Source organism: Coenobita brevimanus, chromosome 53, assembly GCF_032717465.1.
Source record: "Coenobita brevimanus isolate Jiangsu-jjx chromosome 53, ASM3271746v2, whole genome shotgun sequence".
Taxonomy (NCBI): Eukaryota; Metazoa; Arthropoda; class Malacostraca; order Decapoda; family Coenobitidae; genus Coenobita; species Coenobita brevimanus.
Genome location: NC_137006.1, coordinates 44386323 through 44530501, shown reverse-complemented (window position 1 = coordinate 44530501; position 144179 = coordinate 44386323). Strand labels below are relative to the sequence as shown.

Below are 144179 nucleotides of genomic sequence, written 5' to 3'. Positions count from 1 at the left end.
GGGGTTTAAGGATATTAATGAGCCTTATTTTAAACTTTATTTTAATTTACCACCTTTTTTCATGTAGCTCAGTGGTAGAATAACACAATACTGCAGGTCTACATCCTCTCCATTGCACCTCTTCATGACTAGCACTGTTCTGTGTGCTAAACTATTGCTGAGATGGTAATGTTAGGCCAGGTTAGAGTAACAAGAGTATAGTAACCAAATTCCCCAGGTATACCAGTTGTTGTTAAAGTTCTACAACCATTCCATTGCACTTTTCTTGAATAGCGTCAGTCTGCTAGCTAAATACCGTAGTTACAATTCAGCATTAAGTTAATAGACAGATAGGTAGACATGCACACAGATTATTAGATGGAGAAACATTACATAGACTTATATATAGATAGATTGCTAGATAAAGTGGAAAAGATAGATATATTGCTAGAATTTTGAGATGGACAGAATGGTTCCTCAGGTTATATTTTACGCCTTTGACTGCTAGTTCAGTATTTCTCTCAGTTGAACAAAGTCTGGTGTTAGTTCATTGAAAGTGGATTGTCTTCTTTGTGGCAGTGGTGGTTTCTTAGCAGCATTTCTAAGCAAGCCTCCTATGCCACCAAAAAGACAACCCAGTGAATTATGCATGTCATTATTGTGTGATGATGATGATTATTATTATTATTTATCTGTGTCTGTATATGTATTGTATATATCTATGTATGTATATATTTTTCGATGTACAGTGGACAGTTATTTTATAGCCTGTGGTTTGCCTAATATTTTTATTTCAAGTATTTCAGATTAGTTTTTTTAATTTAGAATACTGACCAGTATATATAACAAGCTCCCAAATTATCGTTGCCTTTATCTGGCTGTCGCAAACCGGATGCTGCACACTATGTTCGCATCTGTGAGATGCTGGACAACACATTCACAGACACCCATTCATTAACCAGTTTTTTGTTTCCCCTTTTGCAAAGAGGACTGGGTGGGACTGAGTTTCTCACTGATGTATAGGAGCCACATCCAGTTGAAACGCCTTAAGTCATTACACCACCATGTGTCTGTCAGATTGTGTGTTACCACCCTGTGTAGTAGATTATATCGCAGGTAGAAAAAGCCACTTGGCCTGTCACCTGGAGTAGAGTAACAAGATGTCCACATTGCATGAAATTCATTGAGCCATAGTTTTGAAAGTAGGAATGAATCTCCTTGGTTCAAAACATTAAAAGAGACAGCTGGTCAGGCATACGCAGCTGCAGGCTATGAAATACGTATCAAGACTCCTGTCCTGAGTGTGAGCAAAAGTATGTAGACACTTCTCTGCCAGTTGTAGCAGTGGAAGGTGTTATGTGAAATATTTTGTGATATGCACTGCAGACCAAAGTTACCATTCATTCATAGTCCACCATCCTCCCTTATGAGTATGAGAAGGAATGTTACAGTCATTTGGGGAAGAATGATCAGTGCAGAATACAGTGTAGTGCTGGCGGAGTATTGTTAGCAAACTTTTGCACATGCCTGTACATCACAAACAGATGCAGTAAGTCCTGGTTATATGCCACAGATACTCAAAAATACAGGGTGGTCCATATTTAACACTTCAGATTTTCATGTGTTGTTGCTTTCTGGTTCATATATACCTTACCCCATCTTGAAGTGTGGAGAAGAAGTTAGGATGATGATGTTTGCAATGATGAGTATAAGAATAATGATTGATGACTGTTATAATGATTGTGATGATGATAATGCTTATAGATGATAGTTGATGTAGTGAATGGCTCAGTCAGCATGTTATGTCTTCCCTGCATCATTTTCTACTTTCCATTACCTTGTCTTCCTTAATAGTGATTGCGTGTTTGCATCCATTGATTGCATTTTTTGTTTACAAAGTACCGTAATCAAAATCTCCTTACTTTTGCTTGTAGTAATTGCATAAAGTTACTTCATTTTAAAGTAAGCAGAGATATTTGTCATTGTCTGTCTTTATCTACCTGTTGCTTGCCAGATGCCTCTTTCTTATAATGAGTGATCACAAGCAATTTGCCTCCATGCTACTCTGTCCCCTGCAAATCCTCTGTCATTTAACTGCCCTCCCTCCAACTCACACCTGCTACCCTCGTATCTCTCCACTCCATCCTTCCATCTCTTCCTTGATGTCCACCTCCTCCTCTTCCCTTCTGTCTTTCACATACACTTTTCTAAACAGTCGCTCATTCTCCATTCTCTTTACACAGCCAGACTATCTCAGAGCATAAATACTTTCACTCACATCCACATCAACACCACAATGCTTATTTATTTCCTCGTTTGTCTGTCTCTCACTGCATGTAACTTCACATGCTTCTGTCCCGTAACTAATTTCCACTGCTCTCACTCTTGACTTGTGTCCTTCCAGCTAGATCCAAGCTTCACTTTAATATGTTACGGCAGGTATCACAGTACTTCCATACTCCTTTCTCTGTTTCCTATCGTTGCTTTCAGTTAACCAGCAACCTTTCTTCCCTGCTCTTCCCTTTCAAGCATTTGATCCTTTAAGCTTCCATCCTTACTCATCACACTACTTTACATAAATACTTAAATGTACTCACATACTCCATTTTCTCACTATCCAGCCTCACTGCATGCTGTGACTCCATGCTCTCCTACCACAACTTCACTTTTAGATTCCATTTCCAAAATATTCTTCCAGACTCATTCACCAAGCCTTGCAGTTCATATTCATCCTTCCGTAACAACACAGAGTCACCAGCAAACAACAGCACAGAAAGTTTCCACACCCTACCCTCATTAGACACTCCAACACCCACTCCCCTACCTAATTATCTTTTATTTTCCCAGTCATATACAGATTGGGCAGCCACAGAGACATGAGGTTTATGTCCTTAGGCACATTTATTTCCCATACCTCACTGGCAGAATAAGATAACACTGACAACATCATTTCCATAGAACTTTTCTTGGCTAGCTCCATATTTTAATCCCCTGCTACAACTCAGCATTCAAAGTAAAGATAATGTATGCCAAGTTAATGTAAACAGAGCATAGTTAAATACAGTAGCCATATCTGAAAGTTGTCAAAATACCTGCATACCCCACCCCAGCAGACTGGGCCGTTCCCACAACACGAGGTGCCTATGGGCCGCCCTGTATTATGGTTCTGTAAATTGTGGGTTGCTGTTACTGTGGTCCTGGATTCATTTGTATTAGTGCTGTAACCAAACAACTTCTCTTAACTGATACATCGTCAGCGTCAGCATTTCTGCCAATATAGTATTTGCCTCCTTCCTAAGCAAAACAGTGTTGGTTGTCCTGTAGCCTAATCTCTGTGTGCTGATCATTAATATTAGTAATGAGTAGCCTTTTGAATGAGGTGTTGCTAAATGAGCTGAGAAATTTTTTTTAAGGCTATATATACATGTAATATTGCAAAGTAGACTGCTGGTATGGTCACACATGTATGAACCACATAATATTTGAAGCTCATACTGCCTCCCTTCTTTCATTACATTCCAGTGTTTAGTTTCCATACCATTTACTGTGATTCTTGGGAGTAAAGATGAACATTGGACCACAGCAACAGGAATTATCAGCCCAGAAGGTCATAAATAACTGTGGCTTATAAAAGGACCTGCAAAAGTCATAGTGCTTCTTCAGCTGACAATAAATAAAGGTGTTTTACATTATTCAGTCATGTCTGAAGGGTTGATATTGGTGTTTGTTACATTTTTGTGCCTGTTTTCTTGTAATGCTGTGTTATTTTTGCATTTTCATTATTGCCATGTCATAGTTAGATACTGTACAGCCTGCCACAGGAAGGTGCAGACCAATAGTTTTTAATATCAGGCTTTTTTGTATTTCCCCCTGCCTATAACCTCCAGTCCTTTAAATGCAATGGGTGTAGGAATCTTAGAATTTTCAGGTCTTGAATTTAGCACTCTTGTTTATGATTTTTCTTGGAGGGAACAGCACGGCAGTCTTCCAGTCTTACGTTTCTCTGCAATGGGAGAAAAGAAAATACTGCTTAGAATAGCGCCAAGAAAGGAAAGAATAATGAGCATCCATAATTAGTCCCTTCATTTATGTCAAAGATTAATGAGTATCTTGAGTTGATTGCCTTCATTAATGTCAAAGAATAACAATCATTCCGAGTTGATTCCCACCATTTATGTGAAAGGCTAACAGACTTCCTGAGTTTTTCACTTATAGGTCAAAAAATGGATGAGCATCTTGAAATGTTTCCCTTCATTTATAAAGACATTTGACGTTAATATGGTTCACACTTTATTTATTTATTTATTTTCCTGTGGCTGACTGTATGTTTGTTTATATAGCAATATGGGTAGATTACATTCATATTCCTGTTGAATTGTAATATGCGCAGGAAACTCCCGATTATCTGACGCTGCAGCATTCACCAACAAGTGTCATTATCCAGCAAGAAAAAAATCTGGCTGAATTAAAGCAATATCTGTTTTTATTGGCATTAACTGACCATGCTAGTAACCACACAGGCATAATCAGCAAAATCTTTCACAGCACTACAGTATGTTCAGTATAGAGTAGCTGTATATTTTGCTATTAAATACTTTACTGTTTATGGTGAACACTATATGGGGTTATTTTCTTTGTGCTGAAATTGTTATACAGTACAAAATAATGTTTATAGTTATGTTCACTTGTAGAGGGGGGACTTTGGCTGAAGTACGGACTGATAATCGGTGGATTTCTGTACAGTGTTCCTGTTGAATTGTAATATTATATGTGCTTTATTTTTACATATCTGTTCTATTGATTTGTAATGTTGGAAAATGTGCCTGTTTCATATCTCCAGCTGTGATATTTTAATAGCTTTTTGGAAAGATCTTGAGGTGGCCCATTTGACCGAAATGTTTACTTTGTGAGTTTCAAATCTCATGTTTTAGATTTCCTGTTTCAAGTTTAAAATTATACATTTTTTTAAGCTTGTAAAAAAAATTAAGTTGCCCAGTCCCTGATATCTGCTGATTCATGGTAGCTCAGAAGCCTGCGTCAATATGTTAAACAGATTTTGTGTAGGAAGCAGTACTATAATTATGTTAGGCTGAAAATGCTGTGTAAAACTAAGCTTTCTAACGTCACAGCAAATAGTTTATACAGTTTGAGTTAGTAGTATGCCCGTGAGGTGGTGAGAATTCTGCAAGGCGTTCGTTGCGAATGCTTTTGATATATCTTCAGGGTTTATGCTCTTGTGTTGCTTATGAATCTTTTTAATTAATGTTGCTGGTGATTATTATGGCTCGAGATGGTCTAGTTCTGAGGGCTAACTGCATATGCTGTTGATGGTTCTCCAGCTTTGATGCCTCTATTTTGTTGATGAGTCCAGTGATGGTGGTGATTATGCCTCAAGACAGTTAGGATTCCAAGGACTGTTCACTGTGTATGTTGTTGCTACTTCTCCCTTTTTGATGCTTTTGTTAATGGGTCTTTGTCGCTATTTATAAATGGTATTGCTGTTTGTCAGGTTAGATTTTCGTGGTTTGGATTCCGAGGGCTGTTCACTGTGTATGTTGTTGCTACTTCTCCCTTTTATATGCTTTTGTTAATGGGTCTTTGTCGCTATTTATAAATGGTATTGCTGTTTGTCAGGTTAGATTTTAGTGGTTTGGATTCCAAGGGCTGTTCACTGTGTATGCTGTTGCTACTTCTCCCTTTTTGATGCATTCGTTTATGGGTCTTTGTCGCTATTTATAAATGGTATTGCTGTTTGTCAGGTTAGATTTTAGTGGTTTGTGATTGAATGTAAAGATTTGCAAGAAGAATGAGCTGAAAGTGGAGGAGCCGAGAAACAAAACAGCAGCAGTTGAATACCAGTTAGGGGTACTGGGGGAGTTAGAGGCAGTGAATTTGGCTGTTTGGTTCATATTTTTTCTTGGAACAATCGTGCGTGCTTCCTGCCTTTGGTTCCTTCTTCTTTGCTTAAAAACATGACTCGGGAAAATTAGTAGAGTACAGATACAGAATGTTTGGTTAGGATTGCAACAGCTGTGTGTGTTGTGTGGTGTTGCGTGGTAAGGAGTAAGAAAGGCATATCATTATGGGATTCATAGATTGAAAGAGCATTCGAGGAAAAGGGAAAGAAGTGACTGGATGCAAGGAATTGGGTTCAGCTGAAAGAAAGGTGGAATTTATGACGTTGAAAAGCAGAGGAAGAGACATCATCATCCAATCCTATGTTGCCCCATGAGGAGCATAGGAGCCCGGGGCTAGGTAAGTTGGTCCTGACATTTAAGATGAGAGTGACCAGCCTCACTCATCCCTCAGTGGCATTACAGGAGCAGTATACCCCAACCACCCCGTGGACATACACCTACACAGGCTCAATCCGATTGGAGCACCGTTATTATCCACTAAACCACCAGGTGTCAAAATTTGGTTATATGGTTACCACCCAGTGTAGTAAATGGTTTCCTGATATACAGGAAACCATTCGGCTAGTCAGTGTAGAGTCACCCATGATGAGACTAAAATAGGAAAAAAAGATTCAGGTTGATGATCATGGAAGAAAATAAATGTAAGCGTCACTGGATATGTAAAACCTGGAGGGGCTGCAAAAATTAAATGGGTTGAAGGGAATGTGTGTGTGAAAACTATGTAGATTCTTGGGCTTGATTGGTGGGTGAATTAGTGTCTGAACTATTTTTGGGCTAACAGTTAGGCTATTGTGTTTTTGTGCGTGTTTTCCAGACCCAGTTGCACCTCATCCTTGGATTAAAAAAATAAAAATAAATAGTTGAAGTGATGATGATGATAGTTAGTCCACTTTACTGGGCATGATGCTGATAGTTCTCCCACTTATTATTATTATTATTATTATTTTTATAGCTCAAGTGGTTGTGACAGGAATAACAGTTGAGCTTATGGTATGTCATATGGATAGAATCAGTGCCTGGGAGAGAGGCCCTGGTGCTGTAATCCTAAAACTCAGTTAAGGCCTCTGACCCTCCCATCACTTGTACTGACAACCCCCCCCCCCCCCTTGCCCTTGGAGCAAAACAGTAATTCTTAGTCATTCCTTGTGTGAGAATAGAAGTTAAACCAAGTAGATCAAGATTATGCAGTTTGAAGAATATTTACTACATATTAATAAATACTGGGTTGGTTTATGGGCTCAGGCTGTGGTGTTTTGGTACTATTAACATCCCCCTCTACCAGACCCTGGATAAAATTGATGGACTGACTGCAGAAATCCTGGCAGCAGCCCCAATGGTAGATGTTGAAGGATTGTCAGTGTTGTGATTGATTGGTACATGTGGTGAGTGTTGTGGTGTGGGAGGATTTATTAGCGTGGGCTGAGTGGATTGTTCATTTTGTGTTGGCACTATTAGAGAGAAAGGTGGTGGCTGTTTTGCAGTCTGGTTATACTGATTGTACTCTGATTTATCCCAGCTATGTTTTTGCAGGTCAGTGACAGAAACGCCTAATATTACGGACCTACATATTTTGCATACCATTTCTTCACAACAAGCATCACATTTTAGTGCCAGCGTACTGTGTTCTTACAATTTAGCATTCATGAGAGAGTGAAAGGAATTTTTAGACTGTTATACTAAAAAACTAAAAGCATAGGTGTAGTCATGTGTCTCTGGGGAAGATAGTTGGATAATAGGATTTATGAGTGGCTACAGTGGCCATGTGGTTTGGTAGTGACTATGTACAGTTTGATATATATATAAAAGTATGGAGGTCTTTGGGGCGGGGGAGAACATATCTAAGTGAAGTTTAGTGTTGGGGGAAGGATGAAAACATGTTTTTGAAGCAGGGTGCTGTGTAGGTATTGAATGGTTGTAGTTGCTGAGCTTTGACTGTACACATGTGCAGTTGTTGAGTGAGAGGTCAAGTACTCCTCTTATAACAGTACCACTTATGTGGCTTGAATGCCTACAGCACACTATTAAGCTGTGGTACTGAAAGTGAGGCTAAGGGAGTAGGCAGCCTCATGAGTCTGTGTGGTCTTGTTGGGGTGTGGTGATGGTTAGGCTATATGCTTGTTTTTCTTGATTAGTCCCTTGGTTGTCCTTGGTGTGTGTGTTTAGCCAAGAAGGATCTTTTGCATTGGGAACACCAGCTGTTTTTGCTTTGATGTTGATCTGGAATGGGAGAAGTCATGGAGTATATAATTACAAAGTAGAGAAAAGTATGTGCAGATAATTAGAGCTGTAAGGTAGGGTTAGGATTCCAGGAACTTAAATGGTCAGTGAGTGAGCATATGGCCCATTTCACTAGACATCACCTGATTATATCAGTGCCAGTACTTGAAGGTCTCTCTCCAGAACCACATTTTTTTAACAGTTGGGTGTGGCAGGTGCCAAGTGTGAACATCGTGGGTAGGGTTGTAAGAGGCGGACTGAAGAAAATATGGGTTCTGGTCGTAGTGTGACCTCTGATAAGGGACCGAATAGAGAGGCTGCCACAGACTGAGGAGCGTGGAGAGCTACCATTAGGTGACCAGAGCTTTTGCATGCACGTTATGGTCTTTCAAACGCTACGATACAATTTAGGAAAATACCAAACCTCTCTTACAGGCTCATCATTATTATGCATAGGATTGAAATATATTTAAACACATTCATATGAGATGTGAAGGCACATTTTCCACAGTATTGCAAACAAAACTTTTAAAAATGGTGAGTTTCGTTTGTATATAATGCCAGCAAAAGGTTATTCCTCATTTAATAATTTATATATATTCCTGTAAATTGCTGAAAGGTAAACATTGCTTGAAGTTAGGGTTAGATCCCAGCAAGAAGGACTCTTTCTCAAGTATTTAAGAATCATATTCAAGACAGCAACTATCAAAATGTGTTAATGCTACTTAGTTTAGTAATATCTTTAAGTGAATTAATCTTGATCTTTCACAGCACATTTTTTTTTTATATTAAAGTAGTATATAATGCAAAGACTGTCTTTTGACTGACAGACTAACAGAGAAACTTAACTTGTGAAAGTATCGTAAATGAGGAATTACTGATTTCACAGTTATTATTTTATCTTACAAGCAGTTCCTGGAGGTGAAGCTTAATGACACCTCTTGTTGGCAGTATAGTACAAATGAAAGATTTGAGTGTTATTCTCTGTGATTTAGTGTTTCACATATTTTTGGTTATGGTTATGTATTGTGGTAGGTTCCCTCCCTCCCTCCATCCACTCCCTCTTTTATTCTTTCTTCCTCCTCCTTCACACCTTACCACTCATCTAAGCTCCCTACCACCACCGCTGCTTTCTTGTCTTGCATGTTTCCCTTCCCTGGCTTGCCCTCTGCCCTACACTGCCTTCTTTATTTCCCTGTACTCTGCACTGTCCTGATCTGACCACTCTTGCCTTGCCTTGCATCTAAGCTTTGCCCAGCCATGTCCTCCCAGTCCTGTTGTGTCCTACCGTCAGTGTCCTGTCAGCAATGTCTTCTCCTCCCTGTCCTACTCTCTTGGCTTTGACCAGCCCTGCACCACTGCTGTAATATTCTTGTCCTCCATCCCTGCAATACTTGCATCTGTCATCCTTCTGTCTTGCCCTGCTTTCTCCTTGCCTTGCCCCACATGTAGTTGGCTTAGTTGCATTTTGTCATTGTATAAAGTTGACATCAATCGGCATCTCTCTATATATGTATAGTACAAAGTGATCAGTCCTTCATACTGTGTGTACAAAATGTGGGCTTAGAAAAAATATCAGAGACTAATACCAAGACATGTATGAATAGTACGAAGTACTGTCCTTCGTACTATTCATACACGTCTTGGTATTATTCTTTGATATTTTTTCTAAGTGCACATTTTAATATATAAGTGTAAAATATTTATGTACCAAAAAGGTATATAGTAAAGATATTGTAATAAGACATCGGCTTTATTTCCACAGAGTTATACACGAGTGGAGAAGTAAGAAAAAAAACCAATCTCGATAAATGGGCCAGAGAAATAAGGACTGGTAACCCAAGCTGTGAGGGTTGCCAGTCCGTATTTTCGTGGCCCATTTATCGAGATAGGTTCAGCGCCCTACCCCAAGATGCTTCCAAGAGCGTGCCCTGCTCATCACTTGTTATATGCCATGTCTTGTATTGCTCTGCCCAGCTAAAGCTGAGCAGAGCTATACAAGTCAACATGGCAATCAACAATGGATGAGAAGGGCTTTGTTAACATGCACTGTTAAACACCCTGTGCAACCATGCAATGTGTGTTTGCATTAATGCATGTTAAAGATCAATACAAAATATTCGTACACATCCTAATCTTCTAACACGCCACTGTTTCACTATCCCATGACAAAAAAAAATAAGCAATGCAATATTTGCCAAAATGGCTATATATATATATATATAGACGAAGTAGGGCCAATTAACCCCTTCAGCACAGGAGTTTTATTCCTGCTGAAGCCACACGATTTTATTCAGCTTAAGGGGGGATCATAGTAGATGGGTAGGGCATGGCTCAGTATAGCAAGGGTGCAGGGCAGGGATGGTAGGAGAAATCCTAAGCTGAATAAAATCATCTGGGACACAGCAAAAATAGATGACATTACAGTACTGAAAGGGGGTTAAAAGATACTACCATGCACTGGTTGTGATGCATGTTAATCCCTAAAAAAAGACGGGCATCGGAATGTTTTAAAGTATGCTCAGCACGGACATAATTGGCAGGTGCGATATTGTGGGGTGGTGCAGGGAGGGTGGCAGTGGAGGTTTGGCGATGGGGAAGGTAGGGGGGCATGGGTTTGGTGGTTGGGATGGTGGAAGGGCGGAGGTTAGGAGTGGTAGGAGGCAGTGGGGGGGTCAGGTTGGTAGAGGGGTGGGGTGGGAGGACGTGACAACATATGTGGACACCTGTCTTTTTTACCCTAGTACCCTCGGACAGCACATGCAGACACCCGTCTTTTAGGGGTTAAATATCCAACAAAAATCTTAGATCAATTTTTCAATCTTTTCCAGCTGTTTCACAATTCCAGGTATAGCAAGGCAATGCTACGGTTCAATAATCCTTTTAAAAAATGTTGGTCACTAGCATTATATTTAATAAAATCGTAATTCAGGCTGGAAATATTAAAAATTTTGGCCATGTAAAGTTTATAGTGTAACCTCAGCAAACAAATATATATAACTTATGGCTATATTACTATAACAATGCACAGCTGTGGACAAGCTATCTCTAGCCAGATGCCTTATTCCCATAAGGGGTGGCCACAAATAAATCACCTCCATGTTGCCCTATCCCCTGCCATTTCACTTCCCTCCCCCCCCCCCTACTTACATTCCCCTCCTCTACTCCATCCCTACACCTCACTTACAGGGTCATTCATTCCCCCCCACCCCATAGACCTCTATACTCCATCCCTCCATCACATCCTCGATCTCCCCCTGCTTATTCTCCCACCTCCACATCACTCACATGCACTCCTAGTTAGTCTACTCTCCATCCCCTCCCCCCAACTGCCACCATCCTCCCTCGTATAACTCTCTACTCCATCCCTCCATCTCATCCTCCCTTTCCACCTCACTCATACACTCGCCTAGTTAATTCTCTTACTCTCCACTCTATCCATCTCATCCTTGGTCTCCCAATTCTAATTTCTGGAGCAAAGTGCAAAAGAACAACCTATCATTTCTGACTGGACTTACGTGGCATGCTGGCATAAGATATCTTACATTAACAGCATCCCATAAAAAAAAAAAAAAAAAGGGCCACAAGTTATATATTTAACAAGTAACATTTCTTGCCTTTAAGACTTCCTTCCCTTAAAAAAACCTTGGAAAACAGCTTATGCTTTTAAGTACAGCCTCTTAGTTTACATCTCTTGCTAATTCCTTGTTTACATAATAAACCGAGATGGGTGGATATTTAAATTATCACTCATGATCTGGTGCAAGTAGGCAACTAGTAATCTTCAAATATAAGTAAAATCAGTATCCTGTACCCCGCCTACCTGGCCATTTCATACCCATGCAACTGGTCTTCGATGAAGTCCAACATGGTAAACACTACAGTAGCAAATTTTATGGCACTCTTGTTCCCAGAAAGATTTAAATACTTTTTTTTTTTTTTTTATGTTACAAAGATGGAACCAAATGCCAGAAACCCTCATAGATTGTTCCCTGCAACAAAAACTCAAGATCCGTTCTTTTCAACATGCATGGACACTGCGTTTCAAAGACTGGAGTGTCATAGGCAGGAGGAAATTAAGGGGAAGGTAGTTGAGTTGACCAGTTGCATACATGAAAGACTGGGAGTAACAGTTAAACTCTTGCATAAGAGAGCTGGACAGAAAAGGAACGAGTTTGCTGCTAGACGGGTGCTATGCACCCGCTAGAGTGGTGGATGGATGCAAAATTTTCAGAGATGCAGTGACCAATGATATATAGAAATATAATGATGCAATAGTTGTAGTCAGGGGGAATAAATAACTGGCACACGGCATTACAGTGTGCCACTAAACAAAATGTTAAGAAGTTTCAAATAATTTTTTGTCTGCACTGGAAGCATGGATTTTTCTTAAGTTCCCACTCTCGAATTACATGTTTTGTATTTTGATTAACATTCACAAAAATACTTCACCCATCAAAAACAACTGACTTAAGATTGAAAATAAGGAAGATTAACTACCGGTACTTCCAAAATATCGTAAATTCTAAGACTGTCTTGTCAACATCAAGCTGTTTTTCCTATCACAGAAATCTTAAAGGATAAATACAGTGTACTCCACTAGATAAATTATTTAAACATTTATATAAAACAATAAATTATTTGAACATTTATATAAAACAATCATTTATTGGAATAAAGAAAATACGGTCAGCACATGAATAAAGTAATGGATGTGGGATAATGCAAGACTATTAAAATCTACACAAGTGAAGAACTGCTGAAACATCAAAGGGCCTGACTCACTGACTAGCTGAGATATGCTCCCACATCCATAAATACATAATGTACACAGTGCATATACAGATGTCCTCATTCCAAATCACAGGTATGGCCATAATTTATAAAGTATTACTTCCATACAAATGGTAATGACAATTTTATACCCTGCTTAACAAGTTACAGCCTCTGACAGAACTGGAAGGAAAAAATATGCTTGCAATTCAATGTTTTATGATCCATGTATCCTTATATAATATGGCTGACAAAGCACTGAATATATAATTTTGTGCCATCAATAACATGTATATCCATATTAAACTGAAAACTGTGTGTTAATTTTAGCTTTTAGTATACCGTCACTGTGTGTGTGTGTGTGTGTGTGTGTGTGTGTGTGTGTGTGTGGGTGATCCAACATCCAGTAGGACGTGGGGCTTGTAGGAGGAACGGCTGAGTGACGTCAGTGCATCCTCCCTATACTACTTTTACCAGCTTACACAGCACGTTTTCATTACTAGCACAAACGAGGACTTTCTGTATATACAACTATAGTTCTTACCCCTTAACTTGGCCAAAATTTAGCCTTTAGCAGCTTCCTTCAATTAACAAAAAACAGCACCTGTCGTCAACCAGCATCACTAATTTTAATCTACAGTACAGTCACAGCTTAACACTAAATTCTAAGACGGCAGTTCTAGGCCAAGTTAAGGCAGAAAGAGATCACTTTAAACACATTACCAATCTTCTTGGAATGTAAGGCATTTTCTTCAACACAGCTGTCTAAATACAATCTTCAACCAGTCAACTCACCTCCTGCAAATACAGAAAAAACATTTAACTGGTTTATTTTCATCTGACTAAAGTGAATTACATCATCAGACACCCAACCCCACTGGACCACCTCCACAATACACAGCAGCTAAAACAAACAAACCTAAACTTAAAAACCCATTGGGGTTCCTTTTCCTATGAACAGTCAGATGCCTTAGTCCTTGATATGATATCCACAACCTGCTTTCCTATCATATGCCCCACCATTACGCTGCACTTTCTCCAACTTAAAGCACCCTCTCATTTCTCTCCATTCCACCTCACTCTGCTAGTCAATTTCATTTTCCATTCTTACTCACTCATTGGGTAAATAAATGGAGGAGGATAAAGGGATGAGGCCATATAGGGACCTCAGATGTGGGGCTGAATAGGAAGGCTGCCAGAGATCGAGCAGCATTGAGTCACAGCAAGGTGACGAAAGCCAATGCAAGAATGCTGAAGCCTTTATGCAAGATAAACAATAAACCACATGACCAAGCAATTATGGAACTTTCCAGCACAAGCACAAATTTCCACAACTATTTTTTACTAGTAGAAACTGTCATTCCAACTTGGTGTGGGAATTGATGATGATGATGATGATGATGGCCACATTACAGGGGAGTCATTTATATATTAGGTTTGTCAAAACATCTATAAAGAATTTTTTGAATGGAAGGCAAGAAAAGCAAACATTCCTCATACACCTAATGATAATCCATAACACTTCCTTGTGGGTCTATACAAACTTTAAAATCAAGAAACAATCCTAGACAGTACTTTTATAAGTTGAGAATACATGGCAGGGAATCCAAACATAACTGAAAGAGTCAAGATCCAATCACTGAAAGATACCTGGACACTGCATTTAACCCCTCACTGGCCCTTAAGTAAGACATTTGCATGCACCTCAGGCCAGCCGCGGGAACATTGTTTTCAAAATTCGAAAACAAATTTCTTTTTCCTTACATATTTGGAGAATTGTCTGGTGCATCTAGCAGTTTTTTTTTTTCCCCTAAACCCATCCCGTGATGTAAGAATTAAATTACTGCATTTGTGCCATAACATGTAATCATATGAGCAAAACATCAGAGACAAACTGACCACCTGAGTGCTTGGGATGGTAGTTAATCTGACCACCTCAGTGCCTGGGATGGTAATGTAGGGTCATGTAAACATACCAGTGACCTTCGTTCCCTTCCCATAATTGTTCGCAGTTTATGGATCGCATTAATTCAACATCACCAGCACTGGCACTGGATGGTGTCACTTGACACTGGTGGCCACTGAAGGGCTAAATGATTGTCACAGGCAGAAGGAATCTTATTTACAGCCCTTGGTATAAGGAAACAGTTATATACAGCCACTGGTAAAAGGCAAGTCACATGCAGAAGGATTATTATTATTATTCTAAACCAACTATCAGGACGAGACGAAGAGACAATGTTGTACGCCTGATATGACTGCTTAACTGCCTGATTATAGAAACATCCCTTAGCTACTTCCCCATGCCCTGAATGAAGGATGATGATCCTCAATCCATCTGGTTCAAATTTCTGGTGGGCTTATGGTTAACTTCAAATTCAGGTAAACAGCCGTGTTGCAACTCATGCAAGGGTTTGGTTTCCAAGACCTAAATCCAAAAATCACACACAGTCTTAACACCCCTCTTCAGGCTCCTTAAATAGTTCCTTTAAAAAGTACTTGATTCATTTAGTTGTTTTTCAATAAACGAGTTGAAGTTCGTTTGGCATTTCTTTACAAGTCTATTAACCAGAGTAATCCAACCTTCCATCAATTTTGTACAGTACTGTATAACATTGCTTCTCATCAATATATTACAAATAACATTAATCAGTATAATTTTATAAAATGCTGGGTCATGACTTTTACCCTCATGCAGTTCTTGGCTGCACAGGTGGCAACTTGACAGCCACACGAAAGATAAAGGACTGAGCGTAGTCGTGTGCAAGAATGACAAATTCCAATAGGTCCAGTGTAACAATGCACTCCATTTTCCTTACACATACCTCACCCAGCCCAGATTTTACTCTAAGTTTCTATGGTTACCTTAAATGAAGGGCAATATTTTCCAAAAAATTAAAATCAGAATACATGTTGCTTGTTATCAAAACTAGTAGAAAATGACCTTATCTTGCAGGTTTCGGCTATGTTTATTGGCAATCAGCTAGATGCATTACTTTCTGGCTAGATGTTGAAAATATTGGCTAAACCTAGCCAAAAAAAAATGACTAATCTGAGAACACTGACAGTGCACATGCTTGGTCTTGCACCCGCCAAGCTCCGCACCACACCACTCCATCCCTGTACATACACCAGTCATCACACGCTGTCAAAACAGTTATACAAGAAGTTCCATTAATTTACAGGTGTAGTAATTTAATGAATCAAATATTTCATTGTGACAGGAGCAAGTTGCTGTCAAGCAGGACAACCAAGACGTCGCCAGGACAGAGCCGTAAAGACAGAAAGAGAGAGGTGCATAAGGCGGCTGGTGCACTGAAGCTGGTAAGCAAGCCTAGAAATGGTGCAGTATTTTTTTTTTTTTTACCTGCCAGCACTTTGAAATTAAATATTAAAATATTTAATATTGTTTAGGCATTTTAAATCGCGCAGAGTCAAATTTGCATAAGTTATGACACGACTGTACTAATTCCTTATTTGATGAGACGTGGTTTTTATCTTGCTACCACCAGGCTATTTTACAACTTAGAGGAAGGACCACCAACTGTAAGAAGCTTAATGAAGGCTATATCTTCCAGTTCAAAAGATGTAATGAGCATCGTCTGAAAACAGCGACAAAATCTAAATCTGAGTACAGATGCTAGAGGTACCAATGCAACTCAGGAATCACACAATCACTTAAAAGTCAAGGCTTTAAAACTATGACAACACTGCCGTCCCTTTCAAGTGCAGGGAGCTCCAGCTGACTTTGGTTTCACCCCTAGCATCCTGTCACGTTTTAATTCATTCCTGCCAACACCAGTGGCTTTATCCAGCTTAAAGGAGGCTTTCTGTAGTGAAGGGGTAAACAGACTATATATTACTTCTACAGCTCCAAAACTAACAGCTGTTTACAACATGAAGTAAAGTGTTATGGGACGAAAATTAAGGTTGGCTTTATAACTACACACCAACTAAAGGTATTTATTTAGCAACCGCGTTTTTCACAAATTTCAACAATTCCCTTGCAGCTTTAGCTTCCCATGCTATTTAAATATAGGGTTTAATGCATTCTGACTTTCCAACACTTCTGAGAAATTCTCAAGCTGCTAGTAACATGGCAGGATTGAACGGAAATCTTTCAAGTTGATTATTGTACACTCCACTAGCAGCATCATTGGCTATATAACAGACTGGCATCAAAATGATTCATGTTTTTAGGGTACTCACCATTTTAGTATCCAGCTGAGCTTGCTCCCCCCACATATAGGCTGGTAGTGGTAACGGATGTTTACCACCAGACACTATCCCAGCAAGGGTGGCCTCCTCTGCTATCAAGCTGCCCCTCCCCTCCAACTGTCCTGAAGTATAAGTATGCTTTAAACCTCATTAACCCTTTGACTAGAACTCCAGTGCTACCTCAACACTAGTTAAACCTTATACTAACAACAGAACCGAAGGCTACATTTAACCCTAACCCAGTCAGCTTTATGAATTAAAATTCTTGCAATACAGGTACAGTATGTACCTATCCTCCTTAATGAAATGCAGAAGGGTTATTTCAGCATGCAATCCACATGTTCACGTTTAGATGAGCAAGGGACGGGCGAATTCAGGGCTCAAGGGCATACCTAGAAGTTTTCCTTACTGAATAATATGCATGCCCCTATGTACGGTAACCAATGCATCTATTCCTATACAGTATAATGCTACTTCCCTATTCAAGCTGGACTAATGTAAACACTAAGTGAACTATTCTAGTGACAAACTAATTTTCTATTATCTCAACCTCTTTCCAATAACTGACGGGGCATGGCAGTGACCAGAAAATAAGAATAGGGAAAGCACAAGAGGGAGTATTTATAAGTAGAGCATCTCATCCCCTACCCACCTAAGAATGGGATAAGGCAGGGTTCAGGAAGAGGGGGAGAACTAACCAATATTTCCTTCATATGTTCATTTATAAAGACCCCAACATGCTTGCTTACATCAGCCTAAGTCACCTAGCTCTCCATGCTGCTTGATTTCTTGCACCGTCTCTATTCAGGCCCTTATCCCTGAGGTCACACTATGAGCTATGGCCTCCGCCCCTCCCTTTACAACTCTACCTTCAACAATCACACCTCTCACCCTCCACATTCAGTTATCCTCCACCTTCTCCATACGCCCAGTGAAATGGAACACATTAAAGTTCAATACCAATCTCTAAGTTCTTGAATAGTCTACAGCATGATCTGTTAACTTGCTCTAACGTCCACACCTAAATGAAGTCCAAGATTAACACTCATGCTTCTCAAATATATACCGTTATAGCTCCATCTCCTTAAATTTTTTTACCTAAAGAATTATATATTTTACTAGAATATTCTTACTGCTTAGCTATACTGGAGGTTTCACATTCCAGTATTGTTTGATACAGCTTAGTATTCATGATGGGGTTGTCACCTTTAGACCAAACAGAAATGAAAGGTGTATAGCTTTATACTCTACTATTTATCCTTAAAATTCCATATTCAAAACTAACAGGGTATTTTGGCCTATACTGTTTTTTTTTACTGAGGCGAAGATGCACTTGATAGGTTGGTGACGATTGGCTGAATGAAATATATCTGAATAACATTTACTAACTCAAATTTCCCCCTCAGATATATGTTGTCAAATAATACTAAAGAGATTATGAAGTAACGTTGCATTCAGCCAATCATCAGCAATCTGTCAAGTGCATCTTCGCCTCGATACAAAAAATTGAGTATAGTTATGGAAAGTATGATAATGATCTCTGCTTGGTTTGAAACATAGGCATATTAAAACCAAGTTCTTTAACCTTAAATTTGTCCCTTTGCAGCTTCTTTTGCATAGATCAATGGCAAAAATATAATACTGCAATTCCACATCCTTTCCACAGCACTTCATGACCAGCATCATATTCTACTGTTAATTCCGTTTCAACTAGGCAATAAAGATGGAGAGCATTTTTTGACCAAGTAAGAGTATTAAGGAATGATGCCATCTAGATATGCTCTAATGTGGTCAATGGTTCAGCAAAAACCATCCCCCCCTGACCCCAGCATTGCATGACCTACATATTCTTGCTACTACACTTTTCCGACAAACTCATCATTCCCACAACTCAAATACAAAGCTATGGTTGTATGAAGAGCTTTAGTTAAGTGTTCGGGAAGAATCCTTGGTTACTAGTCAAAATTACTATCCTAATCTGACTATGCTTGCCCATCAACTAATGGAAAAACGGCTAGGGATCTCTCTGAAACTGCTGCATGAACTCTGATCAGCTTCGTATGCGGTGGGAATGAGTCTTTGGTTACAAGTCAGAATTCCCCTCCCAATGTAACTAGGCTTGGCCATCAACTAATTGAAAAGGGGTTTGAGATTACTGGCAGATGAGAATAACGCTACACCATATTATTGTCAGTTTAGCTATAAAAATTAATATACTTAATCTCTCTAGAATACCCTCTAATATACACAAAGACATCTGAAAAAATAAATAATAGACAAAAGGTTTTGGCATACTCACCAAATTACTATCCAGTTAAATGTCCCATCCAGCAACAGTACAGGCATGCACTAGTGATGGCTGTTGTGCTAGTAAGGGCAGTGGTACTTCTGACAGCAGTAATTGCCCTCAACAGCAGAACGGCTTCATTCCAAAAAGGCGTCCCCAAATACTCATTCTTGTTCTTTGCCATCACGCTGTCCCTTCTTGCAACTGACACCCCTGAAACAGAAAATTCCCATGTCACTAAAAACAAAAAAATAAAATAAAAATAACCATAACAAATTCCATACACATACTTATAACTAAAGCTTGTCACCCAAAACCTGAGCTTTAAATTGACACCAAAACACGACTCCCCCCCCCCAGACCCCTGCACTTCCCACACCTACGAGCCAATCTCCAAACACGGCTCTGTTATCTTTCTATTTTCAGTTACTACAATTCCAATCATCCGAGAAAGTTTTAAAAATACTCAGGAGTGTTAACAATACAAACTAAAATCATCAATAATATTATAAAAGCAATTAGATGGAGGAAAGCGGAAAAACAGCTTACCATTAGTGTAGCCATCCTTCACTCAACCACAGCTCAAGCCAGACTAACCAAAGCCGGAAAGTTCCACCCCCCCCACAGTTCCCTCCCCCCTCCCTGCTAGTTCCCTCCCTCCACTAACAAGCCTGTTTCCACCGCTCTTTCCTTTCCTCCATTCCTTTCTTCCTCTTTCCTTTTTTGTCCATTCACCTATCTTTCCTCCTTCCCTCCACCTCTTAGAAACCCAATTCCTTCACCCCTTCACCCTCCATCACCTCCTCTTCCTCTTAGAAACCCATTTCCTTCACCCCTTCTCCCTCCACCACCTCCTCTTCCTCTTAGAAACCCAATTCCTTCACCCCTTCTACCTCCCTCCCCTCCTTCCTTACCCCTCCTCCTCGTTCCCCCATTTTCTCTCTGGCTTTCTAGAACACTCCAAATTTTAGCCCCCTCCCCTCACCACCACCACCACCACACAATGTTTATGTATAGCAACTACCATAAATTTGAATGTAAGCTGACCCACTGTATCAAACTATCTACCTACCTACGCTGCTTCCCCCAGATATGCACCAGTGTGATGCTTGAGTGGTACCAGCAGACAGGAACCCAGGGATGGTGGCTGTTGTATTCTAATAATAATAATAATAATAAGGAATACTACTTGAAAAGGACAATGTCAGCCTGCAGTCCACCGGGTTCATGTATAGTTAAACAATGAGTCACAATAACTCTTTCGCGTCAGTCATTCTTAATTAAGTCAAGGTAATCTCGTAGTATCAAGAACTGTATCGGTGAGGTTTGGTTAGGAGGGTTAGGAGCTGTTAAAATTAGGGCAAGGAAAGGTTTTGTATCGGCTAGGTTACAAAGTCTGAACCTCTTTTGATTAGGGCAAGGAATGGTTAAAAATTGTTAGAAAAATTGGCTAGGAGTCTCTGGGTGCAAGAATTTCACCCGTTTCATTCTACAATGCACTGTTTCCGAGATACTGGATGTTCAGTTAGGTTACCAGCAGTTGGGATTAGAGTTAGGAGAGGTTAGGATTAGCTTAAGATTGTACAAGGGACCAGGGTATGGTGGGATACAGAGAATAAATTTCATCTGTTTTGCTCTACCATGTGCCATTTCTGAGTTACTGACCGCTGAAAGTTTTGTCATTTTAAGATGGCAATTGGTAAAAAGTAGGATTAGGGTTAGGAAAGGTCATTTTGTAAGACCTCATCCCCAGGCCTTATTAGGTCTAGGTTTTGGCACTCCAACCTCCACATTCACTATCTTTTCACCTTCCATTTTTCAAATATCCAACCCAACTCAATGTTTTCAATTCCCTGCCCATTTCTCTGATGCACATTTGGAATTCTACCCTATCCTTATGCACAGAATAAAGAACAAATGCTTGCAAGTTTACTAAAAAGCTATTAGCCAATTTCAAGATTTGTCAATTCTGACATACCTGGACACACTGCCCTTTAAAAGACTTTAGGTCAAAACAACGTTCAATATCGCAATTTCAGAGCTGACTTGTCATATACATTAAGAACTGAGAATATTCACTCAGTCATTCATGGATGCACTACACATCCATCTGTATTCTGTTCCCTTTAGCCAGGTGTAACTAATCATCTCACCCATCTTTACAACTGACATTTAGCAAGACATTAACACTAGAGTATGCCATTACTCATGAACAAATGCTATGGAAAGTAGGTAGCTAGTCATAATATTGTCTTATTCTACAAATGATCTACAGAAAATAAGCTACAAAAGGACAAAAAAATCTCATCCAAGACAAGGTAAATGAAAGTCATCCTCATTTCTGCCTGCTCAAACCTACACACACATCCTCTCAATCAAAACTACAAAACATTACACTTCTCGTAAATGCAATATACAATTTCCCCTTAGTATAAAAGGAAATACCCTCAAACACTGGCAGAGATAACAATTCCCAGAACTTTCTCCATTCACTCCTAACAATAGCAATGGAGTTCATTTCCCCTCAGTATAAAGCACAACACAGTAGGCCCATTAAGCAATCACCACACAAACATTACCAAACCCTCTTCAATAACAATCCACCTCCAAGCATTCCATCACTACCAATGAAAAAATATTTACATACTAATTCCATGCACAGCATAATACACCACTTTGATCAAAACACTATTTTACAATCCCCCATTACCAATATCCACCCATCAGAGGTATTCCTGAAAAGAACTTAATTGAATTCACTCAGCTTAGCTCAGAGGAGGACAGTACCCAGTCCTCCTCAGTAAACCAGCACACATTCAGGTTGGGTGACATCACAGATTAGATGTACCCAGCTTGTAGAACAGGCCCACACAGTATGACCCATGTTATGGAGCACCACACAACACACCAAACTAAGATGCAGACATACCAGTAACATAACCAGTGCGGGGAACCAATGGGACGAGCTCAACGGTGCAGCTACTTGCCTGCAGTTGGCAGGTCTGTTCAGCCAGACAGACTGTGTCATGCACAACGTTTGTGCACACTCGCAGTGCATGCATATTTTCAGCATATGGGAACTGTATGCATAAAACTTCTCTAATGCAGGAAGTACCTGTCATACACGAACCTTTACCATGCATCACCCAGTGCATATGGCCTTCACAACCATAAATTCGGAGCATGCCAGCAGTACATGTGTACTCTCTGCATGACTACTTTATGCAAGTTTTCGTTTTCATTTATAGAGGCTCCAACATGCTTGTATGCATCAGCCCTGGTCACCTAATGGCAGCTCTCCACGCTGCTCGGTCTCTGGCTGCCTCCCTTTTCAGTCCCTTATCACTGAAGTCACACTCTATGACCTCGTCCCAGGTCATTTTCGGTTTGCCTCTCGTGACCTTATCCCCGACATTCACATTTCTCACTTTCCACACCCAAGTCATCCTCCATCCTGTATACATGCCCAAACCATCTCAATCTACCCCTCCTCATCAGATAAGGATAGTTTGTGCAGAACGTGCTGAAAGTAACCTACTCATCAAACCTAAGTTGTCACATTATTACCATTAAAGGAAAGTGAATGATGTAAACAGAAATACTGAATATAGACAAAAGCACAGAACCTATGGAATTTATCACGTGGTACCGGGCATCCCACTTGTACACCCAAATGTTCCCTTTTACAACAATTCATACCCACTACGTACACATATACTGTTATGGTAGAGTACCGGTACCAGAAACATGCACAGACATGGTTAGATTAACTGAAAATGATGAAAAAGGCACAATAAGGAAGAACACGTACCAGACAGACCTAAAATGGGCTTGAAGAAAGGGATTCTAAGGCTAGGAGGTGGAAAAACAGTTGTGTCCACCACCTGGCATTTATGCCTTGAGTAGGGCCTCATCTCTGTATCCCTTAAAGCCATAAAACACCACAGATACTGCACCACCATTCAGCAGAAACCAGCTCAGGCGCACAGTAGTGATGGATTTTAGGACAAAAAATCCACAATAATGGCATGAGAGCAGATTTTCTTCTTGCAGTGATAACAAAAACTGCTATAGCCATGTTCAGTAACAAAGGGATCACTGAAACCAACTCACACTGCAGATTATGCTCTAAGAGATGAAATCAGAGCCTCAACACTTAAATCATGGGACATATAAATACAAGTTCCTTTAGCTTTGTATTAAAAAAAAAAAAAAGCATAGGAGAGGAGAGCAATGATCGGTTGAAAACAGTTATGGAACAGCAGATAGAAAGATATGAAATGAAGCGGGCAAAACAAATTAAAGAATATATGACAGAATTGGGAATTACGAGACTACATATGTTGACAAAAAAAAAGTAGAAAAATGGGATAAAATCTTATGGATAAAAGATGGAAAGTATGTTAACACTAAAAATAGAGCACACAAACATGGATCACTGAAAATCGGATAGACAACAGCATCATCAAAATGGCTGGTTCCGTTTTACGAGCATCTGCCATACAAGAAACCAATGCTACGAGAATGGGCAATTTAGACCCAAATTCAGTGATGTGAGCAAGATCAGTTAACCTAACTGTATTTTCCCCTTAAGATATGTACAGTACTCCATTGTACATGTCTTTGCTATCCTATTTTTCACTTCATTATATGAGTTCCCACTATCCAAGAAGTCCTCCATTAACATATCCCACTCGTACAACGGGACCCGCTTATATACAGTAACGTTAAGGCAAAAACTAATACATCAGAGCTACACTGGAGAAACAAAAAAAGAGCAAGAAAAATGTCCTATCTGTGATGATTGGGGGTGGGGGGTAGAATCTTACAGCACAAAGGATATGATGTGATGAAATAAGAAACATACTACAGTACTGTATTATAAAAACAACTAAATATGGTGAAAAGGAAACAGATGAACATCTACTTCTCTTAAAATTGAGGAAGCATGGAAATATATATATTTCCATGCTCTCTCAAAATTATTTTTTCCCCTGATTTTATTTATGCCTCTACCTACATGGGTGGGCACGTGGAACAATACACCAACACGCAGCACGCACATTGGTGCATCCAGGAATAGATGCAAAAAAAAATCAAGAGGTGATTTTGTTCGACGCTACTTGTGTCGTCCAGCAACAAGCTGGTGAGATTAGGTTTGACGCAGCCTTCATCATCCAGCAACGAGCGGGTGACCTTTGCACCACTACCCTCAGTATCGAAAGGGTTAAGTTACACTTGTCAGGTTAGGTTTCATTAGGTTGTTTGGTAAATTAGTTTAGGTTAGGTTGTCACTGGATTCAATAATCGTCAAATAAGAGCTGGTATCTCCCCCCCCCCTCCTTACTTCCTTTACAGGTACACAAAAATGCATCTGCGATGAATGTTTATACTCTAGAAGAAAGATTACTAACCATTACTTATGTAATAAACATTAAAATCAGTCTGTTGGCTGGAATTCCGAACATTTACCTAGCTTTCTTCTGGATAGCAATTGATGAAAAATTTTACTGTACACCATATTGTTTATTTTTTTATCTCATGCAGACACTGGAGTCTGGAGAAGGCTCACCACTGAACGAAAAATTGAGACAAAACAATGCCCAAACTTACATGTTTGTTGCTATACATAGCTTCAGTTTTGTACTATGCTTAAGACCAGTATAACATCTGACCATCTTTCTGACATAAATACGATGTATAATAGTGTCCGGTTATGTTGTAACGGCTGCAAGTGAAAAACAACAGGCATCTGTGGAACTGAAAACACCACTTACAACGAGACATGTTTACCCATTTCCACTTACCTAATTCGACTTTGTGATCTCCCAATGGACGACAAGGCCTCCAACTATCTCTCTGTCACATGTACACGAATTAAAACTGTGATCAATGGGACGATTCTGAAGATTAAAAATGGCTGCCTCTACCCCAAACTCCGGAGCGCCCACCATCGGCTAGGTTGCTCCAGCGCATGCGCACCGGAGTTAACACAAACGCAGCGCATTGCGACCTGAAGGGGAAGGCGAATCTCCAGCATATCACTCCGTGCATACGACACCGAGAAATAAAGAAAATAAACATATCACCTACAATACAAAAATTCTCAACACTCCAAATATGTATTTGCCAAGTCTGTCCCGATGTGAAGCCATCTTTCCTTGTTCAGTCTAAAAGACAGCATTAAAGAACTTTAAATAGACACATGAAAGACTATACAAATGGGTACTTGAAACCCTGCTAAGGTGAAGAGTATATGGGTGCCAGATGTGTGAATCAGGCCGGGTATGTGTTCAGGTGTGCTAAGATGTGTAAGACGAGAAGCGTGACAGGTGGGCACAGCTAAAATATGTATCTCATTGGCGTCCTTGGCACGCCTCCCTCCTTCTCTCTCTCTCTCAGGTACTGAACTACTCATCCATATATCCCTTAATTTACATACATCAGCACAAAAACTATACGACATTCAACAGTTGTCATAAATACCTTCCATAACCCTTCCCTATCCACCTATCATTCATTCACTTACTCCAAATCCACATATATGCCATAAGTACAGCTTGACGTCCTCAATTAATAGTCTACTTTCTCCATTCAGTTTTCCTGTAGCTTTGATCCTCACATCCCCACGCCACTCTGGAAACCGCCTGGTCGTCATTCACCAGATATTATAATCTTTCTTGTTGCTATTCCTTCTTTAACTCCTTAAATTAGAGGATGCACTTTCGATTGCATCTTCGCCAACTTCTGCTTAAGTTTTTTTTTTTTTTTCTATGTAGGTGATTAAGGAAGACAAATATCTACACATTCTCTATGGAAGGATGTCCAACTCCTTCAGTTGTTGTTGTTGTTTTTTTAAGAATATCATCTGACTGAAGAAATTAACACACATGCAGGTAATACAAGAGTGGTCCTTCATCGTCACAATATTCCTATAAAAGATCAATGGACATGAGGAAACCCACAGAAGCTATACAGTAAACTGATTTATTTAACATTATCAGTACTTTCCTTGGGCATACTGTATTAGTTAAACTCAATTGCAATGATCTATATGTTTATTTTTTTATTTATTTATTTTTTTTTTTTTCAGATGGCACAACCTGAACCAAACAGGCACTAACCCCAGGATCTCTCAGTACTTTCCTGGTATCACTGTTTGCAACATTCAATAAACCTTTACCCATGCTTGCCACAAAGTCTGGTAACACTTTCGTTGTGTTGTATGGTCTTCCACTACAAGTCAACTTATACCATGAGCAAAAAATGGCCAACAACCCTCTGCTAGCACTATCCTGCCTTTCATATTTATGAAAACTGAGTGGTTTCACATTAATCCCTTCAGTATGAGTGCTTTTCCATTATGTTTGTGGGATTCCCAGATTATTTTATTCAGCTCAGGAGAGAAGTTTCAAATTGGAGGAATTCAATATAGCCTCCATTAACCCATTTACACCTGAAGGTCAATCTTAATCAATAAAAATGTCTATCGGTTTCTTAAATAATATGAAAAGCACATCTGATGAGTAAAGTTGCTAAAGATGTAATTCTTATTTTCACTAAAAGTTGGTATAAAGCTAGTGAGCCAACAGTTAATGCTTTTTAAGCTCATATGCCTCAAACATGAGTCAGAGACAGAAGCATCACATTTAAGATACAGTATATTACTTGAACCAGAATTTTCACTATAAGCATCCTAAACATTAAGTGGGAAGTGTCTGTTATTCTATTATCAACTTCCAGACTCCTCCTCTGCTATGCGTTATCTTACAGCCTGAGTGAATTCAACATTTAAAGCTATTACTGTAATCCAGATTGCTATGTAAAAAGATGCAATGGTAAATTACACAAGCTGTTTTTTCAGAGTCACACTATTCCGTACAACTATAATCATTATCATCATAATCTTTACCTTTCTTCCCATCTACGGATGTTTCCATTTTTCATCAATTTAGCAGCCCATTTGAGGAGAAAATAAGGGAGTTTTACCAGCTCCACAGCCAAGCCTACAAACTTAACACAACTCCATGACAGCACTGCAGCAGCAAGACAAAAGGCGGAGATATTTTAAAGGGTCCAGGAAGGTCCCCAGCATGAGTCCCTTACCAATTTGTTTCTGCATATGATTATTAATATTCTCTTGGGTAATATTTAAGCAAATTATGTCTATTACAAAGGATAAAAATAATACACAAGAGAATATTAACCCCTTTTATTTGAGACTATCTTTTGCTGACTACTTCCTTGCATCTTTACCCAGCCTGGATATGACTCTTCTGGCTGAATTACAATCTTCACCACCACCTTCACTAAGGGGAATCTTGCCAGAGCTGAATAATATAGTCTATGGCTGACAAGAAAAAAGAAAAATGGTGGTGGTATGTCAACACTGGCAATGTATGAAGGTGTAATATAAAGTAGCTGTACATCACTAAGGAAGAAGTGAGCAAGGAGCATCTTAAACCCACATTTTCACGCTGTCCCTAGTTTATGTATGGTGAGATGTACTTTAACAGCCAGAGCATTCCAAACATCTGCCATTCATCATCATTTCTCAGCCAGTGCTTGCTCTATGAAACTATTCTTTTTTCTGATCAGCAAGCATTTATGAACACTAACACATAAATTCAATAAACCAGTCCCCAAATTATTAGACCATCATGGGCTGCTTCCACAGTTGATCTGGTTGATTCTCACTGAAAATAATCATCGTGATCAACCTAACCTTTTCATGATCATTATATCTCTAAAATTCTGCTCTGGCAAAAGCTTGATGATTCTAAACATTTAAGTCATAGGAGTCTGAGAGAGTTATGGAGGTATGAAGTTCACTTAGGATACATGATAACCAATCTACTAATGCTCATGTTAATGGTTTGTGGACATGCACAATAACTCCATGGGTGACTGTAGAAGCAGAAACAAAAGTGAAAATGTGACTGCTTTACATCTTATCAAAAAAGCAGCAACTGTGGAAGTCACCTTATGTACAAAACAGATGATCTACTTTTGCCACTCATTAACTAGAATGTGAATGACACCTTGTACCCACTGACATTAGAGTACCGTATAACATAGGTAATCATAACCATCCTGGCTTATTTTTTCCCCCAGCAATGAATAGCGTGGTGAAAACTTTATAACAAAGTATCATCTTCCTGACCTCCTCCCCATATAAGGATGGGGTGAGGTACGATCCACAAATATGGAAAAAGAAAGTACAAGTGGAAGAACTATCATCATCATTCCCAGTTTAATGAGAGACAATCATTCAAGCCCCCTAGATCCTGGCTTCACCTTGCAAGCCCTGCATAAAATAGTTTTGGTTTAATCTAACCATTACTCCCAATTGCATAGATGAGGTGAGGGATGATCCAGAAAAATTATTTATGATAAAAACATTCATCCTTTCCTACAGATGACATCTTATTATTATTTCTTGTTAATTACTATACCTTATTACTGCAAATGAGTTTATTCACCTTAGGACAGTTGTCTCCTATTAAATTACAGAAGGCAGTGCCTTATCTAATCCTTCCTGTTTAAATAAACCTTCTGATCTCATAGCTGAAGATAGCAAGAGTGACAAAAATAACAGCCACTTAGTTACTTGCCAGTCCTGTATTGCTCCTTATATTTTGCGGGGGAGCAATGGACAAATCAATGGTCCAACGAGACAAAACAATGGTCCAACGTTGGTGGCTAAGGCCGGTGTAAATATTACTTCTTTCATCACTCTCAATCCCTCCCTCCCTACTTTCACTATCTCTTCTGTGTCTTTTCTTGGGTCTGGCTACACTAAAAATGCAGATCCTTTCTCCTCAAATCCTGCTTTTGTCTCCTAACTTATTCTTTATCGGCTGTACTCTCTCTCCCTTTTTGCCCATCTTCCTACCTCATTTTCTTTATTTAATAAGAATTTTATGTCACTTCTGACCTTTTTCTTTACCTACTCTGCACTGTATTTACCTTCCTTTTGCCTTCTTTCACAGGTCACATCTTTTCAACACAGTATTCTCCTGAGTTGCCTTTCTGAAGATTATTCAAGACTAAACACATCTAATCCAACCCATGATAACGTCACAAAAATTTTCACTAACAATTATGCACTCCTCATTGGAAACCTATAATGTATGCAGGCATAATTCTTTGTCAAACTTATGCAACTTATATACTGTTCGTTTTGTTTCGTTTCTGAAGGCTTCAACATGATTGCATGTGTCAGCCTTGTACTGTATGTACAATAAATGGTTCTGACTGATAGCTGAAAGTTTATCTGACTTCATAACGGCTGTACAAGTGAATCATGAGCAACTGTACACAAAATGTGAACAAATAAAGCCATGAGGTGTTGTGGGTCCACAACTTTTTTACCAAAGTCCATGACACGAAAATATAGAACCACTCTTCACCCAAGGAGGTATGTGATATAATCCCCATACAGTACTGCCATGTGAAAACTGATACTAATTTCTCAAATCAGGATACAAAACACATGGAACATGATTACCTGTGCCAAACACAAGCTGTCGTATATTAATGTGCCTGAGACACCTGGGCAGCTGGCCATGCTAATACTACACTAACACTGAGGGCAAACACCATACAGTACATTAGACTAGCATCTTTTAGTCTCACAAAACATCTACCAGGAATTATTTCAGTCTCTCAGTATTCCACCAATTCAATATTGTTTTGGTTCCTGTCATTTGAGTACATTTAACCCCTTCAGCATACATTTTTTTTTTTTTTTTTGAGACCTCATGTAGTGAAGGAGTCAAATTTTCTATATCAACCCTTTCAGTATGCTTACATGAACATATTCAAATTTTGTTCTGGCACCTGCCAATGATTTTTATTTAGCCTGATCTTTTAGAGGGCCAGACCTGACTTCAACTTTTACTGTGGCAACTGTCACAATTTTATCCAGTTGAGGGAAGCCCCTGCCACCTACATGGTTATGAGACCTCTCACAGTGAAAAATTACAGTTTCAAAGCTCTGAATGTTAAGTACAAAAAGTGGAATCCGAAATTACATACTGTATAATGAGCAATGAAATATCACAGTGATCGGCTTTATACTTTGTCGTCATCATCATCATCTAATCCCGTGTTGCCCCATAAGAAGCGTAGGAGCCCAGGGCTAAGCAAGTTGGTCCTGACATTTAAGATGAAAGTGACCAGCCTCACTCATCCCTGAGTGGCATTACATGAACAATAATTATCAAAATTTTCTGGAAAAAAAAAAAAAAAGTACCTACAGTATACACAGAATGTTCTCTTCAATAAAAGTTGCATAATTACCATCATCATCTGATGCCTTACACCCTCCTGGGAAACTCTGGACAAGGGATGGCCATGACAGAAGTATGTCCAGGCTGCCGTATCCTCACGCACCTTTTTCACACCGAATCTCAATCATTCCTCTTCCTCCATTCTTAATGTATTGTTCCGCACTTTTCTTCCACACCACATAAGGGCTGCCTCTACCAACACTGCCCTCTCTATTACTTACACACACTTTGGCACCCAATCTATGTGCATTCTTTGTACATGCCCATAACACCTCAATGTATTCATCTTTATTCCCTCAGCAGTACCACACCTCGCTCCAATACCTTTTCCAGTCACTCCATAATGCCCATAAATTTCACTGTTTCTTACACCCTCCATTCTTCCCATACCTGCATGGGCCACGGCAGCTTAGTGGATACACCATTTGCCTCCTATTTGGTGGTGATCTGAGTCTGGGTTTGTATCAACAAATCAAGTCAGCGATGATATGTCCTTTCATAGGAAAAAGATGAATATACACCATGCTGGTTAAACAGACAGAAAAACCAGATAAATAAGCACTACCAATACAACACTTCACTTTCCACATGCACGGCCCTCAGCAGAGATGCCCCTTCCTGACTGATACTTAGCCATTACAAGGAAGGGTTAATTCAGGTTATCACTCTCCCTGCAAGGCCAGGGTCTAGTCCTATACAGGACCTCAAATGAATGGACAGATGAAGATACAGATTCGCCTGAAAGTTGCTTAAGATTAATTAAGGAATTTCAGTGGTCAGAAGCGAGTTTCATTACATTCGAAATCTTTCAACCATGAGCCAGAAGCATGAGCACCAGCAGTAGTAGTATTCTGCCTGAACACACCAAGGACTTTGATTTGTATTCTTGTTGCCTTAGGGGGCTTCCTAGTATCCCTTCCTTAGCAATTTATTGTTGCATATTGCAACTTCCTATGCTTTATGTTATGAAATTATGACTTTTTTTTTAATTTAAACTTTAAATTTAAAATTTTTTTAATTTAAACTTTTTCTTTCTCATCTAAGGACAGGGTGAGGTAGGATTAAAAAAGAAAGTATGAAGTGTGAGAACTAGCAACACTATACACAGCTAAATGATATGGATACAAGGAGAAAATTTAACAAAAGTTCAGTGCCACTCCGGTTTCTCATTTCCTTGAACACCAACATGGAAGTTTAACTTCACTGATATTTAATATGCCACCTATCAAATATTAATTAATATAAAATATGAATAACAGCAACAAGTACTCTCAGTAAAACACGTATTAAATTGTTACCCTTACTGCCCTGTACTATGAGGTGCAGGATAAGGGTTATTTTAACATTATTTTTATGTCCTATTATTACCCTGTATCATACTGGGGTTTCCGAAACTTAATAAACAGCAGGCCAGTTTACAACGCACCTATGTTGACAAGAATATTGGCGTACATAACAGAGAATGATTGCTTCACCAACTAAATCAACTACCCTCTCCACTCCAGGTAATCATGAATCTCAAACATACCCCCAACTTTCCCTCTTTAACCAACCACTCCAAATGTAAACATCACAAAGTTCTTGGATACATGACTTTCTCAACACATAAGCAACATCAACAACAACAAACTGTATTATTGTTATTATCAGTATATAGTTTGGTAAAGAAATAATGCTGCATTATTACAAACTATTGGTTGCATAGAACTGCCACACAGAGAACCATAAAGACATATAAACATTGCTGGTGTCAAATTTCATCAATCCTGAGGATAAATATAGTTCTTTTCTTGCCTGCACTACACCCAGCTTGATATTCATGTTGCAGGAAAGAAGTATGAAGAGAGAGATACAAAGACTGTTTAATTAGTCATTCTCACTGACATTCCAACAACTTTAAAGCTCTGAAGTCACCGGTAACGCTTGAGGTGAGCATCATCAACGAATTATACCACTAATCATCAACAACCTGCAACAACAATCTCTTTATAGAACATCATCATGAACAACCATCACCTTAACAACAGAACAACAATCACCTTCACAACAACTGAAACAGCCCTTTTGAAGACTAGATTTGTGGTCTTAATCTAGGGGCAAGGAAGGGTTCACACTGCCTTTTTCTTAGCTATTTATTATTCATATTACACCTTCACAGCCTCCTTAATGTTACTTCTAGTATCGCCACAGTCTGCCTGAGTAACACACAAGAGGCTAAGAATGTGCAATATATCAAAATAAATCACTGAGGAAGGGGCATTATGAAAATTTCCAGAGCCAACTAGATCCATAGCCCTTGGCGTCAATTGTCTCAATAGTATTACACTAGTTTTGAGTTTATGAAAATATTGCTGTATAAAAAAGAAAGAAAGTTCGAGCCTTTGGTAATACTGTTTGAGACTGGGCAGCTGAAGTGTCCAGGATAAAACAAGCAAGAAGTCTCGCTTTCAGGCCCAGTCTGCTGCCCAGTTTCACCCACTCATTCTGGCCCGTCTGTACAGTGGAATGTAATCTATGTCTAGCCAACAAAAACATAATGTAAAGTGGGGTATTACTAAATTTTGCAGGGTAATACTAAACACTGCAAAAAGATATGCAGCAAATTCTTACTATATGTCAGTCATGAAAACCAAACTGCAAATGTCACCCAAACAACTGCAAACTGAAGGAAATATGCAAATCAGACTTGTGGGTACCAATGGAATTTCATAAGTAATTTTTCTGTAAATTACTATAGACTTAACAGTAAGGAGAAGAAAAAGAGAGGGGACAACATATAAAGAGGATTTCCTGTACTTATTTTCATGATATGTACTATAATGCCACAAATGTCCAAAGTTTTGCACAGGATACAACAATGTAAAGTTCTGTATCGGTAATAATGGTTTAGAATTAACTCAAAACCAAGAAATACCCCACATTACTGTAACTATACAATAGTTACTTTGCATATTATACACTATATTTTGGCCACTATTGCATACAAAACTAGAGGCTTCATAGAAAACATGGACTTATATCTTAGAGGGCACTACTCTGTTTGACTACGAGGCCACACACGACAAAAGGTCCGGGATTGCAAAGAGAACAATAATGACTAGACCACTCTGGATACAGCACTTTACAAGCACAGCAGCTTTAAAAATATGAAGTCATACTGTAACAAAATAAAATTCACCATTCTGTCCCATACTCAAAAAGACATGAGACAGACAGGATTGAGAGCTATATTGTGACTGGCATAGGAATTCCCAGAACGCTTTTTCTCGGCAAATGATTTTGCATATTACACTAACATTCTCTTGTATGCTTTTGATATCATTTTAACAAGGACATAGTTTGCATCATTAGTATACAAGAGGATAGTGAAGTATAATGTGTAGTTATCATTGCTACGAAGGTGTTGGGGAAATAACAAAACCACTTAAAATGCATTGCTGAGAGAGGAGAGGCTAAGAACTGACAGAGCTGTATGCTGGATCATCACCACCGAAGGCTGAGTACCATATCAGGCCAAGTCCACCAGTTTTGTTTATAACCTCGGACCCCAAAGCCCGTGTAGCTGCGACTGCCAATCACAGCCTGGCTTTATGACTTTAAGGAACCGGTGAGATGTGTTAGGTCAGATATACACAAACATTTACAGTACAAATCCAGGACGGAACTATGATTTCAACATAATGCCACATGTTAACTTCCTCTTATATCTCTGTACAGTATATATATAATTTTTTTTACATTTTTCTTGGAAGCATCAAGTGGCTTGTTAAAACTATATATCCATATACATTCATGACCTGATTTTGCACTGTAGATATCTGCATGCACTGCAAACCCCTCACCTAGGCAAGATTATTCACTAATATTCCACCAAGACATTGCACTGAGCAGCAGTTGAGTTGATACTTTGAGCTAGATTTGCAATATATTTATCCATATTGTGCTACATTCTCAAGTCTACGTATTTACTCTGAGACGGTTTGATTTGGGTGATACAAGTGACATGTTTTCCTGCTTCACCTGGTTGTCAACTCCTCTTTATTCTTGGTGCCTGAGTCTTCTTCAGCCTGCGGACTGACACGGTCTTTGCTCTCCTGGTTTGGTTTCTCCTTCACGCTGCTTTTTAGTTTCTTTGCATCTTCACTGTGGTCACTGTCCAAACTCTTGTCATCACTGTCCACCACTGTGTCACTTTCGCTGTCCTTTTGGGTATCTGAGGAACCACTTCCATCCTTTTCTTTCAAGGCCTTGGCATGGCTCTTTTCAATCTCCACCCTCATACGTTCTATCTCCTCTGGGGTGATCTGAACATACATCACCCCATTGATGATATTTAGAAGCTCCAAAATAGTGGTCATTGGTGGTGGCTGGATAGTTATGGGTGGCACACCAAGAGTGTTGCGTCCATTGAAAGCCTCACTTATCTTCTTGGCCATTACCACAGCCTGCTGGGTCAGGTTGCGAAGGCACTGGTCTGCTTCTTTGGTCTTCTCATGCTCTGAGCCAAGCTGGGTTTTGTAGATGGTGAAAGTTTCCTTCTCATTCTTCAGGGCACCTCTGAAGTTACCCATGCAGCTCTGTGTCCTGGCAACAAGATGGTAGTTCAGCGCAACCTTGAGGCTCCTCTCGCCAAAGAATTTTTTGTTTAGTTCTAAAGCATGTTCAAGGAACTGAAGAGCATAGCTGAACTGTCCAAGGGAGTGCAAAATCAAGCCAATGTTGGAGTCTATAAGGGCCATTTCAGGGTGATACTCTCCATGAATGAGAACCAACAGATAACGAGCACGGTAGAGCAGTTTAAGGGCTCCACTAACTTGGCTATTGGCAAAGCAATAGTGTGCCAGGTGAGTGTACTCAGTGATGGTGTGTGGGTGGTCAACGCCATTGACACGCTCGCTCATCAACACTGCCTTCTGCTGGAACGACATGGCTTCCTGGTACTCTCCCATAATGTAGTTGAGGCGGGCCAGCATGCGCAGGCACTGGGCAATCTCTGGATGCATTGACCCATACACATTGTTCAGCAGATTCAAAGACTCACTGATCAGGTCATACCCATCCTTCAGATACCCCTGCTGAGTCTTGGTCTGGCCTGCAGTGTACAGGCTCAAGGCATCAGTGGCACGAGGGTTGATGTGCTTCACAACAGGGTACAGGTTGAGAATGTCTTGCTCCTGGAAGGTTTCCTGGTTCTTGCTATCAAAGTTGTAGTCTCTCAGAAGCACCTGCACACCACACTTGATGCACAGACTCCTCAGCAGTGATATCTTCTGCAGTCCATACCTCTGCACCGTTGAGTCAATGGAGTCCGATTTTAGGTTCCAGTCATAATACTCCTTCAGTTCGGTCTTGATGCGGGCCCACAGGGACTTTGGAGAGTAGCTGGCCCACTGGGAGGATGCGTTGGAGCTGAAGGATCGTTTCTTGCGTCGCTTCTTAGCCAACAGCTCCTCATTTTTGTTGGCAGGGTGGGGGTTGACACAGGATGAAAGGTAGCAGTTAAGGAAGTGTGCAATGGCAGAGGACAGGCAGATCATGTCAATATTCTGCAGGAAGGTGGTGAAGATGTGTTTGACAGATCGGGCAATCAACTCCCCCACAGCAATACTGCGGATGTAATCCAGCTCAGGCACTTTGGCCAGCAAATTGGCAACTTTGCCTAAGTAGCGAATGTTTATGCCCCGGTTGTGCATGGCCTCACACAGGGTGGTGCCGTCAGTTGGGGCTGAAGTGTGGTCCTTAAGGTCGTGTATAAAGCTAGGCAACTGCACGCTGACCAGAAATCCAGCAGCATCACAAATCAGCTGGCGCTCCTTCTTCATCTGATCACTGTGAGGATCAACATGCCTCACCCCTGGGGAGAAAGCATCCAGATTAAACCTCACATCAAAGTCAGCCTCCTTGAGTGAACCCACAGCATTGGCAGCATTCTTGATAATATCCTTAGTGTTCTCCTCAACCTGTTTCTCAGCTGCAATGCTTTCAGTCACTCCTTCAACAATCTTCTTGGCCTCATCTGCCTCAATATCTTTGTTATCCTTTTCCTTTTCAACCTCCTTTTCCTTTTCAGTCTCTCTTTCCTTCTCAACCTCTTCTTCTTTTTCACTCTCCTCTTTCTGTTTCACCACAGGGAGCTTTCCAACTTCCTGCTTTTTGCCTCCCAGCTGCTGCAGATGCAAAGCTGCATATTTTAGGAACATCATGTACCGGTTATCAACAAATGCATCCACCAGTTCCTGTCGTAGGGTTGCCAGCTTGTGTTTGTGGATGATAGGGAAGCCCATTTCCCGTGACGCTGCATTCAACTGGATCCCCTCAGAGTCCAGGAAGTTCACATCAGGGGGAAATGTGCGAAGAAGATCCAGAATATAGTGCCTCCCGTCATTACCTATGATTCCCTTGCACTCTACAGACGAACACAACTCCACTTCCTCATTCTTGTCATTAAGTACTTTGTGGGGAAGGATTTTGAGCTGTTGTGCAGCTTTCTGGAGCAGGTCCATGTATTTTGGATGTGTCACAACAGTCTTCCCAAAGTCAATAGAGCCATAAACCACTGACTGTTCCTGCTCGCGTTCCAGAATACCCGGGATGATGGACTGTGCAGTGACTCTGTAGCCTCGGTAGTCAACCACAACTGTGCCCAGGGTATACAGGCCTTCTATGTCAGCTGCACTGTACACTTGGACACCCTGTAGGTCATTCCTCGGGGCTACATAAGCAGCTGCATCCCCACCCACCTCCTTGTAGTGATCTCGCACGTCAAATCCGAGGCTGAAGAATATGTTATTCCATATGAACATCTGCATCTTGGGGTCCTCGCCTGGATTAATTGCCATGACATTGCCGTCGATGACCTGCATGGCACCCCTTGTGGCAGCTGAAACAAAATCACTATGGACTTTGAAAATGGCACGTTCTCTGAGTAGTCGTTCAGGCAAGGTGCGGCGAGGGAGTTCTCTGGTGGTCTGCAGTTCCTCATTCCAGTCCCTCGTCTGCCCAGGAATGTGCTCCTCGTACCCCAGCTTGCTACTAAATGCATCTTCGGCCCTAAGTGCATCTATCCCATGCTCGACCACAGGGGCAGTCCAAGTGTACACCTGGTATGGGGTGCCCACTCGCTCGAAAGGGTGGCGGGCAGTGCGTTTCTTCTGCAGCAAAGCAAAGTTGCGCTTGAACCCATTAGACAGCAGGCACAGCAGGTCAATAAGGGAGTGGCTCATGTAGCATGGGTTGGCTGGCTTGGGGTTGAACTCCTCCTCGTTCGTCCTGAAAGGAAAACAATCAACATTATTAATATCTCCTCTTCCCCTCCCCCCCAACCTAAAGATAAGGTCAGAAGAAAACAACACTCTGTATATAAATTCTGCAAAGGACAGAAGAAATTACAGTAAGTCCTGATTAAAAACTGCCTATTGGACATCCTTTTTGTTGCTAAGACCTCAGTAAAGAGATGAAAAAGAGCCTAATAAAGTTTCACTGTTACCAATAAATCTGATCTGCCAGTTTCCCCAACCTACAGCAGCAGTTGTGTTAAAAGTTGACATTTTACAGACCCTCCTTTACGATATCAATTTTATACCCAGTGAAATGGGTCAATCAATAATACAAGCCCTATGAACCCTGGTTCCACATAAAGCCTTACCATCTACAATATTCTAAACATTACATTATTTTACTATCCTATAAAATAACCAGGAACATACATTCATCATCCAACCCTACGTTGCCCCATGAGAAGCGTAGGAGCCCGGTGCTTGGCAAGTTGGTCCTGACATTTAAGATGAGAGTGAGCAGCCTCACTCATCCCTGAGTGGCATACGTTGCTATAAATCACCTGCACCATCAGTGGCAGAAACACACAGGAAGGAGTATGCAGCCAGTCTCTCTCTCTCTCAACTTACATGTTAAGGTAGAATCCCCATGTAGATGCAGTGATGTGGCAATGTCTATTTTCCAGTGTGACCACATAGAGATACAGCAGGTCACCATGCAGTTTCCTGGGGCCTGGTGGGGGGTTCCACCTACACATTGTCAGCACCTGCAGGAGGGGAGACAGTGGAATCAGCATCATCATCATCATCATCATCATCCCTACCTTAACCACAACCATCATCATCATCATCATCATCATCCCTACCTTAACCACAACCATCATCATCATCATCATCATCACTACCATCATCATCCTATTTGTTTCTCTCATAGGATGGGAAAGGAAGAATCAATGAAGGAAAACATGGGGAAGAGTTGCCTAGAGAGGGGTAAGAAAAAAGTCCAATCAGCTGAAAGGGCAGCTTTGAAGGGGGGGTGGGGGGGCAGAATGAAGGACGGAGGGTGGCTTAGCAAGGGGCAGAAAAGGCAGAGGGAGGGAGGGTGTTTGAAGAGGGGAAGATAAAGCACTAACAGTTTATGAAAATATGACATTTACCTTAAGACAGGGTGGACTCTTCTGCTCCTTGGAAAATGGCTGGAGTGGTGACAAGAGGCGATCCTTGCTGTTTGGGAAGATGTGCTTGGGTGGGGTGCAGTCCACAGACTCTACAGGAGTCTTCTTCTTCTCTGACACTGTGGACAAAATGCAATAAGATAAATAGTGAACACATATCCTTACAAGTCTCCAGCATGATAACCCTATTCCCATCTATCATCCAATCTTTTACTATCCCATCAGGAGTCTTGATGTTTAAGTGAGTGATCAAACAAGTGGTATTATATGTGCAATAAACTCCACCTACCTTTTGGAGTTTAAACCTCAGTTCATTAATATATAGCATGGATATGATCAAGAACTAGGGACAGCAACTGATAACCGCCTATCTTGTATTACCCCATTATGGTACAGGCACAGGGGTTGGTCTTGAATGGGGTACAAGCATAAAAATAAAACTGCATTGTTTACTTTCATCTGCTGGAACTGGGCTACACCCACAACTTGAATATTAAAATGAGGTTGCATAAAATTCAATGAGCATTAGTTATGAGGCAAGAATGAGTCTCCTTGATAACTAGAAAAATCAACCCTCCAGTTTAATTACACTTGGTCATCAGATGAGCTGGAAGAAGATAAAGATCCTCACCAAGTTAGAGCAAATGCTGGGTAAAACCAAGTTAATGGCCAGCAGGATGGATGGCAACCCTACTGTCACTCATGGTAAGTGGAGAATACTCTTGTGCTATATATATGAAGGGTGTGGGTAGAAACTCAGTTCTGTGTGCTGAGTATAACAAAGGGTTACACAAAAGGTGCAGTGTGTGCAGGTTGGTATATAATGCAAACTTTTGAGTATGGCACATCCAAAGGGAAGTAACGGAACTGCCATTAGGATAGACAGCACAGACTTTGGTGGTGTTTTCCCAGGATGTGTGACAGAATTTTTTTATTTGGGTGATAATCAGTCCCTGGTGGCATGTGATAGTGTCCATCATCCACTCACCTGATGTAGTGATGACTATCTCTTCCTTCACTTTTACCATTCTTGTTCTGTGTCAGCCCTTTCCTCTTCCTATTTCCTCCCATCCTTCCTGTAACCTTTACTCTTCTTTCCACTTCAGGTAGCTCTACACTAAGTGACAAGCCTAACGGTCTCCTGTAAGCCCCAGAACCATTTACAACACTGGATGGTACCCACATAACCAAATAATGGAGTGATATGGAGCCTTCTACAGTGCCCCTGTTACATGGGTGGAGACAAATAAGACATCCAGCTACGAACCAAACCTCAACACACTTCCCCGTACTGCACTGTGGTGAGGCAGTGTCTGCTGCACAGGTTCATCAGTTTACTGTACAGGTCAGCCCTATAGGGACAGTTGCTTGCCTGTGGTTGATGGATCTGCTCAGCCTGACAAACTGAGGTTAATCAACAACAGCAATCAGTGCTATGGGGAGGGGAGACTGCTCCAGTTGCAGATTCAGAAGTGGTTCTAGGAAGTTTTGAGAGCAATTACATCCCCTTACTGCTAAAAGACTCACTTAACAATGGAGAATGTGTACCGGGTATGCTGCCTGTGTGAGAAGTGTGACACTGAGTGGCAGTGAATCATAATACAACAAAGTTGGGGATGTTCAAAGGATGGAGTGACGTATGATGAGGATGACAAGATGGACGGGTAATGGTTGAGTTATGAGGACCATGAATATGAACAATGATGGCAGAGTGCTAGAAGAAAGAACTATGATGACATAGGGTGAGGGCTTACATAAAGATCTAAAGGTACAGGGATTAATAAAAAATGCTACAAATGATCTGTAGCCTGGAAGGCAGCCACAAGGTGACACATACTACACAACCAAGTCTTATAAAAATGTAAATTTATTTAAGCAAAAACAATAGAGTAAAAAAACTGACCAAGGACATCCCCCTGCGAGACTGCATAAAGGAAGGACAGGGACTGGCAGTCAACCCCAAGGTAGGCATCTTGAGGGTCAAGACACTTCAGCAGGTCGCGCACATGACGCACGTGGATTCTGGCCTCTCGTACAGTATAGGGTGCCTCCTGTATGCGGATCATGGAGCCCTCCTGTGGGATATAACAGTACCGGTACAGCAAGAAGTTAATTCTGCCTCACAATTCAACATGACCACATTTCTCTTCTTACCAAGCTATATATTAGATTTATGAGACAGAAATGTAGTCAAACTTTACTCTTCCTCAATATTCATTAACATTTATTTACCAAAATCACCTCCCTCTCACCTTCAGGCCCTTGATGGTCTTGAGCTCAGCAAAGTGGTCGAGTGTCTGGTTACCAAGGTGGAGGGTGAAGCAGGTGCGGTGGCAGGTGTCCTCTCGGTCCATCAGCACCTGGTGGATCTCATATACAAGCTCCATACTGCTAACCTGCAACAATCAAATCAAAAGTCATTATTATCCTAACTCCACTCATCATCATCATCATCACCATCCAGACCATTATTTCTAACCTAATGATGGGGTAAGGGAAACAGCATGAAATAGCCACATTACCATCCACACCAAAAATTTATGGTAATAAAAACTACAGAATTGTTACTCTAATCCTATTTCAGGCATTACCCTTACACTTTCATTATTACCCTAACCTTACTTCATAACTAACCTAGCCTTACTGAATTTCTAATACTATTTCATCATTAACTTATTTCTTTACCCTAACCCCATTTCATCATTATCCTAACCCTCTTCATTATTATCCTAACCCTATTTCTCTACCTTACTTGTACAGTAAGTAATAAATACACCTGTAGTAACGTGGAAGTGATGAAAGCATTCGAAGAAATACACTGAGGTGGTTTGGCCTATGTGGAAAGGATGAAGAGCAAGAGACTTACGAGGAGCGAGTATTGAGTGAGGTGGAGGGGGGTAGAGGGAGGGGAAGGTCGAAGATGAGATGGAGGGATGCAGTGGAGAGGTATTTGAGAGAGGGGGGGGGGTGAGCTGGGGGGAGGGCAGTGAAATGGTGTGAGACAGGGCAACATGGAGACAATTTGTTTGTGGCCACTCCTTATGGAATTAAGGCATCTGGCAATAAACAGACAGATAGATAGTAATACTGGTGCCAACTTAAGCTGAAAGGCAAAAGCACAGATATGGTGGCCTACTGAGGGTGAAGTGTTTATTAGCTGTGGGTGTGATGACAAAAATATAAACAAGAGAATGGAGAATGTGAGACTGACTAGAAGAGTATATGTAAATAAGGTGGAGGGGGAGACCAAGGATGATGCAGAAAGATAAGTGGCGAGATCTATGAAAGAGGAGAGGAGAGTGAGAGACTCTATATGTGGGTGAGGTGGAGGGGGAGACCAAAGATGAGGTAGAAAGATGAGTGGAGAGATATATGAAAGAGGGGTGGAGAGTGAGAGACTGACGAGAAGAGCGTAAGTGTGTGAGGTGGAGGGAGAGACCAAGGATGAGATGGAGACATAGAGTGGAGAAATAAACTTTATGAATGAAGGGGGGTACGAGTTGGAGGAAAGGCAGCCAGAAAGCGGAAGAAAGGGCATACGGGGGTGGCTTGTGTGTGGTCACCTCTTACAAGATTTAAGGCATCTGTAGATTGATGGACATACTTGTACAAAATTCAGAAACTTTATAAACGTGGTATGGTACCTGGATCTCAAACGTGTCTCCTGTTGGCGGTCGGATTTTTACTGAGAATCCATAATCCTGGGGTGCTGCTCCTTCTTTCTCTTCTTCCTCTTCCTCTTTCTTGCTTCCATTCTTTCCTTCCTCCTCCTCCTCTTCCTCCTCTGTGCTTTCTCGACCAACTCCATTCTCTGTGCTCTCAGCTTTCTCCTGGAGTTCTGTTTCAGACTTCTCTGCACACTCACTGTCTCCGCTATTCTCTCGTACATGCTCTGGAAAACAGAATATGAAAGTGAGGTGGAGGGATGAGGCAGAGATGGATATGAATGTGTGGTGTGGGAGAAGGCCACCTGAATGTGATGGACAGGGCAATGTGGAGGCAAATTGTCTATGGTCAGCCCCAATGGGATTAAAGCATCTGGTGATATACAAATACAGTACAGTATATACCGTATATGCCAGTAAGTCGATCTGGTGTATAAGTTGAACCCTAATATTCTGAGGTGTAATTCAGGTTCAGGCCTATATTTGCCAGATATGACTATCTATCTATCTACTGCCAGATGTCTCAATACCATAAGGGGTGGCCACAAACAAATCACCTCCATGTCGCTCTGTCCCCTGCCATTTCACTGCCCTCCCCCCAGCTCACACCCCCCTCTCTCATATACCTCTCCACTCCATCCCTCCATCTCATCCTCGGCCTGCCCCTCCCTCTCCCCCCCTTCACCTCACTCACAATCTCCTCGTTATTCTCTCATTCTCAATCCTCTCCACATAGCCGGATAAGTCAATCCCCAAATTAAGGCAGCACCGCTTCCATCTGACTGTCAAGAATTTGTATGTGTTACCCAGCAGACAACTGATGTTATTAGAATCAAACAGCAAAAGTTAACATGCACCAAATGTTGTACTAACAAAGTCCAGCATAAGGTTATGGGGCTAGAACTGGTTCTTCCAGTAACTAGGTCAACGTCAAGCCTCTGCTAAACTACTACCCAAGTTTCATTTGTTATTGCTCAAAATGATTTTCCTCACCTGTTGGTATTGCTCATACACTACACAAATAAACATGCATTACCATGTGTAGCAGAAATGTAGGACCACACCACTTTCATTACAACTGATCATCGTAGCAAAACTGTTCAAAATGCATATTGTCTCTATCCATGGAAAGCCTACAGTAATAGCATGTCATATTCACCGTCTTGAATAGCCATTACCCAGCTGGTGTTTGTCTATGTTCAAGGAAAGATGTAAGACATAGGATACGCCTCACATTTTAGGTGTAAACACCAGTAATTACCAGTAACCATGACTTAGTTTTTATTAAAACTTTGTCTCGGCTACAAAAATTAACTAGGTAAGTAGTTCTAGCCCCTTAACCTTATGCTGGACTTTGTTAGTACAACATTTGGATCTGTCATAAAGTTGCGGTACAAGACTAGCATGATAGAATTAGCAGGCTACTGTATGACTTTGGTCCTGCTGGTAGTGTCAATTCCCTCCTTTGGTACGGTATATACCATGGCCTCATTTTTGTCTCGGCCATGTATCGACAACTTTATGCTCGGCGTATTAGTCAACCCCTAGTGTTTTGAGATTTTTTTATACTTAAAACGTCGACTTATACACCGGTATATACGGTAACAGGGGGAGGTTTGGTACATGAGTGGAGAATTAATGGTTATCCGATGCCTGTTCTCTCTTACATGCTCTAGTAAATGTGAGTGAGGGAATTTCAGTGCAGCAAGCCGGTAAGTTTTTTTTCCCCCTTTGCTCAAGTTCATAGTGTAAAAAATATTAAGTTCCACTGTTACATATAAAGCTGACCTGACAGTTTCCCCTAAATTTACAGTTCCAGCTGTATGTAAAAAAAAAAAGCCATGATAAATTGGAACACATCTCTGACACACAACACACAGCCTCTGCATGTGTGAAGAATGAAAGTGAGTTGGTTCAGTATATTTAAGTTATGTTGAATTTCAGGGGTAAGAGACACAACAGGGAGGCTGCCAGAGATCCAGAAGCATGAAGAGCCGCCATAAGGTGATCAAGCTGACATGCAAGCATGTTGGAGCCTTTATAAACGTTATGATATGAATGATACGAAATCTTGTGCTGTTGATGCTGCTGCTACTGCTCTACCCTGGTCTGTCTGGCTGAGGAGACACATCAACCACAAATAAACAGCCCCCTTCCTGTGTCAGACAATGCTTTGCCAGTTTGAACAGTGTTCTTCCATATGGCAAGGTGCAATGAAAATGCAGGAAGCACAGCTCCCATGAGGATGACCTGTGTACTGTATAGGAGATATACAGTATATACTGTATATGCCCGGTGTATGTCTCAGCACAGACTTGACTTGGTAAATGTGGTTTGAGTTCCCCAATGTGCTAATCAACCCCTTACGGTACTCAGAAACATGCACACAATCATCCTTTGTTTATCTACTCAGTCATTATCTCTACGGCAGTAACATGTTATCAGGCAAGTGTGAGATCCACTGATAAGGAGGGGGAAAAACATAATGCAAAACTCACTGTTCAAAAACAGCTGTATACCACACAAAAAGTCTCTCCTCAACTGAGTAATTATCAACAGGCATCAATTATAAAGTGGACAATAAGCCACTGTAATGAAGGTTATTCTGTTCCCTCAAAACACCCACCAGTGGTACAGTATTAAGTTAAACAGTACTGTATTTACATATATAATAATAATAGTAAAAACAACTATATACACAGTGTTTAAATGCAGTACCTTCTCTATCCTGTTCGTATTAGCCTTCCAACCCTCTAAACTTCTACGCTTCTAGCTTCCCAAAATGTAATTCGAAAATCATTAGCGAGTGACTGATGGACACTCTGATTCTGAAAAATGCTCCCATATCTAAAATTCTTATATAATGAACATTATATAAGGATGCTGGGGTATAGTTTGGTGTATTCCCTTATGGTCTGATGTAGGGTAGTGGTGTAGTGTGGTATAGTAATGTATGGAATGGTTATGTGGTGTGGTATGGTAATGTATGGCATGGTGTGGTGTGGTAATATATGGAATGATGTGGTGTTGTGGTATGGTAATGCATGGTATGGTGTGGTATGTGGTATGGCATAAAACAGTGATGACTGGTGTAGCTTGGGGTGGTGCAGTGTAGCATGGTACAGTATAGCATGTGATGTGGTGTGGTGAGGTGTGGTATGGTAAAGTGTTGTGTAATATAGTGTGGTGTACTATAGTATGGTGCAGAGTAGGGGTATACAGCAATGTGGTGTAATGCAATGTGGTAGTGTTGTGTGATAATTATGCTGTTGTGTAGTGTGGTATGGTGGTATGGTGTTGTGTAGTGTGGTGTGGTGTTGTGTAGTGTGGTATGGTGTGGTGTAGTGTAGTGCTGTGTGGTATGGTGTAGTGGAGTAAGGTATAGTGTATTGTAGTACAGTAGGGTGTAGTGTAGTATAGTGGTATGGTGTAGTGTAGTATGGTACGGTGTAGTGTAGTTTGGTATGGTGTAGTGTAGTTCGGTATGGTGTAGTGTAGTATGGTATGGTATTGTGTATTGTGGCATGACCTAGTGTAGTGTGGCATGGTGTAGTGCAGTGTGGTATGGTGTAGTGTTGTGTAGTATAGTGTAGTGTAATGTGGTACGATATGCAGTTTGGTATGGTGTAGTGGAGTGATATGGTGTAGTGCTGTGTTGTATGAAGTACTATTGTGTAGTGTGGTATGGTAGTATGGTTAAGTGTGTAGTATATGGGTACGACGTAATGTGGTGTGGTGTAGTGTAGTGTAAAGTGTGGCATAGTGCGGTGTGGTAGAGTACTATATCGGCTGTATAACTGTACAGTGTGGCAGGATGCGTTGGTATGATATGGTGTGAAGTGTGGTGAGGGTGGGGTGTGTGTACTGAAGAATATTACATCTATTTTTGAACTCAAGTTGCCAGCAGGGAAGCACACACACACACACACACACACACACACACACACACACACATTCTTTAAGCTGGACTAAAATTTGCCATCTTTCCTTTTTAAATGCTGGCCCGTAGCAGGTTATCAAGAATATGGTGATGCTGTAACGTATTCTGTTTCCTTTTACTAAATGCAAAATTGCCTCCTCATATACCGAATGCTGAGTTGTAAGGATTAACATTAAATTACACTGCCGGTATTCTCGTATTAAGGAAGCTCCCTAACACCACTTCCTTAGTCATTTTTTTTTTTTATATGGTTGGTTAATATACCTTTCTACGTTATTTATACAGGGTATGACCATACTGGAAGGGCTTACGTACCACAGAAGGGGATAATAATGTGTCAAACAAAATAAATCGCTGAAGAAAAGGTGTTTGGGACGAGAATACCGAACCTTGCCCCCCCTCCCCTCCCTTCTACACTCTCATGTACTGTATTGTGAAGCCGTGTGTGTGCATGTCAGGGTTACCATACATTAAGCTAGCCACCCCTACACCTACAGTAGTATACTCTCTCGCCTTGTATACTACCGCCCGTGTTCTCGTCGGTTAGAGCTCCCTAGCACCTCCTCCTAAGCAATTTTTTCTATTATTATTACACCCTACTTCCCTTGTACGTAAATCCTGCTCGTATCGACAAAGCTACTCTGCATAATAACGTACAAAAGGATATTAACCAGCCATATCCAAAAATAAATCGCTTAGGAAGAGGTGTCAGCAAGCTTCCAACCGACGAGGAGTCTCCTTGGTTACCAGGAAATCCATCTCCAAGTCTGACTACACTTGGCCACCAACTGAAAGGATCTAGGAATTTCTCTCTCTCTCTCTCTCTCTCTCTCTCTCTCTCTCTCTCCAGACGAAATTATTGAGCTTAAAGCATGATTTTTTTCCCTTAACCCTTTCCCTTCGGCAACGTGCAGCAGCAGCAGTAGTGGTAGTAACACAGTAATAGTAGTACGTAAGCCATAGCAGAAGTACCAGGAACAGTAACAGTAGCTAGCACCTGTCATAGCAGTCACAGCAATGTCTTCTACATTCTATCACCGCTACCACAACATTCTTCTAGTCAGCTTAGGAGAGATTTCGAAAAAGGAAGATTTTTATTTAAACTTCATTAACCCATGTCCATCATCCGAATGACGCGTGTCTCGTATTCTCGTCTGTTAAGGAAGCCCCCTAGCACCTTTTCCTATGCGATTTAACTTGCCTATTACAAATCATTGTCCTGTTCCGTGTTAAGTAAATCCTTCAAACTGCCAAACTCTGCATAAATAACATACTGTACAACCAACCGTATCCAAAAATAAATAGCTACGGAAGAGGTGTTAGGAAGCTTCCTTATCCGATGAGAATACAGGCAGGAAATACCTCTAATATCTAGCAGGGAACACCTGTAACATTTAGCACGATACACCTCTAATACCTAGCAGGAAACATCTGTAATATCAAGCAGGAAACATCTGTAATATCAAACAGGAAACATCTGTAATATCTAGCAGGAAACACCTGTAATATCTATAATAGCAGGAAACACCTCTAATACCTAACAGGAAAAACTCTAATACCTAGCAGGAAACACCTCTAATATCTAGCAGGTTACATCTCTAATATCTAGCAGGATATACCTCTAATGAGATCACACGATATACAATACCTGATATTTTTTTACCCCTCGAAGATGAACTTCGCATACTGAACTGCCTTTTGTACCCTATGCACTTGGATAAGCGTGTTGCCGAGTCCTTCTCTCTCAAAACTAGCTTTCTCACTGCATGACGACTTAAAATGTCCAGTATGATTTCTTTTTCTCTCACGAACTGAAGAAATATCCTGTTCTTTAAGCACTACAAGGTTGTAAAATCAACCCTTCAATCTGGCGACGAATGCCAGGGATCATGCACCGTAAAGAACTGCAATGAGGTGACCACGGCCGATGCAAGCAAACATGTCGGTGCCTTTATAAACGAAACGATACGATACGATACAATATTCTTGCCACTTCTAGACAATTTCCTTCAGTCTGGTAAATATCTTCAGTAACTGGTGTAAGAAGGCATTACCAAATCATTAAACTTTGAAAACAAAAGTCATTCATGTGGAGACAGCATAAAATAAAAAAAAAAAAAAAAAAAAAAAGGCAAGCTGGCATCTCCGCCAGCACGATCTCTTCTGCCGATATTTTTTTGACTAAACATGGAACTTATAATATTTTTTTTCCCTCGCCTGTTTATGTTACTGAAATATTTCCAACAGCTATTTTCATCTGAATTTCTAAAATGCTGGTTTTCTGAAAACATTAACAAAGGACCGATCACCATGACTGGGCAACGTTATTTAGTTATTTTTTTGCTTTTTTTTTGCTTGGCGTCTTGAAGTCCTGGGAATTATGCCTCTCTCTCTCTCTCTCTCTCTCTCTCTCTGGGCGACCCCCTACCCCTTCTAATTCCTAGCAACTAACCCCTTTCCTCATCTATGGTTCTCTCTCCTGTGGGCAAACCCTACCCCTTCAATTCCTAGTAACTAATCCCTTCCCTTTCATATCCTATGGGTGCCTCTCTCTCTCTCTCTCTCTCTCTCTCTCTCTCTCTCTCTCTCTCTCTCTCTCTCTCTCCATGTATCTATCTATCTACTGTATCTATCTTTATCTCTCAACTAACTTTCTTACTGCATGGTCTGAAAATGCTGAGAATGATGACTCTTTCCTGTGGGCAAACCCCACCCCTTTAATTCCTAGTAACTAATCCCTTTCCTCTCATTTCCTATGGGTCTCTCTCTCTCTCTCTCTCTCTCTCTCTCTCTCTCAATGTATTTATCTACATCTCTCAACTAGCTCTTCTTACTGCATGGAGTCTTAAAATGCTGCGAATGACTCCCCCCTCCCTCCCCCCCCTCTCTCTCTCAATTTTATAATAAACGGGTTTAACATGGCCTATTATTGCCACCCCGGTATTCTGAATGCTGAGCTGTAACAGTTAACACTAGAATATGACGCTAGTCACAAAGCAGTGCACTGATGTGGATGCACAGTCATAGCATTGTAGTTTTCTGCCAATGAATTATGAGAAATAAGCTGCAAATGGACGAAAACTGGTCATAAAGTAAAAACAGTATAATCTGGTATATGGATTTTTAAAATGTTTTATTCGTCTTTCCTCTCTTTTCATCAGGGGAGAGAGAGAGAGAGAGAGAGAGAGAGAGAGAGAGGCAGTCGTGAGGTGACACCACATCTTTACTAAGCCACTGCATCACTATAGGCTTGTTCTTCCCAGGATGACTTCCTTGCTTTATTTTGTGTTAACTTCTAATCGGCATATAGACCTTCCTAGAAAAAAAAAATAATAATATGGCAAATTCGACTGTAGTTCAGAAATTCGCAGACAAAATTTCGAACAGATCGTTAATCTACTATTGTGTACTAATCCCTTACATTCTGAACTACCGGTACCTGTATTTAACTGGCCTAGGGAACACTAAAATACGTTTAAGCACAAAATTCAGTACACAAACAAACACGCTGGTACACTCAAACACTAATACCGTACACAAACACACACAAACACATAAGCACACATACAAACACATACCGTACATATATAGAAACAAACACATATCAATCACAAAGAAACAAACACACAAACGAAGGTCATGATGCTGAAATTACGGCTGAAAATCCACGCAACCGAGGCAGGAAACACCTGATGCAATTAACCCCTTCATTACTCGGTTATTTAAAACGCTACCTGTGATCTTGCAACGACAGTCATCACAAACCCCTTCAGTTTTATAAGTTTCTCCGAATCATAATAGTAATATTTAATAATGATGATGAAGAGGAGGAGGATGACGAAGACGAAGAAAAAAAAATGTGAAAGCAAGAACATAAAACAGAAAGGATTAAGGTTTAAAATATGGTGCGCTCCTGCTGACCCAGTGAATTTTGATATACGGCATATACTGTATGGAAAAAAAAGAAAAGAAACATGATAACCCGCCTTAAATCTATCACCCGCACTGACGATAACCCTTCTTGAATCTCGAGATTGTGTGTGTGTGTGTGTGTGTGTAGTACCATTATACTGAACAGTACACACCCCAATAACAGAATGACAGTGTGTGATTGTCAGATACATATGCACTACGCATTTATATGTAACATCATATCAATGCCTTCCCCCGCCACACACACACACACAACATCACCAGAATACAATGAAAGTGTCATCCATTTAGGAACATGTTTGTGGCTTATATGATTGACTTTACCAGAAAGCGGTGGCTGGAAGTGGAAGAGATATATCAGCTTCAACCAGTATCGTGTGGGAAGGCTCCGATGATATCCGAAATGATCAATAACAGAGGGTGATGTTCCGAGAGTACCACATTATTATCTGAATTAGGCCTATTTACATCAAAGCAATACTGACTAGTCTAGGAAATATCATAAGCACGTAAGAGAAAGCATCCTAATGAAGCAGATTTACAAACGTGGGGCAGAATCATTGGATATTCTACATTAGCCATTGCCTGTGGTGTCACACTGTCTCATATGAAGAGTGCACCGATACTTTTTGGAGCACGTACACACCACGAGCAACGTGGGGCAGCATAATGAGGGAGGGCGAATGCGAGTGGTGTATAAGTGGGCTATGTAGGAGGGATTGGGAGAGCCAGAAGATGTAAAATGAGAGCAAGGTAGGGGAACAGGCCTATCTGAGAAGTAAGCGTATTTGAAGATGGATTTATGAGAACTGGGAGGTTGGAAGGAGGTAAACGCGAGGAAGTGTGTAGAGGTTTCGTTCCTGGCTCCATTACACTGTCTCTCCACCATAACAGCTTCCACATCACCCTGATATCTGGTTATACTGTTTGGTTACCACCTAGCCTTGTAAATGATTTCCTGAGTTACAAGAAACCATTAGGCTTGTCAAACAGTGCAGAGCCTCCTGAAGTGGAATGAAGAGTAATAAAACGTGACACGAAGGATGGGAGGAATTGGAAGAGAGGAGAGCAAACAGAAAAATGAATGATAATGTGTGCATGAGGTGAATAAAATTGCGTGCTGCTGGGTGAGAGATGGCATTACAATCAGGAAAGTATGGATTGTTCGCGACTTGTATTAGCTATGCCGAGGGATTTATATGTATGTATTTACGTATGTACTGTATGCACACACACACACACACACACACACACACACACACTGCTCATGATTCACTGTACAGTTGTGGGAATGTATATATGTCTAAAATGCTTATATATAACCTCTCCATCATTAACAGAATCGAGCATGCACCTCTGAAGGATATTTCACACAAGCAGTTTATCCGGGACACTTCCTAGACATGAAACCTTAAATGATCACTGTGGCATTTTATTCTGCCAAGCAAAGCAACTGCACTTATGTGACCTCAGGGATAAGGGACTGAATAGGGAGACTGACAGATACAGTATTAAGCAGCAAGGAATGCCACAGAGGATACTTGTATATGATAATGAGGTGGAAAGTGGAAAAATGTAGAGATCAAGAACACACAAGGCAGAATAAATGTGGGGAAAGATGTACCGTTACAAGAGCAAGTTGACAGTATGAAAAGGTTATGGCAGGTCTTTAATAAGTAGCAAAAAATGTGCCTAGAGGTTCTTAATATGAAACCAGCCCTCACGCGATGCACCATGCGGGGAAAGACAGATATGGTAATCACAAGTGTGTTCTGATATCCCTGATAGTCATGGTGAGTATGATGCTCTTATCACTGCCCTCCACACTCCTGGGTTAAAGATAAAGCTGAGTGGAGTACAGTACTTGATGACGGAAGGGTCAGAAAGGAAGACAGAGATAGCACTCTCATCCTCATTACACGGCTGGGATGTGTTACAGACCGTATTATTAATTTGGGGCACTCTGGAAAATGAGCCTTACGAGTACTAGCTACTGGTAGGCTATTTGAAATCTGACAATTTTGAGAAATTTACTTTGGATTTAAGAGAGGTAGCTGAGTGGTTGGTGATGTTAAATATGAAGCTGCTGGCCAAGTGATGCCAGGGTTCAAATCCTTGTGGGTTGATAGGTAAGGTACCGGTAAAATGAGTTGCTACCTAGGGTGACACTCAGGGAAGGTAACTGTGGTAACCCTGATGATATAATGATATTTATCCCACATCACTGGTTAAGTAATCAGCCACAGACCATAAGGCCTAAGTTAAGGAGATCAGCACTGCAACTAAGCACCTCATAGTATCGATCTCCACTTTGTGTGTGTGTGTGTGTGTGTGTGTGTTTTCTGATAGGTCTTAATAAATATCGTGTTTTCTGATAGGTCTTAATAAATATCACAACTTTTCCCACATAGCTAATACTGTAAACTGACAGAAACTGACAAACCATAAGCAGCACTGGGACTTCAGAATGAAAATGTTTCTGTATTCTGCCCCTTTAATCCAATTTTTTTTTTTTTAATTGTTCTTGCATCTCCTGGCAATTTTATTCTCTAAAGCATTGACTTTCCAAATTACAGGGATCAGAGAGTGCCTTCCTTAATCCCTTCACAACCTGCAGCCTATACTAGGATGGATATATAATTACAATACAGTACTGAGTATTGTCCACAACCAGCATTTCAGCACTACAATACTCAAATTTTGTATAGGCCAATGCATGTCAACCAACAGCAGTCAATTATGTGAGAAACAATGCCAGTTAGGAATATCCCTTTAACTTGATGTCATTCAATCTGTTCAAGGTAACAGATGGACTGAATTGCTGTTCCAGCTAAAAAAACTGATTGAATTACTGGTCCAGCTGTGCCTGACTGAATTACTGTTCCTGCTAAAAGATTGACAGAATTACTGTTCCAGCTAAAAGACTGAATTACTGTTCCAACTGAGGCTGACTGAATTATTGTTTGAGCTAAGACTGGCTTAATTACTGTTCAGGCTAAAAGACTGACAGAATTAGCTTTTGATACCGGTACCACTCCTTACTGTGAAAGTGTAAGTGAAGACTTACTCCTCTAATTCAATGTTTCCTTACAGGTGAATAAAAGTGCTTGTAGAGTGCAGAGACAGAAATGATCATTGAGGAGGTTATCTGATCAGGAGGCCTAAGTTAAGCTTCTTATTTTACATTAAACTATTGTAGTCACTCCTTATGTGGGCTTAATCATTATGCATTAAAACCGACTTCTCTGGGACATGTGGTCATGGTACTGATATAGGCCTACGATACAACCCCGCAGCTTTAGGCCTAATGCTACATGTCTGGCAACCCAGCGGACCAGCGCTATGTAACGCCTATTTAACCCTCGTCATTCCTTACTTAGGATTCTCCGTAACTCATCGGATATACTGACTACCCTACTCTAAAGTGCCAGAGTTTATATATTCCATACTGGTAGTATAAACATAAATTTTCATCCCCCTAGTAACCAACAGACGAAATTTTCCAGCGAGCTCCTTGAGGGAGTCTTATAATCAGCTGATCTACTGTGCTTATATCATCGCTTATGTAACTCCTCCAACTTCATTCAAATGTTGTCTGGGGTTGTGGGGAATAACTTTTGCTTGGATTTAAGAAAAGGGATAAAATGAAGTGGCGTGGATAGCTCTGACCTTGGTAAAACAGCTGGGAGGGTTTCGTCATAAAGGCGTCTGCTGCAGCCGGCTTTCGTCTGCTAGGGCCGAGTCCCTTAACAACATACTTCTTACATCATTGATTCTTCTACTCACCGGCCGTTTTCTCGTCCTTGAGGCATGTTTCCTTGGTTTTCAGCTCGGGCACCGCCTGCTTAACGGGTGTTGTTCCATCTTTCTCACTGCCACAACTATTTTCAAGTTCGTTCTCTTGTGCCATCGTCTACCTTCCTCCGCCTCACGTGGATCACTGCCTGGCTCCCTCCCTACCCACCCGAGCCTCCCAGGGATAACCGGGAAATTACTCTGAAGTTGAATAATCCTTGTTGTCTACTCCAACCCCCTTTGGCACAACCTCATATGCTCCCTTTCAAAGTTACAAACTGATGTGGTTTATGCTTGATATAAAGGGTTGCACAATAGTCGTCTATTTTTGTGATAACCGTCTCACTGCCAGACCCCTGCACAGCTCCCCCACAACTCCTCGAGGCGTCGTCTGCTTAGATTTCAAAATACAACTATGGCGCGAAAAAAAAAAAAAATCATAAGGCTCACAAGCTACCATCTTGCTCTCATGTTCTCATCACAAATTATGAACAATCACTTGAAGTGATAGTCCGTATTAAAAAATTACGCACACGCAGGCGATTTTGATATGCATGGCCTGTTACGTAAAGCTAACGTTGTGGTAACTTACATTCCCTGAAAACCTGTCTGAACGTTGTATTGTGGCATGTGTGTGTGAATTCGTTGTCGTCATGTTAACAAAGATTCGCACAGATGATGTTCTGGGAGAGGTTGTTACGCCTAACGCATTAGCCCCGTTTCCACTTGGATAGTTGCTTCGCGTGGTGGATATTTGTGCCCTGTAGCAAATCTCTGTTGTTGGTCTATCCAAAATCCGTCTAGATTTGCCTCAGATATTTCTACTGTCTTATCCCCTACTACCCATTTTGGCAGGCTGTTCCAGTCGTCAATCACTGTTTGAGAATGAGTACATTTTTTTTTTTTTTTCCCCTCGGTTAGAGTCGCTTTCTCTCATCTGGAACAGACCTGCAGTGCAAGCCTGGCAATACGGTATTTGCCAGATATGATTTTGGAAGTCTCTATCTGCTCTCCCCTCGATTTTCTGTATGCTGATGTTGGTAACCCCTATTTCCAGAGCCTTTCCTAGTATGACAGGTCTTTAATCCGGGGGACTAGCTTGGTGGCCGTACGTTGCACATTCTCCACTGCTTCAATGTCCTTTACCAAGTATAGGCACCAAATTTAACTGCCATACTCTAACACTGGTCTCACTAATGCTGTGTGCAGGGGCTTGAATATTGCACTATCCAGGTGAACAAAGGTTCTTCTAATCAGTCCCACTATTTTGTTGGCGTTTTTTTATCTTCTCTGCCAGGTAGTCTAAAAATGACATTCTCATCAGTGATTACTCCTATATCTTTTTCTGTCTTGGTCCTCTTGATCCTGCCATTCAAGAGATAATCCTCATCTTTAACCTCAGACCGTCTAATCCTCATACACTTGCATTTTTCTGAGTGAAACTGTGACATTCATTTTTCTGTCTATCCTCTGACCTCATCCTGATCACTTTGCAACTATTCACAGTCCGTTCCTTTGCCACTGATACAAATAAACAATCTTCTGTGAAAATATTTATTTGATGGGGCAAGTATGATACTGACATGCAAATAATTTAACCAAAGCTCTGATTCCTGTAAAAAATCAACTTTACAAAAAATACCCATGCTTTCATAAAATACTCCTAACTACTGTAGTTGAATATCTTCAGTAATTCACTATAATTATGCTAAATACAGTACATGGAGTTTGATAAATGACAAAATACCATTCCCCTTCAATATCACAATAAAACTGGCACAAGCAAATTTCAGCACTGGTTAATTTGTACTGCTGAAAGTAAACAAGCATGACATTAATTTATGTATCCTAAGAACTGTTTCTTCATACTGGCAGAGACTTTCAAAAATTGGTTAATTTGCTATGATGAGGCACTACGAACTTTTTAGATGACTATACTTTACATTACCCAATCCAATTTCTCATATCCACATAGGACTGACAAACCCACACATAACTGACTTTACATGCTCATGAATCAGAGAAAGGATGCCACAGGTACTACAGGCTGCCAAAATCCTGTCACCTTTCATATTCTCTCTCCATGGACCTTGAAAATGTCTCACGAACCCACAAAACCCTACACTAATGACTTCCATGTATTGGTCACCATAGATCGCTGTCGTCAGTGTCAGCTGGGTACACTGTACAAGTAAGGGTGTGTGTGAGATGGAGAGCAGGTAGTCTAATGGCCAACCCTTCTGATTTTAAGACACCAGACCATAAATAGACATGGATTGTTATAACCTTTTTACTGTAACCTGGAAAAACCTGCCTTTTTCTCCCTCCTGAATATTGGTTATAACAACAGATTAGCAACAGAATACAGTCCTAGCCACAAGGAGGTGTTTTGGCAAAGGCTGTAGTGCCGGGGTATTGTCCTTTTCTGCCATTAAGTTAAACGTAAAAAACTGCAAAAGGACAAAAATTTAGGCCGGGTTAGTTTAAAATGCTTAGTTGCTGTGGAATTACAAGAATGAGGAGCAGGTGAGGTGAAAGGACATTTTCTGCAAACAGTGCATCCTCCCAAAGAATGTACATGACTACTTACAAACACAAATACTGAATGCAAGGGAGAAGTCATCATTTAGTAAAACTCGGGTCCCTAATTTCTTTACACACTGATGACAAAGATTTATCAGTTGGGTTAAATTCATAAAAGGTATTAGAAAACATGCACGGATCATTGTTGTCAATAATTCCACTTGAAATCTGCAGCCATTCTTAGATCTACCTATACCAACAAAGGGCCATGTTCTCTTCTGGTGGGCCAAAAAATATGACACAACAGAAAAAAAGGGGAGTCAGGGGATCATCATTACCATAACTCTTTTCAGATTATCAATTCATTCATTCATTTATTCATCATCTAATCCAGTGTTGCCCCATGGGGAGCATAGGAGCCTGGGGCTGGGCAAGTTGGTCCTGACATTTGAGATGAGAGTGACCAACCTCACTCATCCCTGAGTGGCATTACATGAGCAATATACCCCAACCACGCCTTGGATATAAACCTGGACTGGGTCAATCGGATTGGAGCACTTTAATTACCCAATAAACCACCAGGTGCCATAATTTGGTTATATGGTTACCACCCAGCATAGTAAATGGTTTCCTGGTGTACAGGAAACCATTTGGCTTGTCACTCTGTGTAGAATCACCTGTAGAAAGGAAGACAGAAGAGGAAGGATGGAAAGAAAGGAAGGAGGAAAGGGCAGGCACCCAAGAGCAGCACTACATTGAGTGAGTGGATGGTGAGCATCCCCCAATAAATGGGAAAAAGGGTAAGATGATGATGGTGATGATGATGATACACTCTTGCACAAAAGAACAGTATTGTGTTGCATGAAAAATTAATCACTATGGATGAGATACTGCAAAGCCCCCAAGCCACTACAATACAACCCCTGGAATACTGTTGGAAGAAGCTGGGCTCATCCGTCAAAAGTATAAAAGTGGTTACATGGAGAGAGGTTATGGATGAAATTATAATATTTGTGTTAATATCATGAATGAAGTTTTCAACTCACCATCACTGTTGCATCATTACTTCCCATATAGTCAACAAAAGAAGCATCATTACTCAGAGAGTGATTGATGAAACTGATCCTAAGCAATAGTTCTCCTCAGCACTCTATATGACAAGTGTTTTTGTGTAACTAATAATGTAGATAGATGAGTGACACCTTAGAAGATGGTTACATAGTTAACTAAATACTGTACTTCAGTACATACAATATATATCCAGGACAGGACTGTCCAATAATAATCAGAGGAGAAAATAAGCATAATATGTTGCCGGCGACACAAATGGGCTTCAGTGACAATAGCATGACCCTACAGTAATGCAAGAAGTTCACACTTCAAGTTGATCAAGAAATAACATCAATTTCCTGTGAAAATTACTTGTCATTCATACAGTATCAAGCTATGCTGAAGAAAAAAATGCATGCTTAAAAAAGAAAAGGGGTGGGGGGGCATGTAATACTAAAACAGTGCAACTACATGTCCTGCCTTCATATCACTTATAGTAATGTTTTGCCTGACACGTATCTAGGACATCATACAGGAACTTACTGTACAAGGAGGGGACATTTCTAGCCTTCAACTCTCATCCTTATCAAATAACTACTATACCACAGCAGGAATACACCACGACTGGTGTTTCTAATAGCATTAAATAATTTTTGTATTCTCTCATTATTACAAAAAACTACGGTATACAAGCATGCACTCATCATTTCGGCATTACATACCCTGTACACTGATTTTCAGTCATGCATATATAAATCGGATTCTGTATAAAAACCTGTTTCTAGGATTTTCACTTATACAAGTCTCTATAAAAGCACCTACTGTTTTACATGGGGTAATTACTGTATCACATAAGTACTATAAAGTGTTTCTCTACTCATACAACATTAAAAAAAAATCATATTTTTTTTTCTGATCAGCTGCAAAAAATCCCAATAGGAAAATTTTCACATGCACTAGAAATTTTAGCAACATCAAACTGGATAGCATAGAAACCAAAAATACAGCCTATGTTTTCCCTCATTTTGAACTGCCACTTCCCTTTTCTTTGTGCTCTTTGTGTATCCTTATTTTTTTACTTAATGATCCTATGAAGTCTCTCTATGCTGGATAAAACTGGAGGTAGAAAAAATCAGACTGAAGGGGTTACTGGTTCATGCACTTGTCAACATCGCTGCCAAAGACGACTGTGGAAACAGAAACATAGTAGCAAACATTCACTGGTTACTCGGCAAGATCGTAACAATCTCCATCGAGTGTGGAAGTGGCCATATACTGTATCTACACAAACTGAGTATGACAAAAACCACCATTGTATTATTGTACAGACAACCAAAAAGCATCAAACTCCTGAGGTTCGATGGATATGAAAATGAGCGAGTTTTGTAGGACACATGATTCCACTAACCCACTGCCTTAAAAAATATAGCACCCAGTATGTGATGCTTTATGTGATTTTGAGTCCCCATAATTACCAAGGACAATATCTGCACTTAATTCACAGGTCACCCCATACACAACGTTTCATCACATTTCAGAATGATACGTGCAGTAAAGGAGATATTTTTTCTTATTATTCTACACAAAGTCTATCCATAAAGGACCTTGTTGCGAATCCTCTTACATCGTCCTCTCTGGCTTGTTTTCCTCAATAAAATTTCCATTCCTGTATTTATCCAATACCCTCAATCCTTCTAAGTTTCTCCTTTATGCATGCATCATCATCATCACCTCTCAGCATAATTTACAGCTTTCATCCACTGTCTTCCACAAAAAAATTACTTTACCAATTCAATACAGCTATGCTGCACCACTCACACACTCCTCCTATGGCACAGAAATTACCACCACAATCATTATCAAACATCTTCTTTAACCTCCCACTATGCAAGTATACCAGTAAAATTGAATGCAGCTTTTTTTTATGTACAGGTAACCAGTACAGTATATATTTTTTCACCACCTACATCCTCTTCCTCATATTATAAACCAGTAAGGCATAACAGCTGATTTCCTCCTTTTCTTTTTCTACCTGCATGTTTTTCATATAGCCCTATAAAAATCAGCTACACACAGTACCATATAACAGTATGTAAAGGATTAATGTGTCTCTGTGAATCTATTTAATATTGTTATTGTTTTTTCACTGTGCAGGTGATCGATTCAGGGGAGGACTCCTATGCAGCAACTCTCTGTCCATCCCTCCAAGCCCCTCCACCACCTCCTCCTCTTGCTGGGCTGGTGGCTGGGATCGTAAGAAGTAGCAGTGTAGGACATAGGCCGGGGTGAGCACCACAATGGCCAGTATGAGTAACATTTTGAACAGCAGACTCCATAACCCCAGGGCATACAGCAGCAGGCCACAGGCTAGCTCATATCCGATGACCTGTTGGGGAGGGAAGGTGTTTTTAGGTCACAGCTCACATGTTTGCTGATTTGAAAGCAAAGTTTGGGGGATGCTGCGTTAAGAAGGGATTGGACAGGACTGTAGGGCTGGCTACAATATAAGACAGGATAAGCCAAGTTAGACTGGATTACTGGTAGGTCGAAGTGGATTGGGAAAGAAGAAAAGAGCTTGATATTGGTATAACAGTGAGACATTTAAGTGTCAACTTTTTCTCTGTACAGTATATATTAGGGTAAGTCTGAAAAATACATAAGAAATGGGTCTAACATCAGTGCCACACACACACAAAAAAAAAAAGTGGGAGGAGGGGAAGGAAAAAAGAAAAAGCCTATAGGAGTGGAAATGAAAGAGGAAAAGGGAAAAACTTAAAACGTGTGGGCCACACCTAAAACATACAACTTACATGTTTACTGGCTTGAAATCTGAAGCTGACTCTGGGTGGGAGGCGGCGTGGTACCCTGCTGTGTGTGGGTGAGGCAGTGGGGTCCTTGTGGTACTCGTAAATGGTCTCAGGCGCTTGCAGCACCAGCCGAGCCAGGTAGCCTAACGCATCTTGCCGGGAGTATGCTTCACTCGTCTCTGACCCATACTGTGTCAGTAAACAAACCAAAGCATTATTTCCATCTCAAATTAATTCTTTTACTTCTACAAAACCAGCATATGGATGCCTGGCTATCAAGTGGGTTAGAGCAATCTCACTAAAACTGAGCAGACGATGGGACCTACTGTTCATAATCTGCTGCTCAAGTGGCAAGAAGCTAATCATCCTTACTTAACCACAAGCCCTGATGCTACTGAGGAGTTAACATGGGAGTGAATGATGGATGGATAGATGAATGGATAAAGTCACATTTTTTATTCTGGGTGACACTACTATGTCTGCCAAACTCAGAGATCCTAACAGTAAAAAACGCTAGTCCTTAGCCAGTATTCCCATCAGTTAAGGAAGCTCCCTAACACTTCTTCCTAAGTGATCATTTTCCTTATTACACCTTGCCATCCTCTTGTGCTAACTCATTCTAAAATCACCATACTCTACATAAACACCACAGAAAAGAATATTAACTAGCCGTAATAAAAAATAAACAGGTACAGAAGAGGTGATAGGGAGCTTCCTTAACTGAGAAGACTATGAACCCTTGTGAGGTGTAGGGATCTTAAGTTAGGTTATCACAGTCCAGATCACTTAACAGCTGGTGACTGGCCTACCTCCATGGTGGCATTACATGTCTGAAAACCTCCATTCACATGACAGGATATACTCTGCTATCAACCTTTCATCTCTTACGTACACACCTTCCATATACACTACACAAGATGGAGTTACAGGGCCGATTCCACAGTTGTTTGTAGTGGTTTGCAAGCACCCAAACAAAAGAAACGGAACTGTGTAAATGACTTATGACTGAATTATATGATGATTTTGGTGACTAAACTATGTAGCAATCTTAATTATCTAACCATTTGACAGGGGTAGTGAAAGTGGATACTGAACTTTTTGGAAAAAAATGTAGTTATTAAGTGTGGTTGGGGAGGAAGCAAACAAACGAAAACTACTGTGGAATCGCCCCACAGTCAGCTCACTGTAACACAGTATTTTTGTTGGCAACATACTAAGCGTTACTGAAAATCACGTTACTGAAAAAACAAAAGCTATGGGAAAAAAGGAATGCACACACCACTTACATCAAATATTATACAGTACCTCCTGAGCTGCCTTCATCCCTGCTAAAGTTTCATAGTCAGTTTTGGTCTGATCAGGGTATCAGGTTATGTAAGAGTAGGTGGGATTAAGTTTGGTTAAATCAGGCTGAGGTGAAAAAAGCTAAATTCAACTGGGAAGAGTAAGGCAGGGTTGTCAGAATAAGTTAGGTTAAATCTATTGGCTGGGTTTGATTAGGGTGAGGTAAGGTGAGGTTAAGCTTAGTTAGGTTAGGTTAGATCTGGTTAGGCTGGACTAGATTAGGGTGAGGTTAGGTTAGGTTAGGCTGGGTTACTTTGGGTGAGGTCTTTAGCCCACAATGTCCCCCTCAGCACCACCTCACAGACTCTTACCTTTGTGTTGATGATGATCGAGAATGTGTAGAGCCAGCGCACTAGGAAGGGTATTTCATATGTGCAGATGGGCTTTAGGTCAGGGTCACCTTCATACTTCAGGTCAAGCCGACGCAGACCCGACATCAACTGATACCGACCTGGTTTACAACAAGAATAGAGAGTACAGTAATTAACATTAACAATGCCATCAAAACATAAAAGGGAAAGGAAAAACACACACTAAATCTCCCCCTCTCTCTCCTTTATACAAACTCATTCTCTCTCACACACACACACACACACACACAACTTTCTTCACTCACACAAACTCTCTCTCTCTCTCTCTCTCTCTCTCACACACACACACACAACTTTCTTCACTCACACAAACTCTCTCTCTCTCTCTCTCTCTCTCTCTCACACACACACACACACACACACACACACACACACACACACACACACACACACACACACACACACACACACACACACACACACACACACACACACACACACACACACACACACACACACACACACACACACACACACACACACACACACACACACACACACACACACACACACACACACACACACACACACACACACACACACACACACACACACACACACACACACACACACACACACACACACACACACACACACACACACACACACACACACACACACACACACACACACACACACACACACACACACACACACACACACACACACACACACACACACACACACACACACACACACACACACACACACACACACACACACACACACACACACACACACACACACACACACACACACACACACACACACACACACACACACACACACACACACACACACACACTTGCACATACCGTAATTTGAGAGGACTGGACCAGTGGCACCACTGATGTGGTGTGGTGATGTGAATGAGTCTAAGCTGGGCTGGTGGTGTTGATGTGTGTAGTGGACGGATGGATCAGGTGAGGGGCCTCCATACCCACCACTCCCAGACACACTGCTCATTCCATAGTCCAGTGGCAACAGAAGCTGGAGAGGGAAGGGGACACACATTCTTATTACTGCTGATCAAACCCAGACTGTATTGGCCATTAAGTGACTATGGCTGATGCATGCAAGCACTTTGGAGCCTTTATAGATATGATGACCAAGCCTCCTACTACCTTCCAACGCAACTCACATATATCCTTTTCAACATCCTGTCCATAAAAATTCTCTCTCTCTCTCTCATTCTCATTTTTTTCCCAGACTCTAGGCATCAATTTAATACTGTAGTTTCTTCCCTATGGCTCATCAATTCTCCTATGTACCATACACCTCCACCTGTCACCACTTCTGTGCTAATACCCACAATGCCTGGACTATCTCATTCAAGGCTGGTGTAATAAGTATTAGTGGGGGATTATGACATGTCTTGTGGAAGCTTAGGAAAGTTGTTTTAATGATGCACTTTACCACATAATCATACCCTCATCTAACTTTTTAGCAACAGCACTCCTTACTTCAAGCCTTCCATGAATCCCTAGGCACTGTAGTGTATTTAATGCACACATCTCCAATACATACAGGGAAATCAATCAGCTGTACACATATAATTCAGGATTGCAAGAGGGATGGAGTTGAGAGGTATATGAGGGAGGGGGGGTGAGTTGGGGGGAGGGTAGTCAAATGGTGGGTGACAGAGCGACTTGGAGGCGTTTTGTCTGCGGCCACCCTTTGCGGGATTAGGGCGTCGGGCTATAGATAGATAGATAGAAGAGCATTATTCAACAGATAGACAGAGACAGATACTTAAACAGAAAGACTGACCCAGAGAGACAGACGTACTACAGCTGTGTCAAGATGTGGCCATGCTGCACTTGGGTACATATACCTTTCCAATTATGAGACAGTTCTCCAACACATATAAAGAGATCAAGAGGGGCCTTCCTGCTTTGCCCTCATGTAGTGCCTTAGCCCCATCGCCCTCATACAATTCTCACATGCCAGGTGGTCTAGTGAGTTAAAGTGCTCCAAACGTATGTAGCCCATGGGGGTCTAAATTCAAAGGGACTATGGGGTTTCATTCAAAGGGGAAGGCAGCTGGTCACTATTGCTTTAAATTTCCGGAGTGAGTAGCCTAGTCCTGGGCCCCTATACTGCTGCTAGGGTAATGCTGGACTGGATGATGAATGAATGATGTGTCCAAATGTACCAGCCTGACACAAGCAGCTAGACAGAAAGGTACTGATTAGGTACGCAGGCAAGCAGGCAGATAGGCAAATAATGGTAGGCAGGGAGGTAGGCAAGTAGGTAGGTGGGTGGGTAAGTAGGTAGTTAGGTAGGTGTGGGCAGGTCAGTAGGAGGGAGGAAGAGAAGAAAAGTTAGGAAAAATAAATAAATAAATAAATAAATAAATAAAAAAAGGCAGCCAAACTCACATCAAATATCGCAGACAGCTGCCTAAATGCCGTGTCCAGATGTATGACAGTCTTGCGTATATCCTCGGCAGTTGCTTCATCCTCACTGGGAGTGGACGCCTCAAACAAACTCCTCACCAGACTGCCAAACCAGCCCTCTTTCCGTCCCCCCATCCCACCACCAATGTTGTTCTGTAGTTGCTGCTGCTGTTCACTGTACACCGCCTCATGTGCTCGCCGGATGTACTTGAGCAGTGATTCCACCTGTTGGGTTTAGGCGGCACTTAGAGGCGTATGCTTAAACTTGAAATCAAGAAGTGAAATGCAGACTGCCATCTTTTTTTATGATGATTTTTGATGTACATGATAATGATGGAACATATCTGGCCTTCTTCTATGGTGGCTGACTGCGTTCTGTAATATGGGATGCAGGCTAACCATACCTACTAACCACAGGCATTCAACATCAATGATCTAATGTAATGTGGTGTGTGCATTCCACTTTGTGGTTTAAGGTTTAAGCAAATGATCTTTACAGCCACTTTAACAGTCCAATTTTTTTCTTAATCATTTTCACTATTATGATGTGCTTCTTACTTTGTTCTTGTTACCTTCAGACAAAAGTAATTAGCTTACGATTGGCATTTTAAAGTGAAAGAGTCAGATACAGCCTTCATTAATGCCTTGGAGATCCTTCCTAATCTGAATATAACCATCTAGACACAGCAACCATCAAATACAAATGATGTCCCTGAGCTGAAGGAATTAAGATGCTACCCAATGAAACTTTTCACTCTTCTACTTCCATTTCCACAGTGTCCTTTGCCACAAATGTTGATGAATTCACAAACCATTAACATATATAACTGCGTGATGGAAGCCAGGGAGCGTGTGGGTTAAGGACTGAAACTGAAGCCCATAAGACCCCCTATAGTGTGGCCCGGGATGGTTGCAATGATGATGAAGATGCTCTGCTCATATGCTGATTATGATAATAATGACAAAAAAAGATAGTGCCCCTTTTTCTGATCACGCTGCTGCTGATAATGAAGGCAGAAGCACAGACTAAACTAAAACCAGACACTAACCATGGCAATATTAGCCTGACCAAACATGGGTAGGTAGGCATGACTGGGCCCCTCCATCTCCAGGATATGCGACCGCGCCACCGTGGCCAGGGAACGTGTGGAGTATGGGTCGTTGTTGACACCGGCGAGGCCCCCTGTAGGGTGGCCCATGGTGGATGCAGTGCCACTCAGGAGGGAGCGATGAACAAAGTGAGGATCCTCCAGTGCCTCCTCAATTTCCCGGATGAATGTGTTCAGGTTGGTCTGTGAGAATACCTGTTAAGGAATTTTTTTTTTTTTTAGTAAACACCAAATATATTACTGTATATAAGTTTGGTATACAGTACTCTCTTTCTTTTTTCATCCACCCACTCACACACATACTATTTAACACTATACTTGGACTTTTGCATATACTGGGACATCAAAAGTAAATCTTATTGGGCAGCAGAAGACTATGTATGAAATGTGCACTTGTAAACTGAAAAGCACACAAAACAGACCTTGTATATAAGTTTGGTATACAGTACTCTCTTTTCTTTTTTCATCCACCCACTCACACACATACTATTTAACAATATACTTGGACTTTTGCATATACTGGGATATCAAAAGTAAATCTTATTGGGCAGCAGAAGACTATGTATGAAATGTGCACTTGTAAACTGAAAAGCACACAAAACAGACCTGAAACACCTAAAAAAAAAACACACCTGGTACAATCTTCCTTCCTTCAGTGCCACAAAAATTCAAGGATACTTACAACACATCCTTACAAAATGGAAGGGGGTTCCTTTCCTTCGCATCCTCCCCTTTTAATCATCTTTTACAACAAGCAGGGATGACACATGGTGGTATTAGCTCCCCACTAACTTCAAACACAGCAAAGATTATATGAAAACGTAACCAACTTTTACCTTGGTGACCCTAAAGAGGATTTGTGCATTCCTGGGAGCGGAGAGGTCAAGGCGGAAGAGCCGGCAGGCAAGGTGGTGGAAGAGGACAGAGTAGAAGAGTAGGTTTTCCGCCACGAAGCCCTGCCAGCGCCCCTCCACCAAACGCTGACCCTCAAACTCCACCGCACTGCCCCCACCACTTCTGACAACATGGGACAATGTTCACTCACTGCCATACTAAATTCTATACAGTATCACCATCATCATCATCATCATCTTGTCAATAATACCCTTACACCAGACCCCCTTCACAGTCAATTCATTTGCATCTCAGTGGAAAGGATGTTCAACATGACAGACTTCATTTAGGAGGATTCCATAACAAATTTGTAAACAATGCTCATGTTATTCATTCACTGCAAAAAATTACAGAGGAGGATGAAAAAGAGGAATGAAGGGTTCACTGGGTTGCATCTCAACAAAAATTCAGTGACTGTGGAAGTGGCCTTAAGGCATCCATCATCATCATTATCATCACCATCATCATAATATTATTTCCCACCAGCACATAGTATGGGTTAAAGAACACAGTAATGGGCAAGTCTTATTTTACCCCCTGCCATGTGTATACAGCTGAGACTATGGCAAAACAGTTCAGAACACTTACAGGAAGACAACTGGCATATGACCATGATAGTGTTAAAAGGTGGGAGGTGCACACCACAGATATACTACCACAGTACCCACTTCGACCCACTTAGGCCTTAGATTAGACCTCTGAGCCTATGGCTGTTTATTCACCCACTATTCTGGGATACAAGGGCATTGCATCATCCAGGTTACCACAGTTACCTCCCCTATCTGTTACCCTAAGTACAGTACTAATTTTTAACCACCAACCCACAAAGGGTGGATGGAAACCTGAATTGAGTGGTGCCAACTGGCCATATAAGAACTCAAACCCCAGTTCTACATGAATGAAAATCCTCTGTCAAAAAGTGGGCTTCCACACAACTTACATGGATAGCTGAGGTACTGACATCGATAGCTGGGGTACTGACACTGATAGGTGAGGTAATGATATCGATAACACCCACCTGCTAGTGAGAGTGGCCTGAGTGTAGCGCCAGGGCTGGATGTACGAGAGCCACGTCTCCAACACCAGCCGAAAGGAGGAGTCCAGGGGCCAGTGGTTGAATGTGTGGCAAAGGAATTGGTACAGGCTCTTACGGTACATGGGCCACACATTTCTAACATGGGGATAATGATAAACTCCTGATTAGTCTGACATGCAGGTGGACAAAGAAATAGATAGTCTGGCAGATAGATACAATACATACCAGATACCCATAAAAAAAAATTATATAAGTTGCATTATTTAACTTTCATTTTATATTTCATTTATTTACAAATAATTGCCTACTGATAATTCACTGTGTACAGTAACAAGTATGTAAGTACAGAGAGACAGGTATGCACATAGACACATAGATGAATAGATAGATACTGTAGATAGGTAGGTAGGTATACAGACAGATAAGCAGGTAGGTAGGTAAGTAGACAGGTTGATGGGTAGGTAGGTTGGTAGACAGACAGATTGGTAGACAGATAAAAGAATGTAATTAGACAGTGTAAATAACATACTGTACTCACTTCCTAAGGTCGTCCAGAGGTGATGGGTGAGCAGGTCGACCACTGTTGGTGAAGAAGTGAAGGTGTTTGACCAGTATCCTCACCACACGCACGTGATCACTCGACGGCACCAACACTTCCTGTGGTTACCATTACCGTTAATACCAAAACAAATAAAATCTAACTCAGTCTAACCAAATTTACCCTAACCTATCCAAATCTAACCCACCCAAACATTTACCCTAACTTATCCACACCAAACTTAACCTATCCAAAATGAACCAAGTCAAACCCAACCAAACTGAATTTAACCTACCCTATCCAAACCAAATCTAACCCAAGCAAAGCAAATTTACCCTAACCTCTCCAAACCAAACCAAATCTAACCCACCCATCTAAAATTAACCTTACCTAACCACACCAAACTGAATTTATCCACACCTATCCAAACCAAATTTAACCTAACCTATCCAAGCCAAACCAAACAAAACTGAACTTCAACTAGCTAAACAAACCCAAACACATATATTTAAACCAAAAACCATGACTAATATAACTTACACAAACCAAGGCAAACATAATCAAATCTAACCTAGTCTGATCAAACCAAATCTAACTGAACCTAACCTCACTAAACCCAGTCAAAAACCGAACCTAACCTAACCTAACCTAACTAAACCAAACCCAGTCTAACCAAACCAACCGAACCTAGTTAAATCAAACTAAGCCTACTAACCAAAGCAAATAATTTTCACTTTTTTACTCTCTGCCTCCCAGTAATCCCATGTGTTTTAACTCTGGGCTGGTAGACTGATAATAATGCTACTGACAGATTACAAGACCCATTTATGAGGCAGGGTAAGTTGAAAATAAGAGATATGATATACTAGTTATAAATAGGACAAACTGGAGCCATGTCACAGATAGGAAAAACCAATAGTACCACGTTAAATGACAGAACACTATGTTATTAAGACAGGAGAAATTAGAAACATGTTATATGATACACCACAGGAGAACCACATTTTAGGAAAGAACACAATATTATCAGATACAAAAAATTACAACTGTACAATGATATATTAGAGCCATGTTATACGACAGGACGTAAGTGTTAGCAGACAGGACAAACTGGAATCATGTTATAAGGCAACAGAACCATTTTAAAGGACAGATTGGTATCACGCAACAAGATAAGATGAATTAGAACTATATTATATGATTGGACTCATTGGGACCATGTTAAAGAATACAATATAATGTAAAGATACAACTGGAATTAATTCTATCATGCAATGCCACCTAGGGGAGGAGGCTGGCCAAATTTTTTAAATGTACTGGTATACAATAGCCTAGCCTCATGACCTTGCACCTTGAAGGGGGTAAAATAGTTTTGTGTTAGTCACCACTGACATAGCTTTAAAACACCATAAACTAATACAGTATACGCTGGAGCCTCATTTCACTGGGCAAGTTACTGTAGATGCAGTCAGTAGTAGGTACTTGATCCATTATGACTGTGCAAATGTTGGGTGGGAGAGAGACAAAGGTTAGATCTTGTATTCTTTATTTCTCTAATGTTTCGGGCTACACTCTCTGAAGATGGGTTCTGTGTAACCCAAAACATTTGAGAAAAAAAAGAATTCAAGCTCTAACCTGTCTCTCTCTCCCATCCATTTCCAATCAGTGGTGCCTTTAGGACTTTACCTTTCTCTGATCACCAGTAATTTCACTGCTATGGAAGCTAGTACTGTACATTATTTAGGCTACAAGCAGTTCATTTTTTTCAACTAGAAGTTAACTATCAATCAATGGTATAGAAACAAATTATTCTTTTCACTGCTACGAAATTCACCTTAGAACTGTATTGCATTTTGTTCAGACTAAAACCACATAATTTTGTTCAGCTGAGAAAATTTCTAAGACAGAGGGTTGTAGTTATAAGACTAATTAAGACAGCTTTCATTAATCCTGTGGGTGGGAGGGTCTTGCTGTATTACCCATTAATAAAAATAAAAATGACATCATGTGACAGAAAGGATAAAGTTCACCACAAAGAACGTAATAAATGCCTACTGAATTTCCCCCGTTACTGCCAAAACTGATTTTCCATTTCCCATAACTTTATTTAATACATGTGTGAAGCTTTCATATAACACATCAGTAGCAGCATTTCGGTGCTCTAATGGAGAAGATGAAGATGACGACACTGACAACGACGTGGTGTTCAACAATATCACAACTTTTCCAAAAAAACTGAAACTGTTGATGGGCGGAAAACGGCGAGTCAATTCCCCAGCTGTCTGTAGATAAGAGACACTGGAGTGTTGTCGTGGTGGAGAAGTCACAGTGTTCATTCATTTGTTCACTTATAAAGGCTCAAACATGCTTGTATGCATTGGCCTTGGTCACCTAATGATGACCCTCCACACTGCTCGATCACTGGCAGCCTCCCTATTCAGTCCCTTAACTCTATGATCTCATCCCAAGTCTTTTTTGGTCTGCCTCTCCCAACCCTACCCCAGATGTTCAAACCTATGGAAGTCCTTTTGTCAGGGTCACTCCTATCAAAATGCAGCATCAGGCAAGGCTAAAAGATACAGATAATAAGTAATAAGAATGAAACCAAAAATTGCACATATTACAATAAGCATCACAGAAAAATGTATTAGAAAAGCCCACAAAATCAGTTAGATAAAAAAATAAAAAATAAAATACAAAGGCCACCAGAAATTACACCAACTGGAAATCAAGGAAAATTGTGTTAGAAAAAGCCACACAAACAATCAAGAAAAAGAGAGAAAGAAAACAGTTTGTCCTATGTTATAAAAGTAGCCCAATATTCTGATCATTTAGGGAATATAACAACAGTACTGTATAATGGCCAATACAATTCATCTGTCATACTATCTGTCCTCTTTTTCACTTTATATACTGCCTAAAAATTCACTTATTTCGGACACCCCCACTCCCAACCCTGTCACATTATTTGCTTGCACTTACTGTCTAATCTTTTTCTCTCTACCTAACCCACCCCATTATTCTTTCTCACTTTCTGTCTAATCTCAATCTCTCTGTCTATCTATTGTCAGTCATTAATTATGGTTGCTTCCTATCCATTTCCTTCATTATTAAGTTGATGCTTCAATACCTAATCTCCAATGGAAGCTTTTCATGGTTCGTATATATTGTTTTAAAATAAAAAGAAGAATATTTTATGTTTTTAACCCTGCCGGAACCAAAACCACACCTTACTAAAGTTGCTTCACCTAAAATGCGGACTGATTCTACCTTATCTCTCTATCTATCTACCTACCTACCCTACCTACCTACCTCTCTCTTTACCTACCTACCTATCTCTCTACCTGCCTACTTACCTATCTACTGTATGTACACCCACTAAAAAAATATCCATAGCCCTTGTGCTGTGATACAATAAGACACAGAAACCAAGGATTCTGAACTACTATCAATACCAAACAAACACGGTTTCACTTTTAACAAATCATTTCAGAATTTACTGCACCCAGGGGTAATAAATATTTTTTTTGTGGGTGTACAGGTGCGGAAAATAGTGCGAGAGACACCACCTTAGCCTGGGCACATAGGACTGAATCATTTTGGCCTGATGAACTAGTAGGGAGGGTGAGAGAATGGTATCAGGTATAGGTAGGGGAAAGTAATGTAATACCAGCTTCCCAATCATACCACTGTAAGCCATCACCAAAAAGGCAAAGACAGTGTTTATTTCTTTTGTTCACATTTATACAATGGCCTCTATTTTGCATGGTTCTCATCTGCTCATTTGCATGAATTAAATTTACATTCTAATACTGTAAACATGCCACAAAGATTATCTTCACTGAAGGCTAAACTAACTCTAAATGTAAATTGCAAGAAATGCTTATAATAACTTATTTCTTCTAATGTGCATCTTATAATACATGCTACAACCATGACTGATTACTGAACTAATTAAAGTCACGCTACTCTGTAATATTCTAGACACAGGATTATAAACATTGAGAAAAAACAGTAATAATAAATAAAATATAAATATATAAATAATAAAATATAGCTCACATTTACCAGCTAACTGTTGATGAGCAAAGTGCAAAATTCTCCCATTAAAAACTCCTACAAACTGAAGTAATCTAAAAAGGATGATACCTGAAGTCTCAATATTATTCTCATAGCTAACAAAACCTATCTAACAACCCAAACAAAACTGTAATAGTCACAAAATGTATAAACTAATGAAACTATGGCCTAACATTAACCAGCTGTGAACTAACTTAAAACATCTTGAACCTGAGCTAATCATCAAGCACTTAAAATCAACACAGGTGTAAATAAGATACAGTAGTCAAATCAAAGGAAAGCACTTGCAAAATTTATAATGTTAAGGTGCAACAGACATACATATAAATTCAAAAATAAAATGATGTAACATTTGGCTTGTAGCATATCACCTTTCAGCATATTTATACAGCATCAGTGACAGGAAGAGATGAATATAAGATCCAGACAGTGTTTACAGTGCAGTACAAACACTCTCACTTAAACTCTCAGATGTATGCAGGCAAAGACTACTTGAAGCAAACGAATCAGTGATGCACATGCCTCTGATTTATAAGTGAGTGGGTTACAGGCACAAAATGCACTCTTTAATTACTTCAAACAAAGCAAGCATGTGAATCACAAACTTTCTTTTTTTTTAAGTTAAATTATCAGCACGCTAATCCCGTCTATCACCTGACTATTTTCTTAAGCTCGGAAAACACCTCCCTGACTGACTGAGTTAATAATGAAAACTTGGAACCTTTGTAAATGTTGGAGCTCTGATAAACGATAAACAATACATTAACGGAAGAATGCTGGAGTGCAGGTAGTGAAAGAAATCACAGAAGAAGTAATGTTAAAAACCCTCCTATTCAATCAATATTCTCCTGTCTTTACAATGGTGATCTCACTCATGACTCACAACATCCCACCATTCAACACCTACTTCTCAATAACCATTCACATGAACACAATCAGTACAGTACTACAACCACCTATTCAACTTCTTCACTATTTTTCACAGCAAGTTTATTTATACTGGTGGCAGGTGATTTAATGCAGCTGAGGTGAGAAACCATGTGATGAAGATGTTATAAATAAGCTCCATTAACCCATTTAAAAAAAAAATCATATTATGCACTGTATAATGTATTCTGATATCCACCAGAGAAATTTTTTCAGTAAAGGGGTTAAGGATGGAATATAGAGGTTAACTGTACAAAAAGAAATAAAGCTAATAATTAACATCCAGCTATCTGTTAGGCCACAAAAAGAAGCGCCATTCTCATCACCACCCTTACCTTATTTTCCAGTACTGTGGCGAGTACGGTCCTTAAATAAGAACATGAGAATAACAAGTAAAAAGAGTTACAAGCATTGTCATGTGAAATGGGCCATACATACCTTCACTCACCATTCAAGCCTTCTGAAAGCTTGGCTCCATCCCACATATAATACCATCCACACACTACAATTTAGTAATGCTGATTCTGGTATTCAGGACTAGAGGTGTCCCTCTTATAATGTTACTCCAGTCCATCCATCCATTATCTAATACAGTGTTGCCCCATGAGGGGCATATGTAAATTCATTGTTACCCGCTCATTTTACACCCATTCAATGTTAATAGTAATGAAACTGTTGCATTAATGATTGCCTGGCGAGGGGGTGGAAAAACTGAATAAACATCTATGTACCAGACACCCTGTTCAATCATCAGCTATTTCTCCAATATGACCACCTTGCACTGAGAAAAAAAGTGGTGTCATCCACCGTGCCAAAAAGAATTTCCAAAGAAATATGCACCATACATTTTCAAACATCCATACACAAATCAATCTATCTTTCTCCCTCCACATGAAACAACAGACTCTTGATGCCGCCTACAATACACAGAGACAAGCTGAAGACACCTTGTTTTTGTTTATCGGAGCTGAGGATGTGCGGAAGGTGGGCAGGAGTGGCCATCACCTCCACAACACAAAGAAAGATTGTATCACCCCAGGTCAAAGTGTGCCAGGCTGTGTCATTCGAGTCAAAGTGGGCCATACATATCCTAAATGTGATATGTGCATTACAATTCTGAATTATAATATTTCATAGCTCTAAAGTGTGAATTAATTGATATGTATGAGGAACAACATAAGATGGCATTCAAAACTACCGTACCTAACCACGAAACGTGTGTTATGGCAGATACGATGAGGACGGCAATGAACAGTAACCTGGACTTGGTGTGGGTTGACAATATTATAATTACACCATACATTAACTTCATAATCTATCTACAGTGGCTTATAGTGGCAGTAAGTAGTGATTTAGGTGGCTACCAACTTGCAGTCAGGTTGGTTCTGGACTTGGTTAGGGTTGGGTAGTGTCACATAAGAGTCACCCTGGCTGGTCTCAAGATGTATCCCCACTGAAGCCATGTTATAACAGCACTACTTAACAATAAAGAAGGGATACCTGTAACATATAACTCGACACAAGGACATTTTATTAAATTTTTTAGCAGTAATACTTAAACTGTCTTAATTACTGATACTCTTGGGTAATTTCCTCAAGCTTACATAACAATTTTACAAGCTCTGTGAAATCCTAATCCTGGAATTTTGTTTACACTGTGAAATTCATGCAGTCAGTGTTTAAACTATATCTAAATTAACCCTCTGAAATTGTTAGACATACCTGTATTACTAGGACTAAAACTGGACAATTTTAAATCCCTGCAGTCAATGGCATACTGTATACCCTTAACCAAGATGACATATTATTCACTATTCCTTGTTACCTCTGAGTGACTGTATACAACTTAAGATAAATTTCTTATACTGTACTGAAGAGGCCTTACCTACTGTAAATTTCTCCAGTTTGCAAAATCTCTTAAGCCAAGTAAAATCATCTCAATACAGCAAGATTGAAATGAGTATGGTTTCCTCACAGTGAAATAGGTTAAAGCAAATTCCATCGCATAAGAGCAAGTCAATCAGGCCAACTGGTTCAGCTGGAGGTGCATCTGTGCTGGAGGACTAGAGCTAATGTTAGTGTTATCAACTTACATGCCACACTCACTGCCACAGCATTCACAGTAACACCCCTTTATGATGATCACTTTATGTTGCTTTTATGAGCACTTTTTTGGAACAATTTTCAAGCATACAGGAGTAACTGTCCTATACTCTAGGTATGGAAAGTTCACACTTACGTAGTGAAAAAATTTATATAAATATACCGGTATATATAACTAAGGGTCAAAATAACGTAAACCAAAAATAGAAACACAAGCTGCTTGATCTACATATTAATCTAGTATAATGTTATTAATTCCAGATGATGCAGTTACAAATGACATTAACACAACTTGAATACAACAGCATATTCTTCTCCATATAATATGTTTCAACAACAGTAAATTCTTCTGCATATAATAAGTTTCAGCAGAACTCTTGGCATAAGAGTGAGATCCTATGAAGAAACTGGCATAATGATTTATTGCATAGACATTAATCAGTATACCTGTCCAACTAGGAGTGAAATAAAAGGGTGTTACTGTTCACTCTTCATTCAGGTAAATTAATTATATACACACAGGCTGAATCAGTGAAGTAAGCAAGAGGCAATGAGACGCCAAACCTAAGTCAGTATACTCATATCAACCGTGAAGTTAGCCAGCAGCAAAACGTTAGAGACACAGTAGGTTCGGAACGAGACAAACAGGTGTTATGAGAGACAGTGTTAATGCAATCACGCGTTCTGGGCACAAGATGTCACTGGAAGAAAACTTAAACAGCATGTGAAACAACTGGCACAAAGAAAATGTGAAACAGGCCATTCATATACTCAGTGATATTTTAGTTACAGAAGATGAACAGAAGGAGAAATAAACAGAAGTTACAACAATAAAACTATCAAAAAACTAAAATGACAGGGGACAAGGTCAAACTAATGTGACAAATGGCTATTATTGAGTGAGGTAAGGGAGTGAGGCAGGAAGCGCGGCAATATACGAGAGTAAACGTTGTCGGTCGGTAACTTACAGCGCTGCCCATGTGCCAATTAGGCCGATAGTCTAGAGGGATGTGTTCTGAAAATACACTGCACGCATGCAGGGCAGAGTACTGGAAAGAGGAAGTTGGGGTAAAAAAACAATGATCTGCAACCAATATTTCATAATAGGCATAACCTATATACAGTTCTGGGTAAGCAATGTGTACTGATAATGTAGGTGACATGATATGACTAAAATGGTACATGATATTAAAGACCCCACTTAAACATCTCAAGCAACTGCCAGCATTCAATCTAAACCACTGGGTATGGAGATTCACAACACTTTTTTTCTTTTTCTACTGAGGAACACAGAAGGGATATTCCATAAACAAAGGGATATTCCATGAAGAATCTCCTCTCCTCCAGCGTTAAGACTCATGGAGCTGCTTGCAACACATGTTTAAGGTAGTGGGGCTGCCACAGCATGTTTAGTAAAGTACTGGCACTGGGCAACATACTCTACCTGGTAAGCAAGTTGAACCATTTACCATTAATATAATGTACTTAAGGGGAGGGAAATTAAGTCATGGTTTGTATGGCAAATGCAGTATAGCAATTTAACTTGAAAAAGGGAAAAATACATAAGCAACACTATTTTCTCACTGCTGCATAACTAAAATACATTAATACTGACTATGCAATTCCAAAAGAATAAAAAAAACACACATACAAGCATGCACATTCAACAATTTCACAAAGGGAGACGCAACAATCAGCGTCCCAGTGAAAATAGGATGGTGGTCCTCACATATTCTGGGAAGGCCTTACGTCAACAGTCAATGTTCGTTTTTCAAGTCTCTAAGCATCAGATTCTAAAGCCTGTATTGTTCTCAATTACGATGGTTCCCTAGCATCTCTTCCTCAGTGAAATTTATGGATCTGGCTGGTTAATATAATTTTGTACCTTGCTTATGCAAAGTATGATGATATTAAAATGACTTAAGCAACACAAAAGATGATCATAATGTATAAGAAGCAAAATAAATCACCTAGGAAGAGATGTTATGGAGCTTCCTTCACTGATGAGCACATGGGCTTAAGTGGCTCTGGTGAATTTACAACGTCACTTCCACTGTAATTTGCTCTGCATAATACACCTCAATATCTTACTACAGTACAGTATGTGCTACTCATACAAACTACATCGATATTATATGTTAAACAGCATACCAGTACAACAGAGCATTAAGGTGTAATATGCAAAATAAACCAGTATGGTGTGAACGTCAAAGGTAAGGCTGTGAGGGGCAGACCAAAAAAGACCTGGGATGAGGTCACTGAGTGTGACCTCAAAGATAAGGGAATGAATAGGGAGGCTGCCAGTGATCAAACAACATGGAGAGCCGCCATTTGGTAATCAAGGCTGATGCATGAATGATGAAGCCTTTATAAATGATACCATACAATACAAACTGTCAGTATCAATATATTAAACAGCAAACAGGTACAACAGGACATTAAGGTGTAATAAGCAGAATAAACTACCGGTACTAAGGACATGGTGATACAAGGCGTGCCATGTCACCTAAAATATGGCCTTCATTTCTTTAAATCCATAATTGCTTCAATCCAGCGAAGTTTTTTTAATTTATTCATGATACCTTTTTCCTGTAGGCCAAGAAACCATTTACAACGCTGGGTGGTAACCATATAACCAAACCATACGTGCTCCCTACGTGTCAACAAGTGGGTTGGTGGAGGGTTAGTGCCCCTCCCCATAAATACCTCAGAGTCAAATGGCCACCCCTTATGGGATTATGGCATCTGGCAATAAAAATAAATAAATAAATAAATAAAAACCTTCAAAGGATTTTATTCAGCTTAGGGGAGACTCTTCAAACAGGTAGGATACACATAGCTTTACTCAACTCCTCGGTCACCTAATGGCAGCTCTCCACACTGCTTGATCTCTGGCAGCCTCTCTAAGTATCTCATCCCAAAGGTCTGCACTCTCTGACCTCGTTCCATGTATTTTTTTGGTCTGCCTCACGCGACTCTACCACCAACATTCACACCTCTTCCCCTCCACACCCAATCGTCATCCTCCAACCTCTCAGGCCCAAACCATCTCAATCTGACCCTTCTCCAAACCATCTCAATCTACCCCTTCTCCAAACCATCTCAATCTGACCCTTCTCCAAACCATCTCAATCTACCCCTTCTCCAAACCATCTCAATCTACCCCTTCTCCAAACCATCTCAATCTACCCCTTCTCCAAACCATCTCAATCTACCCCTTCTCCAAACCATCTCAATCTACCCCTTCTCCAAACCATCTCAATCTACCCCTTCTCCAAACCATCTCAATCTACCCCTTCTCCAAACCATCTCAATCTACCCCTTCTCCAAACCATCTCAATCTACCCCTTCTCCAAACCATCTCAATATGACCCTTCTCCGAACCATCTCAATCTACCGCTTCTCCAAACCATCTCAATCTACCCCTTCTCCAAACCTTCTCAATCTACCCCTTCTCCAAACCATCTCAATCTACCCCTTCTCCAAACCATCTCAATCTACCCCTTCTCCAAACCATCTCAATCTACCCCTTCTCCAAACCATCTCAATCTACCCCTTCTCCAAACCATCTCAATCTGACCCTTCTCCAAACCATCTCAATCTACCGCTTCTCCAAACCATCTCAATCTACCCCTTCTCCAAACCATCTCAATCTACCCCTTCTCCACACCATCTCAATCTACCCCTTCTCCAAACCATCTCAATCTACCCCTTCTCCAAACCATCTCAATCTGATCCTTCTCCAAACCATCTCAATCTGATCCTTCTCCAAACCATCTCAATCTGACCCTTCTCCAAACCATCTCAATCTACCCCTTCTCCAAACCATCTCAATCTACACCTTCTCCACACCATCTCAATCTGACCCTTCTCCAAACCTTCACAATTTACCTCATCTCCTAACCTTCTCAGTCTACGACCTCTCCAAACTTTCTCAATCTGCCCGTTCTCCAAACAATCTCAATCTGCCCCTTCTCATCACAACACTGTTCTTGCTCTTATTATTTTTATTCAGATTACCATATGACTCCAGAAATGACAGGGTTAAAGAAGGCCATAACCACTGACCACAATAAGAAGTCTCCCCAGCGCTAAATAAAACTGTCCGACGATAACAAGAAGAAAATAGAAAGCACATCATCATACTGACTAACGTTAACTTTTCATCTGCCCTCATCTGCCTTCCCTAACAGATCTGCGTAACTGTTCACTGTAAGTTTAAACAATTTGTGGTTTTTAAAAAATGTGGGTAATAATGTGGCACAAACACTAGCCATTCTGGAAACACACACACACACACACACACTTTACTCTAAGCATCCCTCTAAAAGCACCTTCATTTCCAACACTGTCCATGCAATTTCACATTTCCCACACATCTGATATGGCTACTAGCATGTATATTCTAACCTAAGGGAGATTCTCAACCCACTTTGGCTCAGCTGGGGGTCAAAGGTAATCCACTTGGAAGGTCTACTTCTCTAGTAACCACGGAGACTCATTCCTACCTCATTAATATGGCTCATCAAATATCATGCCACCACAACTGAATACTACATTCGTGGGAGTGACCAAGTTCCATCACATACAACAAACCAACTACAGTATAAAGTAGGCATACAGCTGATACTCTTACCTGTGTGGTAGGTGTGGGGGCAGGTGTAGGTGGGGCGGGGCGGGTGGGGGAGCGGGCAGGAGGAGGCAGGCACTGGTTCACCCACATCTCCATGACAACCTGCACCAGGATCTGACAGAGCACACACAAATCAAACAATGACATTCACTTCCTTCTAACCTGGCCTAAAAGTACCCTATATTTATCTTCAACAATGATGGACTGTATTAATATATTAACACTAGAATACCATGCTAGCCATGAAGAAGTGTTACAGAATGGATGAAGGAGGGGCCTAGCATTGTCTTTTTCTGCCACTGAGCCATGTAAAATAATCTGCAAAAGGATAAATTTGGGCCAGATAAAGGTTAAAGATCTATGGTTCTCATCTAAAGCCGTTTCACTTAAAGCTGGTTCATTATTAAGTTGTTAATGAATTTACACCTTTTCTTCACTTAAGTTACTTGTGATTCATTATAGAGTTGTTCTGAGGTCATTGTTTTTTTTTTTCCCCTAGTCATGAATATGAAGCATGTCTCATTTAAAGCTGATTCACCTAAAGTACCAAGCTGCCTGTGCACATCCCTGACTTTAAGAGCGGACTGATTGTACATGAGAAGACTGGAAGGTGAAGACAAGGAAAATCGTCATCATCATCATCTAGACCTCATTTCACATCAACGGACAGGGTGCAGAGGGGTCCCATGCACAAGGATAAATTTATAAGGAGAAACGAATTAAAAGCCTGTCCAAATATACAGACCACACTCTCATTCACTCACTCTTCAAGACCCTGGAATCCTGACTCCACCCCACATGCATAAACATCCACACTTATGGGCTTCATACACAAGGAAACTAGTTACCTAAATATTCCACTGCTACCGTACTAATTCTCACTGCCCTCTGCTGGCTAATCTTCCTAAACTTGGAGAGGCCTGATAAGCTTCTCTGCCTATGATATGATGTGTGAGGATGAAGTTAATAAAGATGTAAAAAGTGTGATGTAGAGACTGTGAATTAAGAGTCAAAACTTTTATCCCTGACTGGTTAGAGTGAGATGAAGACAATCAACACACATTTTTCATTCATTGCCAGACGCCATGTATCCCAAATGAGGTGGCCAAGGGCTTAGAGTTCATTGTTTTACAGGGAGGGGCACTAATCCTCCACCAACCCCACTTGACATGTAGGGAGAACGAGCCAATAGCATCTGGTGTTCCCAGGCGGTCACCCATCCAAGTACTAACAAGACCCAACGTTGCTTAACTTCGCTGATCGGACGGGAAGCGGTGTACTCAACGTGGTAGACAAATGCACAGTACCAGTATAGAAAATGTAGAAGGACAGACAGACATACAGAGAGGTAAGTAGACAGACAGTAATGTACAGCCTGAATGGGGGACGGGTAAACAAACAGAGACAGAGAGATACCATCCATCCATCACCCAGTCATGTGTCATCCCGAGTACAGAGGCCCAGGGTAGGCTACTGAGACGAGATTTATAGGGCAAAAGGACTAGTCACTTGTCCCTGGGAAGTATTCTATGTGCAACAGCTCCCCCAACTGAAACACACTACTTAAATACAGTAATTCCTCTTGTGTCCAAAAGACCACAGTGTTTACGAAGAATCACCTTATGTGAGGGTTATGTTCCACCAAGAAAGACAAGTTTATTTACCAATCTGCGCTGTGAGTATGCATCAGAATGTATATGATGCGGTGGCAGGGGGAATCTGTTTACATTACAGTACAGTATTGGTATACATTAAACTCCATTAGTAATTTAAAGAACCAGGTGATATACAGTATTCCCATCAGTGTCAATATAAGCTGGATCAACCCTGACCCTTCGCTGGAAATCCTGAACACTTAATAATCAACAATGGCATGGTATGAGAAAAGTGTTCCTATGTTAATTACAGATTTATAGAGCAGTAAAAGATAAGTTGAGAGGAAGTGTGTTAAACCATGAATTAGTGTAAACAGATAAACTTGTCCTCACCTGACTAGTCCATATATTAAGCTGAGGGTTTGGGTTGTGGTGGTGGTGGTGGTGGTGGTGGTGGTGGTGGAGGAGGAGAGGGGACGAAGTCATGTGCCCCACAGTGCCAGTTCCATCCATCCTCAGGTACCCATGGGGGGGACCTGGAGGGGTGCGCAAAGGTGGGCGTGGACCTCCAATGGGCGACACCAAAGAACTCAGGTACAGGTTCGGGTTGGCAGCTCTGGAACGAGTTAAGAGACAGGTTGGCACAGGTTAAAAAATGCCAGAAAAAATATTAGCAGTTGTACAGGCCTGTGAGGTGAACCAATGATTCGTGAACCTTGAATGATGTGTGAATGAATGTCTGGTCTATTTCACTGGGCATGCTGTTGACAGGTCTCTCACTTTATCAGCTTTTCTCACCTTATTTTTTGTACTCTGCTTCAACTTAAAAAAAAAAAAAAAAAAAAAAAAAGGATGACAATGATGGTAGACTAGGGCTGTGTACTGCAAAACATTATTATGATGATGACAACTCAAGTCTAGGATCAGAGCTGCCTTCTTGTTGATATAATGCCAAGAAGCTGGATCAGCTATTTCCTTTTTAAAGTTCATGGAGTAACAGTTGCACAGTTGTTACTAGAGGGACTTAATGATAAAGTAGGTAAATGTGGATGGTACCACATGTAGTATGGAGGCACAAATTTTGAAGGTTTCACCAATGAGCTCAAATGTGTCGTTCATTTCACTGGTACTTTGTCAATTGTTTCTGATCTGATAATATGGTTGTATTAATCACATCATCAACTGGAATACCTACATACATACCGGTAATTTAAAAAAAAAAAAAAAATCCTACATTAATGAGTGAACAAAACTTCAAATAGTTTTCTTTTTTTCTTTGAAGGGATGAATATTTTGATGGCATCTATCATTTCGGTCCTCTTTTTATTCATTACAAAGCACATGAGCATGCACACATACATGAAGAGACACATGTACACACACACACACACACACACACACACACACACACACACACACACACACACACACACACGCAAAATGCACTATGTAAAAACTCTGCACAATCCCTCTCTCAGTCAATGCTTACCTGGGAGCAACAGGGGACAGGACCCCCCTTGGCGATACAGGCGGACTGGGTGGGCCGGGTGGGATGGAGTTATCACAGGGCAGGAAGGTGGTAAGATAGTCCTCCAGTAGGGTGGGGTACAGCGCATCACCAGCTGTCGACCACGAGAGGGACCATCGCTGGTTGTTGGCACCCACAAGGAAGTGTGCAAAATGGAACAGGTAGTACTCAAATGCATCTGGTGGCTGTGGTTAAGGACTGGTTGCAACAGGAACTCAAATGGTACAGGGCATGAGTTTCAAGTAGTTAAGTAATAGACACCTCAAGCACTGAACAACTACTGTATGGCATTTTTGGCGTCCTACATTAAGTGCTCCACTACATGGGAATACAAAATTGTGCACCTGTCAGTTTGAAATCCATTTGCCACACATGAGCCCAAATGACCAATTTATCAAAACTTCCGATCTCTGAATTTTCTATCTTTTGGGGGGTCTATCAGCCCTGTTGCCACTTCCTATATCGTCAGTAAATTTGGATGTATTACAACACAAACCTTAAGCATTCCTGATACATGTTAAAAACAGAATAGGACCCAAAACTAAACCTTGTGGCACCCTGCTTGTAGCCTGATGCATTTAAATATTTCATTCAGACAATGTATCTGCACCTACTTTCAAAACAATTTTCAATTTTCGGGATAACATTGGTTTTTACCAATTTTGCTGGATGGTGGCCATCCACTCACTTGATGTAGTATTGCCTACTTCTTCCTTCACTTTCATTCTTTTTTTGTATCTGATCTTCTTTCTTCCTATTTCTTCCATCCTTCTGGTCACTTTTTATTATTATTCTTTGTACTTAAGGTGGCTTTATACTCACTGACAAGCCTAATCGTTTCCTGTAACCCAGGGGACCATTTACAATGCTGTGTGGTAACCATATAACCAGATCACGGGGTGACATGGGGCCTACTATGGTGCCCCTGCTAAATGGGTGGAGAGATGCAAGTGTGGCATCCATTGAAGAACCAAACTTCCAAACTTTTCCTTGCACCCCACTGTTGTGCGTTGGTCTGCCACAAGGATATTCCATGCACAGGCTGGCCTTACAAGGGTGGTTGTTTGCCTGAGGTTAATGGGCCTGCTTGGCCAGACAGAAAGGCATTACTCAACAACAATGACAACAACCAAATTATCTTTCACAATGGTCTGAAGGGATGGTTGTGTGGGCAAGGTACATTTGTGTGTATTCAAAAATAAAATAAAAACAAATACAGAAACAAGATAATGCAGGCTTACCTCAAATCCTACATGCTACAACTAGGTAAACACACACACACACAGGAACATACACAAAAAAAGTAATGTGATCTCTCTTCTTGCATATCACATAAATTTGGCAGTCACATAAAAAGGATACTAAGGAGTATGTTGGTGGGAGGTTTGCCTGGGCCGGGATTTTGCACCTTGTTCGCATAAAACGCACTGGGTGTGCCTTCCTCGATCTCAACACGACTTCGCAGCTGTGCATATCACAGGGGGGAAGCTCAGTACCATTACACACGCCACTAAAAATTTTAATAATAATTTCACCATTATCATTACTCTATTAGAAAATGCACTGCTGTCATAACCAGAGGGTCATCTCTATCACCATAATATAATCAGTATCAATGCCAACAGAACCAATACCATTACCACTGCCATTACCAACATCAGTGATTATGTCAACCTCATTACCACCATTAATAATCTCATCATCCCTACCATCATTAGCATCAGCTTGTACTGTCATTAACATCATCCCTATTACTATACTATAGTCATTATCATTACTTGTCTTATCATCACTATCATTAACACTACCATCAACATCAATATATTATACAGACTCAATTTTCAATGACCATACTTAGTAGAATGGGTAATGGCATGATTTAAACACAAGATAAAGAAAAACAATGCAATACAGTAAGAGAAATGGGCTCTAATGTACATCTATTTGCTCATCAAACAAATCTTCATTCCACAGGCAATGCCAACTAAGCTCTATCACTGCAACCCATCCACAAACCTAGTGATATATATGGTAAACAGTTCAACAAGGCATGAAAAACTGCCCAATCAAAACTAATAAACCTAACTTAACCATGAAAAGTGCTCTTCCCTTACTAACAATCCATCCTGCCCTCATTGTACTGCTGTCCCTCACACCACAATACATTACCCTTCAACACAATCTCAACAAAAGATCTATGGGAATGCCCAGCCAATTGGCACAAGTTTTTACAGTCCACTGGGCACCAAGTCTGCATTCATGTGAGCAGGCAGTTACAAGAACACAGCACTGTACTACTCACTCTCCAACTTTCATGACTCATGAATTATTATTTAATTAATTAGTACTACAGCTACAACTGATGTAACATAGTGATACTCCTACTGTATATCAACAGTACCAATTTTTCTCTTTTCTCCCTCTCTCTCTCTCACCGGAAGCCAGGCAACAGGGAACTCAAATCCAAGGAAGGGATCATTTGCCAGACGATATGCCAGTGACAGCAGTGGTCCTGAGGCTCCAAGGAAGACCCGCATCTGGTCAAACTCCCTGGGTAGTGCCGAGCGAGTGATGGTGCGCAGACCCCACCCCGCCTGACCACTTAGGCCAAAGATACTCTCCACTGTGGTACGCAAGGTCAGGCCAGCATCCTTGCTGGTTGACTCGTTCAGGATGCGAGTGATCTCATCTAACCGAGTCTGGAGCACTGGTTGACATATGGCATTTTGGAGACGCACCTGAAATGAACAGAAAGCCTATGTCCTTGAACCAGAAACAAAAAGCTTAAGCCCTTGAACCAGATGAGACTGAGGATGTGACAGAGTGGTGGTGTGGACAGGTATATAAATGAGAGGGGCTGTGAGTTGGAGGGATGGTAGCCTGATGGCAAAGGACAGGGTAACAGAGATGATTCACTTGTGGTCACCCCTTACAGAATTAAGGTACCCAGCTTCAGACAGAAAGATAGATAGGTAAATAGGTAGGCAGATATATAGACAGATAGGTGAACAGTTAAAAAGACAGAGAGATGGATAGACAGACAGAACCAGATGACACATTCTTTATTAGACATGATTCTTATTGCCACCGAACAAATCAGCTTGGTTTATGGGAGACTATATTAAATAAAGCCTTCATGTGTTCTGTATTTTCTTCTTGGTGTTATCAGTTATATTTAGCTTAAAGACGGCATTTTGAACTGTAGGGGTTAGATACAGCTTGCATTAACCCCTAAACGGCAGACATAAATTTTAAGGTGAATAACCTATACGGCAATTATCTACCTATCTATCTACTGCCAGACGCCCCAATCCCGTTCGGGGTGGCCACAAACAAATCGCCTCCACGTTGCCCTGTCCCCCACCATTCCACTGCCCTGCTCTCAACTCACACCCCCGTCTCACAATTATCTATAAACATAATACAGTATATATATGGGTACCAGTATATATATATAACCAATGATACAAAGACTGCCTATTACCTCCACTGGTGTCAAATCCTCCACCTCAGAGCCAGGATGGTGTAACTCAGTCATTTTCCCCCCAAACACACACCACCACACCACATCAGGGGTCAGACTCTGTTATATGTCCCACCCTTTCCCTTCCCTACTCTTGGATATGATCGGTTGCCAGCTAGGAGTATACTGAATTAAGAATACTCCCTCCTTCTCCCCTCCCCCCTTCTCTCTCTCTCTCTCTCTCTCTCTCTCTCTGATAAATTCACATAAAAAAAAAAAGAACTCCACACAACCACACAACCAAACCACAGGACACACTACACTAATTTCTCTCTCTCACACACACACACACACACACACACACCAGAGAACCCCTATACAATAATTTGGGAATAAAAATGGCAGTTAGCACCCTTAGGTGGGAATGCCAAGCCAAGCTCATCATGTTGTAGCCTGTAAGTGAGAGAGAGAGAGAGAGAGAGAGAGAGAGGGGAGGCAGCCTGCTTCCCGCCAAACAATGGGGAAACTCACATAAAGGCAGACTGGATGGATGGATGGAAGGATGGATGGATGGATGGATGACTGTCTGTGAATTGATGAATGGATAGAGAGGTGATTGCCACTGAATTAGTAAATGGATGAATGGATGGATAGTTGACTGCCAATATACTGTATTAATAAATGAAAGGATGGACAGATAAATGGATGGAGAGTTGACTGCCAATGTATTAATACTGTAACTGAAAGGATGGATAGATAAATGCATGGCGAGCTGACTGCCAATGTATTAATAAATGAAAGGATGGACAGATAAATGGATGGATAGCTGACTGTCAATGAATCAATAAATGAAGGGGTGGATGAATGGAAGGACAGATGCCCGACAGATAGATGAAAGCTGGTAGTACGTTCAAAATCAAGAACTAAATAGGTGGTTGGATGACAGAGTAGAAAATGGATAACAGCAGCTACCAGTGTTCAGATGGATGGATGGATGGATGGTTAGTTGTGTGGTTGGTTAATTGGGTGGTTGGTATGACTAAGAGAAGGATACAGTGCACAAAATATAAGTTTAGCACAGGAGGTAGGGTTAATCATGCAGTTAAGCCAAGTTAGGCTAGATTCAGCTCTGTTGCTTGGTTATACAAACATCCCTGCACTCCTTCCCTACCCACCAAGAGGGGGATGGTAGAAAGCAGAAAGGCAACTTCACTCTGCTGACCACCAAGTTCAAATCCACATGAGCCTGGGACCACAACAACAACAATAACAGGAACTTTTTAAACTGGGGGTGTTAGGTAAAGCCTTCACTAATCACTCTACTAGGAGGAGGACAATCAGTGTGATGTTAGCCAACACAGAACAGTACCAAAGATCTATCAATCTACTGTACAGCTGGACACCACAGTCTTGTAAGGGGTGGCCATTTGTCTTTGAGTTTGTTGTTTTAAGGGGCGGGACACTAGCCCTCCACCAACCCACTTGCTGACACATAGGGAACATGTTTGGGTTGGTTATATGGTTGCCACCCAGCAATGTAAATGATTTCCTGGCTTACAGGAAACCATTTGGCTTGTCACTCAATGCAAAGATGCCTGAAAGGGAAAGAGGAGTAATAAAAAAGTGACAGGAAACATTGGAAAAGTAGGAAGAGAGGGGGCAGACACAGAAAAACTGTTAAAGATGAAGGAAGACGTACACAGCACTCCATACATCAAGTAAGTGGATGATTGTTGCCACCCTCTACCACCTAAATTTCACTCTATTATTAGTGATAGTTCTTGAAGCACTTCTTTGGCTTTGGGGAGGCTATGTCAGCTGGATGGATTAGACCTGACCTTCACTCAATTCAAAATTTCAACATAGCTCACCCACATAACATAAATTACAGTAGTTTGGTGGTGGACATGCACTGACAACAAACTTCTGTTTATGAATTTAAAAAATTTACAAAACAGTGATTGCTTCAGGTTAAACTGTGGTATAAAATATGGTGAAACTGCTGGAGATACCATGCATAAAATTTACAATTGTATTTTTTCTCAATTCACTATGGTATAATGTAATTAACTTTGTGATAGCTTTAAAAAGCTGTGGAAAAGTGTAATTTTTAAGACATCAACCAGAAAAACCAACATGTCCACCATGTTGGTCTTTTTGGTTCATTTGGCACCACAGTCAAACCATCATGAATCGTTCATCCCAACTAGGCTAACCCAAAATGACCTAACCTAACAAAACTTAACCTAATTTGGTAATTCTCTACCAATCGGGTGTGGCGATTCCACCTACAGTATATTACAAGAAACTCATGATCTCAAGGTAAGTAATTTGGTACATAGGCAACACAGTTAACTGTTCCACTGTGAGTGAGAGAAGTGATTGGAAAAAGGCTAAATATACCTAGTTTGGGGTATTTAAGGAAGTGGCCACGTCACCTGCAGCAATGTTTACCAACGATCTCGTCGACTAGCCGAGTTGTTTACCAACCATCACTCCAACTGGATGTGTCAGTGTATCCCGTGTCAAAGAAATGGGAAACTTAATGATTTAACCAAAATTAACCTAGCCAAGTCAAACCTAATCCGACCTCACCTCCCTTGCATTTGACAGCCAGCTTTCAACTTTAAAAATGAGTGTCAGGAATGTTAAAAACGGCAGGCTACTGGCAGACGTTAGTGGAATATTTAAGCACTCTAAATTCTCATTTATAGTTTTCAGAAGTGAGTTTATAAAAATCTGCAGTAACTGAGGTAATCCAGGAATAATAACAAGTAACCTATGAAAGTCTCATTTCAGAAAAAATTATGGATAGGCCACACATGTTGGGTAAAGAATTAATCCTAATTCAACCAACTCAAACTTAATTTAACCTGGCCTAACTAACCTGAATGATCTGGGGACAAATGAGTTTGGGCTCAGAATCAACCCATTGCCCCCTATACGACACCACTGCTGATATCAACAAACCAAACGTCGTGCTCTTAAGTAACATTATTTTCACTGACTTTTGGTGCCATGAATGAATTATACAACCTTTGGTGACATAAATGACATTTCCACAGAATCTGGGCGTCACAAATGAATTTACAGTTATGAAAAGATAATCCGTGTCAAAAAATTTTCATCCTTTGCTAATGGGAGTTTTATTGCAGCTTTTCCCAAGAAACACACAGGAACTGATCAATAGGACTGCTGCACTACAAAAAAATGTTGGAGCAAAGCTTATCATGACATTTACGTCACGATTCGGTGTTGAAACTGTTAAGTCAAGAGAGTTACTTGGCACAGTTCATTAAAGAGTACTTCACATCCTACTCTGATCCTTCCATGTTAAACAAAAGCATTAAAAACTCAAATTTGACAATATTAAAGCCAGGTTCCAAATTTGTAGGTAGAAGAGCTGCTCCACTTAACACGTCTGCGTTTTAATCTGATGCAAAGATATCGTTATTATCCATTCTGGCGTAATCCCTGTTCCCTGTACATCTTAAACACTGCTCATACTAGCATACAGTCAGCCACAAAGTTTTAAAATGTTATTATCAGTAACTCACGCTCAAAGACAATGTTGGCGCCGCCATGTTTGTTGTCATTTGAAAGTTTCACGAACGAAAATGATTTGATTTATAATAGTTGCTAGCCTTCATCAAATAAGAATAGCCCTTATTTTGTATTTCATGGGTATTTTAATATATTAAATAAAGCACAGTAGCATAAATAAACATAGTCGTGTACAATTTGTTGTATTCGAACGTTTTCTGTTTACAAAAACATTAGACTTTTCGATTATATTGTTTTCTTCCATCCCACATATAATTTTAATGGCTGAAGATAAGATTCGCTGAAGCTCTTAAGTAAATCTCTATTGGACCATCACATTATTAATCACACTAGTATACATTAGAACAAAATACCAGACACTCAGGATCAATTGCAGGGGACGAAATGTTTGAAGTGCGATCATTCCAAGCGCCCTTGACAAAAATCAGCTGACACGCGGTGCAGCAAGGCGTGGTTTGGGTGTGGGACTGTGGGTGTGGTTGACTCTGCTTCTCTGCCTTTTGTCGGCCACGCCGGTACGGTGGTCAGTTCTCATAGCCAACTGACTCTGTTGCAGTAGATTAACTTAGGAATTTGAGATAAACATAGGGTACCATACGGTCAAGAGAATCTTCCCAGCATTAAATATGCAATGACGATTATTCTTCACATTTTGAGGAAACTGTATTTTATTAATTTAACAATGAAAGCTGAAATTTTCATATATTAGGCTAGTGAAGTGAACCAAATAAGAGGTGTACGATCCATCAACCGTAAAACTGTAGGGTGGTTCAGAAATGATAAAAGAGACAGGCAATTGCAGAGTCATCACTGCCGGTGTCAATGCACGGAGTGACTTTATGCAGGATGATACCGTTTCCTTCTCTAACCTAAGTTAATCTAACCCAACCAAACTTAACCTAACCTTATCATAGATCAATCTAACCTAAATTAAACTAACCTTAATTCACGAAATGACTGATTTCACAATCTGACTGTAAAAGACATGTGTATATTTATTTATATATATCTATATATCGACCTTTAGTTTCCTATAGGTCGATAAGACATCTAACTATTACCCTGACACATAAATTTCATTAAATGTTGTTGATAAACGGCACAATACTGATATAACATGCGGATACTTTCAGCCAGCAACTAAAAAGGGTACTCAGTGCATGCGCACTAAGCGGAACGGTAACTTCCAGCATAAGTCATTCTGTGCATATTACACCGGTACAGCAGTAGAGTAGTTAGCGAGATGCAATTTAACATCGGTAACTGTCTATCCAACTGATTTACACATGGTAGAAGATTGGAAACCCCATTTTATTTATTTATTTATTTTGCAGGTAAAGGACCTCTTTTTTTTTTGTATGGGGTCAAATGTGGGATATATTTGACCCTCAGGTTCAGAGTCTTATTACATGAAGAAAATCATGTCGAGGTAAAAAAGAAAAAAAAAAAAGAAATGCAAAGGGAAATTAAGCATGTCTGGGTTTGTATGCAGTGACAATTTTTTTTTTTTTACATTCTACTCAAGCCATCCCCAGATTATTTGGTGTAACTTAAGAGAGTTTCTGAATTGGAAGGATTAGATATATGTAGTCTTCTTTAACCCCTTCATTGTGAGAGATCCTATCCTGGCTGAATCATATGGTTTGCAGTTAACCTGATCAAAATGAAAAAGTTGTCACTGAAATCCAGGGGTTAAATTCTTTGGTAATTTTCAGTGTGGTGAAAATGTCAAGCGATGAGAGTGACGACGATGTGCCGCAGCTGTCGTCTGAAACCCTGTGTGTCCTGATGGAGTTCTACCTAGAGCAGGATGAGCGGGAGGAGAAACTGCGGCAGATTGAAGAAGGCAATATTCCTGACAAGTTTGACGAGAACTGGGTGAGAACATGGAAGAAAGGGAGTTTTTTTTTTTTTTTTTTTTTTTTTTTTTTGAGTAAGTATCCTTTTTCCCACAGCCCTGCACTCCATCCATGCACCAAGAGATGGTTTACATGCACATCTTCACCTCATTCCCTGCACTACACACGGGTCCCATTATGAGAGTAGGATATGTTAATGGAAGACTCCCGGGATAACAGATACTTGTATAGTATATGGAAGAAAAAAAAAGGGGGAGGGGGGATCACGAAACTCGTTTAACAGAATACTTATACATAACGTATGGGAAATATAGGGTTAGGTTAACTGGCCCTGCTTGCATCACCAAATATGGGTCTAAATTGCCCATTCTTGTATCATCGGTCTCTCTTATAGCAAATTCTCATACAACAGGACCTGCCAGTACTGTACTTCCAAATTGTCTACTCTGTGCTGCATTAAGGCTGTTTTATTCAGGACTGTTGTAATAGTGTTACTGGTAGTTGGTGCATTTTTTTGTCATGTCCATAGGTCTTGAGGAAGATAACTGAAGATCCTGTGAATAAAATTGTAATCTTTAAGAAAATGAAAGCAACACCTTAGCCAGGATAAGGGTTAAGAATATATATAGGAAGATGTAGCGGTTAAAATAAGTGGTACCTGAAGAAGGAGAAATATATATAGGAGGATGGAGTGGATAAAATAAGTGTTAGGTGAAGAAGAAGAATTTAATATATGGGCTAAGGGTTAATGGCCATCCCTTCCCTCCATCCCCCCAGAACCTGAGTCAGTTCTGGTACTCGGAGGACACGGCAAAACTTCTGGCGGAGGAGTGTCTGAGGGCGGCAGGACGGGACGGGGCCATCGCTTGTATATCATCACCCACATTGTACAGGGCACTCAGGGATACAGATCATAATTGTACATGTTAGTATCATACTGTATTAAGTGTACCTGTATTAAAAAGTACTATAAAGAATTTCCATGGCATACTTACGGTACTATTTGGCGATGCATATTTCTTCTAAAGTAACATTTTCATATTGTTGATCCATTTTGACAAGGGGTAAGGTTGGGTGAAAGAGAGAGAGAGAGAGAGAGAGGTTAGAACTTGTATTCTTTCTTTGATATTCTGGGCTACAAACTCTCTGAAGGTGGGTTCTGTAGCCTGAAACAGAGTAAGTAAAGAATTCAAGCTCCAACCTGTCTCTCTCTCTCTCCTACCCAACGTTAACAGTTTCATGAATTATATATAAGTTGTATTAAAATGCAGCTACAATAAGATGCCCCTGTTTCACATCTGTTTGGGTTGGTACCAAGGCATGTGAAATAACAGAACGCACAGCATATGAATAGGGTTGTATGACAGATATCGGATGGTTTGGTCTGAAGTGCCAACCTGGGTGAATGCCATGTGCTGTATGCGTAACTTTAAATTCATATGAGGTGGCAAGAGTTTATTTATTAGTGTTGTTATTTTTGTATGATTTATTCTCCAGAGATGTAGGTCAGTCACCTACCTTTCGGTGCTGTGGACTATGATAGGATAAAGAACTGCTGATTCCAGGGCCAGTGGTGTCTCTTATGTGTTTCTCCTGCCCTCAGCACAGTAGGTGTACTGGAAATTGCATAGATTATGTCACATGTATGCATACCAAACACAGATTATACATTGCAATCTTAAAACTAGAATAATGGAAGTCTGCAGTGTTGGGAGGCTGGAATAAAAGGGAGGTTGTTCTGTATTGCACTCTGCTCTCTGTTTCACACATATAAGCCATTGTTTCTCACTCACTCGGTAGTTTAAACAGTACTGTATTATCTCCTCTTCAGTGCTGTACATTTGTCTGAGGGTAATTTTAACGGAAGTTTTTTATACTTTAACTCAGTGTTTCCTATTTATTCCACAATTCTATCCTTCTGTCTGTCTATAGCCAGATACCTTAATCCCTTAAGAGGTAGCCCCAAACAAATCTCCCCCATGTCACCCTCTCCCCTGCCATTTCGCTGCCTTTCTCCCATCTGACGCCTTCCCTCTCTCATATACTTCTCCATTCCATCCCTTCATCTCATCCTCAATCTTCCCCTACACCTTACTTACGTACACTCTCCTCATTAGTGTCTCACTCTTCACCTTATCTATATGGCTAGACCACCTCAGTGTACTTTTCCTAATCCCTTTTTTCTCATTACAGTAAAGGTGTTGGAGTACGACACCCGGTTTGCCGTGTACAAGGACGATTATGTATTCTATGACTTCCGGAACCCAATGTGTGTCAAGCGAGAACTGCGCGAACAATTTGACGTCATAGTGGCCGATCCCCCGTACCTCTCGGAAGACTGCCTCACCAAAACAGCCATCACAATCAAGTTCCTGATGAAACCCGACGCTCGCATTGTGGTGTGCTCCGGCCTGGTGATGGAGGAGCTGGCAAACCGACTGCTGGGACTGACCAAGTGCCAGTTTGAGATCAGACATGAACACAACCTCAGTAATCCATTTGTGTGCTATGCCAATTATGATCTTGATGAGCACTGCAAAAGGTAGCAAGCGCTGTACAATTAACTCCTTGTTACAATTCCACCCTAACTGACAATATCTTTTCCTCTTAAGTCTACAGAGTAAATTGCAGAAAGATTGCCAATAAGAGTTTAATTGCTTTCTGTAAGTCTGATTTGCCAGTTGTATGGAATATGCTGTGGTATTTTGAAACAGACTTTTGACTTATAATAGGACAGTACTCAGGAATTTTATGAGATTTAGTAAGAAAAGAGATTTGGATTTAGATTAAGAGTGAATGTGTTAACTATGTGATTACCTGTATTATGGTACAAGAAAATAATCTCAGTATTGGCAGTCATTCATGTGCTGCCAGATTAGCTAACTATGATATTGACAGCATGCAAGAGTAAAATTGTTATACATTTGAGTAGGAAAATTAAATGCAGTATAAAACTTATTAATGAATGTTTTAACCATATTAGCATTACAAAACCATCCTCAGTAATCCCTTCATTGGCTGTGTTGTGTATGATCTTAATTATCACTGCTGCAGGTGATATTAGGGCAGGTGCATTATCATTTACAAAGTACCCAAGCATACTAAGAAATCACATGTAACTTAACAGTGAAGTTGCTACCACTTGACTTAACACACGGCTTATATGAATTGCCATCTAAATACATGTGTTTGGCATAAGCTGGAACACACTGTCATGTTAGATTTGTTCAGATGATGAGAACAGTATATATATATGCTGATATTTAGGAGAAGTGGTGACATTACTGCATCTCCATGAGGCAGTAGGGAAAGAAAATGTCTGGTATGATCAGAGCTTATAAATACAAAGTGCATGTGGCCAAGTAGTGTGTTCTCCCACTATTCCATTTTCTCTTACTTTGTTTTGGATCCTACGTCACCCCATCTTAAGTGGGGGAAAAAAGGTCAGGATGATGATGATGATAGATTGTACAGTATAATCATATTAGCATCATACTGATTTTGACCACATCAGTTAGTGTTACTCAGGCAGAGAAATAAAATTGTATTAAGCTATTGCTCGGCTGTCGTGTTTGTACATCGTGCGCCTTGCCAAGAGCTGTAGGTAAATGCAGTGTTCTTTTTTACTTATACTTCATTGCTAATATTACTGTACTGCACTCCATTGCCTTTAACATCTGCAGTCCCCAAAATATTATCATTACTTTCTGCACACTGAAAAACTGGACAAAATAATTTAGAACACATTAATTTTCTTTATGGCAGCTGTCCTTATAAATGCTGAATTTTGGACTCTTAGCACTTCCAGGTTCTCATACAATCAAATGTATTATCCTTACATAACAGTATTCCATTAAGTCTTGTTATAAAGCATTACTTTTCTACCTTTTATTTTTTTATGAAGCCAACAGCATTCAATATACCAATTTTCTGTTAAACCTCTCCTGCTGCCCGTACAACTGGGGTGTCAGTTTCCCTCAGCATATTGAACTAATTGTGTGGAAAATGTTACTGATATATTTTAGAACTCCCTGCATTATGAGGAGGACCATCCGCAGTACTACTTATTGCTAATCTTTTTAACCTCCCAGGTAATGGTACTTCATTGGGGACCGTACAGATAAGCTGTTACTTGTGTATCCTTCAAAATACACAGCTGAACTAAAATTATTGAGCTAAAAACTGTATCAGTTAATATGATGAGAAATAAATGCATATTTGTTTCAGATCACTGTGTTTAAGACATGAGTTTAACAAAATATCTTGTCAATAGTCTTATGATACTTTAGCCTCTTTGGTATGAGGAGGTCCTAACTCAAGTCCTTCAGCCTGGGGTATGCGTTTAACATAAGCTTTCAGTGATGGGGTCTCAGACCTTAGCTATTTAATAAGAACACACTGCCATCAACACCTCCCTTCAGCCTGCTGAGATGGGTTTGGCCTGTCTGTGCTCCAGTCTGATTTTTCTCATTATTATTACTTAAGCAAAGTGTAAGGGTACAAAGTCACTAAAGTTAAATATGCAAGGCTTTTATGTGCGAACTATACCAAAAACACCAGATATTGTCAGAATTCTCTCTCTCCCTCTCTCCACACACACACACACACACACACACACACACACACACACACACACACACACACACACACACACACACACACACACACACACACACACACACACACACACACACACACACACACACACACACACACACACACACACACACACACACACACACACACACACACACACACACACACACACACACACACACACACACACACACACACACACACACACACACACACACACACACACACACACACACACACACACACACACACACACACACACACACACACACACACACACACACACACACACACACACACACACACACACACACACACACACACACACACACACACACACACACACACACACACACACACACACACACACACACACACACACACACACACACACACACACACACACACACACACACACACACACACACACACACACACACACACACACACACACACACACACACACACACACACACACACACACACACACACACACACACACACACACACACACACACACACACACACACACACACACACACACACACACACACACACACACACACACACACACACACACACACACACACACACACACACACACACACACACACACACACACACACACACACACACACACACACACACACACACACACACACACACACACACACACACACACACACACACACACACACACACACACACACACACACACACACACACACTCTGAGGATAGCATTACATCAAGTGAGCATATTTGTGTGTGTCCCATTTCACTGGATGTTTTGCTTATTAGTTTTCTGTCTATCTATCTACTTATAGCCTGACACCATAATCCCATAAAGGGTGGCCATTTGTCTTTGAGTTATTTGTTTTACAGGGAGGGGCACTAACCCTCCGCCAACCCATGTGCTGACACACAGGGAACAAGTATGGCTTGGTTACATGGTTACCACCCAGCATTGTAGATGGTTTCCTGGCTTACAGGAAACCACTAGGCTTGTCAATGTACAGCCACCTGAAAAGGAAAGAAGGGTAATAAAAAGTGATGAAAGATAGGAGAAATAAGAAGAGAGGAGGGCAGAGAGAAGAAAAATGATAAAGGTGACGGAAGAAGTAGGCAGCTCTACATCAAGTGAGTGGATGATGGTTGCCACCACCTATCACTGTTATTAGTTTTCCTATCATATATGTTTTTTCCCTTGCTTTCTGGAACCCACCTCACCCATGGGTGGAGAAAATGGGTGGTATGAATGATGATGATTACGATGATGATGATGACCAGTTACAAGGATACGTGATGTATGTTATTAAAACAATGTTACTCAAAATGTGTAAAAGTAACATTAATCTTTTATTTTTAAACTGCAATTCCATGTACAGTACAGAATACAGTACTTCAAATATACATTTCATACATAAATTGTACTTTAGGCATGAGTAAAATTCCAATAACAACAAATACTCATGACTGTAATGAAAATGTCCATACGCCCAAGAACAATTCTCAACGCCTTCACAGTGATGACGTCCTTTATATTCCTGTCTTGCCACCAGCAAAATGATTTTATTCAGTACAAAAGATGCTTTATGAACTGGAAGGGGTTAGAGACAGCTTTAAGCCCTTCTGCCTGAGTATGTTATCTTTTCCTTACTACCTCATCATTATAAGAAGATTGTAATAAGATCTGGCATATGCTTTGAGAGATTTAGAAAAGTTCTGATAAATTTAGCATAAAATTTGGGTGTTAGCATAATATTTTGAGAGATTTACCATAAGATTCTGGGTGATTTAGCATAGGATTGAGCATATGATTTTGTGAAATTTAGCATAAAACTTTGAGATTTAGCATATGATTTTGAGAAATTTAGCATACGATTCTGAGAGACTCTGCATAATATTTTAGAGCTTTAGCATATGATTTTGAAAGATTTATTATTAAGATTATAGGTGATTTGGCCTAAGACTTTTGAGAGATTTAGCATAAAATTCTGGGAGATTTTCCATAAGATTTTGTGAGATTTAACATGACTCTGGGAGATTTGGCATAAAATTTTGCAAGAGCTAGCACAACATTTTGAGTGATTTATCATAAGATTTTGAAATTTAGCATAAGATTTTGAAAATTAGCATGCAAGGGTTGGACACATTCTCCATTAACCCCTTCACAACCAACACTCTCTCCCTGAACTGGAAATGACTCAAAATGGGATACATAAAATCAGAAATGCACCACCAGACTGAAGGAATTAAACCCACTCACTACCAGTCATGTCCCCTCAACTGACAGAAAAAAAGCATATGAGGGTGGCAAGGATACAGTCAGTCCTCGCCCGAAGTCCAGGGCATAAGCTAGTGATTTACAGCTTTAAAAAAAAACAAAATACTGAATGCCCATTTCTGATTTCAAAACTCTTCTATAATCATTAGCAACTTTAAATAAAGAACAGACATTCATCCACGTGCAGCATAATAATGAAAGGACTTTGAGTAAAACAACTTTAAACGAGGACAGCCTGTAAAAGTCAGAAATAAACGACATCTTTGGGGTGAAGGGGTTAAAATTTCATGGAAACCTCTGAAAGGCTGAGGTATATACAGTACAGTACAGGCAGTCCCCAGTGTATGTCAAACATTCAAAAATATTACTCTTTCCATAAAATGAAGACTATAAATTGGGGAAACTGGCAAATCAGCATTAAAAGTGGCAATGAAACTTAAACTTTTTTCTTTTTTGAACATGGTCTTGGAGCAAATAAAGTAAAAAAATAAATAAAATAAGTGTGACTTACAATGAGAACTTGGTGCACAGGGTCCAGATTCACGTCCTAACTTTACAATCATTTCCCTCTCATAACTCAGGTTTGTTTCATCATGGGGAACAAACGAACATTATTCATTCTCCTCTCACTGTTCTTCCTCGTTTTGTTTCTGTTTCCTTTATTTGGACTCCAACATGCATGCATTGGCCTTAGTCACCTAATGGCAGCTCTCCACATTGCTTGATCCCTAGCAGCCTCTCTGTTCAGTCCCTTACCCTGGGGTAACATTGTATGACTTCATTTCAGGTCTTTTTCAGTCTACCTCTGGCAACTCCACCCTAAACATTCACACTTCTCACCCCCTGCACCCAGTTGTCATCCTCCGTTCTCTCATTATGTCCAACCCATATCAATCTACCCGTTCTCATCACAACACAAATACAATCAAAGCAAATCTTGGTTACAGGATAATCTCACTCCATGGTTTGTTTTGCACAGAACATGAAGGAAATTAAATGACAACTCTTTCCATGTCTAATTCTTCGAGACAAAACAAATTGGAGTTATCAGAGGGAATTGATGTTAAATTTGTGAATCGAGGCACAGGTCCCCCCAAACTTGACGTACAGTGGTAGAATATAAATTACTACGTGCTACGCTAATCACAGGCAGTTCCCTCATACATAACTGTGGCATGAATTACGAGACCTCCAAGGACGTTGGATGGGACATGGCCACCTTGATTCTACAGCCGTCATGTGGATATGGGTGTGTGTGTGTGTGTGTGTGTGTGTGTGTGTGTGTGTGTGTGTGTGTGTGTGTGTGTGTGTGTGTGTGTGTGTGTGTGTGTGTGTGGCTACTTTGATAAGACTTGTAATGCCCCATCTTGTGCTACTATTTTATCATACATTTCTTTCAATTCAGTGTAAATGTGTGTGATTCACCAGGTCGGTCAGGATCACGTGGTAGTCATGATCGTCAGCTTTTTACCCTTCCTGGAGGAGAGCTGAGAGCTCATATGGTCTGGCCTGACGGCAAGGCTGTTACCTTCACACACGCACACACCCATCCCCTTGCTCAAGGGGGACAGTAACCACTTCGTCAGTGAAACTGTGTGTGTACATGTGCATGTGTGTTTGTGTGTATGTGTTGGATGGGGAGACATTTTATAATCTCAGGACCAATATTCCTCTTAGTCTGCATATGTGTATGATTATGTACTAGATCACACTGCCACGTGTGTACATGGTCCTGCTATGCATATTATGAGTAACAAAATTAAGCTTTCCATCATAAATACTTAGGCAGTCTACATATTATCTGAAGTACATACTCCTTAATCTGTTATACTTCCATTTCACCAGCTTCAAGACAATAGTAACTTGTAGATAACTGAAAAAAATACTCAGGAGTGAACAGTACATAATGGCAACACAATGCACAGACCATGAGTGTTCTGCACTTTGGGAACATAGGCCAAGTTATTTTATGCATGTGTACTATCTTAACCCACCCTGTATCGCAGCAGTCCTATTAGCCATTATAAAACAGTTCCTAACAAAAGTAACGATGAGATGAAGGTACAGGTGTAGGACACGGGACAGTATTCTTGTACGGTCAGGAAGGTTACTAACACCTCTTCCTTAATGATTTATTTTGCTTATTATATGTAAATATCATCTTTTAAGTTGCTTAAATAATTCTAATTTGGCCAATCTCTGCGTACATAATGTATAAAATAATATTACCCAACAGGATACAAAAATAAATCACTAAGGATGAGGTGCTAAATTTCCTCTTTACTGAATGAGAATATGGGCTCTAGTCAGTAGGATGAAGCCAGGAAGTCTGAAGGCTTGAATGATGGTGGTGGATGTATGGCACATTTCACTGACTGACAGTTTCTACTTTTCTGTTTCCCTGTCTAATGTTGGGGGTCCTACATGTCCGACTGTAAAATGGGAATTTGGAATACAATAAAACTGAGGGCAATGATTAAAATAAATGTCTTGAGGCGTCTATAGCACTTGAGCTGTCCATAATCCTACTGGCACTTGACACCACTTTCCAGCATATCTATCTTAGCAGTTTTACTACAGACATCCCTGCTGGGTAAATACAAATAAACCATCTTTTTTTACTACACTGTACAGTATGTTGCACAAACTATGAACAAATGTCATATACGAAAACAAAAATGTGAATTGGGATAACTACAAATAAACCAGATATGATATCGAGATAATATATGCACTGGTGCTAAATATGCTATGTAGAGTTACCAGATTTGGGGCTAAAGTCACATTCCTAGTGATCTGAAAAAATACTAGCAACAAAATAAGGCCTTCTGAGCCATAAGGGAGACTCAACTAAAATTGGTTGTTTAAGCACTCCTCTAACCTAGTACACAATTTTTTAACATATTTAGTCTCATTATGATGGGATTTTTAGTCTGTCATTTAACACATTATTTCAAAGGGTAAATGTACAGACATGTGAAACCTCAAAGACAGTGGCTGGCTGATATATCCTTCCAATCCTTATAGTACATGTTGTAAAGGCTGCAAGAGTAAGGTGGAACTGGTAACCTCCCCCTCCTTGTAGTGGAATACAACCCTAACGCCCAACACTTGTGGTGCAAGCAGCCTTGTAGCGCTGCCAGCACCGCAAGAGAGAGGCTGCTGGAACTTTGACTTCCTTGTCATATAATTAACCTCTCAAGGCTGGGATTAGTCTAGTGATCAAGCTAATGCCCGATGGTTTTACTTAGCTGAGACGGAGTTACAGAACAGTGAGTGAGTCAATGTTCTATATACAGTACATGATGACAAAGGTGTATATCCCCTACATCTCCCTATCCCTTTGTGAACATGGAAAACAGCTCTAGGATGATGTAGTGTGTCTCCGTCTATCTATAGCCAGACGCCTTAATCCCATAAGAGGTGCTCACAAAAATCACTTCCATGTTGTCCTGTCCCCTGCTGATTCACTGTCCTCCCCTCAACTTACACCCCCTCTCTCATATACCTCTTTACCCCCAACCCTCCATCTCATTCTCGGTCACCATCATCCTAACTTAATTTTCCGCTATTTCCATGGGATGAAGAGGATCCAGCAACAGGGAAAGGAAACAAAAGTAGAGAAGCTTTGAACAGAGTGGTTGGTGAAATGGCCATATATCCACTCACTCATCTTCCTGACATGTAGTTTCTAGCACACTGGCGGTATTCTTCATAGATCAGGAGTCTTTCTAGCATCTTAATAGGCCTTCATATTCCTTCTTATCCTACTTCTGTTTTTAATATCAATGCACAGCCACAAGCAAGGTTGATCAACAATTTTCTGCCAACATTTTGACCTCCCCTCCCTATTTCTCATCCTCTCACACCCACACAGAGTACCCTTCCTTCTCATACCATTTTGTTACATGCTTTATACTGCTATCACATATAAATACTTGAGTGGGAGGGTGTGAAATGTGTACGACTGGGCATGAATGGGCGAGGAAGATGCAAGGAAGGAGTTGTTTATGCAATGTAGATGGTCCACTGTGACAAGTGAAAATGTTGGGTGGGAGGGAGAGAGAGAGAGGTTGGAGCTTGAATTCTTTATAAAATTTCTCTCACGTTTCAGGCTACACACAACCCAATCTCTCTGAAGCTGGGTTCTGTGTAGTCTGAAACATTAGAGAAAAGCAAGAACTGAAGCTGTAACCTCTCTCTCTCTGCCACCCAACATTTCCACTACATGTAATACTTGCCACTTGCAAAATCAGCAGAGGTGTTTACAAATTTTGCTTGTAGTTACATGGTGCATTGATAATTTACATGAGAAGAATGTGCAACACTGGAAAATAACCTACAGCATGTTTGCTCTAACATGACAAAGATCCCTAACCCCTTTCAGCCCACTTGATGGCCAAGTACATAGTCAGAGTGGAGACTTGATTTGACTAGTAACCAGGGAGACACATTTGTATCTCATAACCAAGGCTTAGTGAATATCATGCAACCACAATAAATTTTTCAGATTGTGGGAGTGACCCAATACCATCAAAAACAAACCAACTGCTGTACAGTAAGGAAGAGGTGACAGAAAGCCCCACTATCAACAAGAATACATGCCAGAGACTCAGTGTAGGTCTGGCAGGTTTGCACTCACTGGGACGCACATCACCAGCCCCTGTGAAGCAATGGCTGTAGGACCAACACGGCAACTGTTCTGTCTGTCACTACGGCCCCTTGTCTTATCGTCTAAGGAGGCTCCCTACCACCTCTTCTTTACAAGTTCGTTTCAGCACGTGGCAAGTTAATAGTCTCATGTATGTTATTTGTGAAATCTATGTTGAAAGTAAAAAGATAAAAACAGCATAAAGGAATATCAATGGATAGTCTGCCACATAACTGGTTAAGGAAAAGGTGGTACAAAGACACCTAATTTGACAAGAATACGGGCTGACAGGTCTCGAGTGCACACAGTTGCTCCCTTAATTACTAAACTTCAATTTACAAACTTTTGGAGATATGAAAGCATTAAATGAGTTATGTTCTCAGTGGCATATGTAAAATACTGTAAACAATACATATTAAAACTAAATGATTATGGTACTAATGATCAAACTTACTTAAAGCAACTAGTGCAACAATATTTCAGTTTCTACCTGTGTTGATAATGACTAATCATTTGTACGCATATGCTCAGGTATGTGACTTTCACCTACGAACTTTTCAAGCTACAAACCAACTCTCAGATCCAATTAAATCTGTAAATAGGGGAGCAACTGTATTAATACAACTAAACAAGGAAGAAATGAGTATATTATTAGTCAAAAATAAATTAACTATGCTTCTCAGTAGTTACATAACATTTTCTCTCCATAACATGTATAAAAGTTCTCCAAAACTGATCCTGTGGTTTCACAGGCTGTATCGTACATGTTACGTAAAGCAGAAATCCAATTATCCATTTTGAATTGTTCCCAAGGCATTATGGGTTATTTATATAATGGAGGAGCAACCCCAGACACTGTGGCAGTACTCCAAGTCCTCTTTTTTTCATGTTTTTAAATACCACAAGCACTCACACAAGGAATATTATTTGCTATAAAATAAAGACTGAAAATTTACATACAATTGTTGTCCCACACTAGCCCTTGTGAGGTGCTTGGGGCCAAGGGTAATCTATAAGTTATAATGTACATAGTGTGGATACAGGAGTGACAATATTGTACATGTGACAAGTGCCTGATAAGCCTTTGGAACAACCAGTCTGGATAATCATACATCTACTCTGCGTATCTAAATGTCAAATTAAAATTTGATGCTCAATACTTTTGGTGCAAAAAAAAAATCACTGCAGTTATATAAAAATTCAGATAACTGTTAATTTTCAGGTAGCAATGTTTGTGAACAGAGTGGTAAAAACATGATTACATATAATTCTTTTTCATTTCATGAAAAATAAAATATTCTTTCTTGACTATTAAAATAAAGGACAGTTCCTAAAAAGTGATAAAAGTTTAAAATTATTCAGTTTTTGTTTCATTAAAAACAGTCTTCTTTACAACTGGTTTGGGATCCTTTGAGCAAAGATCCTGAGTTAGGTTTTCATTCCCCATCTCCCACGTCAGATGATCACAATTTTCTAGCTTGGACTCATCACCATCCCCACTCACTGCCTTAACACTTTCAAACCTCTCTTCTCTCTCTTTGCTTCTTCTCAGTTTAGTTTTGGATTTTTCCTCCCTCTCTTTATTCAACTTTGTTCGGCTCTTGAAGTTAGAATTTTCCAACGGATATTCACTTTCCTTCTTAATCTGAGGCACCTTAGTGTCTATTACATTATGATCATCACCCTGTCCATTCTTAGAGACAACATCCAGTGGGCTCTCTACATCTCTGCCTTCCTCATCATCCATGTGCTTCACTGCAGGGCTTTGCCTTGACCCGTTTTCACTCAAGACAAGAGGTTCACACTTTACAACTAGCTGTGATTTAAACAGCTTCTCCTTTTGACTGTCTGTCAGTGACTGGTCTGTGTCCTTGCTGTCTGCAGGGGTCATGATGGAAATTTTACTCCTACTGGGACTTTCCACTTGAGAGCTGCCATTGCAGGAATCATATGCTGTCATGGCATCTTCTGTTTTTATTCTTTTAGAAGGCAGGTCAGACTTTTGATATGAATTCTTTCTCCTACTTACAGCTTTGTCTGATGCCTTCAGCTGTTTCTTTTTCACACTTGATAGAGGAGACTGGTCTTCAGGCTTATCACTTTTATTAAAGCTCACATTCTTACCTTCATATATGAAGTCCTTTTGTTCCAGGCTCCTACGTAATCTGTGTGGCCGCTCGCACTTCCCTTCATCTCTGTCTTCAACACACTGGTTCTTAAAGGTGGAGGAGTCACCATAGCCTCTCAAGGGATACTGTTTCACTACCTCAGGCATCTTGGTGTTCTCTGAGGTACAGGTGTCTGGAGACAGGTTAGTCTTCACCTCGGGTTCTACTGTACAAATGGCGCTTTGCACTGTTTCCTGTTTAACACTGAGGGGATCTTTGGGACAACCATTTAGTTGACCAGCTTCCTCCAATGCTTCCAGTGTACTGCCCTCAGGTTTAATACAATGTATTGATATGTTGTCAGGCTTCTCAGCTGATAATTCTCTGCCATCTATGTCTGTGCCACTCACAGGCTCTTGTTTTACATCATGTTCACCACTCCTGGCAGTCTCTGAATTATCATTCTCCTCCTTAATCTCAGCGGTGCTTTCTTTGGCATTGGACTTGCAGGTAGACTCTTCTGAAAACAATGATGTGTTTTTCTCTCCACCACCAACATTTTTACTGGTAGATGAGCTACTGCTGGATGTTTGGATGGCTTTAGTTTCACCTGACTCTTCCAACGTCTGACTTGTTTTCTCTGGGGTGTTACTCACATCATTCACCTCCACTGAGTCCACAGAAGCATTCTCTTCAGAACACAAGTGGTATCTCATTTGCCCAACCTTAAATTCTTCAATGATGAGATCTCCTGCCGTGTCCTCGGTGGCCTGGTGGTTGCTGATGCCGTGGCCAATACATTCGTACCGGTTGTAGCTGCGGAACGGACAGAGACGACACTTGTACCTCGTCATGTTGAAGTGGGCGCTCATGTGTCGCCGCAGTATGGCCGAGGAGCGGTATCGCCTGTCACAAGGGATGCACTTGAGGGTCTTGAAGTTACACAACTGGCTTATCATTGTATCCATTTTTCTCATTAGTTCGTCCTCCTGTTGTTCCTTCTTGACACGAGGGACCTTGGTCTCTGAGTGCTGACCCTGCATGCCGTCATCGCAGTGGCTGTTGGACAGATTATTGGCAGTATTTGGGGTCATGGTCTTCTTGTAGTCCTTGCGGATCTGAATGGCAATCTTCTTCTCTGGAGTTTCCGAGCACAGGCGGGAGCTGAGCGGGATCTTGGGAAGGATGTCGGGCTTCATCCGCATCAGGGAGCAGAATTTGCCATGGGAGATGAGTGCAGCCAGCGTGGAGAACCGACGCAAACACTTGACACAACGGTGCTCTGGGGGTACCACCACATCCTCACCCTGCAAACACAACAAAGGGTTAACTAAAGATGAAATACAGAAATAATACATCACAGCTGTGTATAAATAAGCTTAGTATGAAGAAGGATCCAGGTAAGTCAGTTTATTATGAGCCAAATCAATTAATAAATATCAGTTCATTAACAATCAATTTATGAATAAGAGTTAATTTGGGGGAAAGTGTTCTTGAAAGATGAGATATATTAAGAGATAACTACAGAGGCTCTTCTGTCAGGCTACCCTATGTGGAGATTTTCAGGATGAGCAGGGCGGTTTTGTACATTATTAATTTAAAGTTCTTTGCATTCAGGGAGTTCAAACCATCAAGGCACATTCCTTTATAACCCCTTAAATTTGGCATGCTGTTATATCTTATTCTTCCTATCCTCAAATGATTTTGTTCACCTCAAGATGGACTTCTGTACTGGAGGCTGGTGGGGTTAGATACAGCCTTCACTAATCCATTCACTACTAGGAGACTATCCCTAGATTGAAAACATTGATGGTTTGTGACAAAACGGAAAGGGTTTAATATTCCAAATGCATCTACCTCTGCCCAGCTTTGCTACAGGGGCCTGCATCAAATGACACCACTGCATTGTAACACAGGGATCTCTTTACAGTTACAGCAGTAGTTGCAGCAGTTGAGTATCCCCATCTGCCTGGCCAAGCAGACCCGCCAATTGCAAGCAAGCAACTGTACCTGCAGGGCCATCCTGTGCAGAGAACTGATATTCTCTTGTGGTTGACAGTGCCTCCCTACAGCAAGGTGCAGGGAATTGAGCAGGTCTGGTTCCTGGATGGACACTGCACATGTCATTCCACCCAGTTAACAAGGGCTCCACATCGCCCCATTATTTAGTTACGTGGTATGAAGGTTACATGAATGATGACCATAGAATTGATACGTACTGTAATCCCGTATATAAGTACAGAGGTTTGTAAATATGGTTACTGAATGTCATATATCATTGTCACCACCATCACCATCACTGTTATCATCAGTTCACTACCAGGGATCATCAGTACACTGCATTGGACAAACCTCCAGGGATGGCTACCTGCCTGCAGTTGATGGGTCTGATCAGCCACAGACCAGGGCTACTCAACAACAAAACTTACAACCCATCTAGAGTAGGTGAAAAAAAACAGGAAAAACAATTCCTGACAACAGACAACTGCTACAGACTTGTTGAAGTTGTTGCTGACCCTGGAACTTGGTTACAATCTTGAGAAATACATTATCATCATCATCTTGATCTCTTTTTCCCAACCCAAAGACGGTTTGAGGGTAGGGTGAGAAAGAAAAGGAAGAGAAAATGCAACAGAGGGAGAACTAATCAACAGCATGCCTCACAAAATGGGCCATACACCTATTCAATCATCATTCAAGTCCCCTCAATCCTGACTGTCTCAGGAACTAGTTAGTTACTGTATATGAATTACAGTACATGCACAGAAACACATAACAGGGGTTTGGCAGCCTTTTTTCAATCTGATAGTCAACAGGATGACAATCCTGCAGCTGTGTGTGAAATGGATACATTGTATCATTTACAAAGGCTCCAACATGCTTGCATACGTTGGCCTTGTCACTTGATAAGTGGCTCTCCACACTACTTCATCTCTGACAACCCTCCTATTTAGTCCCTTATCCCCGAGGTTACACCGTATGACCTCATCCCAGGTCTTTTTCGGTCTGCCTTTCGCAACCCTACCCCCGACATTCACATTCCTCGCCTTCCACACCCAATTGTCATCTTCCATCCTCACCACATGCCCAAACCATGTCAACCTATCCCTCCTCATGACAACACCAATACATTCCAGTCCCATCCTTCCTCTCAAAGAAAATACTACACACTGTAACTAATGTAAGAGCAGATGATTAGGCTTGTGAAGTGAAGCCAGGATTCAACGACTTAAAATAATGTGTGAATGACTGATCATGTCGCTGAGCATACTGTTGGTAGTTTCCCCAGTTTCATACTTTCTCTTTCCTTGTTTTTAGATCCTATGTCATCCAATCTTTAAAGGGTGAAAGAAAGTCAGAATGCTGCTGCAGCTGCTGATGATGATGATGGTAGTTCCTAGATTCGAGTCAACTCATGGAAAGAAAATGCAGTATGACTGTGGGAAAGTGAGTGTAGATGTTATGGAATCAATTATGCCAAGGGTATTCACAACTAAACACAGAGAATACCATAGTAACTTTATTAAAGGTAACCTACTAATAAAAAAAGCAAATTACATAAGCACTGTACACCTGGACAGCACAAGTTGTATATATAAACACAAGCAGCACGTCAAGACTTGGACAGGCCAGACACTCAAGTAGATTTCAGGGAGAAGATGAATTTACTGTGATGCTGAGGGGTAACTTGGTCTGTTCTACTACATGGAGTCCTCACTACATGCCAGGGATGTGTTGGAATATACCATAAGGTTTTCCATACATTTAGAACTGTAGCATGGGGGGAAACTGCTGATCACCTCACAGTATCAGTGCTAATGGATTTTCAACCCACTGAATCCAAGAATGACCAAGAATGTACAGTATTTTTCATTCTTATTTCTAATGATTTTCTTCTGCCGTTTTCAATCATTTTGCAGTGGGGGTGGAAAAAAAAAAAAAAAAAAAAAGGCAGTACTGGACATCAGAGGGTTTCTCAAAGCTAACAAAGGTACAGCAGGCCAATCTTGCCGTTCACTGAGCCAGTCAACAAACTGAAGTGTATAACAGAGTTAACGAAAATGGGAATAAAAAGGGAAAATGAGCACATCTGAGGATGTTCCAGCAAGAGTTAATTATCCTTCAATGTAAGAGGCCTTTCCTAAGATGAATAAAACCATTTGGTAGCAAAAAAAGGGTCACCCCAAATCAAGTGGTTAAGCATGTGGCCATCTGTCATCTCTTTATCCTATTATCCATGTGCAGTACTTTTCATCTTACAAGTCAGGACCAACTTGCCTAGCCCCGGACTCCTATGTACCCTCATGGGACGGCATATGACTGGATGATGGATGGAGTACCCTCTCACTTCCCTACCTCCATCATTACATCTGTCATCATCAGTATCATTAATCAAGCCTCAGGTTCCTGCACCTTGATGGGGGTAATATTTGACTACCTCTTAATGTATTATTCTTACCCGTGTGCTTCTTGTTATTTCACCCTTCACTTCATCAATGGACAACAGTATTTTGATTATTCTCACTATCACTGAAGATTAAACTCCTTGAGGTCCTATTTTATTAAGCAAAAGGGTAATGATAAATCTTAAGTTGATTGTATTCTTATATAATAAAAATGCACAGCTCTGTTCTTCATTTAAATGTGTATTTTATACATACACCAAACTGTCATATGCCTAACCCTACAGTCCATCCACCATGGTTGTGACATGAAGTGCCTCCATGCCTCTCTATTACTCTGGATCATTATGCTTTCCAACCAGCCCAACCCTCCCTCTCTCATGTACTTCCCAACTCCAACCTTCTGTCCTGCCCTTCCTCATCTTATCACACTGCAGTCAGCCTCACTTCCATTCACTCTACCTTCTGAACTTTCATGCCATGTATTTCTTATACACAGTTACTGTATATTAAAAAGTCCTATCGGCTTGATGTTGCACACTTTAACCTATCCATATACATACACAGATAAAATTAGAGAGATTCTGTAAACACAAAAACACGACAGCTACCCCAAAGCTTGCCAGTAACACCATCTTCAAACATCACACCAACATACAGCTCTCATCATGTCAACAAACAATGCTCATCATCATCACACATTCAAAAATACAACCTACAGCACTCATCAACAATCATAATTACTACTGCTGATCACTGTACAACAAAACCTCACTTTACTGACGACAAAATGGAAATAAATGTTGTTCGAGAAAGAAGTGTGGAAAAGAACCCTAATATTCTCCTGCTAAATGAACCGGTGGGCCAATAAAATACAAACTGTCTTAGGAGTGAAATGAAACTCTTGCAAGTTTTGAAAGCCCCTAACAATATGACAGTGCTGAGGACAGCAAATCGTAGAACATGAAATAAAATCTGACAAAAGGAGATGGGAAAGAAACAAGTCTCAGGGTCCCTGGCACTGAGTGGTGAATGCAGTTGTGATGTCACTTCTTTGCTGCCTTGCTGGCTAAGAAATGACATCACTACCTGCAGTGCATAAATAACACGTGATGGCAAAAATAGCCAATTTTAAGCAAGCATTATAGACTCTGAAATAAAAAAAAAGACTGCATGTACACAACTGTCAAGCGAATAAAAGTCTGAGTAGACATATAATACAATGGTCATATTTACGACTTAACAAAATACCGTACTTGGCCAAGTAATGACCCTGCGTTAAAATGGCTCTGCTAACCATATCTCAACCTGGCAGAGACTCAGCCTTTTGCAGCTTAGTTTTCAGTGTTCAATGGAAGAATTAGACAATACTATGGCTCTGTGTCCACATGCACATCTTCATGGTTCACACTGTCTGTTAATCTCCTGTTACATCTCAGCATTTAAGGAATGATGCCAGTGTATGGCCATGAGGGTGGAGTATAGTGTTAAATTTTTTTTAACAATCCTTTCTCTTTCTCGTAACGGACATAACTTTACGGCTCATTATTTTATTGCACAGTGGTTCATTCAAAATGCAACAGATACATCCATAACATACCCACATTATTCAGTTCTGGAGGAGCCACAGGGATGGGGTAAAGGAATTCAAGAATACTGTGAGGATGAAATGACGTGATGAAGGGATGAAGGATGGAATGCCACAGAATAAGGATGGAGTAATGGAAAATTAGAATACAGGGATGAAGGAAAGGAATGGCAGAATATTGTAAGGATGATGTACAGTGCTTGAAGGATGATGTAAAGAAAAACTAGAGTACCGAAAGGATTAAATGAAGTGGCATAAGGATGGCTTAATGGAGCACCGGAATACTGTAAGGATGAAATACAGTGAAGTGGAGGGGGGAGCATGAGGAAGACTGAGGATGAGATGGAAGGATGGAGAAGAGAGGTATATGAAATAGGGGGTGTAAGTTTGGGGAAGGGCAGCAAAATGGCAAGGGACAGGGCAACATGGAGGCAATTTGTTTGTGGCTGCCCCATTTGGGATCAAGGCATCTGGCTATAGACAGACAAACAGATGAAGAGAAACTGAGTGGTTATGTATGGGTCACTTTTAACTGCATTCGTGTGGGCTTAAACAGCACCTCAGCACACCTTCCTTACCCGTTACTCTTTCAATCTAGTTAAGATTATATTCAACTCAGGATAGACCTCCAGCAGTGAAGGGGTTAATGAAGGCTGTATCTAATTCCTCTAATATCCAAAGTCTGTCTTACGGTGAATATAATCACACGGAAATAGAAAGAACAATGTACCTTTTATAAAATATGTAATCAGACTGAAGAGGTTAATATCTGCTTATGATACAGCACAGTAGTCATTGTACTATCACTGTTCTGGTTTTCTTCTCCCCCCCCCTCTCATATACTGTAATTTGTTGAACAGTAATTAGAAAAAAAAAAAGATTACCTTTACCTCTTTCCCCAACTTTAATATCTATCTGTCTCATCAAATATCTTAATCCCGGTAGGGGTGGTCAAAAGTGAATCACTTCCATGTCACTCTGTCTTCCGCCATCAAGCTTCCCTTTCTCCAACTCACAACACCTTCACTCACAGACCTCTTGACCCCATCCAATCTCATCCTTGGTCTTTCGCCACCCTTCTCCCCCATCCACCTTACTCATACACTCTCCTAGTCAGTCTCACTACCCATTCTCCCCACACAGCACAGCACAATCAGTTACAATTACTTTACTCCTGACTCTGATGTGTTCCTACTAACTACACTACCGAGTAAAGTGAACTCTTTAAGTGAGAGTTATGTTCCAGCAGGAAAGATCATGGTGTTCTATTGTTTATAAAGGCTCCAACACGCTTGCATGCATTGTTTTGGTCACCTAATGGTGGATCTACACACTGCTCGATCTCTGGAAGCCTCCCATTTCATTCCCCTATCCCTGAGGTCACATTCATTGACCCTGTCCCAGGTCTTTTTCAATCTGCTTCTCGCAACCCTACCCCCAAAGTTCACACTTCTCACTTTCTGCACCCAACTCTCATCTTCCAACCTCTCTACATGCCTAAACCATCTCATTCTGCCCCTCCTCATCACAACAGTTACCATATGAAAAAATATTTCGGTCTTTAAATATGTTTAACAAAATTAACTTAATTTTGGGGCTGGACGTATCTGTATGTATTGTGTTCAAAACACAACTACAGAGACCAGCGATTATATATCAACCCTAACCTTTCACCGCACACCCTGATCACACATCCTGACACTCAATGACGAATGATGGTATGAAAAATGTCGAGATAATTGAATAAATAGAGTGAAAATACGTCAAATGAAGAATTACTATACTGTCCTAGTAAAGTATTGGAAAAACTGCTATATTCTGGACCACATGGCTAACTGATGATGATATCTCCTGGTAAAATTCTCTTTATGTATATTTTAGCATACAATGTCAATAATAAAAGAACACACATCCAGGGGACCATTATAGCATGTGCAGAATAAATTAAAAAATGAGTGCTAGGGAATCTTGTAAGCCCATGAGAATACAGCTCTTTTTACAAGCGATAAAACATTGACAGTAATTATAATACTGGAATAATAATAGTAATAATAACAATAATAATAATAATAATAATAGTCATCATCACAGTCTAAGCCAGTGTTGCCCCATGAGAAGCGTAGGAGCCCAGGGCTAGGCAAGTTGGTCCAGACATTTAAGATGAGAGTGACCAGCCTCATTCATCCCTGAGTGGTATTACGTGAGCAACAAACCCCAACCACCCCTTGGATATAAACCTACACCAGCTCAATCCGATTGGAGTGCCTTAATCACCCACTAAACCACCAGGCGCCATAATTTGGTTATATGGTTACCACCCAGCATAGTAAATGGTTTCCTGGTGTACAGGAAACCATTTGGCTTGTCACTCAGTGTAGAGTCATCAGTAGATAGAAAGAAGAGGAAAGAATGAGGGAAAGAAAGATGGAAGAGGAAGGAAGGAAAAAAGGAAGAGAGTAAAAGGCAAGCACCTGAGAGCAGCGCATCAAGTGGATGATGAAGGGAATAATAAAAATAATAATAATAATAATAATAATAATAATAATAATAATAATGATAATGATAATAATAATAATAATAATAATAATAATGATGATGATGATAATAATAGTAATAATAATCATGCCACTTTCCGAGGTTTGATGATAATAATAATAATAATAATAATAATAATAATAATAATGATAATAATAGTAATAATAATCAAGCCACCTTCCGAGGTTTGTTTGGCTACAGAAATAACCCGTTCAACTTGCAAGCATTTTTTTTTTAATGAATCTTTTTTTATATGTTATTCCTACAGCAGCCAGATGGTTATACTCAGAGCAGAAGAGTCCTGGGAGTGAAGGGTTAATGAAGGCTACATCCAACCCCTTCAGCTCAAAAACATCTTGCCTAAGGTGGGTACATAAAATCGTGTGAAGGTACTGTAGAGAGAAAAAAAAATCTTGCGCTGATGGAGTTACGAATAATGAACGAATGAGTGTGTAATAAGCTAAACAATTTGAAAAAATAAAAATAAAAAACAAAACAAAAACACCTGCATAATGTTATAATAAGCATCTTGTTGACTTACGAAATACCTATCACTGTCCACTATATAAACAATGTATGAACACACACATTATGGATATCTCAAGAAGTTCGCCGTCAAATGAACGCAACCTGACAACCGCCTTTTCCTGACTGACATAAGCCAGCTACGAATGAAACTTGACAACCGCCTTTTCCGTACAGACATAAGCCAGCTGTTGTACTGTTAAAATCACCTCTTCACTGATATAGAAATTGACAAAAAAGAGAAAAAAAAAATCATTGTTTTATAATAGGAACAAAATCTTCACTGTGTTTAATTTAGGCTACGATACTGTACGCTGTATTTTGAAATGAAGGTGTTAGAAATGGCCTTTTATAACCCCTTCACTACTACTGATCATTCCAAACTGATTAAATGTCTGGTGGCAGCATGATTAAAATGAAAAGACATGGACCCATAATCTCGGTGGTTAAGGTGGCTCCCTAACACCTCTTCCTTAGTGATTTATTTTTGGATATGACTGGTTAATATCCGTTTGTTATTTATGCAGAGTATGGCAATGTTGGAAGGATTTATACACCAGCGAACAGGACTGTATGGGATAATAAGCAAAATAAAAAACTTAGGAAAAGGTATCATGGAGCTTCCTTAATCAATGAGAATACAAGCCATGACCATACTGAAGAGGTTAAATGTATCTCTCACTCAGTTTATTTATGACTTAGGAAGAGACACAAATGGAATTGAATCAGCACCAGAATACAGTGCTATAGTGGGATGCCAGAATAAAGGGTGTTACTGTATAGGTAAGCCAGAATTATAATGTCTTCCTGTGATCACATGAGTCCATTTCAACACTTCACTGAATTAAGTAAGTTAGACTCGTATGACTCACTCTCAGTCAGGGGGGTGGAGGGGGGTAATAGTTGAAATAAAATGCTTGAAAAGTACTAACCACACAGACCCGCATAACAAAACTTTACTGTGAGGATACAAGTTTTGGTCCAACCTAAACTCCCTCTACGTTACCAACATCTTCCAAACATAGGCATAATTTCTTCCTATGTCACTTATTTCTAGATGTTGCACTCTGTGAAAAATGGTGCTGATAAAAGGGCCTCCATGCATGTCTGTCCCTACTCAGCAACAATCACCCATCTGACACACCACTCTCCCTCATATGCCAGTACACTTGTAATTGGCTGCCAAATTATCAATGAACAAATCTACTACGAAGCATGAATATTTCACTGGACGTGATGTTTGCAACGCATCAGTTTAGGTCGTAGTCGTAACTGAGGTCACCAAAAGTTGTTGGGTCGCGGACAACGTCTGTCTCACAGAGGGTTGTGTCTCTTGTCTTGGACACTTGATCAGTACAACTCACAACCTCACTATTTTTCTCCACTTCACTGGTTTTGTTCACCTCCCTAGATTTGCTAGCTTCACTGCTTTTGTAAAATCCACCAGCTTTTTCCACTCTCCTGCACTTATCCTCTTCAGTGGCACTATCTGCAGGTATTGCTACAATGGCACGACCGTGTGCAGTCTCCCGATACACATACATGACTGACTTCACCCTCTTGGGTGGGGTACAATGAGACTTCTTGCTCAGACTCTGGTATGTCGGTGAAGTCAGCTTGGCGTAGTTTACCATTGGGTTTGGTGTGGTGGGGTCCTTATTGGTGTCTGCTTCTCGGGTTTGTTGGCCACCGGAAACTATGGTGCGCTTTTTGTCAAATGGTTTATTCTTACTGCTTCTGTTTCTTTTGTCTGTTATGAGTGGGACATCCCTATTCCTGCTTGTTTCCGAAGTAAACAAGGTAGGGGCAGTTTCAACTGTCCTGGAGTCTGAGAGAGGTTTGGACACACTAGATTCTGATACTGTGGGTGCTGCTGGAGGGATATCCACATCAGACTCTGATGTAAATAAGGAAGGACTGAATTCACACATCTCTAAGGCAGGTTTGCGGGTGCCTGGTCTGGATTCTTTGCACTGTGTGTCAGGCTTATCTGCCCTGGCCCCAAGTTCTTTATTAGATTTTGCAACAACATTTTTGGGGTGCAATTTGCCATCGCTGTCTCCTTTCAGGGCTTGCTTTTTGGATTTATTTGAGGCATTGGCAGAGAGTACATACTTCCAGAGGTGCTTGTGCATGACCTTTTTCTTATTCTTTGTTCCATAATCTGTGCTGCTCTGTTTCTGGTCGCAGGTGGATTTAGTGCGAGTGTCCCTCTCCACTTCACTATCCCCCGAACCAAAGCTACAACTTGGAGAATATTCAACAGTTACAGGTGTCAGAGAATCTTTATGAGTTTCTACTGCTTCTGTTTTGTTTGTATCCTCAAGTCTAGGCTTGTGTGATAATGCTGTCTGGTGAGAACATGACTCTTCCTGTGCCTTTAGTTTCTTTGCACAGTCTGTTCCTTCACTTGCTGACTCCACATTATCTCTACTTCTTTTTCTCGAATCCAGCTTCATTTCAACTGACCCGGATCCAGACCCCTCACCATCTTTTATTTCTAAAGTGCTTATGCCTTCATCACTTCTGCCAACCACTCCACCTTTAGGACACTTATTTAACTGAAAATGTAGTATAGTTTTCCTAGTGTTTGCTACAGGTGGAGGGATTTCTGACAAATGTTCTGTTTTCGTTGGCTCTAATCTATCTTGTAGGTAATCTGACGTGGATGGTTTATTAAGCTCATGTGCAGGTTTGGAGTGCGGCGATGATGATGACAATGATAAAGCCGATGATAATAATGATGATGATGATGACAAAGATGATGATGATGATGATGATGAAGATGAAATTACTGTTTGTTTAGGGCTAAGACATGGTAACCTTGACTTTTCCTTCTGGCTAGTCTTTGCCATCTCTCTTGCTATGCTAGGCTTTATTGAACAGAGAGACATTCCAAGTCCTTCTCGAGCAACTGGCTTCAAAACCTTCGAGCTGACAACGATTACATCCCCATCTGTGGATGAATTTAATGCTGCTCCTACTTTTGTATTTGCATTCTGCTGACAACTTGAACTACAACTCTTAATAATTTCTGAAGAACTTTCAGCCACTGAAGAGGGATTTGGTTTAACATCCGATGCTGAATGTGTAACTGACGGTGAGCCCGACACTTTTGACAAGGCTCGGTTTGAAGACGTTCGTGACTGTGACTTGTTTAAAGTTAACTCTGTGTCATTTTCTTTAATTCTTGCCTTTTCATTGGCTGCTGTTCCATGTACAGAACTCTTGCTTTGTTTTGTAACTTTAACGACAAAAGGTGGTTGTGATGGCAGCACAGCAGATGACTCTGACGTTGGAACTTTTATGGTCTGGACACGAATTATATTCTCATCATGCCTGACAACCTTTGTGTTGGAGTCACCAGGCTTTACAGATGGGACAGTAAGGATTGACTGTTTGGGTTTCAGTACAGGTGCTGTTTGACCTGGAACTGAATGGGCCTGGTTGGATGGCTTGGTTACTGTGGCTTGACTTGTACTACATGATGGGCCTTGGTGAGATGAGCTGGATAAGGAAGGCTCAAGAGAAACTGCAGCAGAGTATGACTTAGGATTCTGTATGTCAGACAATCCATTCTTCGACACTAACATGGGTCTGGTGACATCTGAAGACAGTACCCCAGATCCCTGTTGTGTCCCTGCCTCAGATGTGGGTGCTTTGACACAGGGAGTTCTATATGGGTGATCAAAGGGTGTTCCATCTTGTTTTCCTATGGCAACCATACTCTTACATTCCACTTGAGGCACCCAGGTTTGGGGATCAGTATCAGGGGAATAAACACCCTTCTTAGGAGGCAACAGAGATTCAGATTTTAGACTGGGTTTCAATGATGCCCTACCTTTAGGGTTACTGAAGGTGGTGGCAAAATGACTAGGGATGACTGATGAACACTTCCCAGTACCAGTGCATGGCTGTTCTATTCGAGTCACTGAATATGGTATGCCATCTGGAGATCTGGGTGAATCAGCAGGTGGTAAATCAACACACAACCATTCATTTTCATCAACTGCCTTCCTTGTGACACTGGCCAAAGGTCTGCTCGATGTGGAAGGAGTTACACAAGATTTCTGCTGACTCGTGACTGATGATTTCAATGTCTGGATTGTCTTCTCATCTCCCATTAATGAGGACTCCGAAACAGCACTTACATCTGCCCCTGATGACTGTGTTGAGCATCGTACAGCTGCAGACGGTCGCAGTCTGGGGTCCAACAAACGCTGCCTCTCATGTGCAGACATGGAAGAAATCTTGGTTAATTTTGGAAGGTTTTTGAGATTCAATTTACTCTCCTTGTATTCTGGTTCTGTCTTTACTGGTGGTTTGTTTTTGTCTGGCTGGCTACTGTGACAATCAAGTTTCTTCAGTTCCCAGGGTATGGGTGCCTCTTTTTCCACTGTACTGTTATTATGGCACCAATGGCTCTCCTCATCAGGTGAGGTTTGGCATGCACTATCCACACTATTTTCTGGGCTGCAACTCGGCCAAAGGTCAAGTTCCAGCAAGTCCTCCATCTTGGCTGCTTCCTCATCCTGCTGATGGCTGGGGTTTGTTTTGACAATGACCGGAGAATGTAACTGTGACTTAGACAAGACCGGTGATGACTGCTGTCTGTGTGATATCTGCTTTGGTTCCTCTCCTCCCCCACTGTTTCCACCACCTTCTTGAGTTGAAGAAGAACCTCTGTATTGTTGCTGCAGTTTAGTTTTCAGTGTCAATCCACTCCCCCTCTCTCTAGTTCCTTGCTGTGATGATGTGGAACGTATGCACTGTGGGTGCCTGTCTTCTGATGTCCCTCCACCTTCACTGTCTGTGCCACCTTCCAGTGATGAAGAACTTTTATGTTGGGGTTGTTTTTGTGCTTGTGCTGTTCTTCCATCCTTCCCCTCTCTCTCACTCTGCCACGTTGGTGATAAACTTTCTTTTTGTGGGTGTTGTCTGGCACCTGATGTGTAACCACTCCCACTGTCTCTGCCAACCTGCTGTGGTGATAAGGAACTTCCGAGCAGCGATGGCATTAGATCTACAACTCTGTTATCTCCTTGGGAAACTTCCTGAGGAGAGTCTGAATCTCCCGCACTGCTCTCTTGGCTAACATCCATGGCTCTGCAATTCTCATTGTTCATACAATTTTCAAAGCCTTCAAAACTTCCCTCTAAGGATGATGCCACACTTGCAAATGTACTGTTGGCCCTGTTCTCCATGATAAGATCTTCCTCTTTAATTTTGATATCCTCAAGTTCCCCCATTCCACTGACACCTCCCACTTGCCGGTGTTCCATGGTCACACACTCCCCTTCTTCCATACATTCCACCTTAACCATATCCTCTGTTTTAATCCGGTCCTTCAAATCACACTCCTCCTTTACATCTGTCTTTTTAACATCATGATTTTCAATCTTTGGTGAACAAACGCCTTTGTCTTCCTTCTGTTCTTCAAATTTTTTTTCTTCCTTTCCATCAGTACTCTCCTTTGAATCATCATCCTGTTTTCTAACACCTCCTTTACACTTTCCCTTACTTCCTTCCAGTACAAATTGAGCTGTCTCACTTGCTTCACTAAATTCTTCATACTTCTCTTCAGTATGTCCTTCTGTCCTTCTAGCAGCAATGTCCATTTCACTTAAACTATTACTCAACTTGTTTTTTGAGCAAGTTATTACTCTGCCTTCTAAGTCTCCCACATCATCACCATCATGTCTGGGTACAGTTTTTTTTTCCATCTGGCTCTTCAGATCACTGGAGGGGGCAAGCACTGAATCATCATTAATTATTTCCATGGAATTCCTGCGTCCTTCAGAAATGTCCACAGCAATTAGTTCAGGGAGAGCTGGGTCTGGTTTTAGCTTCTTGGTTTCCGGCTCACTGGACTCTACACACATAGGTGTTTTTTTACTTTCCTCTTTACTGTTCTTGTCTCTCTCTCTCTTTCTCTCCATCTCAACCTCCCTCTGTTCACACACTTCATTTTCTACCTTCCTCCTTTCTTCCTTCCCTCCCTCTACCCCACCCTGTCTCATTCTCTCTCCTGAAACTGTTCCTTCCTTTGATAATTCCCCTGTTCCTTCATGTTTCCCTTCCTCTCCAACTTTCCCTTTCTCCATCTCTTCAAGTCTAATATTACTCTCCATTTCCCCTTCCTTTTCATTTTTCTTGGGTATATTCCCTCTTGTATCTGTTGTTTCTTTCTTCTTCCTATCATCGTTATCTTCCGCTCTTTCTACTTCCCTTGAATCTTCTGTTTCTCCAGTATTGTTATTCCCTTCTACTATATCTTCCCCATTCTTTTCTCCATTCCACTCTTCCTCCACTCCTCCTATTGGTTCTTTTGTCTCTTCCCTATCAAGCTCCTTATTATTCTCTACCGTCATCTGCTGAACTAGGTCATCACTCAGTCTGCTCTCCCTACCTTCCTCTCCTTCCCCCTCACGATCCCGTTCTTCCTCTTGTACTCTTCCCATTGGTTCACTCTCCTCCACCACTTCTTTCCCACCACTGACATCCTCTCCATCCTTTTTGTCTCTACAGCCCTGGCCATCTAGAGCCTCTCTCATGTCCCAATCACTTTGTCCGTAGGTTTTCTCCTCCACTTTCTCAACTTCAGTCTTCTTGGTTTCTCTCTCTCCATCTTCCATACATATTGTAATGTTGTCCCTCTTTACATCTTCACTGGCAACCCTTTTCACATCACCTTCACTAGTCCCAGCCTCTTCTGTGTCCATCCATTCCAAGGACTGACATGCCTCAGACTCCTCCTGCTCCCAGTCCTCAAAAAGCCGAAGCTCTTGGGCACTCTGGTGGACATCAGCCTCAGAACGCGAACCCCACGCTGGTTTTGGCGAGCCACTGGAATACCTCGTCTCCAGGCAGGGGTATGATGACTTAAGGGTTGAGTCTAAATCCCCATCAATTTCATCGGCAACGAAGCTGACATCTGCCGAGACACGTGTTGGGGTTGCCTCAGCGTCCAGTGTGTCTTTCGTTATTTTATCCAAGGTGGAACCACTCCCAATCTTCCTCCCATGTGCATCCAATGCTGAAGAGTCAACACACTGTTTTTTACTGCCTGTCAAACCATCACAAATTTTCACAGACCCACTTGTGGAACCACCAGTTGGTTTTGTGTCAGAATCAAACCACTGGCTAAGGTACTTTAACGTATTCAGTTCCTTCTTGTTCCCCTCTGTAGGCTTGGGACTAACATACTTACAGGTAACCTTGCTTTTATCAACAACACTTTGAGCACTGTTTTCTTCCAACTGGTCTTCCACTGAGATTCTCTTTACAGTCTTTGGGTCCTTTCGTTTATGCCTCACTTCACTTTCATTATGTTTTTGCTGTGATTCTCTGAGTTTGGTGACTTTTTCACTGTCACTTACTTTTTTAGATGAACTGATTTTAGATGTTCTCTCCATGTCCCTGCCCCCCTTGTTCTCCTCTTCAACACTTCCATTACTATCGCTAGACTCCTTGCTGCTCTCTGACTCCTTGCCAACTGTCCCTCCCGTTCCAATGTAGACAAGTTCTGCCTTGGGCTCAAAATCACAGACGATGTGTGTTGCCACGTGAGCTAGACTGGCTGCCCGGGTTAGGAACATCTTGCGACAAACATTACACGACCAACGCATCCCGCCTTTGGACCTCCACCCCTAAAAGAAAGAGAAAAAGGTGCTTCTAATTTTTTGCCATAAACCAACTTCCTTATATAAAATTGTCAGCATATATCGTCCGCAAGACAGTCATGGACACCCTATCAACCTTATAATAGCACCGGTTTAGAGTTACCCGCAGAAGGTACATCTATTATGTGATCAGGTCCATCTCCTCAGAGGTCAGGAATATTTTGCTGACAACTGAGCATTACAAAGAAATCTGTTCAGCCTAATCCTGAATAAACTGGTTACCTGTTTACATTAATTCTTTCAAAAAAATAATAAACCCAGGATGGTTTTCATGTTTCTTTGCCTTTACTAGCATGAGCACCCTTTTCTCTTCTTTCGTGAGAGGTCAAAAGGATATTTTCAGCGTCATAACTGCCCCGTCTGAAGGTAACTCCTGGACCGCATCACCACGCACACAGAGTAGAGACAGAACAAGAGACAGAGAGAAGAAGAGACTTGTGTGTTCTGCCTGCAAATCATAAAACAACTGCTACCTGCTACAGTATGACTTCAGTATAAAGCACAGTACTTGAATTTCTGTCTGCCTTTGCCAATACAATAAATATTTCAGTAAAATTATGCCTCTGTTTATGCTAAAGGCAGTCCTAACTTCATGTCAAGTGTGTGTTGCAAAATATCACCTTGGTACTTCCATACATGTAATGCTGCAAATTTTTAACAGGTAATGTTTTTGTAACTTACCATAGACTTAACAGGAAAAAAAGAACATTGAAAAAAAAAAAAAAAGCCATCTTACAACAAGCACTTCCTATTTGTATTCTTGCTATCGAATGAAGTTCTACTGATCTGTATCTGCTACTTCCACATGATCAAATTCAGCTTTGGACAGACCTCTTGCAGTGACATGATAAATGAAGGCTATACATAACCTCCTCAGAATGAAAAGTCTCTCAAAAGCTGAATAAAACTGTTTGGAGACAGCACCCAAAAATAGTCACTTGGCTAACGGGCCGATGCTAAAGATAGATACCTGATAAGGAAGAGGTCTGACATCACTGCCACTAACTTCTCCATCATTTTTTCTTTTTTTTTATAACTTCCTGTTGCTACCCCAAGCAAGTTCAATTAGTAAAAAATATCCCTTGTAGTGGCGAGATTAAAAAAAAATGACTGCACAGGTTTCTCTTGATTAAAAAAGAATCCAATGTTAGCTGAATTTCTTGGTGCAGATGGTCATTAAAAGCCCAGACTGCTGGATTTGCTTCTGATGAAAGAACTGGAAAAGTTAGCCAGCGCAAAATTCCTTAATGCACCAAACACAGCCAGTCAAAATGGGCAGGTTTTGCACAAATTAGGCACGAAACGTGATGTTGGAGTGAAATCTGCACAATCAAGAGGTAGGACGAATATATAAGTAAGATGGCTGTCACATGTCAATGAAAAACAGGCTGTCCAATGCAGAGTCGAGTAGTAAGCATGAAGTCTTGTGTGAGGGTTGCCAGAGGTGGTTTGGACAAGTGGGGAAGATGGGAGAAGATAACTGTGTACATTTATTCTAGTTCTTCATTTATTTATTTCTATTTAGATGGCCATGTACAAGCTTCCATGTTTTAGCCTTGTTCACCTAATGGCAGTTCTTGATGTTACACAGTCTTTGGCAGCATATCTGTTCAGTCCCTTAACCCTGAGGCCATTTCCGAGGACCTCACCCAATCTACCTACTTGTGTTTTACTTTGAATATTCACAAGCACAGATCTTTTCACCCAACTTTCATTCTCTCCAAACACTTGTATACATAGAAAGCCACTCTTGGGAAGTATGGGATAAGGTTTTGAAATACAACAACAAGCTAGAGGTTTAATTGGAGAGGTAGCAGACGAATGTACATATTAGAAAGCTGCCATACCCAGCAATGTACATTACACCTTACACATAAAAGCAGGGGAGGTACTAAAACTAATACAGCTGATGATGATGAATAATGTGAAATGAAAACTAAAATATTTTATTGCCAGATGCCCAATTCTCGGGTTCATTCGAAGTGGTTGTGACGAACGAACAACTCCAAAAGCTTTTCGGTCATCACTGATCCCCATGCCATACCTCTCAATAACCACTCCAAGCCTTTCTATCACCACTCCCTCCTGCCGCCTCCGGTCCTTCTATCACCACTCCCTCCTCCAGTCCTTCTATCACCACTCCCTCCTGCCACCTCCAGTCCTTCTATCACCACTCCCTCCTGCTACCTCCAGTCCTTCTATCACCACTCCCTCCTGCCACCTCCAGTCCTTCTATCACCACTCCCTCCTACTACCACCAGTCCTTCTATCACCACTCCCTCCTACTACCTCCAGTTCTTCTATCACCACTCCCTCCTGCCGCCTCCAGTCCTTCTATCACCACTCCCTCCTGCCACCTCCAGTCCTTCTATCACCACTCCCTCCTGCCACCACCGGTCCTTCTATCACCACTCCCTCCTGCCACCACCGGTCCTTCTATCACCACTCCCTCCTGCCACCACCGGTCCTTCTATCACCACTCCCTCCTGCCACCTCCAGTCCTTCTATCACCACTCCCTCCTGCTACCTCCAGTCCTTCTATCACCACTTTAAAGCCACTAACACCACTCACTCCCACCTCTCCAAGAACCTCTATCTCCATTTCCTCCTGTAATTTCAGGGCTCTATCACCACTCCACGCCTCTCTTTCTCCAATACATCTCTGTCACCACACCAACCCGTCTAGCAGCAAACTCTCATCCCTTTTCTGTCCAACTCTCTAATGCAAGAGTTAACCGTTACTCTCAGTCCTTCATTTATGCAACAGGTCAACTCTGGAACTGTCTCCCTCTGTCTGTATTTCCTGCTGCCTATGATCTCCAGTCTTTCAAACGCAGTGTGTCCAGGCATCTCGAAATGAATGGATCTTGAATTTGGCTCTCTCTTGTATTTTGTTTTTCTCTTGGAGGGAACTGTTATTGCGGGCTCATGGCCTTTGGTTCCTTCTTCCTCACATAAAAAAAAAAAAAAAACTTTACCACCACTCCAAGCCTCTCTATCACCACTCCAACCTCTCTATCACCACTCCAAGCCTCTCTATCACCACTCCAAGCCTCTCTATCACCACTCCAACCTCTCTATCACCACTCCAACCTCTCTATCACCACTCCAACCTCTCTATCACCACTCCAACCTCTCTATCACCACTCCAAGCCTCTCTATCACCACTCCAAGCCTCTCCATCACCACTCCAACCTCTCTATCACCACTCCAAGCCTCTCTATCACCACTCCAAGCCTCTCTATCACCACTCCAAGCCTCTCTATCACCACTCCAAGCCTCTCCATCACCTCTCCAAGCCTCTCTATCACCACTCCAAGCCTCTCCATCACCACTCCAAGCCTCTCCATCACCACTCCAAGCCTCTCTATCACCACTCCAAGCCTCTCTATCACCACTCCAAGCCTCTCTATCACCACTCCAAGCCTCTCTATCACCACTCCAAGCCTCTCTATCACCACCCCAAGCCTCTCTATCACCACTCCAGGCCTCTCTATCACCACTCCAAGCCTTTCTATATCCTCTCCAAGCCTCTCTACCACCACTGCATGCTTCAACAACATATAAAAATACTTGAAACAACAGAACTCTACGCAAACATACCTTCGTGGTGATCTTGGTGGGTGAGGGTCGTCTAGGGTTGGCAGTCTTCGCTGGGGATTTCTGGGATGACTTGGAGGTGGATTTCCGAACAACGTCAACCTCCATCTTTTCTGTCTGTGTGATAAAGCAAAGGATTCAGTAGGGATATGGAGAGATGGAATCAGTATTGGTAGAGCAAAGGATTCAGTATGGATATGGAGAGATGGAATCAGTACTGGTAGAGCAAAGGATTCAGTATGGATATGGAGAGATGGATTCAGTACTGGTAGGTGATTATGCAGTGAAGAAATTCATAGGTAAATAACTTACTACTCAACAAGAAAGGCATCTGGGAGTGTAGTGGATAGAACCCCAGTCTGAGCGATGCCCTTGTATAAATCTGATCCCCAAGAGAAGACCAGATGCTATTTGATCAAGTCACCTAGGGAGTTCTATCTATCTATCTATTGCCAGACGCCTCAATCACGTTTGGGGTGGCCACAAACAAATCGCCTCCAAGTCGCCCTGTCCCCCACCATTTCACTGCCCTGCTCCCAACTCACACCCCCCTCTCTCATATACCTCTCCACCCCATCCCTCCATCTCATCCTCGGCCTCCCCCTCCCTCTTCCCCCCTCCACCTCATTCACATACACTCTCTTCGTCAGTCTTTATGGTGCTTATTTACCATGAAATGTTATGCAAAAATGGTAGCACATTCTCAAGCTCTAACACCTAAAGGGGAAAAAAACAGAACTGGACATTCATTTTTGTTTCATTCATCATCTAATCCTGCTGCCCCATAAGAAGCACAGGAGGCCGGGGCCAGGCAAATTGGTCGTGACATTTAAGACGAGAGTGATCAGCCTCAATGATCCCTGAGTGGCAGAGTGTGAGCAGTAAACCCCAATCACCCCTTGGATATAAACTTGCACAAGCTCAATCTGATTGGAGTGCCTTAATTACCCACTAAACCACCAGGAATCATAATTTGGTTATATGGTTACCACCCAGCATTGTAAATGGTTTCCTGCTGTGCAGGAAACCATTTGGTTTGTCACTCAGTGTACAGCTTCCCACAGACAGAAGGAAGAGGAAACAATGAAGGAAAGTAAGACACAAGAGGAAGGAGTAAGTAAAATACATCACTTAGGAAGAGGCGTTAAGATGCTTTCATAACCAAAGAGTATACAGGCCTTAGATATTCTACTACTCTTAAATGTGCTTCACCAGCATCATTACAAACACTTGAGAACATTCAGTATAGCAGCAAAGGCCTGGACATAAAATACTTACTTGATTATTTGTACTGTCCTCCTCTTCATTCTCTTCTTGATCTTCCTCCTCCTCTTCTTCCTCCTCCTCCTCCTCCTCTTCTTCCTCTTCCTCCTCCTCCTCCTCTTCCTCCTCCTCCCCCTCCTTCATCCCTCCGCCCTCGTCCCTCCCTCCCTCCGATTGGAAAACCATCTTCTTGTAAACATTTTTCTTGATGACTTTCCTCAGACTCTCAATCTGGTGCTTGGTCTTCCTGTGGGCTGTGTTTACAAACACGGAATCTATTAGTGTTCTGCAGGTACAAAAATATTTATCACTAATCACCATCCAAATCCACTTTCCTACAAGGATGGGATTCACACTGTGGTTATCGGTGTATGCTTAAAACCTGTATTGTGAAGGGGCGGGAAGCTCTCAAGTTCTGATGCATGTGTAATTCAGGAACCAAGTGACAAAGGCAGAACATGCCTGGATTTTCTAAACAATTAACTAATGTGCTCTCCGGTGAAAGAAACAGGTCTGTAGTACATTATACAATAACCATTAGCATCACGTATCTGTCTGCATTTGTACTGGAATGCATGAGGTCCACTGCTGGACCAGACCATGTTCTTGGAGGGAGTGTGATAGCCAGACTTAGCCCTTATCATGCAGGAAAAGTGTAAATGGGGAAGGCCTTTAGTCAGTGGTAGATTAACCATCCAGATATCTTGGGACACAGTACAAGGTTTCTATATCATCCAGCTTACCACAGATGCCTTCCCTATGTGTTACCCTTTATACTCATTTTGCCTACATATCTACAAAAGGCAGATTAACACCTGACCTGGGTGACACCAGCTGTCCACACCAAAATTCAAACCCTAGCATTATCAGGCCAACAGCTTGGAGTCATAGCAGTGGTATTTAGATGGTCACCTCATATGTGATTGCTTCTCCTTTCACAACTGAAGCTTTATGCAACCAGTCTTTACACCCTGAAGGGGCAGTGAATCAAAGGGGAAAGGAAGCCATGTGCAAAGACAGGGCTGGACAAAATTACCAAACTGAATTCCACTGCAACTGGCCAATCAGACCAAAACTGAATCAGAACAGTATTGGAAGGTCAATTGGTAGGATACTTCTGGCATTATTATTTTCACTTCCCTGCCACCCTCTCTCCTTTCTACAAGTACTGAACCCAAACCAACCTGACCTACAACACCCCAATTCAACCTACCCTTAACCAAATATCCTAGCCCAGCACATCTTAAACACAAACCACCTCAACTGAGCCCAATCCAATCCAACTCGGCCAAATCTGATCCAACCTAACCTAACCAAATCCGGTCAAACTCAACCCAGTCTATCCTCTGCTAACAAAACAAGTACTCACTTCGTTGGAGATGCTTAACAACTGCCCACATGCTGAGGAAGGAGGCACGGCAGATGGGGCAAACATAAACATAGCGCTCCAAACCGTGATGTGAGCGCTGGTGAACACTTAGGGTCTTCTGTGTTGCAAACCTGGTGTTGCCTGTGGATATATAAGGCTTACCTGAACACACGTGATGATAATAAAACATACACACACACCCACACACACACACAAAGAATCTGTGGACTAAAATGACACATTAACCATGACTACTTCCTGTCTGCCATCTTTTTTCCTCTCTCTCATTCTCAGTTATTGTTACTGTGGCTCCAGAATGAAGTTGCCCCTCTCCTCCTGTCCGTGACCCTCCTTTGAGACGATAGGGAGGAGACGAGGGATGTTTGTATAACCATTCATCAATGCTGCCTGGTTATATCAATGCCACCTCATGAAGGCATCCACCACTAACACCAAGTCTATCTCTAAGAACAAGTCCTTAGTAAATTTAAAAAGTCATATCATTCATTCATTCATTGCCAGACGCCATGTATCCCAAACGGGGTGGCCAAGGGCTTAGAGTTAATTGTTTTACAGGGAGGGGCACTAATCCTCCACCAACCCCACTTGACACGTACGGAGAACGTTATGCCAACAGCATCTGGTGTTCCCAGGCGGTCACCCATCCAAGTACTAACCAGACCCAACGTTGCTTAACTTCGCTGATCGGACGGGAAGCGGAATTGCTTTTTGAATTTTCATTGCTATCCAATGAAGGTCATCTGCCAATTCTCCCCAATTCACATTAGCAACTGTGTATGATACTGAACAACACATTTACAACACACTAGGAGCGCCTATACACATAATTGGCCACACTGTTAGGGACTTAACAGGATCCTTACCACTAATTATTGATATACCTAAATTACATGCTGACACTCTCTTGCATGTTGCCTATACAGTACAAGTTTACACTGACAAGGTATTCATTATACTGTATATGAAAATACCTCTTTTCTAGCCCTGGGCTCCCACACTCCTCATGGGGCAACACAGGATTGGATGATGGATGGATGAATGGATTTTTTTTATCCCACACTCCTCATGGGGCAACACAGGATTGGATGATGGATGGATGAATGGATTTTTTTTTATTCTTATTACAAGTAAAATGGTAAGTCACTCCACACTACCCCGTCAGAGCTCCATCAGGCCCCACCTTGTAGAAGGGTCTGAGATAATCCCTTCAAGCTAATTTTCACTTTACTCCACCTACCCCCTGACAATTATATTCAGATTAAGACAAAACTCCACTAGTGCTGGGGCTAATGAATGCTATACCTTGTCCCTCCAGCTAAACAAGGCTATCTAAAGGTGGATGACCTCCTCTGGAGATAACAAGTACAAAATAATAGCTGTGTGACCTTCATGAAGGGGTTAAGTTCTTGTACACCACAGTATATCTCTGGCAGTAATTAAATAATGGTAAAACCTTTGGCCTCCTCCTGGATCTGAACAGTGAAATGTCATGGCAGTCTTCCCACACCTAACAGCTGCAACACCAGTCCATGGAGGTAATTAAAAGCAGTTTACAAAAATTCAAATAAATTGGATCACCCACACATACATACACGTGCCTCCCTGCCCAAGCCCATACCCACACCCATAACCATAGTGCATCCATACCCACAACTGTACTGCATCCACACCCATACCTGCAACCATACTGCATCCACACCCACACACAGCACACTCACACTGGTGGCAGAGGAGCTCCTCAGCAAGTGTGGAGGGTCGTGATGTGTCATCAAGGACTGTCATGGAGGTGACGTCGCCACGCGCTGTCTGCACAACATTGCCTGCCTCATCTATGGCCACTGTCATGCCTGCTGAGTGTTGTGCCACCTGTTAAGTGAAAGAAAAGTATTCAGCAGTGACACCCCATATATCACTCTTAGAACATTCCATCATTATTACGACCTATTTCCCTGCATTTACAAACGACCGGAAGAGCCAAGGGATTCTTTTTCTTCCTTGCTGGGAATATGAATAACAGAAATGAACACCCTCCTACAATCTCTCTCATTATGTCGTATGAGACAAAAGGCTGCCTGAAACACAGTTCCTGGGTGGTGGAGTTGCCCTCTCCTTATAATACAGTATTACAAAGAAGAGGGGAGTCCAACTCCTGCCTCATGTCCCTTTAGGTCACTTTAAAAAAGGCAGAGAGAATATAAGAGTAGCTGTGACATCACAATCTGAAGCCCTTCCCCAATTACAGTAAAATCTCGATGTAATGGACTGCAATAGGCTGGAATTTGTTTTGATTAGAATCGAGGAGTGGACCAGACTAAATTCTTATATATCAGAAAAAGTCCGATAAAACCAGAAGCGGTCCGGACTGCTGACCACTTCTGCTATGTTCACAACAATAAGGTAAGAAAAAGACATATTTATCAGTGTACAGTACAGTACTATTATATACTGTATACCATTTGATTACAGTAGCGAATGTATAATACAGTACAGTACTGCAATATAATACAGTGCAGTACTGCAATGGTAATGAAAAACCATTGGTGTGATCCGGACTAATGTATGATATATCGGAAGAAGTCCGGGTTAGCAGGCGGGAAGTCCAGATGTCGCTTTTATTGGATTTTCGCTTTTTTCAGAATGGCCTGGGCACCAATTAATCCGTTACACTGAGGTTTTACTGTATAAGTAAATGAAGCGGGCATATCACTATCTCCAATTACTGTCAATGAAGTAAACAAAATACTACTCCAATTACTGCAAATGAAGTGGATGTAACCCCACAAGACAGAAAACAATTAGCAGGAGACTGTTACAAGTGGGCCACATTTGCACTCTCTCATCAGTATCATCTGAATAGCACATGGGTCCTATAAATGTCTTCCATCTTAGTTTTTGCTGGATAAGCTTGTGTTTTCCATCTTATTTTTCACAGGATAAACTTGTCCCTTCATCTGTAGTCAACAAATGGCATAAAAAAGGTACCATTACCTTCCCCTGCATTGCATTTTGGAACATATGGAATTTCAAAATAATGTAATGCACCATAAGATTATTTCAGTTACGAATGTAAACCAGTGAGGTACCGGTAGTTGATATATACTGATGGAAAGATAATGAAAAAAAAAATAATAATAATTAATTAAAAAAATAAAAAATACAAAAATAATTATGTACAGAAGCAAATTTGATAGGAGACCAAGAAGAGGAAGACCAAAAACATGACAGAAGGATGAGGCAGATGTTTACCTGAAGGAATAGGGCTTGAAATGGTGAGAATGTATTAAGTGGTGACTGAACCTAACCTTCCGCATATTACTCCACGTGCACGCACTTACACACGCACACACACACACATACACACTTGCTGGACTGTCAATTATAAAGTTTAAAAAGGGATGCCAAACCTTTGTTATGTGCTCCTCCATGTACATAATTCAACCAGCAAATTTTCCTCCCTATCACCTCTCTAGCCTTCTCAGCTTCATACCTCACAGACACTCATTTGTCATCATCATCACTATCCAATCTCAATTTTCCCACCAACTACCACCACCACTGGCTAAGGATAATGATGATGATTTGTGGTAGGTGATGACGAACATCATCCACTTGCTTGCTGTAGTGCTGCCTGCTTCTTCCTTCACCTTTATCATTGTTTTTCTGTGTCCGCCCTTCTCTTTCTATTTCTCCATCTTTCCTGTCACTTTTTATTACTCTTCTTTCCTTTTCAGGTGGCTTTACATTGTGTGGCAAGCCAAATGGTTTCCTATAAGCCAGGAAACCATTTACAATGCTGGGTGGTAACTATATAACCAACCTACATGTGTTCCCTATGTGTCAACAAGTGGGTTGACAAAGGGTTAATGCCCCTCCCTGTAAAACCACTAATTCAAAGACAAACGGCCACCCCTTACAGGATTGTGGCGTCTGGCTATAGACAGACCATTATTATTATTATTATCATTATTATTATTATTGTTATTATTATTATTGTTATCATCCCAACCCAGTTCCACATGAAGAGCATTTTAAAGTGGTAAGGTATCTGTAGAGGAAAACATGAAGTACAAGAAGATAATAACCCTATGAAAACCAAGACCCCTTTCCACAGTTTGTACCCTCCACACACAGTTTATGATTATACTACACAAGTTTTATTTCTGGCGGTGCAGGGAAAACTTCAGCAATTTACAACCTGAGAGTGGATAGGGAAAGAAAGAAGAGAGAAGACAGTATAAAACTTACTCCAATTTAACAAGCATACTTCACTCAGCGAGGTAAACAAATGTATCTCAGGCAACCAACTGTGAAAGACTGTGACAAACAATTACAGTACAGTATAGCGTGAGGTGGTTTGGCCATGTGGAGAGGATGACGAGTGCTAGACTAACTAGGAGTATGTGCGTGAAGTGGAGGGGGACGGAGAGGGAGGAGACCATGGATGCGATGGAGGGATGGAGTGGGGAGGTATATATGAGGGAGATTTAATTTGGAGGGAGGAAAATGAAATGGCAGGGGACAGGGTGATATGGAGGCAATATGTTTGTGGTTATCCCTTATGGCATTACGGCATCTGGCTATAAAGAGAGATAGATAGAACAGAAAAGCAAATATATCAAGTGTACATCCTCCTGGAATTATCCAGAAGTACAGGGATCAATGTAATAAAGATGCATTTTACCACAAGTGCTGAGGAAACTATTGCTTGTATTCTCAGAGGTTAAGGAAGCTCCCACCTCTTCCTTACCAATTATTGTTGGATATGGCTGGATATGGCAGGCTAATACAGATTTGTATGGCATTTATGCAAAGTATGGTGATTTTAGAATGATTTAAGTGACGGCACGGTGTAACAGGCAAAATAAATCACTTAGGAAGAGGTGTCAGGGAGCTTCCTTTCCCAACAAGAATATGGGCCTATGACAAATGATTCCAGTTTAAGCCATCATCCAGGTGTACTATGAAGGTATCTGTCACAGGGAGAAGGGCAACTATCGGGAAACAAATACAGTACAGATATCTCAATACCATAACACAATCACTCTTTAAATGTAAAATAATAATAATAATAATAATAATAATAATAATAATAATAATAATGTACAGTATCATTTTTTGTTTTTACTGTGCCATATCACAATACTGCTTCAACTGTCGGAAAGCAAATATCATAAATACGGTACAACATATTCCCACGGTACTGTACGATCAAACATTAACTTTCTAGAATGAAATGCCTACATTATGATTAAGGTTTAACTTTTGGCTCTACCTCCAAGCTTTAACGACTGACCACACAGAGTTCTGGGCTACAAAGAAGTTCAAAATATCAACAGACAGTTTTGTAATACTGTATTAGCATAAACTATTTAATTTCGTTTTTGAAGGCTCTATGTGTCGGCCCTGGTCACCCAATGGCGGCTCTCCATGCCGCTCGATCTCTGGCAGCTTCCTTATTTAGCCGCTTATCCCTCAGGCCACAATCAATGACCTCGTCCCAGTCTTTTTCAGTCTACCTTTCATTACCCTACCAGATGGAATTACTTCCCATGCCCTTGTGGCAAACTGCACATGGCCACACTCCCTCTTCTTTGACAGCACCACCACCAACCCTAGATACCATTATTTTTGTTTTATATGCATTTACCCTCAAGCCCTTGTGTCCCATACCATCTCTCTACTTCCTAAATAAAAAATAAAAACATCATGAAATAACAGCTTAGACATACCTGGTACTTGCTGCACAATGTTATGCTTTGATTTGGCCATAAATATGATAAGTACAATATCAAAGACCATCCATCTTTTCAGAGTTTGAGAAATTGCTTATTCCTTTCCTTATTTACAGTTAAATCTAAACACAACACTGTTGTTCAGCAAATATTTGATGATATGTCGAAGCTTTTTTCAGAGAATATTAATCTATCATTTAAGTTCGTTTTGTTTCCTTTATCAAGGCTCCAACATGCTTGCATGTGTCGGTCTTGGTCGCCTAATAGTGGCTCTCCATGCTGCTCGATCTCTGGCAGCCTCCCCATTCAGTCCCTTATCCCTGATGTCACACTCTATGACCTTGTCCTTGTACTACAAATATTATCAATGCTGATACAGTACTTTGACCTTCATGCAGCCCAAACCTTGCAGGTGGTCAATTAAGCTCTTTTGTTGATACAGCTGCTAGGATATACACAGTCTGGGTCAAAAGTCTGCCAGCTATTCCACTGTACAGTATCAATTTCACACTTAGGGAGTGTCCTCCCTTCCCTCGGAGACACATAATATCAGAGAATCACCCATGGGACGAGAAACATCGTCAGACTCTCAACTTAAACATTAATCAAGAGAGAGAGAAGCCAGAATTAAAAGATATAAAGTATTAGGCAAACTTTTGTCCTTGATCATAACTTCAAAACCATAATACAGCTTTAACTGAGAAAAGCAATTATGTACAAAAGATTGCCAGACTGCAATCACACCAATAGTTCAATGGACAATATGCACCTCAGGCCCATTACGAACAGTACAGGAGTGCGGGACAGACTGTTATAACAGAGACAACGCCAGTGTGAGTAACAGCTTCGTTCTGGGCTTTATGCAGGCAATTATCAGAAATGCAAGGGATACTATCAGGAACTGAATACAGTACATCTTATTCCCATTTTAAGATCAGGCTTTAGTCAGTGCTGGGTGAACTAATCTATATGCATTAACTTGGGAATGTTATGATGGCAATAACCTCAGACAGACGGGATACAACTTATTCCCATTTAACAATCACACTTCCATCAGTGTGGGGTGAATTTATATATACAGCATCACAAAGCATTATGCAGGCATGTTTCTCAGAAGTGCAAGGATACAACTTACTTCCACATTGCAATCACGTTTCACTGTGTGGGAGTGAACTACTATATACACTGTATAGTACAGTATTTCAGAGCATTATGCAGGCAGACACCATAAGTGCAGGAAAACATGACAAACAACACCAGCATGAGGAAGACAGACACAGCTCAGGCACATTCTGCAGGCAGTTATAAGAGGTGCAGGGGAGACTATGAAAAAACGACGACCACCACCACCACCATCACCACCCCTACCCCTACTGCCACCGCCACCACCACCACGAGCCCTTACTTGTGTCACAGTTTATCCCGGTGACCAGAGCAGCATGGGCTGGGTGGTGGGGTCTAGGACGAGCGCGGCATCAGTCATCGTCCCCGGCACCAAGATGCCCCGGCATAACGAACGACTTGCTCTGAGGGAGAGTTATGGGGGATTGGAGAATCATGCGCTACGGCACACTCTCGCCCAACCCGACACTTCAAAGTCATCACTTCCTCACACAATTGCCAAATTCACCTGTATAACAAGAATTCTGTGGGTTTCATCAACAAACAAACTCCTCACCGTATGCTGGCATTTTTGGCATTCACTTTTCCTATTACGTCAACTACATGTATAAAAGTTGCTGAATGAAATTACATTGGTACTTTTAACCTGCTCTCCCAGTTTTCCCAAGTTTATAACACTAGTTATATGAAAAATTATGTAATATTTTGCAACACATTACTGAAACATAACAAAGACTGACTGTAGACTAACATATATTGACTCTAACCTTGCAAAACTGATCACCTCACAAAATTTTTAATCCAAAGTTGTAACAAGGACACTGCGTTTCTCTCCAACTACATGGCATCGATTTTTCATCTCCCAATACATAACAGCCTGATATTCCATCCTCCCAATACATAACAGCCTGATATTCCATCCTCCCAATACATAACAGCCTGATATTCCAGCCTCCCAATACATAACAGCCTGATATTCCAGCCTCCCAATACATAACAGCCTGATATTCCAGCCTCCCAATACATAACAGCCTGATATTCCAGCCTCCCAATACATAACAGCCTGATATTCCAGCCTCCCAATACATAACAGCCTGATATTCCAGCCTCCCAATACATAACAGCCTGATATTCCAGCCTCCCAATACATAACAGCCTGATATTCCAGCCTCCCAATACATAACAGCCTGATATTCCAGCCTCCCAATACATAACAGCCTGATATTCCAGCCTCCCAATACATAACAGCCTGATATTCCAGCCTCCCAATACATAACAGCCTGATATTCCAGCCTCCCAATACATAACAGCCTGATATTCCAGCCTCCCAATACATAACAGCCTGATATTCCAGCCTCCCAATACATAACAGCCTGATATTCCAGCCTCCCAATACATAACAGCCTGATATTCCAGCCTCCCAATACATAACAGCCTGATATTCCAGCCTCCCAATACATAACAGCCTGATATTCCAGCCTCCCAATACATAACAGCCTGATATTCCAGCCTCCCAATACATAACAGCCTGATATTCCAGCCTCCCAATACATAACAGCCTGATATTCCAGCCTCCCAATACATAACAGCCTGATATTCCAGCCTCCCAATACATAACAGCCTGATATTCCAGCCTCCCAATACATAACAGCCTGATATTCCAGCCTCCCAATACATAACAGCCTGATATTCCAGCCTCCCAATACATAACAGCCTGATATTCCAGCCTCCCAATACATAACAGCCTGATATTCCAGCCTCCCAATACATAACAGCCTGATATTCCAGCCTCCCAATACATAACAGCCTGATATTCCAGCCTCCCAATACATAACAGCCTGATATTCCAGCCTCCCAATACATAACAGCCTGATATTCCAGCCTCCCAATACATAACAGCCTGATATTCCAGCCTCCCAATACATAACAGCCTGATATTCCAGCCTCCCAATACATAACAGCCTGATATTCCAGCCTCCCAATACATAACAGCCTGATATTCCAGCCTCCCAATACATAACAGCCTGATATTCCAGCCTCCCAATACATAACAGCCTGATATTCCAGCCTCCCAATACATAACAGCCTGATATTCCAGCCTCCCAATACATAACAGCCTGATATTCCAGCCTCCCAATACATAACAGCCTGATATTCCAGCCTCCCAATACATAACAGCCTGATATTCCAGCCTCCCAATACATAACAGCCTGATATTCCAGCCTCCCAATACATAACAGCCTGATATTCCAGCCTCCCAATACATAACAGCCTGATATTCCAGCCTCCCAATACATAACAGCCTGATATTCCAGCCTCCCAATACATAACAGCCTGATATTCCAGCCTCCCAATACATAACAGCCTGATATTCCAGCCTCCCAATACATAACAGCCTGATATTCCAGCCTCCCAATACATAACAGCCTGATATTCCAGCCTCCCAATACATAACAGCCTGATATTCCAGCCTCCCAATACATAACAGCCTGATATTCCAGCCTCCCAATACATAACAGCCTGATATTCCAGCCTCCCAATACATAACAGCCTGATATTCCAGCCTCCCAATACATAACAGCCTGATATTCCAGCCTCCCAATACATAACAGCCTGATATTCCAGCCTCCCAATACATAACAGCCTGATATTCCAGCCTCCCAATACATAACAGCCTGATATTCCAGCCTCCCAATACATAACAGCCTGATATTCCAGCCTCCCAATACATAACAGCCTGATATTCCAGCCTCCCAATACATAACAGCCTGATATTCCAGCCTCCCAATACATAACAGCCTGATATTCCAGCCTCCCAATACATAACAGCCTGATATTCCAGCCTCCCAATACATAACAGCCTGATATTCCAGCCTCCCAATACATAACAGCCTGATATTCCAGCCTCCCAATACATAACAGCCTGATATTCCAGCCTCCCAATACATAACAGCCTGATATTCCAGCCTCCCAATACATAACAGCCTGATATTCCAGCCTCCCAATACATAACAGCCTGATATTCCAGCCTCCCAATACATAACAGCCTGATATTCCAGCCTCCCAATACATAACAGCCTGATATTCCAGCCTCCCAATACATAACAGCCTGATATTCCAGCCTCCCAATACATAACAGCCTGATATTCCAGCCTCCCAATACATAACAGCCTGATATTCCAGCCTCCCAATACATAACAGCCTGATATTCCAGCCTCCCAATACATAACAGCCTGATATTCCAGCCTCCCAATACATAACAGCCTGATATTCCAGCCTCCCAATACATAACAGCCTGATATTCCAGCCTCCCAATACATAACAGCCTGATATTCCAGCCTCCCAATACATAACAGCCTGATATTCCAGCCTCCCAATACATAACAGCCTGATATTCCAGCCTCCCAATACATAACAGCCTGATATTCCAGCCTCCCAATACATAACAGCCTGATATTCCAGCCTCCCAATACATAACAGCCTGATATTCCAGCCTCCCAATACATAACAGCCTGATATTCCAGCCTCCCAATACATAACAGCCTGATATTCCAGCCTCCCAATACATAACAGCCTGATATTCCAGCCTCCCAATACATAACAGCCTGATATTCCAGCCTCCCAATACATAACAGCCTGATATTCCAGCCTCCCAATACATAACAGCCTGATATTCCAGCCTCCCAATACATAACAGCCTGATATTCCAGCCTCCCAATACATAACAGCCTGATATTCCAGCCTCCCAATACATAACAGCCTGATATTCCAGCCTCCCAATACATAACAGCCTGATATTCCAGCCTCCCAATACATAACAGCCTGATATTCCAGCCTCCCAATACATAACAGCCTGATATTCCAGCCTCCCAATACATAACAGCCTGATATTCCAGCCTCCCAATACATAACAGCCTGATATTCCAGCCTCCCAATACATAACAGCCTGATATTCCAGCCTCCCAATACATAACAGCCTGATATTCCAGCCTCCCAATACATAACAGCCTGATATTCCAGCCTCCCAATACATAACAGCCTGATATTCCAGCCTCCCAATACATAACAGCCTGATATTCCAGCCTCCCAATACATAACAGCCTGATATTCCAGCCTCCCAATACATAACAGCCTGATATTCCAGCCTCCCAATACATAACAGCCTGATATTCCAGCCTCCCAATACATAACAGCCTGATATTCCAGCCTCCCAATACATAACAGCCTGATATTCCAGCCTCCCAATACATAACAGCCTGATATTCCAGCCTCCCAATACATAACAGCCTGATATTCCAGCCTCCCAATACATAACAGCCTGATATTCCAGCCTCCCAATACATAACAGCCTGATATTCCAGCCTCCCAATACATAACAGCCTGATATTCCAGCCTCCCAATACATAACAGCCTGATATTCCAGCCTCCCAATACATAACAGCCTGATATTCCAGCCTCCCAATACATAACAGCCTGATATTCCAGCCTCCCAATATATAACAGCCTGATATTCCAGCCTCCCAATACATAACAGCCTGATATTCCAGCCTCCCAATATATAACAGCCTGATATTCCAGCCTCCCAATACATAACAGCCTTATATTCCAGCCTCCCAATATATAACAGCCTGATATTCCAGCCTCCCAATACATAACAGCCTGATATTCCAGCCTCCCAATATATAACAGCCTGATATTCCAGCCTCCCAATACATAACAGCCTGATATTCCAGCCTCCCAATACATAACAGCCTTATATTCCATCCTCCCAATATATAACAGCCTGATATTCCAGCCTCCCAATACTTAACAGCCTGATATTCCAGCCTCCCAATACTTAACAGCCTGATATTCCAGCCTCCCAATACTTAACAGCCTGATATTCCAGCCTACCAATACAGGAACACTTCTATACAGTATTCTAATCTACCAATTCCGTGATGTCCAATTATTCTACCTGGAGGTCCTTTAATAATTATCACCAGTGACCTGTTCCACTTATGGGCAATCACCTGACAAAAGCTGTAGCAAAATACATGTACTTTCTCCTGGTTTCTCCTGCTTACATGATTCTCACACTCTTTCAGCACCCCCTCACCCCTCTCTTTCTCTCTCACTAATATACGGCTCCATTTTCTTCTTGCATTACATACGGTCTTCCTTTACCTTCTCTTTACAAACAGTGTATATCACTCTCATCTTAAATGTCAGGACCAACTTGCCTAGCCCTGGGCTTCTACGCTCCTCATGGGGCAATGTAGGATTGGATGATGGATGGATGGATGGTATATGGCTCTCCTCAGTTCTTGCATTTGATAAAATCTTCCTTCCCTCTCACCTTCTTCTTCCATGCCACACACCACCTTCATCTTCCTTGTCTCTCATTAGTACTGTTTCACTCCCTTCCATGCCTTATAGTCTTCCTCTACCTTTGCTCTCGCTAATATGTAGCATCTTCATCTTCCGTTTCTCTCATCATCATTATACTTTTTCAATCTCTTTCAAGCCACATACATTCTTCCTTTACCTTCTCTCCAGTTAATGTACTGTTCTGTCTTTTTCTTCACCATGTATAAGTTTTTTCTACCATCATGGCTGAAGCTCTGTGCACACTCACCATGACAGATTGTGAAGTATGTGTGGTCGACATACCAACGTGCCTCTGTATTTCTCACAGACAGGTGGATTTACCTACACTATGCACTCTACCCTTCTCTAATCTTATACAAACACATTACAGCACTGTATTACAGAGAACATTCTGATGCAACAAAAATTGGAACTCAACAACAATCAACACAATACTGAGAATTCTCTTATTTATGGACATCTACTTGTATCCAAAGACAGATAACTCCAAAACCACATGACAAGACTCTAAGGCAGCTCTGGAAATACAGTTATTTCTGACAAATATTTTTCACACGTTCTTTCCATGCCAGATGTGCCTCTCAAAATGATGTCCCAAAGGATTACTAGTACTGTTGAAGCAACAAAACAGCAATGAAATATACAATCTACTGAGCCAACAACAATATGTGGGAGAATCACCATTCAAATACAATTTCATAAACAAATAGCTACAGCTGAACAAACCATTTACACCATGCATCAGAATACATCATCCTGATCAAAGAATATGTAGGAAAAACACAAGCTCATTTCTATTGTAATCTGCTAAAGTTATCACTAGGGATTGGGAAGAAACACAGTTAACCACATATTCCCTCTGCCACAATAAATGACTAAAAGTGGACATGCGGTTGATTTTATGATTATTAATCAAGTAACCTTAATCCAAATCACTGATTATGCAATCAAAATTAAATTAATAATTTTTGTAAATGATGTACAGTCATAATCCAACCAATATCACTTCTCACATGCTCTGTAAAGTATACCAGCACCCTTGGCACAAAAAAGCAGCACTTATAATCGGGAAAAACAACCAAACCCCCTCCATTATCCCTCATTTTTTTTTTTTTACAGATCCATAAATACCTTACACTCCTTCTCAGATACATTCTCTCTCCATATCCCCTGAAAGGGGGATGGTGGGCTGTAGGAGGGAGGCAACTTCAGCTTGCAGTCTACTGGGTTCACAGTCATATGAACCTGAGTTATAGGTACGACTACAATGTCTGCCTCATTGCAGAACCTTCAATCACACATACCCTACTGCAACAAAAATCACCCCATTTGCCCCTCACTGGATATTCTGATATCCATCTTACCTTCTCTAACATCGCTCTTCAATATACCTTCCCTACAATACTCCACAGATGTACTGTGATAAATTCTGCTTTATTTGTGTCTGTACAAAAACACAATGACAGCCTTTTACCATGCCAATGATATAACTCCATTCAAAACTAGTGCAGGCAAGCAGGAGAGATACCTACTGACAAACTTTGAAACTGCTCCGTAACCCTGACCCCTGACTGACAGTTTTCAAAATCATCTTTCTTTATTCTTACCTTACCTTAAATCCTTCCACCAAGACTGGTCTACTGCAGATCATAAATGCTTAAGTAGACCTTGTCATGTAACCCTGACCTTCGACCTACTGTTCTAAAAAAAACAATAAGTGAACCCCTTGGATGACCCTAACTTTTCAGAGTTGGTCCACATCAAACCCCTGCTGAATACTGCCAGCACCACCAACTCAACCTTGGTGCAAATCCAGCTAAAGTTACCGAGATTTAGGCAACATGATCACTGAGTTTCAAGGTGGCTACTAATGCTACACCTACTAATATTTTATAGCTGTTAAGAAGTCATTCCCATTTCATAAGCTGATGAATTAATTATACTCGAATGAACAGAATGCAGGCGTAGTAAGCGCTGTCTTCAACTACGCAAGGACGGTTTTTAAGATCTTCTAGATAAAGTTGATTCCTTTTACAATGATGATTTGGAAATGAATACTGGTGTAATGTCCAGTCCTGCAGACAAATTCACACAATCTATTACTTACTCAGAGATACAGTGGGCCCAAAGATATGAAGATGGCATTATAGAGACACAAAGGTCAGCTGGAGGGTTTGGTGGATGGGAAATGGCCTTTAATATTGTTGGCTTATTCTAGTACAGTAGTCAGGTCACGAACTGCAAGTCACCAAGACACCAGCAGTCATTTTCTCTTTTTGCTCCCGTTTTCCTGATTGCAATGGGTATTCACCCATTTCAGGGTTGTTCTTTTTGGTAGATACAGGTGTAGCTGAGGGTTCAAAGATGTTGTTATTGTACAACTAGGTCCCAGCACTGAAATAAGCAGACAAGCTGGACTCTGGCCAAAACTGGATGTAAACTCCCCCAAAATTAACGTAGCAAAGTAATATTCTGACAGGAAAAATGCTCAACTGACTGTGCCTGTAGTCCCTTACATCCATACAAGATTACATAGTCAGTGACACAGTCACATGTTGGGATACTTGCTAGTACTGAACTGAACACTCCTCACTCAACATCTAGAGTATCTTCAAGCAAAATATACTTTAAGTGGAGCAACTTACTGTTATACACAGATGTTTTTATAACTTGAAAGAAACTTCACAGTACATCTTGAGCCACTTAGAGTGAAGCATCTTCATTTTTAACCAAATTCTCACACTAAACAATGTTAGCTGGACCCTTTTAAGTGAGCTATTAAGGGACTGGTTGTTACTGCTTATGAACTTCTAAACAAAACCATAACACCAAAATAATGGGGGAAAAAAGACAAAGGTAGCAGTGTAAAACCATGCTAAATGTACCATCATTATCATCATCATCTCTATTCTCCACTAACACATGGGATAATTTGGATCCGAAAAAAGAAGAAGAAAAAAAAAAAACACACAATGTAAAAGTAGGAAATTCATCAATATAAGTCCATTCTATGTCGATAATCTGAGACGTTTCCAAAA

The 144179-nt window shown here is 41.0% G+C and overlaps 3 protein-coding genes and 1 pseudogene across 5 annotated transcripts; 1 reads left to right on the top strand and 3 right to left on the bottom strand.

Moving 5' to 3' along the window:
- Positions 1-33534: 33534 nt before the first annotated feature.
- On the bottom strand, positions 33535-54527 carry clu (clustered mitochondria protein homolog). Its single transcript, XM_080273123.1, has 7 exons — positions 54460-54527; positions 42780-43027; positions 41388-41531; positions 41039-41210; positions 39118-39254; positions 38591-38727; positions 33535-37955 (listed from the first exon to the last, which is right to left on the bottom strand). The coding sequence occupies exons 3-7, from the start codon at positions 41520-41522 to the stop codon at positions 34703-34705; spliced, it is 3834 nt and encodes a 1277-aa protein (XP_080129249.1). The 5' UTR covers positions 41523-41531; positions 42780-43027; positions 54460-54527; the 3' UTR covers positions 33535-34702.
- Positions 54528-60069: 5542 nt separating this feature from the next.
- LOC145400685 (sphingomyelin phosphodiesterase 4) lies at positions 60070-90464 on the bottom strand. The gene is made up of 16 exons (XM_080273122.1): positions 90426-90464; positions 85841-86143; positions 84768-84870; positions 83367-83583; positions 82271-82493; positions 80280-80396; positions 75942-75998; positions 68540-68658; positions 67984-68136; positions 66908-67088; positions 66012-66266; positions 64945-65187; positions 63379-63553; positions 62504-62643; positions 60852-61037; positions 60070-60427 (listed from the first exon to the last, which is right to left on the bottom strand). The coding sequence occupies exons 1-16, from the start codon at positions 90462-90464 to the stop codon at positions 60185-60187; spliced, it is 2754 nt and encodes a 917-aa protein (XP_080129248.1). The 3' UTR covers positions 60070-60184.
- On the bottom strand, positions 81466-81582 carry LOC145400848 (5S ribosomal RNA; annotated as a pseudogene).
- A 386-nt stretch (positions 90465-90850) lies between the features above and the next one.
- LOC145400683 (EEF1A lysine methyltransferase 1) lies at positions 90851-105038 on the top strand. 3 transcript variants are annotated; one of them, XM_080273119.1, is made up of 5 exons: positions 90851-90947; positions 92148-92310; positions 93069-93216; positions 94485-94781; positions 103683-105038. In XM_080273119.1, exons 2-5 carry the CDS (start codon positions 92158-92160, stop codon positions 103853-103855), a joined length of 771 nt encoding a protein of 256 aa, XP_080129245.1. In that variant the 5' UTR covers positions 90851-90947; positions 92148-92157; the 3' UTR covers positions 103856-105038. The 3 variants fall into 3 exon arrangements, with proteins under 3 accessions (XP_080129245.1, XP_080129247.1, XP_080129246.1); XM_080273121.1 differs by having other exon boundaries at positions 94485-94746; positions 103683-103822; XM_080273120.1 differs by having other exon boundaries at positions 94485-94833; positions 103683-103822.
- The last annotated feature ends 39141 nt before the right edge of the window (positions 105039-144179 follow it).

Coding starts and splice junctions, on each gene's coding strand:
- clu (XM_080273123.1), bottom strand. CDS start 41,522: ATGGAGCTTGTATATGAGATCCACCAGGTGCTGATGGACCGAGAGGAC. Junction 41,211..41,387: donor AGACCATCAAGGGCCTGAAG/GTGAGAGGGAGG, acceptor TATATCCCACAG/GAGGGCTCCATGATCCGCAT. Junction 39,255..41,038: donor CTCGCAGGGGGATGTCCTTG/GTCAGTTTTTTT, acceptor TTTTGTCCACAG/TGTCAGAGAAGAAGAAGACT.
- LOC145400685 (XM_080273122.1), bottom strand. CDS start 90,464: ATGACAACAAACATGGCGGCGCCAACATTGTCTTTGAGC. Junction 83,584..84,767: donor TCCCACCAACATACTCCTTA/GTATCCTTTTTA, acceptor CACAGCCACCAG/ATGCATTTGAGTACTACCTG. Junction 65,188..66,011: donor GTCAGGCTAATATTGCCATG/GTTAGTGTCTGG, acceptor TAAACCCAACAG/GTGGAATCACTGCTCAAGTA.
- LOC145400683 (XM_080273119.1), top strand. CDS start 92,158: ATGTCAAGCGATGAGAGTGACGACGATGTGCCGCAGCTGTCGTCTGAA. Junction 92,311..93,068: donor ACAAGTTTGACGAGAACTGG/GTGAGAACATGG, acceptor CCATCCCCCCAG/AACCTGAGTCAGTTCTGGTA. Junction 94,782..103,682: donor CAGACATGAACACAACCTCA/GTAATCCATTTG, acceptor TAAATTTTTCAG/ATTGTGGGAGTGACCCAATA.